Genomic DNA, 144,179 nt, shown 5'->3' with positions numbered 1-144,179 from the left:
CCACGAGTAGGTTTAGGCACCTGCAACTTCAGCTGGTTTCACACACCAAGGGGTGGGTTAATCCACTTAATGCTCTCCTGTCTGGCTTCTGAGAGTATTTATCCTCCTGGTTTATAAACCACACAATCACAGTGGGCAATAAGGAAATCTTTATGAATTACATAGAAGAGAATTAGTTTTGGTGACAAGTCAAATGAGCATACTTCAAACGGTGGAATTATACCAAATTTCCATGTCCTCTGTTTCTATATTAATAAACAGCCAGAAACACTAATGTAATCTCTGGTATTGCTTGACCCAAGCCAGCAAGTGTTTTCTCAAGCTCTTCTTGGGTGCAGCCTAGGAGTTCACATGGGCAAGAGATCATTCCTAACAGATAGTCAGGATGTGGCTACTGTGGTTTGGAAGCTATGAGAAACTAGCATGTGAGGTGGTGGTAGGGCCATACCAGCCAGCTCGCATGATAGAAGCCAGCCCTTGGCCTATTTAGGTTTTTTGAGTAGATTTGAGTAGATTAAGCTTGGGAGCTCCAGCCTTGTTTGGCACTAAAGCCAATTCATTGTGCATCATTTCTCTTCTGCTGGCCATCCATCAAACAAGTGCCAGCAGTGTCAGTCATGCCTGCTGAGATGTGTTTGCTTATTGCTGTGCTGTACCAACCAATTTGTGTCATGGAAATCCTTGACCTTCCTTATTTAGCTTCTCTAAGTGCTTCATTTACACTGGTGTGCACTGTTTTTTCCTGCTTGACACTAAGGTTCCTTGTTTCCACTTTGAGCTTCTTTGTGCAAAGATTTCCTGCCTTTTTGCTGAGTAGCTTTGACCTTCATTCAATAAATCAATAATCTTCCCAGAATTTAATAATGACAGCCCCTCTTGCTGCCTCTGCCTTTTGTTCCAGCTCTCACTTTTGGCAATAACTTGCTTGGAATGTTGATGGGATATGTAGTGACTGCATTGCTCTTGGACACAGATTAAATGATTCCTAAACCAGCATTTGACACAGCAGAGCTCGCTTGCATTACAGTCAGCTTGTCTCTTCCCCCAGGCAGGTTTGTGAGGCCAGGGCTGGGACAAGGTAGTCGGTGTACTCCAGTATCCAGCTCCAAGAGTGAAATGGCACTTTGGTGGAGGTTCTTTCCAGTGATAGACACCAGCTCCTTCAGTCTTTCCTAGTCTCCTTCAAAATCTGGACAAAGTACACAGATTTTGAAGCATGTCCAAGAGAATCACAGTTGGCCCTCTCAGATCAGCCTTCTGCTTTCCCAGTTTTCCCCCATTTTATTGGGAATCTGTTGACAGCTGCATCCTGCAGCTCTTTTGTAAGGCTGTCCACTCTCACTGGGCGCATGGTTTCCCCGAGCAGCCATATTTAGCAGCAGCTCTTCTCAACCCAATAACCTGAAAGCTGTGGTGACACATTCACTGATAAATCCGTAGGGAAAGGCTGATTTCATTGCAGGGATATCCTGAGAGAGAGAGGCTCCCAGAGACAAAGTTTTGGAGCTGATTAAAGTAGAAGCCCTGTGCTGGCTCTGCAGAAAAAAGCCTGGTGATGGCTAGTCACCTTGGCTGGTTAACACTGAAGGGCCATATGCTGAGCTCCTGAACAGCCCACAAAGTGAGCAGCAAAAAAAGCTTGGCCAAGTTCCTGGGCTGAAGTCTGTTTCATTAGTTCCTCGCTGAAACCAACACATTTCCACAGGTCTGTATTTTCTGACTGGCCAGTCAACACCAAGAAGAAAATTCTTAACTGAAAAGAAAAACGTAAAATTCTGAACATTTCTCAGGCTGTTCCTCTTCCTCCAGAAGAACAGATCTTTTCACCTCATACCAAGTTCAGAAGGATGTGTTTTGTTTTTTTTTCAGAGCTTATGCATGGTATTCAAGTAGCAAATTCTCTTCTTTTAGTAGACTGCTTTCCACTTTGACTTAAAAGGGGAAATAGGCCCTCAGCCAAAGGTTAGATCTAAATTCAGATCAACAGAGTGGTGCTGTTTCCATCTTTGTTTGTATTTGGTCCTGTCTGGCTTCCTAGGGTGAAACTCCTCTTCCAGCTCCGCACAGCAAATACCAGCTTTGCTCCTGGGTTCTCTGCTCTCCCTTTGGCATACAGCTTGCTGGAAATAAGCACATCTAGAGAGATCGGTCCAAACTGCCAAGAGAAACTGGCTATTTTTCTGAAATTCATGATACGGATCAACCACAGGTTGCTGCCTAGATTACTAGTTTGTGGTACTCATGAAATTAGACTAGGTGATCATAAAGGTGCCTCCTGGCTTTCAAATGTATCAGCCTAAATAATGCATTAATGAAGTAACATGGAACGAAGCCACATTTGTTCATGTGTAAGGCATGTTAATGATGTTCCTTTCAAAGATGAGTAGATGGAGCAGTGGATTGATGCACTGAATTTCACCTCTAGGGACTCTGACTTTGGTTACGAGACAAATGAGTTTGATAGCATCAAGTAAATATTCAATAGATATTCGCCTGCATCCCCAAAACCATCATGCAATTTGGCAGGAGCAGCAGTCTGGGCTCACGAGACGTCTAGAGGTGCTCAGGGCATTGGCAGTCCTTTGGGAGGAAGCATCTGACTGCACTGTGCTGGCTTTAGCCAGCACTCTCACCCTCTCACTTCCCAGTGTGCTGGCAACACACTTCTCCCCAGAACCACTGGAAAGAAAGCATGAAATTAAAGCTGAATGATGTAGGGAAAGATACTTATTTGGGTTCACAAAGTGAGCTAATGCTGGAGACTGGCTGGACTAGACGCTGTATCGACTTTGATGCATTATGAGAATTGTGAAAACTTTCAGTGTTTCAAGGAAAAGATTTTTTCCAGGCACAAGATCAAAGTGAAATCTAAATAATATTGGTCTACAGAAGAGGGAACTTTCAAATGGCTGATCTTGACTGTTTATGTATCCAGAAATGTTGTGATAGGAACAGCCCTTTTTTATAAGGCCCAGTAACAACAGCCTAAACCAAGCATTAACCAGAAGTAGACAGCAAACTGACTATTTTTTTTTTAAAAAGCCTTCTACTGGGGCTGCTTTTTAGGGAAGAAAAAAAAGAGTTCTGTTTTTAATAGCAGAAGAATAGTCATCCAGGAGGCGCCACTGTATCTTTGTCCCAAAGCATAACAATGTCAGATATAAAACAACAGCTCTGACACAGCTGATAAAACCGCATACGGCCATGTTCCGACACTGAGGCGCTAGGACACAGCTCAGTGTGAACCCTCTCCCTTGTGAGACAGTTCTTCGCCTCCTTGCAGAAAGAAATATTTGTGCTAACAAAAGAGAGAGATGCACATACATGTGCACAAGGGGCAAGGAAGTTTTGTCTGCAAAGCGTGTCCCTATTAGAAGGGACATTTTATTTTAGTGGTCTCTTGGAAACAGAACTGATGACCACAGGAGCCTGAATTTGCTCGTGAAACAGCAGCGTTCACAGCCACAGGACAACGGGGCACACCGTGTTTGGAAAGGCATGACAGCAGAAGTCTGGGCTCTCACTGGCTGACTGTGAGAATAAAGAGAGGAAAGGCATAAGGGTAAACACGTGAGGCCACGACGAGGAACACAGGGATGGCTAACTTCACCCTTCTAAAGCCAAATATGCAATCTGTTCTAATTGCGTATGCTCCCTCTATTAGATGTGGCAGAGACAGACACACTGAGAGCAAGCCATCCTGTCCTAAGACAGGTGCTTAAGGCAGGGACTGAGCTGCCCCAGAAAGGTGCCTCTTTTCCCTCCACAGCTCCTGGAGCCAAGGTGTCTCATGGAGCCAAGCCGCCTAATTACCGAGTGGCTAAGACAAAGTGAGATGCATCACCCCCACAGCTAACTTACCTAATCATCATGACTCTTGTTACGTTTCCAGACGGAAAGAACAGCCAAATACTTTCAGTCTTGGATATGTTTATATGAAGGAACACAACAAGAAAGAACAAAAGTAAGGTCTCCCTCCAGGACACGGCTACAGTTTGTCTTTCTTTTGAACAGCTTTTGGTGGAAAGAGTAAAATGGCTGCTTCCCCAGATGGTGAGAACTTGGTTTTCAAGATGAAGCTAAAAGCCAGCCTTTTGTCTAGAGTCAACCTTGCCTGGGTGGCATTGCTATCTGAATGGCACTTTTCAGGCCCATTTATGAAGCCAAGAAAAAGAAACCTGAAGATCTGCTTCCTCCATTAATTGCAGACTACCATAGCTTCAGGCCAAATTCAATTGTTGCTGCAAAGAAGGGTATCCAAAAGTAGCACAGACTTTCTTCTTAGCCCATTAAGGAAGCACAGACTGTTCTGAGGGTGACTTTTTCAGCAACAAGGATCAAATCCACGGGAATGAGGAATATATACGTAAAAATATCTCCCAAATTCAAATGTATCCATAAAAATATGGTGCTTCTCTACTTACAGCCAAACCTGCAGGTTTTGAGTAGCAAGCATACCAGGCTTGGTCATCCATCAGCCTATTATTTTTAACTATGGTGCAAGTGATAACCAACCATCATAACTCAATAAACCCACTTGGTAGCTGTGGCCATTATGGCTCAATGACTCTGTCTGGCTGTTTTACTCACAGACATTTACACCTCCAAATTGTTTAATGCTGAAAGTCTCAGACCTACTACAGAGAGCCGTTCTGCCTCAGGATGGAAGAGTTGAATTGAACCCCTCTGAACGGGGCACTGGACTTCACCAAACAGAAGGTCTCCAGCAGAGATGTGCCTAGGGATGAACACCCCTTTAGTGTGGGTACAGGTATTTCCTCATGGGCTCATTTATAAGAATAAAAGTCTGCATGCAAGCTATTCACAATGAGTGAATGTTTCCCGATGGAAGTCTTGGAATGCAAGTCAAGCAATGCCAGAATATTTCAAAAATTCTGTTTCCATGGCAAGAATGGTGTTGTAAAAATATTTGTGGATATATTTATATGAATATACATACAAATACATGCATGCATATTTGGCTAAAATAAGATTCATTCATAAGTCATGAGAGGCTGGAAAGAGTGTACCTCCATCTGCACACATACATGGGTATGTACAATTATGATTATCTGTATAAACAAAATAAAATTGTACCTGTGGCATAGATAAAATCTATGCGATGGATTAGGATTTATGTAATCTAATAAAAGGATTTGTCAAAGGAAGTAAAGCAGAAAGACTGCTTCACAGTCTTTGAAGTGCTCTTTCACAAGGGAGTAACCTAAGTCACATTTATTACAGTGTTTTTCTTCCACTAATTACTCCAGAGATTTTCTTTTAACAATAAATAGGAAACACTCTCACATACATCTGTGCAGGATATCTAGTTTACAAGCCTTTTTTCCAAGGTGGGAGCTTGTTCATTAGGCATCACGTTAATGGAAAACAAATACTGAACGTGCTGCGGGAAGCAGCATTGCTGGCTTTCTAATTTAGCATCCATTCCATACTGAAGTTCACCGGAGCAAATATCCCCAGGTGACTATCTGCATGAACCATGGAAGAATTCTAGCTACAACCATCCAGTAAAACTGCTATCAACCTCCCTGAAGTTACCCTGCTAGTTTTCATAAGCAGCTAATCAGGGTAAAATGCTAACCTCCTGAAGCCACTTGGCAGCAGGACTCAGTCTTGCAAGCCATCCATTAGAAATACACATGATAGTTTGTAAGGTCCTAAGATGATGCTCAGAACATTCTGATCTGGACAGAGATACGGAAAAGGTTGGATAGGATTTAGGCACTAGAAGCCACTGAAACTCTCCATGGGTCTGATATCACAGAAACATGGTGGGATGACTCACATAACTGAAATACCATGATCGATGGCTATGAGCTTTTTAGAAGGAATAGGTGAGACTATAGAGGTGGGGGAGGTGCCCTCTACATTAAGGAATTGATACACTGTGAAGAGTCATGGACAGGTTGAGAGCTTACGGGTTGAAATTAGGGACAGGACCAGCAAAGGGCATTTGGTGCTCAGTGTCTACAGGCCACCTGGTTAAGGAAAATCTCATGACAAGGCCTTCTTGCTTCAGCTACAAGAAGCATCATGCTTGCAGGCTCTCATCCTGATGGCAGGTTTCAATCACCTAGATATCTGCTGGGAAAACAACATGATATCCTGTAAGCAGTCCAGGAGACCGCTGGATTCCTTTGACAACATTGTGGTTCAGCTTTTGGGCAGATCCACCAGAAGTGGTGGACCTGGTGAACACCAGTGAGGAAGAGATCATAAAAGAGGTTAAGATCAGAGGCAGCCTGGGCTGCAACAGCCACATCCTGGTTGAGTTCATGATCTTGAAGTAAGCAAACCTGGCGAAGAGTGGAGTCAGGACCTTGAAACTCAGAAGAGCAAACTTCAGGTTTCTGGAGGGATTGTTGGATGAGGTGGATCCAATTAAAGGATGCTTTTCTGTGAGTGTGAGAGTTCTCCATGCTCTCCATCCAGAATAAGAAATCAGGCAGGCAAGGCAGGAAGGTCTGCCTCCTATGTGGAGGTCAGCACAGCTTCACCAAAGGCCATGCTTGACCTATCTGGTGGCCTTTTATGAAGGAATGACAGCCACAATGGACAAAGGAAGAGCAACTGTTGTCATCTACCTGGACTTGTGCAAGGCCTTTAACATGGTCCTGCACCGCATTCTTATCCCTAAATGGAGAGATATGGATTTGAAGGCTGGACTGTTACATGGATAAATAATTGGCTGGATGATTGTAGCTAGAAGGTTGCTATTGATGGCTCTCTGTTGAGGTGGAGGCTGATCACAAGTGGTGCCCTGCCACCACTTGGGGCTGGTGCTCTTCAATATATCAATGATATAGACAATGAGATCAAGGGTACCCTCAGAAAGTTTGCTGATGACACCAAGCTGAGTGGTGCAGGTGACAAAATAGAAGGTTGGGGTGCCATCCAGAGGGACCTGGACATGCTCAAAAAGTAGGCACATAAGGATTTAATGTGGTTCAACAAAGCTAAGTGCAAGGCTTTGCACTGGGGTCAAGGGAATCCCAAAAATGAATATGGACTGGGAGAACACTGAAAACAGGCCAGTGCAGAAGGACCTGGGAGTCTTGATGGATGAAGAGCTGGTGCTTTTGCATCCCAGAAGGCCAACAGTGTCCCGCATCAAAAGAGAGGTGGCCAGCATAGAGAGGGATGTTATTGTCCCTCTCTACTCTGCCCTTGTAAGTTACCATCTGGAGTACTGTGTCCAGGTCTGGAGCCCCCAGTACAGGAAGGATTTGCAGTTGTTGGTGCAGGTGTAGAGAAGGGCCATGAAGATGATCAAAGGGCTGGAGAACCTCTCCTATAAAGAAAGGCTGGGGGACCTGGGCTTGTTTAGTTTGGAGAAGAGAAAGCTTCAAGGAGACCTCATTGTGACATTTCAGTACTTAAAGGGAGCTTACAAGAAGGATGGGAACCCACTTTTTATGTGGTCTGATAGTGATGAGGCAAGGGGGAACAACTTCAAACTAAAAGAGGAGAGATTTATACTAGGTGTTATGAATAAATCTTTGACTCAGAGGGTGGTGACACACTGGAACATGTTGCCCAGAGGAGATATGGATGCCCCATCTCTGGAGGTACTCAAGGCCAGGTTGGATGGGATCCTAGACAGCCTGATCTAGTAGCTGGTGACCCTGCCCATGGCAGGAGGTTGGAACTAGATGAACTTTAAGGTCCCCTTAACTAACCTAAACTGTTCTATGGTTCTATGATATCATAGAACACACAGAACACTCATGGACAAGTGCACTTAAGCAAAGCCTACCCATAGCAAAAGCATTAAGGTCAGTCCAGAGCATATCTTCACCTGCTTTTCCCACTGCTAGATAACATCACAGGGGCTAGAGCAGATTCCTAGTGACTGTGAGACCTGGCTTCCAACATCACCAGCCTCAATGTGTGTAATCAATCTTCCTGCACATGGAGGAGACTGTCCTGGTCACCAGGCTATAACATGAACCTAGCATTCAGAGAAGAGGAAAGAGATAAAAAATTACATTTTTTATTCATATATATTAAAGATGGGCTATGTGCACCCTGGACTTCAAGATTCATAAGGTCAGAAGGTAACAAAGACAAAGAAGCTTTGCCATCAGAGGGCCGAGATAGACCAGGCTACACCTGAGATTGATCACTGAAATGGAAATACATTTGATACAAAGCTGGATGTGTTTCTAGACTGTATTTAGCTGGTCTCCATGCAGGATAATGAGGCAGAGGTGAGCCTTAGCCAGCTGGTACTCTCTGCTGTCTAGAGATAGCGCAGCTTTGCATTTCAGATACCTGGACAGGCCTTATGTTAGGCAGATTTTTAAAGTGAAATGATGATCTGAAAAGCAGGGAGGTTAAAATGGGATGATAGGTCTCTGAGTTGATTTCCTCACTGACTCAGATCAGGTATGCCCTGCTTGCAAAGGAAGATGAGGAATAGGTTCTCCCTCACCTTAATCTGGCAGCCAGGTCGGTTATTTTACACTCCACTCATTAATTCTGCCTGATTCTGCCCTGGGAAAACAGACAGCTATTTATCATATAGTTATGCTGTTGATGCAGTGAAGAGCTAAAATACAGCTTTCTACCTATTAGAAAGGGGCAGTCCTCCATCTTGAACATTAACAAAGACTTAGAAAATGTGTATTTATATACTGTGTATATATCAAGCAGCATTCTCAACTTACAAAGAATTTGATTTTAAGAAATAGTTGTTTTCTTCAGCCACTTTTGCAAGAACACTAGAATTGTGCATTCATTTCAGAAAATCTGCTTCATCTTCAGCTGCGTGTTTTCTTCTCTGCAAAGGCTTTGCTCCCTTGCAGCATTTGGAGCACAGGCACCTATGGCCCAACAGACTGGGTAGAGGAAGGACTGAGACCAGGTTTAAAGTCCTGAGCTTGGAAACTTGGAAAGGAGGCAGAGGAGCTACATTTGAGCTACAACTGTAGCCAGCCACCCTCTTTTTGAAGTGTTCCTGAAACACTCAGGTTAACCTGACTGGCTGTCCTTGCCTGGCTTAAGCTCTTTTGATATATCCCATTAAATTCAGGTGGAATGATGGTGTTAGCTCATTCACTAAACTGCCCCAGGCTTTTGCTTGCAGGAAACAAACCAGGCTGGGCAGCTGGGTCCCACTGCACTGCTGGAGTGGTCCTGCCATGATGGGCCACTGCTGGCTGAGTCTGAGTCTGCTTTCACTCCATGACTACAAAAGGAGAGAAGCTAAACCAGGCAGGAAGAATATTCTGGCATCAGTTCCTGGCAGGCACCAGGGCCTTGTTTATTATTTCATGCACTTTCTTTCTTCTGCTCATACAGTCAGCTCAGATCACATTTTGTCTTCCAGAGATAAATTAGAACCCACAATGGGCTTCAGACCAACCTTGATGGAAGCTGCCTAAACACAGCATGAATTTGCCCCTCTACCTTTGCTCCGACTTAAGGAAACAGGCATGCCCAGATTATTTCACCTGAGGTAGCCAAGCATTAATTAATTACATAAAAGCATTTGTGAACCTGTTAAAACTATCTATTAGATGAGCAGCTCTGCTATCTCTGCCATCACTCTAAACGTTTTAATTAATTTGGGGGAATTTACACATGGATGCTGCCTGCCAAATTCAACAAAACTTGCTTTATAAACTAATAATAGCTTCTGCTTTCACTGTGAAGGAGTTATGCAAGCTCTGTATGTTCATGTAAGTGCAGTGGGTGCCAGATTCTGCACAGAGCCAACTGCTGCTTGGTGATTTACCAACAAACCATCCTTCTCATCAATATTACTGCCACATTAATGTCAGCAGAGGTGCAGACAAATGATGTCTGACAGGATCAAGTCCATCAAAAATAATCTTTTCTTTTCATAGAATCATAGAATTGTTTGAGTTGGAAGGGACCCTTACTACCACCTAAGTCCAACTCCCCGGCAGTGAACAGGGACACCCCACAGCTCCATCAGTGCTCAGAGCCCTGTCCTGTCTGTCCTTGGGTGTCTCCATCAATGGGGCATCCACCACCCCTCTGGGCAGCCTGTGCCAGTGCCTCACCACCCTTACCACAAAGATTTTTTTCCTTATATTCAGTCCAAATCTCCCCTCCTTTAGTCTGAAGCCGTTTCTTCTTGCCCTATCACAACAGACCCCACTGCTAACAAATCTGTCCCCTTCTCATTTATAGCTCCACTTTAGATAGTAGATATTTTAATTTGTTGAAAGAAAAATCGTGATTTGCTCTCGAAGAGCTATTGGCAGGGCTGCACTGGCTGCTGCTACCCCCTTTTTCTGCTGCAGTTTTCACACCACAAATGGATAACACAATTGTAATAGCTGGGAATTAGTGGCCAATGCATAATTTTTAAAAGGAAAAAATGACTGCTTTGCTTGGCAGAAGTTAAGAGGATAACTCATTAGCTGAGTAGCCTGAAAAGCTAAATACAATCCTAATCATCTTTGGTGGATTAGCTCCACAGGTCAAGCAGCAAAGCTTGCACAGATGTGAGGGGGCCTTGCTGAACAGTTCCAGCCAGAAGAACCCATGCCCTCCTGCCCTACTGCCACTTTTCTCCATGGCCACAGGAGGAGCCAGGTGGCACAAGAGCTCTTGCTGTAAATCCCTGCTGCCCACACTGCACACTGGATTGGCCATGCCCTTCCACAGGTCCTACAGTCCTCCTGCCTGGATTTGATGGCCTTGTCCCCGCACGCAGAAGCCCAGTGGCTGCTAGGCCTGCATGTCCTGCAGCCTGTCCTCACCCTACCTTGCCTGATGCCATTCTAGGGAGTACTCAGGCATCAAGATAGGCCTCAAATTTTCCAAGATGTCAGAGCAATGCTGTGCTGCAATCTGGGTTAAACCTGCTGCAGCGGGTGCTGAAGTGCCCCTGCAAATGAGGTTTCTCCCCAGTTTAACTACATCACTCTGAATCCACCGAGATAAACCGATACAACTCTTCTTGTATAGACAAGACTGTAATCTCTCCATTTCATCTCTTCTTGCTATTTTACTCCTGGCCCAGGCCTCCTGGCAGCCCAGAGCACTAATCACAGTCAGCTACAAGGACTCCTGGGGACAAGCAGAGAACTACCCTGCAAATTCATTCCCACTTGCCCCTGGCACAGCACTGGCACTCCAGATCCCTGAAGCAATATCAGTTTAGATGTTTCCAGCCTGCAAGACTCAAATTTAACATGCAAAATGTATCTCCTTAATTTAATCTCCTTCCCTTGATGCTATCTACGCCCTGCTCCTTGGTGATCTTTTTGTCATTATAGCTACAGTGGTTTTGACAAAGATCCCCCTTCTGTGGCATCCTGGAGTTCAGCACACCTCATCATTCTCCTGTGCTGTCAAATTGCACCTCCCATCTTTGACAGGCCCTGCAAGGACAACTGTTAGACAAACCTGGGGATCCCCACTCACCATCAGGCCTCTTACAGTCACCGGCACAGCCTGCTTCTGTGTAAAGGTGGTTCTGTTGTGTTGGGCAGCTCTTTCCTTCTGGAACAACCACTTGTGCACGTCATATTATGCACAACTGAAAAGGCCCCAGCCACACCACACAAGTACTGTGTTAGTTTCCCCTTTTTCCCTTCTCTCTGGCCAGGTCCTCTTTATCCCCTGCACAGTAGGAGCTCCCACTCCAAGCTGCCCTTCCCCTGATGCCTCCCACAGCACTATTCCTGCTCCAAACAAAACATAGAATCATAGAATCATAGAATGGCCTGGGTTGAAAAGGACCACAATGATCATCCAGTTTCAACCCCCTGCTATGTGCAGGGTCGCCAAACACCAGACCAGGCTGCCCAGAGCCACATCCAGCCTGGCCTTGAATGCCTCCAGGGATGGGGCATCCACAACCTCCTTGGGCAACCTGTTCCAGTGCATCACCACCTTCTGAGTGAAAAGCTTCCTCCTAATATCCAGCCTAAACCTCCCCTGTCTCAGTTTAAAACCATTCCCCCTTGTCCAATCACTATCCACCATCATAAACAGCCATTCCCCTTCCTAACAAGGTTTGCAGAAATGAGAAAACAGGAGATGCAGGAGACAGTAGTTTGGAAACTAACAGTTCCAAACAGTTGTTTGGAAGTTCTGATGTGATGTCATCTATTCATCTGGGGATACTGCTCCTTTAGGAGAAGACAGAATTTCTCTCCCCTGGCTCAAGGTTTTGCACTCCCAAGCATGCTAGCGCTGACAGAGCAGGTACAAATTTCTCACTGACCATTTTACTTGAGCAGGTGACCCTGATTGTACCAAAGAGAGGTTAGAGGTCTCACTTGAGGTGATCACAGAGCTATGACCTCCACCGGGGTAAAGCAGAGGAGACAATAAGTGGGAGTCAGCATCTGACTTGCATCAGAGCCTGGCCTGATGGGAGGCAGAAGCTGTGTTTTATAGGGTCTGCTATCGCAGAAGCTTATAACCAAATCTTCTGGACCCAGGTTATTACAAGAAAATAATCAGCATAGCTAGAACCTTAAAACCAGTCTATATTTATGCAACCCCCTTGTTCTCCTAGCTTCGCTTTCCTTGCAGTGATGTTTCACAGCAGTACAGGCAACTCAGTGTGCGGGTGACAACCTTAGAGAGAGAACAACAACAAGAAAAGATGATTTCCACTGGAAGAAAATTTGGAAATCAACTCGGAAATATTCTGTGGGATGGTACCCATATCTCACCGAGCTCAGGCTGAGTATCAGGAAAATGTTCTTTACCAGATGGCGGTGGGCACGGAACAGGCTCCCTGGGCAGTGAGCCCCAAGATGCTGGAGTTCAAGGAGTGTTTGGACACTGCTTTCAGTCCTGTAGTCTGATTTTTGGGTGGTCCCAAGAATTTTTGTGGAACCAAGAGATGAACTTAGACTGAATGATCCGTATGGTCCTCAGGATATTGTACGATTCTATGATTCTATGATTCTAGGCTTTGTTCTAACATCAGGCACAAATGTTCATCTTCAGCTGTGGCTCTTAATAACCCACTGAGACACACATAGCAGCTCTCAGGACTGTGCGTACCGTTTGTCACTTGCAGAACCTCTGGGCTCTCAGCAGGAAAGCTTTCGCAGTTGCTTAAAAGCTTGGAACAATACATGGCATGCGGTCTGCGGGCGCGTGTGTGTGCACGGAGTCACATCCCTTTCCTCACGCTGTTTCACTGCCTGCAGTTATTCCACTTACCATTATGAACTCGCTCTTCATCCAGGTAAATGTGCGCCTGTGCTTGACAAACTGTGTCAGCGGGAAATACCAGAAGGGGAATTTGAGCAGACACATCTGCAGGATGTGCAAATCAGTGCAGAAACGAGGAATTTGGCAGGTCTCTCGGAAATGTTGATAGTGGTGTGGGTTTTTTTGGTTTTTTTTTTTTTTTTTTGTTGTTGTTACATCTCATGTCTTTTACTCATTCAACTGGGACACTATTTCCTATTTCATGACATTTCCACATTGCGTATCTGCTGGGAATGTAAACACATTCCAGGACTCATCTGCAGCTTTTTCGGGAGAGAAGTCACAAACATCTGCTTTCTAGTGTTAAAGCCAGGCAGGCACAGCCTGCGTGGGGAAATGTTCAGTGCAATGACGCAGCTTGGGGCAGCCCCATGCTGGCTGCAGGATGAGCCCCACAGCTGGCTGAGGCTCTACAGGGAGAAGAGCTACTCTGGGTCCAGTGCAAAGCCAGGGCTTGCAAATGGAAAAAAGCGGGGGTGCTTGTTGACAGCACGGAGGGGGAAAAGGAATGTCACAACCTGCTCACCACCCAGGATGCAGGAAAAGGTGATAGTGGCCCCATGGGCCGAGATGCAATGTTTCCTGTAGGAATTAATGTAACTGACTGGGGAATTAATGCATGCAGGAACTTGTAAAATACACATTGTTTAAGTGCACAGAGGTGGTGTCTGCTGTGTGGAGGATGGGGATGTGGGGACAAGAACAGCAGAAGCCATGATAGCCTTTCACCACTGTCTCCTTTTAGAAGAATCATAGAATCATTTGAGTCAGAAGAGACATTTAAGTGTCATCTGGTCCAACACCCTTGCAATGAACAGGGACACCCACAGCTCCACCAGGTGCTCAGAGCCCCAGCCAGCCTCGAGTGTCTCCAGGAACAACTCTCTGGGCTACTTGTGTCAGTACCTCACTGCCCTTATCATAAAAAACTTGTACCGATAGCAGGGATTGCCATGACCCAGGTGCAACACCTTGCACTTGGATTTGTTGAATCTCATAAGGTTCTTCTTCGTGTGAATAGATCTCAGTCAATCTGGTCAAGAGCAAGGAATGAAAAAATGAATCAGTGATGGTGGTTAGCAGAGCAGGGTGTTTGCTGATTGCAGATGAGAATCCAAAACTTCAACAGGGTTTTGCTGTGCTGCCCAGTCTGCCTTCCACTCTGTAATGAGTAAGTTCTCCACACAGAAAATCAGATGTCTCCAGGCCCTCGTGTGGTTTTCCATGGGTCAGGAGAAGCACCAAAGGATCCACCATCCCTCACTGCTGACTCTCTTGAGGATCAGTGAGCCAAGAAGGGAAGGCAAGACAGGCACTCACAGAGAAGTGCAGACATTTCCTTCAAAATGTCCTTCCTACCCAGGACCATAATCCACGCCTGCATGCTGTAGCACACACAGGGCAGTGCACAGCCTGTGTAAGGACTTGTTCTTTCTGCTTTGTTTCAGTTTTCTCCATATATACAATCTCACTTGGACTCTCCTGCACTCACCTCAACTTCATAAGATGCTGTCAAAGCTCTTTGTTGTCCTCTTCATAGTCAGTCTTTACACATACGCTGCCTTCCTTGATACTAAATTTCTGCTGCATTTTCTTCTTTTGCAGAGACATGTTCTTTCCAAGGCACTGCTACGCAGTGACGTGGTAAATTTGACCCTAAAGATACAACCAAAAGGGCCTCTGCATTGGCAAGAGTTCTGAGATTGCTATTCCTTCTGCAGCTCTGTTCCCCCATTCTCCCCATGACCTGGTTTGCCTCATGCTGCGCAGTCTCATGGAGAGTTTAATTCTAGGTAGTAGCAATGCAGTCTTGATGGATGCTGGCACTGAACTGGCTTGAAGAAGGCATGGAAAAAAAGAGTGTAGATACTTTTAAAAATTTGTGAGGAGCCGATAGATGAAATTGCTGCTGTTTGCTGTTCTCTGGAAATCATTACTGCCTCTTGTCACTCTGGGTTAAGTACTTTATCTCTTCAGCCAGTAGAGTTTGCAGGCAAATGCCTTAAATTCAAGCTTCTATCAGTCCCTGCTTCAGAAAAAAAACAGCTGGGGGATGGTGCCCATGGCCAAAGGAGCCTCTCAAAGCACCCCACAAATCACAAATCAGTGTGCCAGCCACCATCCAACAGGGCAGCACTATACCCAAGGGCAATTGGAAAGCTTCAAGGAGCAGACCCTACAGCCTCCTTGAAGAGTTCCATTGCTCCAGCTCTTTCTGACAAGGGAACCTGCTACCTGCCACAAATGGTACATAAGAAGAAGAAGCTGCTCCAATAGTTGCTCTTTTTTAGACAACTTGACCCTACCTCTGTTACAGGTGCATTGTACCATGGATTTATTCCACCTGCTCCTACCCTCTTCCTCTCCGGTTTTTCCCAGCTCCAATTCCGTCTGGCCACAGGTACATTTCTCTGAGAGATACAGCTAGGTTTTTTTATCCAGATATGCTACAGACATCTGAATGGGTTCAAATACCATGCAAGCAAACAAGCAACCACAGTGCACAACTCAGGAAAAATTCGTAAGCAATCTATCATTGAAGGAGATGGACTGTGGCAAAGGATTTTCCAGCTGTGTGCAGTCCACAAAATACCTCAAAGACAAAGCTATTGTCAGTGTGCATTTGCAGCTGTGCACACAAGACCGTGACGAAGGTCTTTTTATTGTGTTTAATCCTAAAGTCACTCCCTGGAGAAGAATTTGGTTTTCCTATCCAAAACATGGTTATTAAACTACCAAGCACTTTATAGTTGGGAAAAGGAGTTCATCAGGAGTGCTCCTTAAAGCTTCTGAAGACCAAGAAAATGCAGAAAATTCTTTCTTCAGTAGCTGTAGGTACTGCTTATAGATTAAACTAGGAATATACACTGCAGAGTCATTTGGGGTTTCTCTTAAATCACTGAAGGCTGCTAAGATGCCAAATGCTTGCTTTGCTCCGGACATACGTTGATAGCCAACTGGCATAACATTAGGATTATGGGATAGAGATCAAGATATATAATCGTTAGCGCCATGTGTCTCCAGCCTGTGATTCTAAAGGTAACATCAGTCCATACTTAATTAAAAAGCGATACGATTTCAAACTTGTAAGCCAGTGTTTTGGGTTGGGTGAGATTGCAGAAAGGGTACTTTCCAACTAAAGATTTCTTCTGCTCAGCAGATTTCTGTCCAGAATATTTTGTCTACTTTGCTATTTTTATGAGAGGCCACTGAACTGAAAATATGCTTTGGACAGAATAGAAGCATTTATATATACAAGAATGGTTAGAAATTGGTAACTTTATAGATTGCGACCTGGTGGATTCCTTGACATTACACAGGGTATCTCTTCATGTACAGCTTATTAACTCAGGTTGATAAAACTGAACTGCAGTAACATGGAGCGCTTCAGCAGCCATGGCACTATCAAGGCTGTGTCACCCACGTCTCCTAGACTGCAGCAAAGCTTTAGAAGTTAAAGCTTCACTTTGAAATAAAACATATCTACATGCTAGATCTTTTTTTCCTGATGTCGCTACAGAAGAATGGGGGTTGTTGACAAATAATCCTAATAAAGAAGAGCAAAGTAATTCTGCTTCTTAAAAACTGCAGTTCTCAAGAGGCAGCAGGAGACCTCAGAAGAAGCTGGAAGTCCCAGCAGGAGAGGGGCTCACTGTCTTAGCAGAGAACTGGCCACATCAAAGCAGTCTGTTGCAGAAGAAAGTTTAGTGAGTCAAGGACATTGCTCTTTACCCAGCGAACTCCTGAGCAGAAAGTGGGTATGGAACCACACATGTACACAGAATCACAGAATCATTAAGGTTGGAAAAGACCTCTAAGATCATGTAGTCCAAACACCCACCTTCTACCTGGAGCTGGGCCCATTTGTAGGTAAACAAGTAGTGGGTAGGAAATGTGGCACTCAGGATTTGCTAAAATGAGTGAAAAAAAAAGATCACATTGAAGCCTTCTCAGCAGAGGGGAAATGGAAGAGAAGTCTCTCACAGTGCATCCAAACGCAAGGGCCTGAGGAGCATCTGCCTATAAGAGCTTTTTTGTAAATCCCAGGAGATGAATGCAGACATTGGGTCAGTGCCTGTTCTCAGAAGAAAGTCACAGATGGCCTTGTGCAGAGGGTATCACTTTTGCTGGCTCTGGAGCCTCCATCTTAGCCTACCACACCTCTACCCAGAGGTACTGGACCTTCACTTTGGGCCGTGCAGGACTCTGGGCCTTTGTACCAGGCTGCCTGGTGGGCTTGAAAGCCTGGGGTTTCTGAAGACAACTGCCTACTTTGCAGTCCTCTTCAACATGGGGAAGCACATGACACTGAGGCAGGTTCATGGCAATAGGAGCAGCCCACACTATGGGCATTGGGATCCACAAAGCAAGTAAGGAAGTGAGCTCTTCTTAACACAGAGCAAAACGAGGTTGTGCCCAGTAGCAGCTCAGTTCTGCAGAACTGGCTATTGGCAAGGTGGTCCTCTAGCATTGTCTTCCTGACATGAAGCTTATCTCACCATTCCTCTTGCTGCTTTGGGTAAAACTGAAGAACAGAAATGAGGCTGCACCTGAAAAGGCCTTTGTCAGAAGTTGCTGCACATTTCTGTCACAAAAACTAAGGCTGCTTTCAAAAAGATGTCTGGTGCTCTTAGTACAACTCTTGCTGCTCCTTGAGTTTGATGTAGGCTACTGGGTTACCATACAAACTGGCATAGAAATGGAAAGCAATAAAAAAGCTTAGCAGTCATATGGCATTAAGCAGTAGAAAGAAAAGTGGCTAATTAGAAGACTTTTTAACCTGTCATGGTTGCTTTATTTGAAACCATTTACTGAAAATGAGCATTTCCTCTCTAATTTGCGCTCCCTCACAGGGGATTATTGCCTCCTTGCCATAGTTTGCACAGCTTACCCGTGTCTGTGTGATGTGGCAGAGCATGTTTTCACGGCTGCAGGATCCATACCAGAGAGGCAATTTGCCAGGCATAGGGAAAGTGGAAGTTCAAACCTGAGCTCCCTGATCAGTCACAAGTTTAGTGCTGCCTGGAGCCACAGCCATCTCGCCTCCCCTCTTCTGGGCCACCCCAGGGGACTCACAGCCATACAGCCCTGTACGGAGGAGTGTAGCCACTGAAAGGTCAAGAAATAACGTGACACGAGGACTAAAAGCTTGCTCTTAGTCGATGACTCAGGACTTGTGGTGGCTTGTTTAATAGCCCCAGAGGGAATGTTCCCACTCTTTAAAGGCTATTTCATCTGCCCTTTGAGGATCGGAATGTGTGCCTGGGCTTCCATCTTATCTGAGCTGCTGACTTGGTTTCACATCAGACAGCTTTCCACACAGCCTTTCGTATCAGGCACAGGAGACTTTTAGCCCTGCTCGGGGTGGATCCAACACAAACCAAGTGCAGCCATCTAGGAGTTGGTTTGGATGGTGGCAGGAGAGCTTCTCCATGCCATGTCAGTCTGCAAAAGACTGACATTTCCTCAGACATAGATCTTCAGAAAAAAAGTCTCCATCCTCAGAGAGCTGCTGTACTCAGTGGAACGTTATCTGGTCTACTGAGCACTTTGGTTTGTGAATGTTTAGAGCTTTGAGAAAAACTAAGTTGCCTCTTTGTGAGTTCCTAGAATTAGAGCCCTCTTTCTAAAACACCTGTGAGGGGATCTTCCTCTGAGTACCCTTCTGGGGCAAGAGGGAAAAACTGTAAATCTAAAAGCCCTGCCCTTACTATTCTTCCATAGTCAGGGGTTGTTCATTCATTGTAACTGTGACAATACAACATACAGAAAGCAAATAATTCTACACACAAGATACATTGTTTTGAGGTCTTAGTCAGCTCTCACCCAGAAGATAACAAACATTATCTGTCTGAATGGCAGCATTACAGAAAGGAAGAATAGTGTACTTCTTTTGAAAAAACTATTTAGCACATTGGTAGCAAAAAGAATCCGCGGTGGAGTGTTGCTCCAGTGTGCCAAGAGCTGTGTTATTAAATGCCATGGAGTGGTTCTGCTCCAAAGGAATCCATGCAAATGGACAAGGAACAAGGAGAGATGCAAAGCAAGACTTGGCCACCTCATGGCCAAGCAGTAGGTGGTTGCAGGACAGAGATTTCCTGGCACCATGCTGCTCTCAAAAGTCCTGGCTTTGTGCACCAGCAACTAACTGGCAGCAGTAAGCCACAGAGCTCTACTTCATATTTGAAATGCAAAAGACCCACACTCCATTACTTTTTTAGAGGAAGTAGTTTTTATTGTTTCTGTGGATTTTTTTTTTTGTCATTGACTTTTCAATTTATCTATTATTTGCTAAGAAGGTTTCCATAGTTGATTTAGAAATGCAAGAATACTGTTATCTAGCTCAGCTTCTTTACATAGCTGGTTGTACATCCACCATGTGGCCAAAATACAGGTGTTCCCAAAAAACAACGTTCGTGTGCCCACTCCCACAAATGGGACCCCAAAACCACCTCTGTTCTGTGTCTCAGTGCACTTTAGGCATGACCAGCTCTGTACCACTCACCAGGCAGAGGCATCTGAGTTTTCTAACTTGCCCGTGTACGCAGTGTGAACACAGGTAGAGCAGGAGGCAGAGTAGGGACCTACTCTGAGAAACACAGCAGTATGGCAGCATCTATGCTGCAGCCATTTCTGCTCAGTTCTTAGGGAGGTCCACTCCTGAAAACATTTTTATGGCCGTTGACCACAGTCCTTAAGTGCTCTTAGTCTACAGATTGCAGGGTCACGAGGTAGCACCTCACATTACACCAGGCTCATTTCCAGGGTGCCAACAGGGAGTGAGTTAAGTATCACTGAAAAGTACTGGCCAACCTGTTTTTAGATGTGTATGCCTTATATCAGGTGTTGAATAGCAGCAGTTGCCTCTCCATGGACAAAATAAAGTAAGCTGTAAGAGTGTGAGGGTATGTTAGGGCATCTGTGCAGCCCAAACATGTGAAAAAGCGATGGGTTTTCTTGTGGACATAAATAGCAAGCCTAATTAATTGTTTCTCTCTCAGTAGGTACTCATGATACAACTTTCTGGCACATCTGGAGTAAAAATGAGCTTATTATTAATTAACTACAATCAACATATTAATTATACTATGTGAGACCTATTCCTTTGCTCCTTTTAAATCAACTACAAAGTGTGACTGTAGTAGAATTTGGCAAACCAAATATATTTCTTAAGTAAGGTAAGATAATTGCTCTCACTGGATTCCTCTCTGCTTACAGAGTGCATATGGAGAGCAAACATGTGGAAGTGCTTACATGAGGATGAGGATGAAAGACAGGTCTTCAGCCCTCCAGCCAACAGCCCTCCACCTTAAATGACCTGTGAGCCTCATTACACCAGGCAGATTTATAGGGGTGAAGATGCCAAAGTAGCTTGTACAATAGCTAGCTAATACCAGTGTGACACTGGAGAGGCACCTCACGTGCTGCCTGTCCCAGCCCACAGCCAGCACAGCCCTGCTCCTCCAGGTTGCAGAATGATGACAACCCAGTAGAGGTGACTTAGGTTACCAGAGGACAAGTCTACAACTGCATGGCCAAGGTATCAGTCCCAAAGGGGACTGATGCAATTAAATTTTCCTCTCATTATCTACATTGCTTTGCACACAGAGTTGCTGAATACAATTGCTACTAGATAAAGAATGACAGTTGTAGTGTGCTGCTCCAAACTCTTTTCTAACACAGAGGCACAGAAAATAGCACCAGTGACAAGGAAGAGCAAAGGGAAAAAAAAAAAACAAAAGAGAAAAAAAAGAAAGAAGAGAAAGAGAGATAAAAGGACTGCTGTATGAATGTAGCCTGAATACCAAAAAAAGGCACCATTCATTCATCATAGACATTTTCCTAGCAGGATACAAATGATGTATAGAAACATAGAATCATAGAACGGCTTGGGTTGTAGGGGACCTTAAAGATCATCCACTTCCAACTCCCTGCTGTGGGCTGGGAGCCATTGGATTAGGCTGCCCAGGGCCTTGAGCACCAAGAATGGGGCACCCACAGCTCCCTGGGCAGATGTGCCAGGGCCTCACTGCCCTCTGAGCAAAGCAGTCCCTTCTAACATCTAGTCTAAATCTCCCCTCTTTGACTTTAAAACCATTCCCCCTTGTCCTATCACTGTCAGACACATAAGAAGCCAGTTTCTCTTTATAAGCTCCCTTTAAGTACTAGAAGGCCACAATGAGGTCTTCCAGAGCCTTCTGTTCTCCAAGCTAAACAAGCATAGCTGCCTCTACCTTTCTTTCTAAGAACCAAAGACAGCACTGAATGCTGGACAGTTGGGTAAAATTCATATTGCCCCCACTCTTGGCAGGAAAAAAAAGACATCCCCAGTTCAAACCCACTCTTTGCCTCATTCAGCACAGGGCTTTCCACTGAGATCTGCCATCTCAAAACAAACTCTGAGGCACTCTGGTGTAGATAACCTGCAGCCTCTGCTACTCCCAGGAGCAGGAATCAGAGCCTAAAATTCCCTATCTCCTCATCATTCAAGGGTTAGCATTGTTGGTTTTCTTTTCCATCTATGGATTAATCATTATTTAAGTTACCTTAGAGAAAGCAGAAGTTCCAACATGAGGGATGAGGGTGCTTGTTGCAGTGTCTTTCTCCAGCTGCCCTGGGAGCACACTAATTCAGACCTGGTGGCTTGTGCAATGTCCTCATGGGTGGGAGGTGCAGTTTCTGACACTCTCGGGCAGAGGGATTAGTCAGCCCCTGGGTCTCCCACATCCCAACCACCCACCTTACCCGTGACAGCAAGTGACCATGTGTTGGCCTGTAATATCTGAGCCTAACCTTGCAAAGATCCTTTAACTCCTCAAACAAAGAACTTCTTTGTGGATGGCTGATCATCTGCTTTTCCCGAAAGGTTAAATAGGGCCTCGACTCCTTCAATTACTTGGCTTAGAGACAATGAGCTTTAGCAGGCTAAGCAAAGCTCTGCATGTGAAAACAACTGAACTGACGTGTATTTAGTGTGTTGCTGGCTTCTCCTCCAGCAGTTTTAATCAATGTTCAGAGAGCATGTAAAATGTGCTCTGCGTGCCCAGAACGAGGATGCCAGTGGCAGTTCCTAAAAGACACCCAGGCATAACTGTTGATAGGACAAAAAGGGAAGCAGATAGGAAATACCACACAAATCCTTCCATCTGCTGATCTCTGCTGATGGCTCTTCGATGATCCTTGTGGCCACATTGGGAGTAAAGCATTTCCTTCGTTTTAAATGCCAAGAGAATGAAGCTGGGAGAAATTTGGTGAAAGCCAAGCAGCAAATCTGCTATGCCAGGAAAAAAATCTCCAAACTTTCACTTCTTATTCAAGTTTCAGCTCCTTTGGTCTTACCTGGTGAAAGCAGGGACTCAGGTGAAGCTACAAGACTGGTGAAGCTAATGGAACTGGGATTGTTCAGTCCGAAGAAGAGGAGGCTCAGGGGAGACCCTGTCTCTACAACTGCCTGAAAGGAGCCTGTGGTGAGGTGGGGGTCAGTCTCTTCTCCTGCATAACTAGTGACAGGACAAGAACTAATGGCCTTAAGTTGTGCCAGGAGAGGTTCAGGTTGGATATAGGAAACATTTATTCTCAGAAAGGGTGGTCGGATTGGCACAGGCTGCCCAGGGAGATATTTAAGGAATGTGGAGATGTGGCACCGAGGGATGTGGTCAGTGGGCATGGTGGGGATGGACTGTGGTTGCACAAGATGATCTTAGTGGTCTTTCTAACCTTAATATTTTTGTAATTCTACGATTCTTTTGTAATTATGATACAGGCCACAGTGTTCCAGCCCTGCTTGTCTAATCCCGCCCATCTCCTTCACCCCCTGAGAGCACCACACAGGGTGAGCTCTGGGGTTCAGAAATCACCCAGTAGATGCCTCCTTGTATAGCCAATGGCAGCCTGATCTCACATCACAGAGCCTTTGTATTAAAAACATGTTCTTAATATTCAGACAAAATGGGGTGAAGACACTGGAAAAGCAGCAAGGCATGCGTGGGACAAAAAATACAAGCAAATAAAAAAACACCCAGACCCATTCTTTCATTCTGAGGTTAGTGGACCGTGTGTGTCCAGCTTAGCTTTCTGGACACAGTGGCCACATCTGAACCTCTTTGTGAGACTGGACCTAAGCTGTTCACAAGGCCTGGATGAGGAGAAAGCCCAGACAGGGCAGACACATCCAGAGGCTCACAGCATCTTAGTGGAGCTGGACTGAGTGCAGGTTAAGTTCATTCGTGGTGGTGATTTATGGCAAATAGGATTTGGATCAGTGTGAACATGAATAAACCATATCAAACAGACCACTAGAAAGCTGCATGATAAAGAGCGGTTTCAGTCATGACCAATTTGATTTCTGGCCAAATCAGAGGGTGAAAGGCTCAATATCCCATTACCATCCACCCCAGAAGCTATCTTTAGACACAGCAGGAGCTCTGTCCTCTCTTCAGACCATCCCAAATCTCTGGGGTAAGGAAAAACAGGAAGGGAAAAATGTACCGTGAAAAAGATAAAGCAAGTTTGGGCTGGTGGCCTGGAAGTAAAAAAGAGGCATTAAATGGTAGCAGCTGAGGAGAACTGACAAAAAAAGAAACATTGAACCTTGAAAAGATAAATAGATTTAATGGCATTTTAATACTCATCAGCTCTTTGTGCTGCTTATAGCTTATGAAGAAGGGTGGATTTTTTTTGGTTATACTTTCTTCTTTTTTAAAACTTATCTTCTTCAGATGTTTTCAGCACGTCCTTAAATAAAACCAAGATCTGAGACTTTACCAAATTAATTTGTATCATATCAAAGATGCATTTTATTTTCTGAATTGGTCTAAGCGAGAAGAAACAAGAGAAAGTGTATGTACTGATTTCTGCACCAATGTAATGACATGCTTCAAAGCATGATTTAGAAAATCACTTGAGCACAACCATGTTCAAATTGACCAATCCGAACTGGACAGTATTAGATAGTGACATTTGTTTAAATAAACAAAGAGAGAGAATTTAGATGGTTTCAGTTCCTAACATGATCTAGAAGAAAATCAGTTTCCAAGAATGATTCCCTCTCCTTGAAGAGACACAGTCTGCAGGGCAGCTTGTTTGCAAAGAGTGTGGCTTCATCACAGTCCTCTGCTGCTCCCTAAGGGATTGCCACCCCTGAAGTCATGGATGTGCCTTCCCTTCTGGATGCTTCTTCTGGGCTCTGCAGCAAAGTCATTAGCCTCTCTGATCCAGTCATCACTGATTTATTGAATGGGACAAAAAAAAAAAAAAAAGGGAAAAATTAAATTAAAGCCATTAATCATTGTGTCTTCATTGCACTGTCCAAGGCTGCCAGGCAGTCCTCCGTGGTGCCATCACAGCACCCTCACTGTGGAGCTGAGGGCAATGGAGGAGGGCATCCACTAGTCAGTCTCCATGCTGACTATGCCTGTTCTGGAGGCCTGCTTCTCCGAGTGATTTCATCTGAAACAGAGGTTTTTAAAGAGACTAACAAACTCCTGATCTACCTGTCAGAGATGGCAACCTTGTGGGAGCGCACTGTCACGGCAGCTTTGCGCTTACTTCAAGGAAGGACTTTCCTGCCTACATGTAGTTACTTGAAAGTTACACACAACAGGGTAATAATGTCTCTCCTTGGTTTGAGGCTGCAGTACCTACAAAAAGATGAATGTCACGTGTCTATGGGAGACATCTGAGGACAAAGGAACCTCGACAAACTCCAGGCCTTTCAGAGTCCAAGAAGTTTTTGAACAATGCTCTCAGAAATATGGTCTGAATTTTGGGTGATCCTGTGTGAAGCCAGGAGCTGGCCTCAGAGATCCTGATGGGTCTCTTCCAACTGGGGATATCCTGTAGTTCTGTAATTCTGTAATTCCTGACACCATGATATCTTCACCGCTAGCAAACAGGATGCCTGAGTGCCCCACATACCAGCTGTGCCTCTCTCACACTTGTTAATTACTCTCATGAGTATGTTTCACAAACTTGCAAAGCTATTTCTCCTCTGAGACAGAGAATCACTCCTGTTCCAAACACGCAGCAGAACTAGACAGTTTCAGCGACTTTCTCAAAACCTCATGGGAAAAAGCAGGTAGGAATGAGATCTGAAGTTCAGCCCCCCAGCCCAGCGCCCTAACTGTAAGCCCATCCTTCCTTCCACACACTCAGATCTAACAGGAAGCGGAGATAAAAAGGAGGCTACCAGCATGGCCCCGCACCGCCTGCCCGCGGTGCCGCAGGAAGCACCATTGTTATTTCGAGCCAGGCGATCCGCATACATCAATCTCTGCTCTGAAAACACAGCCGCTGGCAGGAGCCTCAGCCAAGGACACTGCTGATGGAGATGCCACGTCGAAACGGATGTCCAGGATGTTTGTGATCATCGGGGCTGGGGGCTGGGTGGTCTCTACATCTGCAGCTGGACCTGTTCCAACACAGAGCTGCTTGTAGCGGAGCATGCCCCATTTCCTTGTCCCTGGCTGCTCCACAGTTTTGGGTGACTTGTGCTCGTGCAGGGAAATAAGGGCACGCAGAATAACGTCCTTCGCAATGCATCGCATAAATAGAAACACTCTGCTTCTACTCCCACCTTCCCAGAAGACTCAACACAAATCCTACAGCAAAGAAGACAGAGTCCTGCAGCCTTCGGCGCGTCTGAGTTCGCATTGGTAAAATTCCTGCTGCCTTTAGGAACGGCGGTGTTGTCACTGTGTGCAGGACAAGCAGATCCCCTTTGCAGCAAGCAGGCCTTCCTGCTGAAGGCTGGAACGCACAGCAGGCTGCCGACCTTGCGGGGGCTGACATGATGAGTAAGGACAAGTCTCATGAGTAAGACCCACAGGACTGGACGCAGCTTGTCGTTCCTTCAAGTGCGTGCAGGCCTGCTGAAGCTGACCTGTAAATTAGTCAAGAAAATGAAAGCTAAATGTTACTCTGTCCTCCTATTGAGACAAATCACAATTCTTTCCAACAGTACTTCCTGGGTCTCACTGGTTAGGAGCATATCTGTAACTGCAGTGGTGCCAGCAGTACCATTAACACTGAGGGCACAAAATGTGAACTAAAGCACATTGTAAGCTCTGGCTTGGGAGGGAATGCCATGAAATGGGAGTCACTGCAACTTGCCTTGTGCTAAATCTCAAGGAAATCGTGTTTGTTCTTCTTACTCATCTTTGCACACTGTTCATTTGTCATCATCAAACGGCACAAGCATGCAAGATATATACTATCATCAGCTCTTGTAGGCACCCACGAGTATTTCCTTCTGTTTGCTTTAAAACACTTCCTGCTCCAAGGCTGACACGGGGCAAAAGAGGGACAGCATCAGTGGTGATGCTGATGTAGACAAAGGTTTGCTGCAGCCTGCCTGCTTGCGGGGGCTTACCTCAGTGTGCTGATTAAAGAGATTGCAGTGATCTCTTTAGAAGAGATTTATGCGCTGTGACTGTGTGCATGCAAATCCCTTGCTGTAAGTAGCTGGAGGAGAAGCTGTAGTCAGATCATGCCAGATCCAAGAGCAAAGTATTTGGGATGAGAAATTACAAACCCCTTAAAAAGCAAAAAACTTCTCATCAGATGCCACTAAGACACAGGTGTCCAACCTTTTGGCTTGCCTGGGCCATACTGAGTGAAGAGGAATTGTCTTGGGTCACACAGACACAGTGGCCTCTGAAATAATGCCTCCTATTTATTTCCTTGGAAACTTGAGGCTATATTTGGAGTACTGTGTTCAGGCCTGGGGCCTCCAGTACAAGAAAGACACAGAGCTCTTTGGAGCGGGTCCAGAGGAGGGCCACTAAGATGATCAGAGGGCTGGAGCACCTCTCCTATGGGGAAAGGTTGAGGGAACTGGGGCTTGTTTAGCTTGGAGAAGAGAAGGCTCCAGGGAGACCTCATTGTGGCCTTCCAGTACTTGAAGGGAGTGTATAAAAAGGAGGGGGAATGGCTGTTTATGAGGGTGGATAGTGATAGAACAAGGGGGAATGGTTTTAAACTGAGACGGAGGAGGTTCAGGTTAGATATTAGGAGGAAGTTTTTCACATAGAGGGCGGTGATGCACTGGAACAGGTTGCCCAAGGAGGCTGTGGATGCCCCATCCCTGGAGGCATTCAAGGCCAGGCTGGATGTGGCTCTGGGCAGCCTGGTCTGCTGGTTGGTGACAGATGGCAGGGAGGTTGAAACTAAATGATTGTTGTTGTCCTTTTCAACCCAGTCCATTCTATGATCCTATGATTCTATAACTATAGAAAGAGCACAGCAGCACTATTTGATAGAACAAAATCTCAGCTACAAAACAGTCTCCACTACTAACTCTGCATTTTCATCAGCAATGAACAAAAGACTGTGTGCCATGCTTGTAACAATCTGCAAAGGTGACCCACTGTTGCTGTCACCACTGCTGGAACGCATCACCCACCACCTCACTGTGCTCATATGCCCTGTTCAGTCTCTACAAACATTCAGTTAGTGTTGGTCAGTGTCAATGGGTGCCATTGTTTCCGCATGGAGGAATTCACTGACACATCTTTGCTTCATACACACTTCCATGTCAGATGCCATTGTATCAGACTGCCCTTCTGCTGCCATCTGTCACACAGCAGCAACATGTGATGGGATACTGGTGAGAAGGTTCACTGTCGACTGCCATCCTACCAACATCCACCTCTGATACTGTAAGCCAATATAATAAAATAGCAGGCCTTACTTTTGGAGCAGCCTTCATAAAATATATGCTACAGTTCACATCTATAAGTACCAAAACTTATTTCAGTATTTAATATTTTTTATTAAAGCAAAAAGAGAGCAACAAAAACACAGAACTGGTGGGATATGTGACCCTGTTCTTGTGAAACCAACACATCAGAGCAGGTTTGATGGCAGAGGCTGCAATTCTCAGAGAGCTCTCAGGGCGTTCAGTAGAGATTTTTGTTAAGGTTTTCCTTCTCCTGTAATTCATCCTTGAAAACAGTTGTTCACAAATGCATGTACTGCCAAAAATCCATGACATGAATAAGGTGTTACTGTGAATGAGGGATACGTCTCTCTGCTAAGATAGGGCTTATAAAAGTAAAGAGACATGGTCAGACTCTTGATTTGAAAGTCTGATTGCAACTCCATACGCTCCATTTGAAAATTCCCGTAATATATATGTATACATATGGGAATTTTTGTATTCCCATAATCTATAAGATAATGTACTTATGTTGACTGTACATGGAATCACAAACATACAAAAAAACCAAACCAAAACAAAAAAAAAAAAAAGAAAGATGACTGTGCTCCCCGTGCCCCTGCCCCAGGTGAGCTCTTAGTTTGTGCTGTAGCAGGGCTGGGCTGGCAAGCTCTGCTTCAGACCTTCCTCATCATCATCAGAGCTTACAAGCCAGCCAGCAGTAGTATTTTGGCTTGTAGAGAGTTGCTCAACTCAGATCTGAAGGCCATTGAGTTTTTTTACCAGAGCTAAATCTGAAACGATAAATGTTCGCTCTAGGAAGCAGAGCCTAAACAGAAATACTTCAAAAGAGAGTAGCTTTTTCTTATCTTCTAGTTCAGTGAGGGCAAATTTACGACTTACGACTGCCTGTCTCTTCTATTAACGATGCTCCTTACTCCCTAGCCTTATTCCTTCCCACTTTCTGTGCTCACCATCCTTAATTCTGAAACCCCTTGTTACCACACTTGGCAGTTCTCCCCTGTACTTATCCAAACCCTCTCTTCAGAAGAAGCATGGCACTTTTTTCTTGCCTGTGCTGATATGATACAAACTGACATCTGCTACAAAGCCATGTGATGAAAGGAAGCCCTTGCAAAAATCTTTAACACTGAATACAGAATTCTATTAGAATAAGAAAAAAACAAATTAACACTATTCTGTCTCTCTCCATGCTCCTGCCAGAGATGCTCTGAAATCATCCTCATCTGCCACTCCACTGCAGATTTATAAGTGGCAATACTCCATAGATCCTTGCAGCTATGATTAATTCTATCTGGGAAGAAAGAAAGCCCCAGAATTCAATGAAGAAGTTACCACATACAAAAGAGATGTTGCTCAATAGTGGCTCGCTTTCATTTTATTAGGACTATAATGCTGAAATTAGTTGTTAGTGTTTTGAGGTTTGCCTTTGATCTTAATAATATATGTGGTGAGAACTGGACAAATCAGTAATTGGATCCAGCTGGAGACAAAGCAGTTGGAAAAAAAGCCATTTCAGGATCCTCTGTAGTTGCTTAAGTAAACCCTAGGATTAAGGACATGCAAATTTTACTGGGGAGAGGGCAGAGGAGATGGGCTTGCAGTGCTGAACAGAAAAACAAATGCAAATGATTTTAGGTGAGCCAACTGAAAATGCTTCATTTGAATTAACTTCAAGAAAATGGAAACCAGTTTTGGCCAGGTTTATCTGCAGTGAAGACTGTCGATTGCAGCCAGTGTTGGGGACACCTATCCAGAAGGTTTGTCAGAGCTGGTGAAGGAGGTTGATGGAAGCTGGCTGTGGAACTATGTCAGAGCAAACTTGAGAACTGAGACCTTCTCCTGAGCCCTGTCTGCTGATGACCTCCATATGCCGCCCGGAGTGGAGTCATCCCAACATCACCTGATGCAAGATCTGTGCTAAGATCTACAAAATATTTCAGTATTTGAACACAAGCAGCACCTCCCAGAGGAATGCTTTAACCAGCAGGCTATACAGTACTCAAGGCTGGATGTGGCTCTGGACAGCCTGGCCCAGTGGTTGGCAACTCTGCCCACAGGAGGGGAGTTGAAACTAAATGATTTTAAGGTCCTTTTCAACCCAGGCCATTCTATGATTCTATACTTGATCGTCAGAGGTGAACAGAAAGTACCTGGTCCAGCCACCTGTGTCAGAGACCCAGCCTTCTTGCCACTTGTGAGTGATGCCCTCAGTCCTTCAAGAGTCCAGCCTAAAAAATACTGGGAATCCAAATCAGAGTTTAGATAGGCCAAGATTACACTTCTTAACAAACAATTTGCTCCCTTTAAACACTCATTACAATCTCTGTTAGATGTTGCAACATAATCTTTGATTTCCCTATTGCTGGTAGCTAACAAGGACATGCAAACAATAATGGGCTACCACCACATCAACCCTCACCTTCACCTATTGTGCCATGGCTCCAGGAAGCAGCTAGCTAAACCAGACACGATTCCATTTGTCTATTTGTGCTAAATGCAGATATACCTTCAGAACAGCAGAGGTGTGTTATGCTCTGCTATGCCCTGTTTTCCAGCAGGATTACAGAAACACCACCGTCAAGACTACAAGCAGGCAGAGTGGCAGTCTGCCAAACAGGTTTTATTCCACAAACACATCCTCTAAGCTTCAGCGCTGTGTGCTGTGCCCGGATTTCATGAATGCAATAACAACAAAACAAACAAACAAACAAACAAAACTGTTCTCTTGTCATCTCAGAGGTTGTCAGCAACAGTTAAAAATAAGATGGAAATATTTTCATTTCGTTGCTCTGGTTTCAAGGGAAAGATCTTGCCCCATAGAACAAGAAAAGAGACTGGGGAACTGGAACGTATTTACAGACTGCAGGGAGCTGTTTGCAATTATCATTCGTAGAACATACCTTAATGGAACCATACTGAAGTGATTTGTTTGTGGTTCAAGGGCTGAACGTTACTCATACTTTACATACAGCAGACACTGTGAGGTTAACTTGGGCAGGAGCCAACAAGCGCTTTTGCTGAGCCTCATGACGTGCATGACACAGCCACAGGGACATCTCCAGGTCTCTGCACAACAGCCACCCAGGGCTGGTAGTCTGGTTTGCCTCTGAGAAGGGATTTCCAGGCTCTGGCATTTGTGGTTAGATTTATACAGGAGATGGAGGAATATGCAGCAATTCACTATTTGCTTGTACCTCTTCTTGCAGGGAGTGATTTTCAAATCACAGAATCACAGAATGGTCAGGGTTGGATGGGACCTCAAGGATCATGAATCTCCAACCCCCCTGCCACATGCAGGGCCACCAACCTCCACATTTAATACCAGACCAGGCTGCCCAGGGCCCCATCCAATCTGGCCTTGAACACCTCCAGGGATGGGGCATCCACAACCTCTCTGGGCAGCCTGTTCCAGCACCTCACCACTCTCTCTGTAAAGAATTTCCTCTGACATTCAACCTAAATATTCCCTCCATCAACTTCAAACCATTTCCCCTTGTCCTGTTGCTAACTACCCTTTCAAAGAGTTGATTCCCCTCCTGTTTGTAGGCTCCCTTCAGGTACTGGAAGCCTGAAATGAGGTCACAATGCAGCCTTCTTTTCTCCAGGCTGAACAAGCCCAGTTCCCTCAGCCTGTCCTCAGAGGGGAGGTGCTCCAGCCCCCTGATCATCTTTATGGCTCTTCTCTGGACCCTCTCCAACAGCTCCCTGTCTTTTTTGTACTGGGGGCTTTAGGCCTGGATGCAGTACTCCAGACTCCAGGGCCTCAGAGGAGCAGAGTAGAGGGGGACAATCACCTCCCTGTCCCTGCTGGCCACCCCTCTTCTGATGGAGCCCAGGATCCCATTTGCCTTACGAGCCGCAAGAGCACACTGCTGGCTCATGTTAAGCTTTTCATGCATCAGGACCCCCAGGTCCTTTTCTGCAGGGCTGCTCTCAAGGACCGCTCCTTCCAGTCTGTATGGATGCCTAGGATTCCTCCTGCCCAAGTGCAAAACTGTACTTCGCTGTGTTGAACCTGATTAGGTTCACCCGGGCCCACCTTTTAAGCCTGTTGAAGTCTCTCTGAATGGGATCCCTTCCTTCCACCACCAAATGCCAGTTTTCTCCATGCTGTTTGAGTAAATTGGGAGCTTAGTTTGCAGTGTAACTGCAAATACTTAACTCCAGGTGTAATGTTTTTTTAATCTTTCTCTCCTAACACAGTCTATTACATATTCTTGTCTACCGCTGTCTATTTTTCGATTGGTTTCTTTGGTAGAGAGGGACACTTGGTCAGCAATAACTTCCCCATGTGAGCTCTGACATGCACGAGCATCTCCCCATGCCCTGCATCTGGCCACAATCCAGAGATGCAACCATACCAAGCAGAGAGACATAAAATCCCAGAGATGACGCTGCCATCTATCTTGTAAGCCCACTCCTGTTCTGCTTTTTCCAGTGGAACAATCAGGGCTCACAAGTTGCAAAATTGGTGCTTCATTTGGGCCATTTGTGCTGTGATCCTGTAGCAACAGCTCACACCACGTGCTCATCAATTGCAGTTCCTGGCTTCCAGGACTTGAAGCAACATGGCTCTGCTGCCTCTACTGTTAGGCAGGCTGCTGGTAACACAGGAGACCAACACAACTGCGGCTCCAACGCCTACGGCCCAGCTTATGGCTTCGCCTGGCTTTTGAGTCACATCTCGGCATGTCTGCTCTGGTGTACGTCAAATGTGTAACGCACCCTCAGCCCCCACAGTGATGGTAGCAGTGGGAAGATTGCACAAAGTTTCATAGCCTTCCCTGGCACTCCTGCAGTGCTTCGGCGTTCTCCCAGCAACATACAAATACCCACAGCCCACTTACCTGCCCTGCAGCGGGTAACGTACAGAAGCATATAAAAAACAGAGTGATCTTTTTTCTCAGTACATGCTCCCAGCTTCAGGCAATCACCAATTTCTTGAGCTGGATATGGCATTCTCATGTACAGAAAGTCTCAAAGGACTTTGTGCTGGAGAGCATGTCTCAGCCTTTCCAGGACTGGTAAATAATGCCTGGCCTTCATAATAGCCTAAGATAACCAACTCCACAGTGTGCCTTTACATCGGACACATCAAGAGAAGTTGCGGAAGAAGAAGTTGTGTTTCCCAAGAGAAGCTGTGGGTGCCCCATCCTTGGAGGTGCTGAAGGCTGGGCCGGCTGGGCCCTGGGCAGCCTGAGCTGGTAGGGGCAGCCAGCCCATGGGAGAGGTTGGCTGGGTGTGCTGTGAGGTCTTTTCCAGCCCAACCATCCTGCAATTCTATGATACAAATGCTCCAGGTGCTTTCTTGAACCTGCTACCTGGTAATTTCATTTAGTGGCACCTTCATTTTACCTTATGAAAAATTTCTCGTAATAATTTTTTCATCTTCTACACACCCCTCCATGTGCTTTATGGACTTCCATTGTACGCCTGCTCAGCAGTCTTCATTTCCAGGCTGCTGAGTGCCACTTATGTCATCTTTACTTGCAAGGAGGCTCTTAATGTCTCTTACAAAATCACTGTTCTTCTTCAGTCATACCACACCTTTTCTTAAAGTCAGGCAATCAGAACTGAACTTAACTCACAAGGTACAGGAGCACTGGGTGCTTGCATCTGGCACAGATGTTTTTTTCTTTTCCTCTCCTATCATGTCCAATAACATTTGTCTATGGGTGAAATCAGCGATTTCAGAGAACTTTCTCCAAGATTTTAGCTGAATACCAATAACCAGTTCAGAGCTCACTGCTGTATCTCTGCAGCAATGCATTTTCCAGCCTGCCTCTATCACTCTGCATAGCTGATATGCCACAGTGATAGCTGTCACTTCATTTCGTATATGTTTACTGAATTTTCTTGCAGCTCTTTGCAGCCTTCTTCACTTACGAGTTTCCCGAGTGGTTAGATACCTTTGAAAATCATTTATAACTTATATAATTTATATATGGGAGGGCACAGATCCCATGGAAACCCCTCTTTCTGTCAGGGGATTTGCCTATTATTGTCTCCTTTTCTTTCCTATCTATAACAACTCCCAGGAGGATCTTTCCTTCGACTCCTATAACAATTGGCAGAAACCAAACCTACTTTCTAAGCAAAGGGAGAATGCATTATTAAGAACTTTTCAGAAAATCAGTTGTGAGGAATTATCTGCACACTTACAGAAATCTCAAATATGGGGCAGCTTCTGTACCACGATTGACTGAATAGTTTAGGATCTCAGCCTGGAAAAGAGATGACTTGAAGACTTATGAAAGAAATCCAAAGACCAAGAGTGTTGTCAGAGAGGACTACAGTGAAACAGGTGCCTCAGTTTCCATCAGCTCAGGGCATGGAGCGAAGCTGAATCAAAGGCAGCAGAGAGCAGGTTCAGCACATGAGGAAGGGGCTCACCATGCAGTGGTCACAGATGTGGATGCTGAAGGTCTGCAGGCTTCAAGGGGAAGCTGGACAAGCATACAGAAGCTAAGGCATCAAGGACACAGCCTCTATACCCAGTGGAATTTGTCCCCAGGAAAAACACTACTGATAATGGTGTGCCTGTTAGGTGGGAACCACTGTCATATCCTTAAGCAAACACGAACTGCACCATAACTGTATCCCACTCAAATAAAGGTTTTGCAATTGCTCTTTAGAAGATCACTTTAAGCCTGAAATACCAATACCTGGATCTGCAAATGTTTGTAGGATTTTCATCTCTCCCCAGGCACTCTGGCAGTTTGCAATCCTACTGCCCTTGCCTAATCCTACAACAACATAAGAAACCTATGCAATCACCTCCAGTTGCTGAACCGATTCTCCAGCATAAAATTCAAAGCCTTCTACTTACAAAACCTAACCAGTAATGGCATTTCATACCTAAGCTGTTACTGAATGTGGCAGGAGATACCTTTGTAAGTCAAAACCATAAGAGTTTCAAGGGCACAAAGTATAAAAAGTTGACTTTGCTGATTTCCTTTTAGGAAATAGAAACAGATGAAAAAAGAATCAGTGAACTGCTTTATTTGTTTATAAATATTTAAAGATTCTTTCTCCCTTTCTTTTTTTTCATCCTTGATTGTATCTTCTCAGAGAAAAGGGTGTCTCTGGTTTAAGTCCTTAGTAACAGAAACCAGGACACAGAGATGTTTTGACAAGTACTGTCTCTAATTAGATCACAAATTTCAGAGAGCAGGGAATGTACCTTTTTCTGCCTTCCGCGTTAAGGCAGAACCCATTTGCATTTAACTGCTAATAAATAACTCAAGAAATTTTCAGTTGAATAGTATGAGTAACAACTCAGGGCCAAAATATGCCTTTGCTGCATTAGCAATAATCCCTGCAGCATGTTGAGAAGGTTTCGCTGGTCATGAAGGAAGCAATTACCTTATGCATAGCTTGATTAAGGCTGGATGCAACTACAGTATGGACTGCACCCTCTACATACAGTCCAGCATCATTAGGGGACAGGGCAGTGGCCATTAAGGCTCTCCACACCAATGGAGCCATTTTCCCTTATCTTGTTGCAGTACACTCCTTGCCCCCAGTGCTATCTACCATAACCATCCAGACTTACTGGCAATCTAAGCAGCCTTGCAGCTCTCACAGACAACATGCAGCCAACACCATTCCACCACTGGCAGAACTCCTCCAGAGTCAGTGACAATACAGCTTGTGTCAAAGCAGCAGGGCTGATCCTGTGGACTGGGGCTGTGGAGGTGGAAAAGACAAGACCTGCAGCTGGAGTCAAAGCCTGAAGAGAATCAATTGAGAAATTATGCAGGAACAGTTCAAGGCGCTGCATGTGGGATGAAAGCCGGCTTATGTTTAATGAATCTAAGAAATTATTCAGTAATAGTTCATCCCCTGCCACGGGATCCCTATAATTAATGTAAGTAGCATCCATTAGAGCCAATACAAATTAGGTACTGGTCGTTCAAATTAATTCTTTGCCTTTGGGCACCTTTAGTTACACAACCAAGTAAAAACTTAACAGAGAGAAGAGAAAGTCCATCTTTCTCAACAGCCACAAGCTAGTCAGCCCAAGTTACAGACCTGTAGTTCAGTACGGTACAGATATGGAGCACAGTCACTGTAGCAGGCTCTCATGGTATCATGCTTCTCTTCTTCCCTGAAACCCGTGATCAGCTTTTCCTTACACTCAGAAACCCTCAATACTTATGTGAGGACAATAAAATCTACTACAGACAGATGTGATTTAATGCTGTTCAGTGCAGTGTAGAGAATACTGCTTCAGGAAGCATGAGGTACATGTCTGAAGCACTGATGATACGTCTGGACAGACTGGTCTCACAGATGTATTGAAGACTTTCAAGAAAGAGTAGGATAACTGCTCAGAGAACTGCTGCAGAGGGAAGGCCAAAAGTACCGGTGTTGTCAGGCTCTTCAGACAGCCTTCACCTAGGACTTCAGAGCTGTGGTCAAAGCAGGGGTATGCCTGCACTTTTAGATTCAAACACCTTTGAACTCTGAGCAAGTTTGGAGGACAAAGTTCTGGGAAGATGCCTTAGCCAGGAGACAAGTTTTGGCCTATGGGAATTACTGTCTAACAAAAGAAGTTTGTTGGCCAGATGAGTACCTTACATAATGACAGATTCTTAAGCCCATCTGTTTCTTTAGCCTGGTTTATTCATCTGGATGTCCTGAAATGTATTAGTCAGTGTAGACATGAAGTAACACATGGAACGCCAGAAGTAGGGTTGTCTCAAAGTCCAAAGCTCCAAAACATGCTGAGATCAAGACATTATTTCCACTTAGCTCCTACCAACTGTCACCAAAGCCTACCTACACTAGAATGAAACATCAGCAATGATCATTTTCCTTCTTAGTATTTCTATTTAGTGCAGAAACTGGTTTGCTGTTAGGACTTCATAACTAACAGCACCTTGAAGAAACAAAGAGGTTGTCTATCAAACTTCCTGCAATGATTCTGCCCTCTGAACAGTACTCACTGGAACCATTTTCGGTCAGCTGAAAAGAGGGTAGGGAACCTGCTGCTGGTCACTTTCTTGATGCTGTCATAAGTATGCTTAACCAGAAAAAAAGATAGAAAGATAGAAAGGGTTCAGACAGCTCAGCACTTCAGCAGTCACACTGCAGGCACTTCAGACTGCTGCTCCACACAGGCATCCACTGACTCAGACCCTGTGATTAGACACTGCTTAGCTATCCCATCCCGGTAACTCCACAAGTCGAGGTGGGAAAACAAAACAATATAAAAATTAGTGGAAATTGGGAAAAAATTAGTGGAAAAGTTTGAAAGAGGTCACTTGATTCTTTCTGTCTGATCAGCTTTAACAGCATTGTCACGTTGGCTGGAGGAATCCAGTGGGACTTTGTTGTTGTTTTTGTACTTTAAAAGAAATTGAAATGCAAAAAACAACCCCCCAAAACAAAGCAGGTCAGGACAGGATTCCATCCTCTAGGAGAAAAGGATGGTAAAATTAAAAGCTAGAAAGTTTTCAGTGAAAACCCCAAACCAGAACAGATTAATTCCAGCTTTTGGAACTTAGACAGTTGCATTGATAAGCTCTTCTCCGTTGGAAAGCGTTTCAAGAAAAAACATCTGGCCAGATCCCAAAGGATTTTCCAGCTCTCCTCTTTCTCTTCATTCCCAGCTGTTGTACTGGCTGTTTTACTTATGCTACTCTTTTTCCATATTATCTATTTCTAATTCCTCTAATTTCATGGGGAGTGGTGGCTTCTTTGTTCTACTTCCCAGGATCTTCAGAGGCAAGTGGAAATTCAATTTCTTAACTGACACGGTATGTCTATTGCCTCTCCATGATTAAGAGGAAACATAAGTATCATCAGAGACCCAGACATCAGCCCATTTGTAGGCATTACTCTCCAGAAATCACTTCAGTAGTCACCACATGCACTCTCAGAATGAGGACCCGAAAAGCTCCTCTGTAAAACCACTGGAGCCAACAAGCTGCCTGCCTGGCCCATTGGTTATTTCACCCTCGGTTACACTGAGGTGTGACTCTTTGAACGCAAAACTGCCCTTGTTTGGTTCAATACTGGCAGTCCCAAATGTTGCCACTGAAATCCACTTTCCTTCCCACCACCCCAGGGAGATCAAGTGCTTCCTGAAGAACCAAAACAGCCATGCGCCTCATCTCTGCTCCAGAAAGTTTCCAAGCTTGTTTAGCTTTTACAGAAGCCTCTCATGGGTTTGAGAGATTGCCCAAGGAACTATAGAGCTCTCTTCTTTCGGCCCTCTTGAAATACTCTCCTCTAAGCCAATCAGCACTTCTGATTTCATCTCTAACTGGCTAAACTCAGTTTAGTGATACTGGTGCTCAGCTACACGCACGTTGGGATGTCAGACACGGTGTTCTCTGCCCACACCTATGCTTGTAAACAACAGTGCCAGGCCCAGGACGAAGCACAGCCCAGACTCTGCTTCTATTAATTTTTTAATTGCTGTCATGTAGTTACCATGGCATCGTGCAAAAGAGATGAGTTGTAACTTGTCTAAAATACCTCAGATAGAGGATATTTATTTGCTGTGGAGATCTGTTTAAAAATATCACCTCTTATTTTCAGTACAACAGTCCTGTACGGAAACCCCATATCTGCACGGGAAAGGAGGAAAACTGAGTAGCTACGACAGGAACGTCACAGCCTTCACTCTTGATTCCATGTAAAAGAATATCTGTGGAACCCCAACAGACAAGATAATTACTTTTCACTACATTGTCGTTTGCATAAGAAGATAAAATCCTTACAGGGAAGCAGGCAGTCCATTACGGCCCCTACAGTATACACTTCCCTGGAGATACACAATTGCAGCGCTTCAAAGGTTACAACATGTAAGAAAATACATTTATAGGAGAAACAGGGAAATGGTATGGACATAATATCCATTACTGAAATATGAATTCTAATTCTTCTGAATGTTGAACTTCATCTATAATTGCACACAATGCTTCAAGAGCTGGGATCATTTCTAGTAATGTAATAATGAAACTACTGAAAAATTGTAACAAAAACCTGACTCCACCCTAAGCAACCAGATCCTTCCTAAAGTAAGGCTGCAATAGTGGTACAGGAACACACTGAGCACACTGGGAAGAAACGGGATTTCTTTTGTTAAAAAAGTTTGCACAAAGCATGTGCCAGCTCTGAGCCCCCACCATGCACTCGGATGGCCCAGAACTCTGCATCTGAGATTGTCCAAATCCGTCCTGTTCAACACTAGCCTACATGCATCTACAGACATCCATCTACTATTGCCATGCTAGTGGTCATTCTCAACACTGTACACATTTTTACTATGGATTCTGATATCAAAAGAAAATCTGCAATGTAGATACAGGCACCTCACAAGAAATAGCCAGATGTTAAAACAGGAGATAATAAGCAGGAGAGACAGAATGGCTTTGGCAGAAACTGCTGTAGGGAAGGGAAGGGTGGTTCCAGGAACTGTGAGTATAAATTTTGATTAGGGCTGGGCTGGTATTTCCCACTTCAACTGCCTCCCTTTCTCCTTAATGAGGAAATAGGATTTTCACTTTTGCCCCACTCAATGAGTGATTAAATGGAAACAAGGACTTGCTTTCACAGGTAAGCCAATCCAAATGTCACTTACGTATGCCAACACCATGAACAGTGACATTTTATAGAAATACATGAACTCGCTGCAAAGCAATTATATTTAAACTGTAATTGAATGTAACAGTCAATGAAAACACAGCACTTATTTCTGCAAATGTTTCTTTCCAATAGTGAAAAAGAAATTATTCTTTTCTGAGCAGCAACAGTGTTCAGGGTCAATTTTCACTCCTTGAAAATGCACTGCAGTCTGAAAACACAAAGTAAGCAAAGAACAGAAGAGGAGGACCTGAAAAACCAAGGTCAGCAACAGACAGATAAGGCTTTGAATTTACACTAAGGGTTGCACAGACGATTCACAGCCACTGCAATTTTCCTTCACTTATATTGAAGGAAATTTGCTTACTTTACCTCTGCTTATGCAGGGTGCAAACTCATCTGTACCACGGGTTGCTTGCAAGTCTTTCATATGGAAATGCCACTTACAGTGCAAACAGGACAACGTGCGCTGCTTTATCTGTAAAAATTTGCACTAGGCTCCATATAGATCTCTGAACGAAGAGGAAGGAACCTACAGTAGAACACAGCTAACGTGAGCGCAGTCACCAAAGAGAGGAAGGGGGAAAAGGGAGAAAGCCAAGATTATACTGGGGAATGGGTATGGGAATTAGGAATAGCCAGTTTTAGACAGAATGACTTAAGAACAGCATCACAAAGTTCACCTTTATCCATCTGCAAAGTCTTGAAAGTATGAGGATTCTTTTTGTTCCAGTTGTGTAAACTACAAGCTTGGCTGAATCTGATTATTGTCTGCAGGCTGCACTACAATTGTTCATTTTGGTGATACAATTGGACTGCTTCTTCAAGATAGCAAAGAGACAGTTATTGAGCAAAATGGGCTTTGAAACATGGAGATAATGATCAAGAGCTGAAGTTTATTAATAGATTTATGCACTTTCATTCATCTTATAAAACCCATGCTTCCCAAGATCAGACAAAATATATTAGCTAGGGATGCACACCAAAAAAGTACTTAATCTTCATGAAAGAGATACAAAGATAAAACTAGTGAGCAATTCAGCTGAAGGATGGGGCAAAAGGGAAAAATGACTCCAGTCATTACTGCCGCATGCCTGTTCCCTGCTACAACCAACTCTACAATCACCACGCTTGAGGGGTCCTCCCAGGTTTACATATCCATTCCCCCTCCTCAGACACGCTCATCTGTACCTCTGGTGTTCCTGCAGATGTTTCATCTGACATTGCAAGTCTTCCAGTGGGCACCACACAGACTCCCCAGGCAAGCTGTTCTGCTACTTGCAGACAAAATTGGAAGTTTGCCCTTTGAGTCTCTCTTCCTTGAACTCAGGTCTATTACTCATTTTCCCACCTAACGCAAACACACGCACACAGAAAAGGTTGACGCAAAGGAAGATGGAATAGTTTGAAAATTCTTACTCCCTCAGAACTGGGTCTGGTTGGCTTGGAGTTAACGTTCCCCACGAGTGCTCTGAGCTGTAGCAGAACAGTGTTGATATCACACCAATGGTTTGGCTGCTGCTGCACAGCACCGGCCCATTATTAAGACTCTCTCCAGTACCCCAAAAGCCAGCAGGTGGCGGGTGGTCAAGAGGTGAGGAGAAGACATTGCCAGAGCAGCTGGCCTAAACCAACCAAAGACACATTCCATACCACGGCTCAGCACTGGAAGTGGGAAAGGGGAAGGAGGAGAGCTCTTGTTATGAAAATGTCTGTGCTCCCAAATAACTGCTACATGCAATGAAGTCCTGTGTTACAAGATTTTTCCAAACATCTTTTGGTGACAGGTCATAGAGAATAACTATTTTCCCTCTCTTTTCTTCCACATGGCTTTTCCTTTTTTTTTTTTTTTAATTATTATTGTATTTCTCTTTCTTTCCCCCTTACTTACATTATCCTTATCTCAACCTACAAGCCTTTTGTATTTCATCATATTTTCTCCCCTTCCCTTTTCCTTTGAGGAGCTGGAATGAGAGAGGCTGCCCATCAGTATGAAACCACCTCAGTTGTTTGTGGCATCCCCTTTGGGCTCAAGGAATTAAACTTAAGAATGATAACGCAGAGAAGTAATGGGCAAAACACAGACTGGACATTGACTAAGAATGTAACAGAAGAATTTATGACGTAACAGCTGTGAAGAATATGCGAGGTAGTAATGTGGTAATAGGATGAGGGGTGGAGAATGTGTAAATTGTCCACATTGACAGGTTGATTTTGGTGTAGAGAGTTCTTTTTGCTGATGAAACCAACACACTCTTATTACTAAGCCTCCATGTGCTTCTGTTTCTTCCTAGGATTAAACAGTTAAGAATATCACCAGGTATCTGCCCCAAGGCAATGTGGTGATGGGTGGCAAGGTATGTGGGAGAACGTGGACAAGTACCTGTCATGGTTGTGATGGTTTTGAATTTCATCTCTGAAGTGCAGAATCGTAAAAAAAACCCAATGGAATACTTGAATGAAAATACACCCTGAGCTCTAGAGCACTACAAGAACAGAAGAGACAGAAATTGCATGTTTCAGTCTCTGCTGGATCCTGTCCATGTTGCAGGAACCCATCAGAAGTAGAAAGCTGCTGTATAGAGTCCAACGTGATGAGATGAGGAAGGTACTGAAGGAGAAGGCAAGTTTAACCTATTTGCAGAGGTAAGACATCCAACTGGCCCTAAAAATTGCCAAAAGAAGAAAGCAGACAGTAATCTACAATGGGTCATGGATTGTGCCAAATACCCTGTGGGAGTGGCTACAGCAATGGAAGCAGAACAGTAGTGTTGCAGAGATGAACTCATCTGGGCTGTTGCACTGTGACAAGACATACAAGGCATTGCTGTCCAAGCAGAAAACATTGTTGTAGAAGTACAGCACACAGATGCTCACATACTCAAGAAACAAACCTCTGAAGAATACCAGAAAAATAAGCAAGTAGACTGGGTTTCAAAAACTGAAGTGGCCCTCCTTCGACTAGGAGCTGTCTGTGGCTTCGTGAATCCATGAAATATCAGGGTGTCTGTGGAGAGATGCCACACACAGATGGGCTCTTGACTGAGGGATGGACCTGTCCATCGAGGCTACCACACAGCTCACCCAGCGGTGTGGAACGTGCTGCAATCAAGCTAGCTGTGTGATTGAAGTCCCTCCAGAACAGTAACCTCTGGAAAGGATTCCAATAAGGTGAGGCCTAGTGAAATGACCATGCACTACATACTCACAACGGTAGAAGGTTTCTAACCAGGTGGCCAGAAACATACCTGGTAAATCATGCCACTGCCCAACGCACCATCTTGGGCCTGGGAAGGCAAGTTCTGTGATGTCATGGCATCCCTGAGAGAATCGAATCACTTCTGAAATATCCTCATAACCTCCTGGGCCAAGAGACAAAATAGAGACTGAGTGCTTCACATCACCCATCATCTGCTAAGTGAGGAGATGGTTAGAGAGTGAAGCATGGAGTTTTGCTGGCCAGCAGAACCTCTTTGCCACAGTTAAGGAGCATAGCACTCCTGTTGTGTGTAAACTGGAGAATGCCCTCCATTTCAAACAATTATGCAGCCACAGGAACTGCTTCTTGGTCTGTTAACAGCATTTTTAAAAGAAAGTTACACAAGAAATTCTGGTTCATTGTTAGCTGAATGACTGAAGGCCTGATGTAAACAACAGTGCTTGTGGAATAAAGAAGTACTCAAGTATAAGCTCAAGTACTCAAGTACATCAGATTCTGTCTCTCGCTAGTATTCCACAATTCCACTCACATTTAACCTCTAAAAGGGAAGTTACTCACAGTGAGCTTTTTCTTTTTTCTTTTTTTTTTCTAACTGATTATCACCACTAAATTTCATACATACAAAAAGTCAGGGTTTCCAGAAGGCTACAGCATACAGTCACTTACCTCAGAGCAGGAATCCTAAATACAAAAAAATACCTCAGCAGCTGCTGAGCTTCTAGGAATGGCCATACTGAATCAACAATGATTCCTGTAGTATGGAAAGTGGTGTGGTTAGCTAAATAAAAGTTGATGTAACAAAAATGATACCCTAATAAATGCCTTTTTTGGCTGCATTATGAAGTTAATTAGTTGCAATGATGCTGCATTAATATGTCAGCTTCTCTTGAAGCTCTCAAATCTTTCCCTCCTAGTCTTTTATCAATGCTTTTTATCAATCCCAAGAATCTGAACATGCTTCTTGCCAAATCTCTAAGTACACTAACAGGCTCTGCTACCTCTTCCTTTGCCAAGGGTTTCATTGCCTGTACTTAAAGCCAGCTCTAGTAGAGTACAGCCAAGTAATTGGGTACCGGACTGCTACGAGAAGAGTTGTGTGAAAAAGCTCTGGAAAGCTCTGCCAAAGGCTTTGACTGGGAACTGCATCACCCTTGATCCTCCTCTAAGCTATGCTGCAAGTATGCCCAGGCCCACCCAAGTACCTCCCTCCAAGCTAGCAGGTAGATCCTTACCTGCTAGCTTGCCCTTGGATTTGCCTCTTCATTACAGACTTGTCAATTTGGTCTGCTGGTGGAACTTCATTACCATGAGCTCATGAACCTTGCTCCTGATTATTGCAGGACTGCACCTCCTTTAGAACTATAGACCTGCTTCTGATAATTCTCACTGGTCTTTCAAAATCTGCATCAACCGTTGGTGAGTATGAATTGTAGCTAAGATGAAGACTGCACAGAGCTTTGCATCTTCTGCATATTACATGAATGCCTGTTCCATTATGATCTCATGTAAGTCCTGAGCAATCAAGTGCACAACAAAGAAATTAATGAACAAAGAACCATCAACAAGGCAGGTGCTCCTGGGCAAAAACAAGCCGAAGAATCTACAATGCAGTAGTCTCCCTTCTGAAGAGGCACATCACAACTGATGAAGCTACATAGGCCACTCATGAACATTCAGACTCTTGAGTCAACTCTAAGATTCTCATTTACAAATGCTATCTGAGGCCACCAATTTTCTAGGATTACTTTCCAGAATGGCTGGCATCCATTACTCATACTCCTATCTCTAGTTTGCCTCACCGTACTGCGCAAATCACATTTTTAAATGAAAGGAAACAACATAATTAAAACCAGAAGCAAGAAATGAAAGCAGGTACAATTTAAACAGAGAGAAAAAAAAAAACAAATGTGTGATCAATTACCCTACATCTAAAAGACAATCAATCTTGAGTTAGAAAAGCATCAGGCTTTAAGAAAGCAAGATTTCCCCATAACTTTTTGGTTCAATAGTACGATAAATACTGTCCAGAAGATCTGAATGGATTAATAATCTTTCTGGTTTATAAAGCAAAACTCTTAACGACTTCCAAGTCTCAAAGTGATTTATAGTCATGGGTAGATTCATTGATTTTTGATTTAGATTCATTGATCCAAAGTTCTTGGATACAGTGAAAAGACAATTTAAAAAATCATTTAAAAAGCAATAACAAAGCTCCCCTAAGATCAAAGGTAAAAAAAAATTATTCACTGAACTAGTGAATTACACTAGTTTGCTCAGGGACACGATTTAGTGGACGGCTGTTAGGGTAGCATAGTTTGGTCGTGGTTGAACTCGATGATCTTTAACGTCTTTTCCAACCAGTGCAATTCTATGATTCTATGACATATATGAATTAAGGGTTTTTTAGATTAAAAAAAAATTAAAAATGTATCAAGAAGAAATGCTCTACCCCGCTTAGCAACAAGCATTCTGTTGGTAATCAAAAATAAGACACACAAAATAAATATATTCTTAATATATGTCCTAGTTTCTTAACTTAGTTACCTAAACTAACTTTGGAGGAATGGAGGTTACTTGTGCGGCCTTAATATGCCTTGTATGCAAATACACACTATTTGACCTACTTTGAATAATGGCTTGCTTACCAAAACATATCAAACCATTTCTGATTAAATGCAATGCTCACAAAATTTAACTTGACTATTCTTCTCCAATTCTCTTTTGTACATGAGTGTGGAAAGAGAATCCTGCTTATAGAATGACTCAATGAAATCTCAATTTGCCATTCTCAGTTGCTCTCACAGCAATCATTTTTACCTCCTCTTGGACACACAGGCAACCCAGAACATAAGAGACAAAGCCAATTTCTGAAAAACATAGTTGTTACGTCATACAAGAAGAAGCATAAAAGAAAAAAAAATTGTTGTGCTCTTATAGAGCAAAGTTTTTAGACAAAATAATTTTCTCCCGATTGTGTATCTAAAAAGTCATAAAGAAAGACTTCAGAAAGCAAAACCAGTTTTCTTAAATTAAAGACAGTCAGCCTCATTGTATACATAAACTCTTATACAGAAAACATACAGGGTTACACAATAACCGCTTGCTGGTGATTTCTGCACAAATACAGTTTGCTCTGGAGTTCATAACATACCATATGCACCACGTCCCTTGGACAATACTTACACTTTCATTAACTTTTCAATAACTAAGACAGAGTTTACAAGTTCTGGTTTCTGCTCATCAATAAAACAAAATACAAATGCACTGGTACTGCAAAGCCCCTCTTTCAAATTAAAAATAAAAAGTTTCTTAAAAAGATAACATAAATCAATGAAGCCGTTGTCCCCTTCCATGTTTGCTCTTGAGATGACTAGCAGAGCGCCTGAGAGCTTTCCTCTCTTGACGATGTTGCTTCTCAGCCTCCTGCTGTTTCTTCTGGTGCTCGGTCTAGAATGTTAAAAGGTAAAAAAAAAAATAATAAACAAACAACAAACCCTCAAGTTCTTGTAAAATTATGAACCACATCATTGTTCAAATACTTACATATCAAGTCAGAAATCCCCTAGGGAAATCTGGAAACGTTCCCAGAAATGGTCCCATATTATCTTATCCTAATTTACTTAATTTTACTGAAACAAAGAGGTTTTATAAAATGTGGTCTTAGAATTTCATGAAAGTGTTTGCTACATTGTAGACAATTCTAGAATCATTTTAAACATGACAATAAACAAAAATCTCTGCACCTGTGAATGTTTTTCCTCTTCATCAAAATTGTACCAAAAGGAGTTAACTTGCATAATATACAGAGGGAAATGCTGTTACGGCCATAAATGTCTATTTTATTGGGAAGCCTGAGTGCTTGTCTTGAAAATAAGCATGAACTGGAACTAGCAGACTTGAACTACCCATGCTCAGGCAAGTGTCCATGTTATAAAATTCTTCAGCAATTAGAGTGATTTCAACAGCAGCACAGGTTAGCTGCATTAACACTGCTAGAGTTACGGTAACTCAAACAGCTGCATCCCCACGGCATCAATAATTCTGTAATTAACAACACTTCTGTAATTCTGTAATTAACAACACATCAGCCCATTTTTCCCTGAACCCCCCATTAAAAAAAAGAAAAAAAAAAAAGTATGTCCAATACTACTGTAAATACTTGAGCAATTTAGAATGTGTTTTTAATATTAATTTGCAGTGATATAGCACACTGAAATTGAAAAAACAAAACAGAACAGAACTTCACAATGTAGGAACCAATTAAAATCCCCTGAAAACTAAACTGCAAAATATCAATGGCAAAATTTCATTGCTGAATCTGCCAGGGGCAGCTGAACATCTGCAGGCTTGACTACAGCACAACAGCCCCAATCCCACTGACTTACAAGGTCAAATGATATCAGTCTCATGGAAGCACAACTCTTTCCTGCTAAACCTTTCTACTTACTCCTATATACTCCTGCAAGTTAAGGTCGGGGCATCACAAACAAGAAGCTGCTGATCAGAGTAATACAGAATTCTCTTTTGGCTTCTCTTTATCACAGAATCATAGAATTGCTCAGGCCTAAAAAGGAGCATCAAAACAAAGCACACTGCAAGGACTTCTTCCTAGCTCTCCCTATTTCCCAACACTTGATGTAGACAATTTTTTTCTTTTAATTAGACTTTTAAAATCTTTTAAATACAAACAAGCACAACTTCTGTATTTCACTAAAGCCACATCAGTTAACAGTTGATGTACATGATCAGCAATGAATTAAAAAACTCAAAGCTATTGCATATCTGATCGAATCCAAATCTTCACAAAGTTTATTGTTTACCAACAATTGCAAGAAACGATGTGACTCAGCCTTTTCTAATTTAAAGTGGCTATGAAAAAAACTGTGCTTTAGAAGCCCCAGAAAGGCTTTTTACACAGCTGCAAGACACTGACGTATCAGTTACAGCAGTTGGTAAAATGGTTATTCTGCAGAGGAATCTGTGGCCGATTTAGACATCAACAGACTTTAAATTCCAGAAATACAAGAATTGAAAGCAGATGAAGCAGTAAATGAACAAGTAAAGGAAGTAATGTAGAAATACCTCCATAAATTTGGCTTTTTAAAAATTTATTCAGGCATAGACAAAGTGATCAGTTTGATCTTTTTTTTTTTTTTTTTGTAATGGTAGTTTTACTGATGAGAAGAATATTTGACAGCTGCTAAGAAATATATTTGGAAAGAAAAAAACCTTACTTGAAGAAATTTTTTTTTTCATTTTTAACTGAAGTACATTTTATCAGCTGGAAAATTATCAATTAATATGGAATGCCAATCTTCAGCTTTCTGAATGTGTCTTTGGTTCTAGCAAAAAAGACCCCCAAACCTAAGCAGCAGGAGTAGCAGACGCACACACGTTCCATTATAACTGCACTATTTAATAATCAGCTGTCTGTGACCTACAAAATTCCTCAAGATAGGAAAGAAAAACCCTTTAGGAAAGGCAGATGGGCAGCAGTCAACCACACACTTCAAATGGAATTTGGCAAACACAAGATCAGAGCTCATTCTCATGATCTGCGTCACACAAGTTCAATGATAAAAGTGGACGGGAGCCCTGTTTTAATCATGCTGAGACCCAGCAGCATTATCAGTCAGGAGAAAGCCCGTCACCAGCATCCCAACTGTGCCAGGACCTGCAAACCAAAATCTGATTAGTCCTGGCTCTGATGTCAGCTAAGGTCACAAGCTTTTGATGACATATCTCTGCAAATAAACTACTAAAATATGGAAGCCAGTATTTTCCACTGGAACGTAAGATTTTACGAGTGCTTCCTGGCATATAAGGGTATAAACACACAGAGCACTACCGGAGGCTTTCATTCTCTTGGTGAGAAGCAGAAGCACTGGCAGCACATGAAGGGATGAAGAGGGACATGTGTTTGACCGATTTAAAGCTCCTGTTCCTTCATGCTAAACCTAGAGATACCTTCTGCATCTCTTAAATGTAATCATACGTATCTATGTATATCTCACCTTCTTTAATTTGAACGTAGCCTGTTTGCTGCCCACTGTCGTATCAGATACGTTGAGTGTGCCAAGTTTTTCTTCAAGCTTTAAACGATCTCCGAGAGTTTTCCTGCAGAGAACAATTAACATTAGTCTCTTGCCATCTTCTTACCATGAGAACTTCCAGTAACGCAGTCAAAATGAATCTTAGTCTCCCTGAAGCCCTTCAACCCTTCAATGCCATATGTCTAAAAATTAAATCACCAATGAACAGAGAAGAAATACAAGTTCCAATTACTCCCTCCAGATACTGCTTACATAAATTTAAACAATGTTTCTACTGAAAAGCTCATTGTCTTTTCTTCTAAAAAAAGCATCAGGCCTCCAGCTGAGAAGGAGACCACACCCCACTATTGCTATACTCTTCCAAGACATTTTAGAAGAAGTCAGGTATATTCAGCTGCAGTAACAGAGCACGCACACAAAAATACTTAAGGAAAGATTGATCCAGTTTAGCTGGTATCTTAGAATTCCTAGCTTAAGAAACACTTCTGAAGGAATTAATCTTGACTATATGTTAGAATTAATCAGAGAAAGAATCATCACTTCACCATCAACAGCTAAATAATCCAATTAGAAATGATTATTCAGACACTGTGTCCCACAACAGTATAACTGAAGTTTTGCAAGTAGAAGACACACAGACAAGTGGGTCTGAGAACTGAAGAGAGAACCTGACCCCACAGCAGTGCCACACACTTCCCTGAAGTAGAAGGTGGAAAATAAATCATCATAAAAATACACACGAGTAGCAGCCACCAAAGTCAATGGATTTTCTATGGATGAAAGACTCACACAGTGTGCTCTACACACAGAGCCTCTGAAGTCTGCAGAATTTTGGTTAATAAGCCATTTATGCAACAGTCTCTTCAGATTAACAGTGAAAAATTACTGTCGAGAATTACTTTATTTCTCATGACTAGGTACTTTGATTGTATGTCTTTTTCTGTAGTATATTTTTCATTGCCTACATGTAAAAACTTGTTCCATCTGGGCAAATCAGGAAGACAAGCTAAGCCTTAGAGCTAACTATGGCAGAAGATCAGTCACTGACATTGTGGTGGGATTTCTACATCCAAGCGAAGTTCCACTTTTCTCCCCTTTGAAAACGAGTTGGAGAAATATGGCTTCTACCCAGCAATTATTTGGCATGACTGCCCAGACACTGCTTCAGTCAGGAGAAAAACTGAAAGGAGGAAAGGCTTTAAGTTTGGGATTTTACTGAGTAAGCACAGATATGGCCGTATTTATCTGAAAATGCATGGATCCCAAGTGACAGTGAATCACACACACCGATACACGCAAGCTTAGCACTGCTAGGAGCTCTTTAAAATCATTCTCAACAAATAGATTCCATTGATACATTAAGAATGTTATCAAAAGCAATCTCTCCTGCCTTGTGGTTAAATTAAAACTGACCAGGTGCTTCTTTTCCTCTTTACAAAACAACGGAGAAGAGTCTCTCACGACTTTTCCTGCTATTGCACTTAAGCAATGCTTAGGAAAGCCAGCTATATTTGTTGGCTTTTGTTGACTTTCCTGCACTGATCTATACTTGACTGAATAGGATTACTTCAGTTTGTCATTTTTGTGGGCTACAACTTCAATGACAACCATTCTGAAGGGATATCAAGAAAATCAAAAAAGCTTTGCAGACCCTGATTAAAAACAACCCTCTCTCCTTTTATGTATTCCTTTCAAGTTGCTGTGCAAGGAAATTATATGTTAAGTAAACAAAGAAAAATTCTGCATCTTTACTAATATGTTCAGCAGGTTTTCGTATGTAAGCACAAGAACACAAAAGGGGGAAGAGAAATGTAGACAGATTTGAGACAAGGTATTTGTTATGATCGCAAATAAGTTTGGCAGCTTTCCTGCACAGAGCGCTGCATGGACTGCTGGTCTGCTAAGAAATTTATAGTATGCACCACCACTTCAGAAGTTGGGCTTGGAGCCCTGCTGAGTCAGGAGCATGTCAAAAGAAACACCCAGTTTTATGTAAGCCATAAACTGTTTCCTCAGGTAGAACATTATATGATTAGAGAAAAAAGAACACCTAGCCATTAAGTGCGTAGCGAAGGTATTAAGGCGCTTAATTATATTGGTCACAGACCATCATTCCATAGCTTGAATAAATCAAATCAAAGACAAACATGCCAGCCCCACCAGACTGTACATGCCACTACAGTCCTTCCAATTTTCAGCACACTAGCTGAATTAATTATTTTTATGCTGACTATTATCACTGAGGAAGGCCAGCAGAAAACACATTTAAGTATTTTTCATAAAATTCAGCTGTGTAAAAATGCTTACCAAACAAGTTAGGTCACAACACAGACTAAATCATTAGGATTCTGTAATCATATCAGTATAACCGGCTGTAATTTTAAAGTTTGCTCCCTGAATTTGAGGAACACTGAGCTCACACTGTCAGAACAATGCCTAGATGAACACAAATGGGATCACTTCTTGCTTAGGCAGAAAAACCCCAAAAAAGTCAAGTCTCATCTGTGAATCTAGTGCAGAGAGTGCATGTAACCCGAGCAACCCTAATGACACGTCACCCCTCAAAAAATATTCTGCATGGAACTAACAGCGAGACTTAAGGCAGATTCTCTCATCCCTCAAGCAGTCTTTCATAAATCTTTCCATGGTTTATGACATCACTGATATTCCTCCATCTCCTGGACAGGACTCTGGTATTTGATTTCATTTTTTCCTAGCTGAAGCAAGAATTTTTCTTCCCCTAAACTACAGATTAAAGATTTCACCTCATTCTGTGTCACACTCTTTAAAAACACTTTTTTCTAAACGTTTCTCTTCTCTAAAGCTGTCTTGGCTTACTTGCCTAAATTGCAGTATGCTTTTTCACGTTCAAGTGTCCCATATTTTGAGCAAAACGAACTCTTAATATTTCAATTTGAGAGTCCTTGGAAATTTCACTTAGAGGTCATAACTAAATTTGTGTGAAACAACAGCAGGCAAGCAGGCTGCAGCCATCCTGCCTTAAAAAGGAACTATTTCAGTGACAAAGAGAACACAAGGCCACTTGACCACTTCGACCATTTGTTTCGGGCTCCTTTCACGTCACACTTTTTATAAGACAATTCCAGTTAAAAATTTGTTTGGTTAAGGGAAAGGCTGTATTTTTATCACGTGTTTCTTTACATATCTCCAGAAGATGGCTATCATGACGCATCTAAGCTGCATTGGCAGTTATTCATGACATAAAAAAAACATCCCTATATTATTCTTTCTTTTTTTCTTTGAATGTATTATTCCATTCGAAGTAAAAAAAAAGTAATGGCAATTACAAGATCCATCTACACCAACAGCATGTTTCCAACACTACTTAAAATTCTGCCCTGCATCCAATGCACTGCGAGAACTTTGAAACTATTGTCCCTCAGTGTTTTAATATTAGAGTCTGCTCTTCAAATAATAAAAGGCTACTAAACCTCATCTTCCAAAGGCCTAAACTCACTTCTGAGAAAAAATATCAGTGAGATTTACAGGCATCATTAAGCACCTCCAAGCCAAGTCTTCGTGAATCTAAAAGATAAGTGCGCCCTTTACACAGCACAATTTTTTCTTTTACAATCTGGAACCTACTTCAGATAGGGACTAATCGTGCAGCATTCCCAAGCCTTTCAGAGCATTCTATAGGCAGTATTTTACATTCAGACTGTCAATCTCATACTGACACCAGTGGAGAAATATAACCAGTCTCAGAGACATAACTGCTATTATTTGTGTGAGCAGCACTTTGCCAACAATGAGTAATGGATCCTCAAATCTGGCTGAGAATATTAACCTCTTACTCATCTCATTCACATTGTCTCTCTGGCATACTTGAAATGTTGTATTTGTTTAAGAACAAAACAGAGCTTTCAACGACTGTGCCCCCCTAAGTCATATCCCTGAATCACCAGATGTGGCTTTATTAGTGCTTCCAAGGCTATCATGCTAACTAATGAAAATGCCACTGGCTTGTGTCATAGAGAAATATTTGAGAATCTTTCACCCTCCGCTGTTAAAGTAGGAACATTTGTCTTACTTCATTAACTTCTGTTTTTTGGCAGAGTCTTTGAAGCTTCTGAATTCCTCTCCTTCTTTAATCTCAAAAAACTGAGGTTTTAGTAATGTTTGCTGATCCTCCTTGAGCCTTTCCTGCCGCTTTACTTTTTCCTCTTGGCGCAGAAGCTTGCGCTGTTTCCTGACCTCTTCAACCCAACCTTTTTCATCATCTGAACTCTCAGAACTTTCTGCATCACTTGGTTTTCCTTCTGGTTCTTCCTCCTCTTCCTGCAGACAAAAATAGTATAAAATAAGTAATCATCAACTAATTTTCTTTTCGAACCATTCCTGCAATTAGACTGACAGATTTTACACAGATATAGTTGAAGAGAGACACAATTTGAATGAAAGCACTATCAGCTAATGCAGCACTGAAAAATAATAAAATTATCTCTGCCTACACATCGTATGTCCTTCAAACCTACATTGATGTAGGCATACATCTGAAAATTAGGATAATATTATCAATCACATCTACGTAGTGCAGCTGATAAGAGAGACTTGCATTGCTTCCTTCTTTCAGGATGAAAAATCTGAAAATCTGAAACAAAGAAAAATACTGCTTTTTCCCAGTCCAAAAAGAGAATATTTTACCTGTTCTCTTGCTTCCTGCTCCTGTAAGAGCTTAAGTTTCTTCTTTCTTTTCTCACTTATCTTAGAAACAAGTGGGTTAAGTAGCCTAAATTCTTCACTCTGCTCATCTACCTGGAAATCAGGATTCTCAAACATGACCTTAAAACGATCATCTTTGAGAAGGCTAGGCAGATTCTGGAAAAGAAACGAAGCATCAGTTAGTTATAAAATTCCAAAACGGACATTGGTAAAAATATGTCACACCTTTTCAATTAAGCAAAGTTCAAAAGCAGTATGTGTCAGTTATTTTGTCCTTCCAGGTCATATAAATTGAAATTTTTCGTTATATCGTTATGTATTCTATTACTTTCACAAACATCAAATAAATATCATTCTAAGCTTCCTGTAGGCAGGACAGGCTTTTATGCACACTACAGACACCTTGAATACACAATTACTGGTATTTCTGAATCAATGTTTCTCATACATTCAGCCAGATAGTGTGGAGACATGCTGGTATCTATTGACTAATCAGCAGTACCGCTGAGTACAAATATTCTGCCTGGATGAGAATGACTTTACAACACAAAAAAAAAATCATCAGGGTAAACACTTCTTTATGCAATGCTACTGCTGTTTTACTGTAAATACATAAAAGTATTTCTATACATCTTATGACAATTTCTTCACTGTCCTCACATATGGAAAGAAAAAAGCAGTTTCATTCATGCTGAAGAAAAAAAAAAATATGAACCCAGTGTAAATGAGGTGAATTAAGAACAGATCAAATTACAACTTCAGCTCATACAAATACTGGCTGTCATTGTTTCAAATCAATAAATACACACATTTTACAATAAAAGCTTATCTTTTAATATCACCAAACTTATTTCCCATTCAACCCACACTAGCACTAGATTTTCATTTTTATCTATCAAGTGGGGAAAAAGGATAGAGAAAACAAGTGTAAATTTCAAATGTGGAAGTTGTTGCAAAAGTATGACCTGCAGTTTAATTTGGAAGCTGAAAATTCAATCAGTCCCACAGTCACAAATAATCAGAACATGCATCTTTATGTACTCTTTTTAATCTATGTAAAGATGCAATGTGTTCCTGGGCAAATCACCCCCCACATAAGGTACTCATTTCAACACAGGCTTAGAAAGCTGAAATTTAAGGTTTTAATACCACCCACTTTTTCAGCAGTTCATACTTCCCACTATATCAACTGGTTTCATTACATGCCACACAAAGCTAATACCTGCCTGCTGTGAATGCAGCACACCTGTGAGAATGAGCACCTATAAAATGCTACCTATATAAAGAACCTGAACTCTGCTAATATAAAGAGGCTGATAAGACAAACTTCTGCTGTGCCATCTGCTCCCATTAGAAACTAAACATTAATGACTTTTTTCCTTTATGCTGATTCCAGGATAAAAATGGATTACTTCAACATCAGTAAAATTTTCTGTTGCATAAGAATGAGCTATTTTAGCTACTTTATATACAGTTGACTACATTTTATAAAGAAAGAAAGGCAATTATATTGAAATACAACTTCAGGCAGCCTCCTGCTCCTCGTTTATACCCATTACATCTATCTTGTCACGGTTACCACCAAAATACTAACAAATGAAAAAAAATGCTTTTTTTTTTTTCTTTTTAATTGAGTAACTGTGGTATTGATTTTGTATTCAACTAGCCTCTGGACCCCTACAAAGCTTATTATCATCTTCAACGGCAGGTATTTCAAAATTTGCAATATAGATGACAATGTTACTGAAGGGCCTTTCTAGCTCTTTAGTTATAGAAGTCAATCTTACAGTCACCCAGTAGAGTAAGTTATTTATGAGACAAGAAAGAATGGATTTTTGAATCTTTTGGGCAGAAAACAGCAAGTCAGTAACTGTAAGCATTACCATTTCTGCATTCCAGATTAGAGAAGCACCTAAAACAGACGCTCACCTTTTGTTTCCTTTTTCTAGTAGCCTGTTGTTCCTCTCCTTCTTCTTCAATCAGTTTGAGGGCAAGCTCTTTATTGACCTTGGGAAGTTTCTAAAGAATATACATGGAATGCTGGTATAAATAGAATACTGATATAGAAAACAGTATTGTGTTTATATATCTCCTTTCAGAGTACACATTTTAATGAAATAAGGCGTTTAGGGTAAAGACAAGCAGAAACAACAAGTTTTATCACCAGGTTATCTGCTCAAGCAGCAGAGTCACTCATCTGTGGGATTGATATGCATAAGAATTTTATGGCTCCAATCAAAAGTTTGATAAATTAAAGCTAAGTTTACTTTTTGTTTCTGATGATAAACAAAATCAAGTCCTAAGTAATTACACCTCTAAGATACACTTAGGAATACATCACTCTATGAATATGTTTTCAGAAGCATATTCATTTACCTTCAGCTGAACTCTCTGTGCACGTGTTTCTTCTATTTTCTGTCTTATTTTCTCTCTTCTGTATTCTTCATAAGCAAAAGGGTTGGCCATCATTTTTGCCTTTGATTAAGCAGAAGAAAGTAAAAAGAACATCATTAATACAGGATGCAGTCCTGTTTGTGGGGAGAAACATATTTTATTGTTAATAGTGAAAGTTTACAAGCATCATCCTCTTTTACCTTATGGTAAAGCCTTATGTCCATGAAAAAACCATGCATATATGCTCTGAGCAATGATGATCCAATGAGATGAGCAAGGCCTGGGAAAAAATTGCAGAGGATTTCAAAGAGCTTTCATGGATAAAGAACTATTCTGAGCTAGCCACTTCACTTACTCAGTTCAAGACAAACAAGAACTGCTGACGCGATGCATCAATCTCTAACAGTCACACCCAGTACATCAAGACTAAGTTAAACAACAACAAAAAAAACCAGACAGCAAGAAATCTAAGCTACTTCAGAGCATCAGAATCAGTATTTCTTACATGTTATGCTTTTTAAAGATGCCTACAAGCACTGCAAACCATAGCCACTTTATAAAGAAAAACTAAGAGATTTTTTAACAGAAAGTCTATACATGTTTGACAATCACTTTTTTTACTGTGGCATAGAGACGTTTTGATTCAGAGAATTTTGCCTTAGGTCACTATCTTTGAAGAATCAACATGGTGAAAGAAATACAGTACCATAACAGATCATAAAACTATCACCCCAGGCCTTAACCTGAGAGTAAGAACCAAAATACTTCAAGAGTTTTCAAATTTTCCTTCCACGTATCTTCTTAGAAATTCAAAACCGAGAAAAAAGAAATCTTTTATAACAAACCAAAGAACAAAAGGTCATCAGTCTGCTAAATTAATAACCAAGATGACTGGAAGAAACTACTGCCAATGAATTTTGAATGGTTCCCCAACATTTCTCACTGATAGGTCACATACGAACTACAAAACTTATAAATGTGTAAATGGTAAACAAACAAACAAACAAGGCGAACAAAAAAACCTGAGCAAAGATATCAACTAACAAGGAGATTCAAATGTTTTACCTAAATTTTCAAGGTCTTTTCTGGTTACAAATTTGTAGTCATCATAAACTGTGCTCTCTGGGTTCTCTTCCAGCTCTTCAGTCAAGTTGTCCAAGAAAGAACACCATTTAGGGGCAGGTCCCAAAACCTGTGGATATTATAGTTATAAAACTGCATATTTTTACACGCACACACACACACACACACACACACACAAAAGCCTACAGTTACATTCTCAGCTACTTTGCTGTAATAAATGAATCCCTCTGAAGTCAAATAAACCTTAAGAACAACAGCAGGTAAACCTACTGCATGCATTCTCAATAAGGAGTACAACTGATTATGTGTTAATTTAACAGAGGTCATTTATTTGAGATCAACAATATAGAGACCTAAAGTGTTCCACGTGATCCTAGTCTGACCAAGTAATTTATTAAAAGCTCAGAGCTCAACGTTACAAATACAATTGAGAAGGTAACTAAGGGCAGTAGGTATCAGCTAATCTGTAAAGCACAGCTGGATCGTAAACTCATTACTTCACTACATAATCATGTCAAATCCTATTCTGCCCTATTTACTTCAATTAAAACAGAACACCACAGGTATATTTAATGCACTTTTATTCAAGGAAAATTCAGACTGTGTGAAAAATAATGGGGAATACTGAAAAACAAAACTTGCATATTTCCGCCATGAGGCAAAGGAATTATTTGAACAATATTATGTGGCACCATCAACTTACTTTTCCATATATGCTTCCCCAACTTCCCAAGTTAATCATTATCTCCCTTCACTTTTCCCTCCTGCTGTTCTGATTGAAATTCCACTCTATCTTGATACACACAGGCATATTCAGCTGTTCCAATATTGTTATTTTAGTAGCTAAGCTAGCTGAATGGAAAAATCCAACACTACATTTTTTTCTCTAGAGCAAATCAGATGGTATTTTAGAACATAAAGAAATCAGTTATCTCCTAGAGAAGGACTCTGAATGAGACTTCCATTTTGTTTACTAAAAATTCACATGAAAAACTCCACACACACACTCACACACGTATATACAACATGGTTTCCCTAACAAGAGAAGGCAATCAGTAGGCATGTACTACATGTACTGTAGTAGTCTTCTACTAGAAATAGACTAGTACAAGTCTATACAGATCTTTGAAGACAACTATAGACAAAAATTGTAAGCTTGTATTCTAGACCATAACAATCTACTGATATTCTAGACTAAAGCTCTGGACAATAATACTCTGCAATACCACTGCCTTTTATCTCGCATGATTTGTCTTTAGATGAGAACTGTAACACCCAATTTTATTCATTCATTCATTCGTTTATTTATTGGCTGTATATTTTAGTCCAATTAGAAAGAGCTTACAGGGAAAGCCCTGAGATGTCACTGACAAGAAAGTTTCCACTCGTTAAAGTATTAGCCAAACTCCCACTTTTGATCTTGTAACAGCTTAAACATCATACAATTTTCAGATCAGTTTTGTGTCAACACTGCAGATTTTCCATGTAGGTTTCTGTTATTTCCTCTCAAATTCACTTCTAAATATAAATGCCAATTTTTTATATCAATTAGAAGTCTAGAAATATAAAATGTCCCACTATTTTTCATGCCACTGAATAAATCAGTAGTCATTTCTTCATTACCATATCAACAAAACATGACTAGAATAGGGAAATCTCCTTTAAACTATACTAACTAAACATAACTTCTGTAATCAAATCTAAGTTTCTGTGCTCATGATTTTTAGCAGTGAGAGTTGAGACTCCTCGACTCTCCAGTTAAATAAAGAGTTTCCCTTCATTCCATCTTGCTGACACACTATGTAAAGATCACTATCACTTCAGTAAACTTTTTTCATCACTGCCATTTGCATGGCACTTATCTGTTCAAGCATTACACACCACATATTACTCATTAGAATTTAGACAACTGTAACCAATTAGGGTAATCCCCACATGTGATCTTGACTGGTGTAAATCTTTAAAAGAAAAACTAACGCACAAGCTTCAGAAATCACGGAAAAAAGTTTATCTGCTCTTCAGCTATAGATCCACTCCGTATTGGAACAGCAGCAGTCAAAGCTGGAACTTAAAAGCCTGCAGTATAGTATTTTGCAGGAGTGTAAGTTTTAGGGGAAAACAGTAAATAAATAAAATAAAACCACAGCAGTATAACTGTGCACATTATGGAAACCAGGTTACGTTAAGACAAGATTCAGGAATGCAACTTTTCCCCTGTACCAGGTCACTGGTTTCTGTCTGTGCAGCAGCACACGTGGAAAAGCTGGGCTCCACAGCCTCAACTTCACAGTTTTATGAACTATCAGATAGGTTTCTCTGTGAGTATCAGAAAAGTATACAGCTAATGGGAAAATCCTTATTAAACGAGTGCACGTCTAAACCTGGCTTTTGCTCAAATATTTCTTAGGCTAGGAAAACCAGACATCATCACCAATGATGTGAGCAAAACAGTATTTTTAATATGTTCATTATTACTCCATTTTCAGCAGAATTACCACTTCTTGAAACAATCTCCACTGATTTCCAGTGAAAGTGAAAAAGACCATCTTTGAAACTATTTTTGCCTATTAACACAGCAGCCCAGGCTGTAGGCTGAGCCAGCTGGCAGCGACACAGGCAGACTGCTTCCTGCTTTCCCTCCTTCCTCCTGAAAGGATTCCAAACAAGATGTGATCAAGGCCTGGGAATCCTCTGTTGCTGGGCAAGGCCACAAGGCACCCCTTCTCCTGAGCAGGAGACACAGAGCAGGGCACACTGACCACAGAGATTTCTCGCTGCAGCCCTCATTCAACATGGATGCTACAGGTGACTTGCCTTTGATGTGCTGTACAAAACCACATGAAGCAAAGATACAAGCTTTTAACTAATATTATTAGCACCAGACCATCTAATGCCAAATTTTTATTAGTATACATTAGAATGTCTTTTTTTTTTCCCTGTGTAAACACGGAAAACAAAATATGACAAATAACATAGCATTCAACTCATCTGAGTTTACAAGCTGTTCCCAGGGCAAGGCCAAACTGCCAAGAACAGGAAGATAAAAACAAGTTGACAAACATTTTGAAAATACTATAAAATAGCTTCAGAGAACACAGTTCTATTTTACAAGACAATTCAACCATCCTGTACCACCATGTGCCTTGCATGGTGCAGCTCTGCATAGCGCTGTACTGTACTCAGGGCCATGCCTATTCCTTGAGCACCATTCTGTATCTTCCCTGCAATTAATGAACATGAGGATACACTAGGTGCTACTCTTAGCCCACAACAGATGCTCCTTATCTTCAGTTTGGAGCACCAGACAGCACTTGCACACTTTTAAATGCCACGTGACAACATGACACCAAAAGAACAGGTCTAATCCTAACAATTTTAAATGTGCAATTCACTCAACCTATAAGCAGCCCAAGATGCTCAGCAGCTTCTACAGTCAGATGTCATGAGATTTATATTAATCAACTTCAAATGCACAAACCAACATACGTGCACACAAGAATCTGCTTGAAGACCCACCAACAGATTGAGGGAGGTGATCCTGCCCCTCTGCTCTGCGCTGGTGAGGCCTCACCTGGAGTACTACATCCAGATGTGGAATACAGGAGAGATGTAGACCTGCTGAAGTGCATCCAGAGGAGAGCCACAAAAATGATTCAAGGGATGGAACACCTCTCCTTCAAAGACAGGCTGAGAGAGGTGGGGCTGTTCAGCCTGGAGAAGAGAAGGGTCCAGGGACACCTGAGAGTGGCCTTTCAGTTTCTACAGAAAAGCTGTGAGAAGGGGACAGATTCTTTATAAGGATCTGTTGTGATAGGAGAAGGGGAAATGGTTTCAAACTAAAGCAGGGGAGATTTACACTGGATATAAGAAATAAGTTTTTTACAATAAGGGTGGTGAGGCACTGGCACAGGCTGCCCAGAGAGGTGGTGGATGCCCCATTGATGGAGACACCCAAGCTCGGGGCTCCGAGCAGCTGATGGAGCTGTGGGTGTCCCTGTTCATTGCAGGGGAGTTGGACCAGATGGCCTTTCAGGGTCCCATCCAACTCAAACAATGCTATGATTTAAGGTACCAAATCCACAGAAGAGAACTCAGCAGTTGGACTTTCCTCAGATGGTCAGAACAGGTTCCAAAATCTACTTTTTAAGACATTAAACAGTGAATTCCAGGAATAATACATACAAGACAGCTATCTCTTCAGCTATCAGACATGAGATATCAGAAATGCGTTGAGTCAAATATCAGAGAGTCCTCCCAAATTTTATTTATGTATTTTAACAATTAAAAACATGCAAAGGTGTTTATAAGAAGCAGAGATCAGATTTTAAATAATTAAATTGAATTTGTCAAGTCTAAACTGCCTAAATTCCCTCTGGAAAACTAACAGTGTGCATGTGGACATCGTTCAACAAAACGCTTAAGTGCTTCCAGAGTCTCCGCCTTAGCTCTACAGGACAGCACCTTACAGCTTCACAGATACTAGCACTGTGATGCTGCACCATGCCATACCCACAGGAACACATAAAATTACAAAGTTACAAGTAAGTATGAAAATAAATCACTATTTTTCATGACATACTGCAGAAGTAAAACCTCCTTTCAAAAATCTTCAAATTGTTCATCCATCCTTTATGGATGTTGAAGTTCAGACTGTACGACCTTTATGAGGCAGCAAAAATATTCCCCTGTAGTGACAGCATTCATTGCCATTCTATTTGAATAATGTCAATTACAACAGAAATAGCAGATCTGTAACCGGGCACAGTGTATTGTGCAGGATTACCAGTTAGATGATAATTTTAATAGCTATAAGGCAGGATACGGACTGGCTAATGAGAAACAGTTTATGCTAATTACTGCACAGAAAGGAGGTTACAAGTGAAGCTATTGAATATTTTCACCAGTGACTGCCACATGGAGTGGGAAAATGCCTGAGAAATGTACGAATGACAAACTCCCCGAAAACTACAAAGCTGCAAATTGAATGACATTTACAGCCAATCACTACCAGATGCAAAGAACAGAATAGGCAAAAATGATACTATCTGACCACAAATCAATAGCACAATCATAAAGCCACTGTATTAGGATAGGACAGGGATACTAATACAGCAGAGACATCTTGTAAAGCTTCAGGTAATCATGCTCAGCACACACGAATGCAAAGCGTAACACAGACAGTGAAAAGCCACCAGGATGAGTTGTGAAGCACTAAGAACAAATACATGCAAAGCTATCACAGTAACACTGCCAACTTAGCTAAACATCAGAAAATGCGTGGAGATAATAGGAAGAATCACAACTGATCTTAAGATGAAATGTGACATATTTATGGACAAGATGATACAATCTGACCGCCTGTGATAAAACAGCCTGGGACACCGTGACCCAAGGAAGACCTCCAACTGCACTGTTCTCATTAAAATAAAAAAATGCCTTCAAGCAGTTAAACACAGAAAATTCTTTTCTAAATTAAATATACTTTATACACATGACTCAATGCTTTCACACGCATATCTTACCTGTCGGACACATACATACATTTTTGATCTACATACACACGTATGCACACACACACATTTCATAAAGCACCATAATCATTTTAAATTTGTAACTATTTGCTGGAGAAAGCAAATGCACATCTACGTGTGCACACATTGCTCCAATTATGCTAGTCAACAGGAGAGGGAGATTAGAGAAGGTCTCATGAGGGAGGAGAAAAACTGGGCGATCTCCAGGGTGTGGGCAGTGATTGAAATGTGCAATTGTGTTTTCAACGTAATTAGCTCCCTAATTGCATAGCCAGGTTTAATTAATGCAATTACATGAGTAATTAATTACTATTCATTTTAAGAGTACTTTTTTTAATGTTTTGTTCTCTAATTTTAAGTATTAGACAGATCTCAATATGTAATAATTTTGAAAAGTTTCCATCATAGGCATCGAAAAGGGAAGAGGAAAAACAATACCTTGCTGTACCCTGTTACCCCTCATGGTTACATCAACCACACCGGTAACTCCCAAAACCCAGCTGCACTATTTCTGGCTTGTACACGCGATAGCCTCCATCTCTCCATTCTTATTTCTCACTTAGGGTTTCGGTGTGCAGAGGCCACATACTTTGGGGAAGCCATGAGATGGGCCTTTGTTAGAGAAGAGCCCTGGGGTGACGTTACCTTGTTATGTTTCTGTCTACATTTCCATATACAGTACCTGTCCCACAGACACCAATGTCCTCCAAACAATTCACAATTTTCAATATCATCCTGCCATTCCTTTCTATTCTGCTTTTCCCCTATAAACGCTCCACAACCAGCTCCAGTTGTGCCCTTTCAATCTCTGAAGTAATCCCATTTAATTTATGAGTAAAATTCTTTAATTCTCTAAATTAAATGGATTTTGACAATAGATTCCAAATGAATTATCTTTCATTTACCTGCTTTCATTTTTCATTTCATGTCTTCTTTCACTTTACATTATCATATGGATTTGATTCTTTTACAACAACTAACTTCCAGGGCCAACAAGTAGCTCACTGGAGCACAGCTATGACTAAGAAATTGAAAAGCTCTTTTCTTTTTCCTCTTTGCTCCTGACAACAGCATTGCATTTGGTTTTAAGCCCATACACTCATAAATGTCAATGAACTATACAATGAATTGGCTTTTTCTCTCACTATAACTCCAGCACATCCAGACATTTTTGGCAGATTCATAAATCTGAGGGAGGTTGCTTTTTCTACCTTTCACTATGCTATGGGAGCTGCCAAATGAGCACTTGGAGGTTTTGCTCCTTAGCAGAGCACGTTAAAGAAAATGTTGCTCTTTTAAGATCTTTCTAGAGTTAAGCAAGAACTGCTACAGGAACTTGCACACCTCTTCTAATAGATAGCAACGACTTCTTTTTCTAATCCTACATAGTTTGGCTTTGTAGATGGTGTATTTGTTTTTATTAATCTCAGATCCTCCCAGCTGGCAGATATCAGTTGCTTACCAGTCACAGGCCTGCTCTCATTAAACTGTCTTCTCACAGAAGCTACCACATTCTGAAGAAGGCAATGGTCCTGTTCCTTGTAATGTTGAGAACAAAGTGCCAAAATAGGGATAGCAAATAATTTTTCAGCAAAGACAGAACATTACTGTCACAACTAAAGAAAATCAGTAGATTAATTCCCTTTCTCACAAGACAGGAAGAAAAAGGGATACTTCTTAAATCAATCACCACCAGTGGCATTAAGAATTAAAGAGTCTAATGCTTTCATCAGTATCCCTATCATGTTCTGACATGCTGACATACAGAAAAGATAAATCCTAGACAGTATTGCTATGGTCTTTTCTATTTTCCAAATTCCTTATTCATTTTTTCAGCTCTCTAGACATACAGAGCTGCGAAGATTAGATGACAGAAAATAAGGAAAAACTTGAAGCACAAGAACCCACTACTTTCATTTTAAGTCAACTAATCAAACAAAGCTCAAGGTAAGAGAATGGCTTCCCTAAGTCATTAGAAAACATGACTTTCTTTAAGCACTTTCCCACCACAGAAAACAAATTAACACTTCTCCAAACTTTCCAAGAGCACCACCACTCTCACCCTTTATTTTCAGGTGTGATGGTAGGGAAACAGATAAGGAAGGTGAGAGAATTCTTAATTGCCCTGGATATGTCAGCTATATCAGGAAAGAACTTCCACACAAGTTCTGCTTGTTTCGACATTATCAAAAATGTGCATCACAAAATGTAACAGCATCAGTCACTAGTACTAAGGCCATGGGCCAACAATGGATAAAGCTTGAAAACTATCACTTTGATTTTATGCTGCTGACTGCAACCTACATTACAACCAAGCAGGAACTAAGAATAAGCTAGAAATGCAAGATCTCTGATGGAACGGGAAGCTTTCCAACTGTCACCCTGCATGGTGACTTGCCTCTCTTCTGTGACTGGAAAACTGGAGTCATGCAATACAAGCCAGATAGCAAGTAATTTTACAACATAATTATCTTTAAGCTCACGAAAACCAAACTGACTATTGCATTTCAGAGCACGACCTGCATTTTACAGACATTCAAGGAAAGCTACAGGTAAAGAACTAGTAGCAAGTGCAGCTGTACTACTTTATGTAACAGACAAGCCACTGGAAATCCAGGAGCATGTGAGTTTCTGATAATTCCCTATCATGGCAGTTTAATGGCTCTTTGCAAATCTGGCAGCAAACTGGTCTGGGTGTTTATACCGCGTCTGCCAGACAATATACAGGAAAGGAAAAGCAGCTACCTGTTAGGAATGTGCAGCTCCTCCAGACAGATGAGGATACCTTCACACAAACCAACCTACTCTTTCCAGAGAACAATTTCAGTAATAAGTTTTATGGAACTTTGGAAATGATTTTCTCTGAGTAGGAAATATCTTTCAAAACGTTTCTGAATGCTAGCTTCCATACATTTGATTAGTTCTATTCATCTATCAGGTTTGCATGATAGAAATCTTAAATCCTTACAACTTTGAAACTATTTCTGTAAATAAGTCATAACTCAGCACATCTGATTCACTGGTAATGCAGCCAGACGACAATACAGACAAGGTACGAGATCCTCCACTTTCAAAAATACAGTGTAATCTTCAGTTGAAGTTACACAGAGAATTATCATATCCTTTGTCTTTTCTGATAAAAAAAGCTTAAAAACCCACATGTTGACAGAACATAGTACAGCATAAAACTTCCTTCTCAGTGATTACACCTTTTAATTACTTGTGATGGTGCTGTTCATTAAAGAAAAAGGAGGACAAATGTCTATCATACTGTTACTCATAGCAGCAGTAAGCAGGACTCATGCTTCATAATCCATTCATGATGTTAAACTACTACATCAGTAGCACCATCACCATCTACAACAAATTTTAAAGGAAGATCAGAAATTGCTTCCCACTTATCACAGATCAGTGCTTTTCTTCTGTGTATGTGTGAAAAGCAGTTACTTTCTTTCACTCAGTGCATGGGAAAGAGAGGATATCCTTTGTTGGGAATAAGCCTAGCGTGTTATTTTTCAGTTTGATAGTGTTTAGGTTAAAAAGAGGAAGTTCACATTTCTGTTTATCAAGATAAACAATTTTTTTCCTAAGCTTGTTAATAGTGTGAGATGGGTAATATATCATTCAGCAAGCGTTCTTATATTGTTTGCACAATTTTATGTATAAAGGATTAGAATGTTCTGAATGGAAAATTGTTCTAGAATGATACACAAAAACTCAGTTAGCTTAAAGGCCAAAGATGCACTTAACTGTCTCTTTATTAATGGAAAGTTTCTTTCTTTCAACACCATCCCAAAGCATGATTGTAATATGCTACTCCATAACATCCCTGCTTTATAGTTATTTCAGATTCTGAAATAAGCTGAACTACAGTTGAGACCAATATTTCCCATTCTATGTCATAACTACTGCATTTTTGTTTTACAATGTTTTATTCCCAGGGAATGAAATGTTTTCTGGACAGTGACAAAAAAAAATCTCTTGGCTCAATTCAGTTCCATAGTTGCTTTCCACCTTACCAAAAAGGTCTTCAGGTAATAGCTGCATTGACGTAGATGAACAACTGTCTTCTTGGAAACAATTCAGACTCAACATACCATTTTCAAGAAGACAGTTTAAGCATTTCAGGATGACCTAATAATACCAGTCAGAAGACATGAAGACATCCTAAAAGAAATCATAATCTTACAGGCTACTCCTAATCTTTTCTACTACTATCAAAGTGCCAGTCACTACAACTACATGAAAGGAGGTTGTAGCATGGTAGGAGTTGGCCTTTTTTTCGTGTGTAACTAGTGAAGGAACAAGAGCTAATGGCTTCAAGCTCGCCAGGGGAAGTCCAGGTTGAATATCAGGAAAAAGTTCTTCTCAGAAAGAGTGGTAAGGCATTGAAACAGTCTGCCAAGGGAAGTGATGAAGTCACCATCCCCGGAGGTGTTCAAGAAAAGGGCAGATGCCAAACTGAGTGACATGGTTTAGCAGTATGGTGGTGATGGGTTGATGACTGGACTAAGATGATCTTAGCAGTCTTTCCAACCTTAATGATTCTATGATTCTGTGAAATATGAAGAGTTGTACTATTTAATTTATAGCTTTTGCCATGCAGAAGCCAAACATCAGATTAGAAGATGAGACTCATAACACCAAATGGCACCCACAACCACTTGAATGCTGGCTGATGATACACAACACTGGTCTTAGCACAACCGGTGGAGAGGTGTTACCCTCTAACCATATTCCACTATATGAAGATCCAAGAGAGAAAGGATAACAGTTAGTAGACCTTAAAAAAAAACAACAAAAAAAAAAACAAGGAAGAATGAGAAAGAAAACGTTAGACTGATAAAAATTGATGGGATGGTTTGAAAGGCTGTAACACAGTTATGTGTGGAGCATGCCATACACAAAGAATCTCTGACGTCTTTAAGTGAGAAACAACAAAACTTTAGAATAAATCTCTGATTATTATAACCCTTGTATAGAGCTAGTCAATGGCCCTGTCACCAAACAAAGAAACAAAATTATTTAAAATAACACGTATGAAAGGAAAGAAGCACCAAGAGTATCTAGTTTGAAAAGTTTGAAAAGCCACTTCATTTGATGAGGACAAAGTCAATAAATATTTCTAGCAATAACAAGACACGTACATCCAAAGAGGGTATTGTATTAGACCCAAAATGAAGATATTCTTGGAGAAACTGAATCACTGAATAGGCAAGAAATAGCTGCCCTTGAAACACTTCCACTTTATAACTCCAACAGCCCTGAACTAGGAGAGCAACGGGATATCAAATGATTCTCCAAAACCACCTGAAGAAAAGCCAGAGATGCTCCAGGATTTATTTCTTCTTAAAGAGCTTAATATCTTCCCTACACCAAAAGTACATTGCTTCTAGCCTCAACAGGGAGTTTTCTGCCAAGACTGCAGGCAAGTAAAACAAAAACAAAACAAAAGAAAAAAATATATATCCAGAACATAGAATATTACACTCAATTAATTAAACTCTTAATTGCTCTCTTCTTTTAGCAGCCTAATGAATACAGCAAGTTTAGTTTCAGTATGCATATGTAACCCAAATTTTCAAGTCCAGCGAAGGAAACAAGACTGGTTTGAAATATCTGCACTAAGATGAGATGTGTTCATGTAAGCAGTAATAATCATTCAGAATGAATAACATATGTGCTCCTTTCTTTCCAACCAAAGCATCCAGAAGCTAATATGTAGGCTCTGAAAAGAGAACTTTACTTGTTATGGAAGCTGACAGCTTAGCTTAAATTTAAGAGAATACAGCTCATTTTAGATCTCAGTCCAGTGGACCAACAGATGCCAGATGAGCTTTTTCCTCCCTTCACTTCTTTGGACAGAACCAGGTTGCACTATTGACTCAACTTACGTTTCTGAGTCAGTAGTCTGAAAAGTATCCCAAGGCGCACACAGCTCTCATTTCAGTCTTCCCGAGGCACACATCAAAGCGAGGTACCAGGAAGCCAGCTGGCAAGAAGCAGGTTCCAAGTGTTTGCATAAACTGCAAGTTAACTATTAAACTGTTGGCAAACAGCCCGATTCCAGTCAGAGGCACTTGCCTTCATTAAAGCCCAACAAAATAAAACAAAAACAAAGTCTCTAAGCAAAGGCGCTCAAGATGTTACCTATATAAAACAAACGTTTCATTTTAACGGTCAGATTCAGCTGGGATTTAACTCACTTCCTGCACCACGTACCTGCACAGGGCATCTTCCCTCCATTTAAAACCAAATCTGTCCTTTCTAGTAAACCCAAATCGCTCCCTGCCTTTACTAACAGTTTGCAGACAAAAGAAACAATTACTCTGATTTTTTTTTTCTTAAGGAAAATATAGTTCTCTCAGACATTCCAAGTCTCAAATATCATACCTATCATGCTGAAAATCCTGCAGTAAAAGCTGAAGCATGTCATTTCACTTACAGACAATATTATGATAGCTGTTGTCAACTCCTTCATAACCCTGAAGTTCAAGAGACAAGTCATTTTTTGCAGTGGAAATTGAGCTTTGGCATTAACAATGGAGAGAACGGGCATATGTAGACAGATAATTCATTCAGACATGAGCTCAGTCAGACCGTATTCCAGGCTAGCCAGACACACAAACCAGCTCCAGTTCAGAAGTCATACAGCTATGTTCACATAGCACTGTGCCCACACCAATAAAACCTGCTGAGAGGCTGGGTATATTAGGCTGGGCACAGTCGTATGCTGTCTGGCCAGCTCCAATCAAGGACAGAGGATTCTGGGCCTTTCTGCATTCATCCATGGAGATATGCCCCTGTGCTGCAAGACCTCTGCACAACTCTTCTGAAATGATTGGTGGGAATGATGGGTGCTCAGAGAGCTGGCGGGGGTGACTGATGAGCCACTCTCGGCCATCTACCAGCATTCCTGGTTATCTGGAGAGGTCCCAGAGGATTGGAGGCTTGCTGATGTGACTCCCAGCTACAAGAAGGGCCGTAAGGAGGATCCGGGGAACAACAGGCCTGTCAGCCTGACCTCGGTACCAGGGAAGGTTATGGAGCAAATCATCTTGGGTGAGATCACACGGTGTGTGGGGGGAGATTAGGCCCAGCCAGCACAGGTTGATGAAAGGCAGGTCATGCTTGACCAACCTCATCTCCTTCTGTGACTGGGTGACCAGACTGGTAGATGAGGGAAAGGCTGCTGATGTAGCATACCTAGACTTCAGCAAAGCCTCTGACATGATCTCTCACAGTATTCTTCTAGGGAAACTGGCTGCCTGTGTCCTGGACAGGTATACTCTTCTCTCAGTAAAGAACTGGCCACAGGGCCGTGCCCAGCAGGTAGTGGTGAATGGAGTCCAGCTGGCAACCCATTGCAAGTGCTGTCCCCCAGGGCTCGGTACTGGGGCCCATCCTGTTTAATATCGTTATTGATGACCTAGATGAGGGGATTAAGTGCACACTCAATAAGTTTGCAGATGACACCAAGCTGGGAGGTGGTGTTGATCTGCCTGAGGGCAGGGAGGCCCTTCAGAGGGATCCAGATAAGCTGGATCACTGGGTTGAGGTGAATGCAATGAGGTTCAACAAGGTCAAGTGTCGGGTCATGCATTTTGGCCACAACAACCCCATGCAGCGTTACAGGCTTGGGGATGAGTGGCTGGATGAGTGTGGAGAAGAGAAGGACCTGGGGGTGTTGGTTGATGCTCAGCTGCACATGAGCTGACAGTGTGCCCAGGTGGCCAAGAGGGCCAACGGCATCCTGGCCTGCATTAGAAATAGTGTGGCCAGCAGCATCATCCCCTGTACTCAGCACTGGTGAGGCCGCACCTCGAGTGCTGTGTTCAGTTTTGGGCCCCTCACTGCAAGAAAGACATTGAGGCCCTGGAACGTGTGCAGAGAAGGGCAACGAAACTGGTGAGGGGTCTGGAGCACAGGGCTTATGAGGAGCGGCTGAGGGAGCTGGGATTGTTCAGTCTGGAGGAGAGGAGGCTCAGGGGAGACCGCATTGCACTGTACAACTTCCTGAAGGGAGGCTGTGGTGAGGAGGGGTTTGGCCTCTTCTCCCAGGCAACGAACAGAACCCAGGGAAATGGCTGCAAGCTGTACCAGAGGAGGTTTAGGTTGGACATGAGGAAGAACTTTTTCTCTCAGAGAGTGGTCAGGACTGGAATGGCTGCCCAGGGAGGTGGTGGAGTCGCCGTCCCTGGCAGTGTTCAAGAGGCGTCTGGATGAGGAGCTGCAAGATATGGTTTAGTGCTTGTGGTAGCAATGGTAGTGGGAGGACGGTTGGACTGGATGATCTTGTAGGTCCTTTCCAACCTTGTCATTCTATGATTCTATGATTTTTTCATATTTTGTAAACTAGAGCCCAGCACCATAAAATTCAAGATTTTAAATATCTACAGTACTCCCTTGTAGTTACTCCAATAAAGACTAAAAAAAAATCCAACCCTCAAAAAGGAGTAATAATTACTAGCACTACAGGGCAATGAGGGCTGGGGCAAACAAAGAAGAAGTACTTCCAAGAGCTCTGAAACACAACTGTCCTCCATAGCAGTAGTTTCTCCCTCAGGCGTTTATTCTGTTGTGACACTGAAGAATTAAAATTTTGTTCTTGTCATCATCTCAAAAAAGAGAGGATGCATCTTAAATTCTATTCATGACTATCTCAAAGCAAACAGAAAATTAAGCTATTCTATGAAAACAAATAAACAAAAAACCAAAATATTGAATCTTAGTTGTTATGAAAAGCCAGAAAATTTTCCTATGAAAGATCAGGTAAAACAGAAAATCACTTGGTCTCTCAAGCTTTGCTCCAAAGATGCACACAGACAAACTCATCTTTGTCTGTACAAAGGAGATTACTCAGTATTCCAAGCACAGGTAGAAGACATGCCTTAATAACCTACTGACATACAAACCAAAGGACAGGTGTGCATTGCTGAGCTCAAATAACGAGCCCCAAAGATCAAGGAATAAAAGCAGAACATGAACACATTACTAACACTGAGTTTTTCTTAATAACAAATGGCCTGCAGCCCTAAGGCTGACATGACTTCTCCGTTTTATATTTTCTTCATTTTCTTCATTTAAAAAGATTAAACAAATAATAACAAAAACGGCCAACAAAAGCAGCTTTTGTGAGCTACCCACTCGATTTTTAGGAAATATGGCAAGTAACCCTTCAATTACAGCATGCTATTTGTGATTTGTGCCAGTCCTTTCATCCTTTCATTCCTGCCAGTGAAAAAGCAGACAGTAAGTTAGCAGAATGTGAAACTTGTGCCTTTATATCGAAGTGATTTCTTCTACCTTTAACTCTTCTGTTCTCTAAAATGAATATTACATGCTTTATGCTATCTGAAAATATTCACTTGTAGTGAACTAGAGACTGCTGAATAAAGCAACCATGCCAACACTTAAGGCATCTTCATCAGCCTTCAGATGTGAACACACGAACTGGACAAGTTTACCCTATTCAAAAAGCAAATATAGCCTGGGTGGTAGCCTTCAAAATGAGTTTTAAGTGTTCTCATGCACATACAAAAACAAAACAAAAAAAAAAAAAAAACCCACAAAAAAAAACCAAAAGAACACACAAAACCCCTCTTATTTGTATTTATGGTTTAGATTCATCATTTGGGAACAAATCTTGGATCCCTTTGTATGCTCACGTATCGCTGTGAACCTAAAACCTGTAAAAAGTTATGATTTATGATTCAAACAAATTCAGGTGGACTTAATCAGGGAATGCTGAAAAAGGAATATGGTTTAATGCTGATTTTCATTGGAACAGCCTGTATCTTGAAAAAGTACTAGACAGTATTAGGCAGTATTTATGTTTGCAGTTAATGTCTGCTGGGTATAATCTTAGATCTAATACAGAGTGTTTATACTTCTTAGCTAAAAACTCCATATTCAGTTTTAGAAACATAAATACAACATTCAGAGTGGATTCAATGAAAGTGGAATCTTTTGAAAACAGGTTTTGCTTTTTTTTTTTTTTTTACAGACTGTGCAAAGAATCAAAATAATGCTAACTAGAACAAATTCTAACAACATTCACTGCTAGTGACAAATCAAGGAAATGAAACTTTTTCTTTGCTCAGTAGCAAGATTGAATATGAACCACTAACATGCTATAGTGGTAGTGTTTAATCATGCACACCTGAGGACAAAACAAAAATCTCAATGAACAATTTTCAGTGAGAAGCTGACCCCTAGCCTTAGCAACAGAAAGAATGTGCTTTTTTTGTTTTCCATTCGAATTATTTAGATGCAGCAACCAGTCAATTTAAGTTTTAAAAACTGAAGAGACTCTGAAAATGTGAGAGTTTGCCTTCTCCAACCCACTAATTAAAAAGCAGATAGGTAAAAAAGGCTTGGACACCTACTCCTGAAACCTCTACCTACTGATAATATGTGGTCTAAAACAGAAAATACCTCTTGTCCCTCTGCCCCTTGTTACCTAAAGCATGGAACAGCTCCAGAAAGTGGTTAGAATTCAACAAATAAGACAATTAAGTGATTAGAATTCAAGAAATAGACAATTTACCACCTCTGAAACAATCTCACACAAACAACACACAGAAACCTTATGTATAAAATTCTACATTTCTTCAGATGCAAAAATCTGGCAACATAGCTCGGTACAAGCAGTGTACAGAATAATTCAGGGGAGTTACTACTGGAGTTACACATGTTTACGTAACATGTATACAGTGTATGTTCCACAATGGAAAAAGCAACCTAATGAATCCATGAATCTGCTCTAAAGGGCAGAAAAATAAAAGAAAATTAAAATTCATCTCTAAAGATCAATAGTTTGTCCAAAATGTGAAGAAAGTGATTTAGGGGGAGGCGTATGTAATTTTTAAGCTCAGTATGCCCTTCTGCCTGGAACATCCATACATACACCCCAGTATTCAACTCCTACCAGGCCAAGAACACCTAGTGACAGTACTGTAGAATCAACAGTAAAACTAGAGAGAAATGTGGTGCAGTTCGCAGACACCCAAAGAGCTGCTGTTGAGTCTCCCTGAAACCTGCAGGAAAATGCCCAGTTATCAGGTGAGCCTTTTGAGAGAAGAGCTCCACACTGGGCACTGAACAGAAGCTACTGCTAACAACCATACACAAAACCATGCAATAACACATCCTTGTCAGAAGAGAGAATAATATTTACTGCCATGACTACGTCACTATGTACTACAAACTGAAGACACTTATGAAATATTTCCCAACAGAGCAAAACCATCACCTCAAAAGTAAGCTATACAATCCCTACTTAGGAATTCTCTTCTGACCGGCTATCAAAAACATTTGGCTTCTTTTTTCCACATCAAAGCTCTTCCTGCATTTACTACCACCACTTGCCAGTTTTGGAATCAGTAGGAAAAGACAAATTACAAGCTGTTTTGTTTGCTTGTTTGTTTGTTTGTTGTGGGTTTTAATTAATTCAACATAGTACATGAATAGATTAGGGTTAGATTAAATGCACTTTATCATGAGAAATCAGGGAATGTAGACATGAATTTGCAGAAATCATTTTCTGACATGACAACATGAATGGCACCAAACTACTGACAGATTTACAGGAGTAGTATCAGTAACAACTTGTATTACTTACTGGCATATAATAGATATTCATTCTAGGGGCTTCATTGGCAGTCATTAGCATTCCTAAAAAGAGATTTCCACAATAAAAAATATCAGTCACGAGAGGACAGCTCTTACTTTTAAATACACACACACATATACTTGAAGTATTTAATTCACAAGAAGTGGATTGTACACAGGACTAAGGAAAGAAAAGCCTAATAGCAGTGCAATTAATCAAGTGTAATTTCCTATATATTCACTCCTTTTGTCCTCTATCTTAGCTTGGCATCACTAAGCAACACTAAGCTCTAACAGCTATCAGACTATCAGTTTTCTTAACAAATTGAAACAGTTCATCTCGTGACACCATCCAGAACAAATTCGGTTTGCCTTACATTTAAAATCTACTTTGGGCACAAACTAACACAAGCGAGGGGCTGGGTTTTGTTTTACTATTTTCAAACACGTATTTATAGTCTAGTCATAAATCATAATAAGGTCTGCTGCTTTACTCATATTTCATCTTAGGAAATCAACGGGAGATTGTCAGCAGGAGAGACAGGATACTGTGGTTTCAAATCAAAGTGGTATTAGTCTGGTGGGGAGAGCAAAATCTGAAATCTCAATGAATTTTCCTAAGGAATGCTGCAAATAAGGGTTGCAAATACTTTGAATAGAAAAAAAAACTACTGTAAAATCCACGAAAAATTTGCAACTGTCACAGGAATATGGATACATTCAAAATGAGAAATACCCCCAAGTTTGCTCTAAATAGGAGTTAGTAAGGACATCTGGCGTATACTTGTTTGTTTGTTTCAGTTCTGACTTTCCAACGTAGCTGATCACTATGTAATACATGAAGACAGAGCATGAAGAACAAAAGAGCAATCAAGTTAGATAACATTCTGATCTTGAAGTAACACATGCCACTGAGACTATGAATAAATGGGGCAGTTACCACACACCTGGAGGGCAGAAATATAATTTACACCCAACTACAGGAACACAATTAACATGGGTGGAGTAATCCTTCCTACCTAATCCTTTTATTAAAAACACACAATGCAGCTGGACTCTTAATATCAGAAAAAAAGGGGGCTTGCTTTCCTGGCAGAGGAAGACATTTGTGAAAGCTCAGTCAGCAAACTGAGGCTTAACACCAAATCTGGAAAGAGTTGCAGGCAACTGAAGGAAAAAGCAAGAATTCCCGGTGTATTTTTCACAGATGATGTGCTCCCTTGGTATATCAGCATGCTTGCTGCTACTACAGGAGGCAAAGCATTTCTCCACTGACTGAGTATGAATCACTACAGATAAAACGACAGAAATTAATTCTGCAGGTGCTTCAAAGATGACAGCAAAGGGAAAGACTCCTCTTTGAGAGTCTTCCACTAATAATTAAAGGCGGGAAACTGTCTTCAGAAGAGTACAAGGGCGTGTACTAAGGGGGAAATACAGAAATAAAATTAAAAAAAAAAGGGAACAACTCCATGAAAGATGTCTGTGTGCACTTTCATCATTTCAGCCTGTTAGTTCTAAACAGTTTTTACAAGAAGGGCCACACCCAATCAAGCTACACAGCAGTCTGCTTTGATCACTTTGAAAGGGAAGTAAATGAGAATTGCTCTTTCACGGAAGTAGTTTTTTAAGACTGTCCTTAGAAAGGACACTGACTGTCCTTAGTGATCAACTATATGGTATCACTGATTTAAAGGAATGAAAATGTGAATATGAAGCAGTCGTAAATGGGAGAAGCAGTTTTAGAAAAACTAAAGTTCCTACAGTTTCTACTTGTGAGGAAAAAATTAATAATTTGGAATGACTGAAATTGTTGCTAGTCTAAAACACAGCTTGAATACTGCCAGTAGTACAGTAAGATTACAAACAGAAAAGGTAGAAGTAAAACTTCTAGAAATACGAGGCATCAATTTTCTCGAAAGAAGAGCCTTCTGAAAGTAGGTTCAATAATTTCTCATTCTTGACATTTCTGATACTATTCTCTTCCAGTTTGAAAAAAAACCTGCGAGTTTCTCATGAGAGAAATTCTGAGTTTTGGCCCATGTGAGTGAGACAGAATAAGGAAAAAGTGTTTTGTTTCACATGACAGCAAACAGTAAAGCTTTTTTAAGTGAATAAGAGAGGATAAGAGTTAGATTACAGTATGGATTTTCTCAGCATTCACTTCAAATTAAGTACAAGAGCACAGATTGGGCAAAGGTTGTGTGATTTCCTGTGCCTTGCCAACTCCTAAATGTCCAGGTGTGCCCTGGGAGTGCTGGGACCCCATGACAACACCGAGCTACCTGTCTTTCCACAACTGCAGCACTGGTATGACTGGAAGTACTTCCTTCAAACGTTCATACTTTAAACTCTATCAGTGAATTAGTGTCAGGCATCTTAAATTTTGCTATCCTCTTCAGCGCTCAGGAAAACCCAGCCCAATTGCTTGTACTGGAAGACCACTCGGTTTCAGAGGGGCAGAATCCTGTGTGTTAAGACAGTGAGCTGACATTTGCATTAGCAGGATCCTGCAGACCTTATAATGTTGTTGCTACATACAGTCAAAAATGCCTGCTGTCTCAGCAGAGCTCAATATGCAAGTGTTCATCTTTAAAAAAAAAAAAAAGAGATTCTTAACTGAAGTTGGCAGAAAAGACAAGATAAGTTTTAACTCGTTAGAAATCTCAAACTCCCTTATCTACAATCTTGAGTCGAGCTGTTAGTATGATTCAAAATCCAAGCTGCTCTGTGTTCACTGCTACCTCTCTAAAATTAAGATAATAGCACAGTTTGCAACACAGGCATTTTCCGATCAAGAACTTTGTCCTCTGCCATCCTACAGGCCATGATGTTTCTTTCACCTTTTCCAGTGCTGCTTTCTGAAGAGAAAGCGTTTATCATGCACTAGTTAAGAACTAAGCAACTACGGGAAAAACTAAGGTCAGCTGCAGTCTGTCTAAAGCACACATGCACATTCAACCACCATTCTGTAAAATATTTTTTCTCCCATGAATTAGGATCTGGAAACAGGTTAAAAGTGGTCCTTTTTTGACCTTGAAACACAATGTTATGAGACGCACCAAATCTGAGAAGTCACAAAAAGCATGCAAACCTGTGGACTCCCCTGTCCTTAAAAACAAAAGTGTTCTTTCTTAAGGACACAGCGAGTGCCATACTTAAAAACAGGAAAGATCAAATGGTCGTAAACATTTGTAAAAATTTGTAAATTTGTTGAAAGAGGTTTTTTTTTTCCCAGCTCTAGAAAGTACGCTCATCTTACACAAAAGGACAAAGTTCTTTTTCTTATGAGATATTTAAGATACTTGAAAAGGCAAAAGTCAGTCACTCAGTTGAAAGCACAGCAGATTCTAACTGCTGAGAGTCTTAATTTGATTTAATGCAGATGCAGAGCAAACAATGACATTAACTAGCAAGTAACTATTTTTCCTAGCTGCATAATAAGAAGTAAAGTAGACCTAATTTGTATCACTTAAATTAAAGAAAGGCAACGTTATGGACTAACACACTTTCCTTTTTGAATTACATAAGACATAACATACCAGAATTTGGATAAAGACAGACATCATTGATATCATATTCTGGCTCCATTGAAGTAAATATCTTCCCCTGTAATTGAAGGAAGATAATGCATTATAAAGAATTCCAAACAGCACAGTTAAATATAGTAAATCTAAAGATCATTACTAGCTATTATAGAAGCTAAGGATGATGGAGTAAAGATAGCACAGAGTTTGCAGAACAATATAATGTTAGAAAAGTATCTGAACATAACATAGAAACTCAGTATTGCATTCTGTCTCTGATCAGGTCTTTTAAGCGTAGCCCACAGGTTACTGAGGACACTGCAATGTACAGTGGCACTTCTTATTTCTTAGTTCATAATTCTGTGCTGAAAAGATACATTAGTTTCACTTCATTTTACTTAATGCGAAAAGAGGATGAAGGCCACAAGTTCCTGGCACATTGCCTCATTTCGTTCAAGTCTGAACGTGGTAATCTTAAACCTTCTCATTTTGCTAAGTGTATTATCCGAAATGATGGATTGGGTGGAATTTGATTGTGCAGTTTGGTACCTCCAGCCTGCCCACGTCTACTTAGAATGAAATATGGCTTGCCACTTTATTTGTAACTTACAAACTCAGTATTAAAGAGGTCTAAGCACAAGATAAAAATAATAAAAGCATCCACCGATATGCAGTTCAGCACAGTAATGAAGTTATTTAAGAAAACGGTAAAAGCAGGAAACAAGATTTTCAAAAATTCAAAAAGAATTGGAACAGAGTCTGAAAAATCCAGACAAAATACAGGTGCTCTGGTAAGCCAAGACACAAGACAGCCAGTTGAAGAAGTGTGTCTAAGAACTGGGCCACAGAATACGAAGCATGAGAGTACATGCCTACACGGTTCTAAATGAGCGACAGGAACAGAGCAAATTTTCATCCTATTCCTCTTTTCTCTTTCCCTGCAGCAATCCCACCTACCTTTCTGGGCCCTTCCTTTCCCACCCAGTTATATGCTGGTACCCCACCCATCCCTGGTCTCTCCCCGATGATTAATAAGAGTCCTCCCCCACCCCAGTCTTAGCAGACAAAAGCCTCACGCTCCCCACCCCAAGGCACGTCTCAGCATGGGGCTATTCTGGTATCAAAGCCATATGCTCTCCACCCCGCAGTCTGCCTCTGCAGTTGGTTCCCAGCCAGAGATAGTCAGGAACCAACATCTGGGAGAGGTGGAGCCAGCTGGAACACACTCTAGGAAAGAGTCCAAAGCTATCTTTGCCTTCCAGCGCTAAGAAACCCTCCCTTTTCCCACTGCAGAGGCCACCTGACAAACCTTGCACTGTTAAATTCTCAGTGAGGAAAATCTCTATACCTAGGAAAAATGGAGAAGGGCCATTGCAGATGTTTTAAATAATAGACAATAAATTATTTGCCTTTTTAAACAATAAAAACTAACTGAAGAGCTTAAAAAAATTGCTTGCAATCACAGAAAAAAAAAAAAAAGGGCTGTTGAAAGTTCATGAAGAAATACAATAGAAAAATGGCTGCCTGAAATAGTTAGAAAATAAGTGCCTCTAAACTACTTTAACTGCTCTTGATATATTTCATTACGAAGCCAAAAAAATCATAGATACAGAACGGAGCAAGTTTTTTAGAAGGAATACAATGAGAAAAGATAGCCTCTTTGACCAAATCAAGTTACAGTACAACTGGAGCCAATCTACAGGATAATGTATTTTGTACAAGCTGCGTCGACAGAAAGACAAGAAAAAAAATTGCATAATGTAAGAAAAGAAAGTCTTACAGTAATTAGATTGCAACTTTGCCTATAGGTGCAAAAGACAGGGATAAAGCTGTTGTCTCTTACGACATAATCCATTAATACACCATAATGCACACTGTTACTTGGATCTTGGCATAATATCTGCCTCAAAATCCCTGCAAGTTCCTGTAAAAGTAAGAAGCACTTGATTTTAATACTTCATAAACTAACTGATCTACATTTGAAGCTAGCTCTCCTTTGAGCAGAGAACTGGAACGACTAATTTTTCTCTGTAGTGGATGTTCACGGTCCACTTAGAGAAATACACACACCAAGGCAATGGCTGAGACTCCACTTTTTGTGTTCAAATCCTTCTACTGAAAAAAGCAGACATACACAAACAGATTAAACAAACAAACAAACAAAAAACCATCAAGACTGTACTTTTATACCTGACAGGCTATTGAATGAATACCTTCCCAGATGCAGGGTTGCTTAGCCACACAAGGAAAAATGTTATGTAAATTACGACACATTAGAAACCCAACTTCCTACTTCAGATTTCAACTTTATTACTCAAATTGCACAATAGATAAAAAGAAAAAAGAAAAAAAAAGAGAATGATACAAATACAGCAACAGAAAAACACTTACGGTATCTTTGTTCCACATCTTTATGATTCTAGAATCTGCAGAGATTATTAAATCCAACTGATGCTGAAACTGAATTGACTTTATAGGCAGGCCATACTGGTGATCTTTGACTATCAGTGGGTTACTAGACCGAAGGTCATACAATAAAACCTTGAGGAATAAAAGACAGATCAATTTTTCAATATGTTAAGGTTACGAGGTAGTCAAACTAGGTCTTCATTAATTATTTAACTCAACTTGAGACTTTTTTGTTTGTTTTCCATAAATAAATCCTCTCAAGTTCCGAAAATGATTAAGTAAGCCCATTTTACTCTGACAATGTATTTTAACCACAAAATCTTTTAGTTTAATTGGAAAAATTAAATTTGCATTCAAGAGTTTACTATCTTTCTAAAGTCTTTTTTCATTTCTATTGAAATTAAAATTGAAAAAAATGAAATGTTTTCAAGGCACTCTCAGTAGTTTTAAATCATTAATACTGCACTTCCACATTCTTGTACTATTCATAGAATCAAAGAATCACCAAGGTTGGAAAAGACCCACAGGATCACCCCGTCCAACCATCCACCAATCACCAGCAGTTCTCAATTCTTACTCAGAAGGTTTAAATCTTCAGATTCCTTCCCAAAAACCTTCAGATTCAGTATCCCTTTCACTCAGAAAAACAACAGGGAGTGCAATTATTTTTTTAGAGAAGTGGTGAGCACAGGCTGTCTTCCAGAAATATGCATTTTTTTATCTAAAAAACCTCCAATGGAATCTCTGAAAAAACCTTAAATTTCTCACATGTATGAATACTAATAATTTGAGGGAAAAACATTACCGATTTGTTTAGCTCAGATTATAAATATATCTCCAGTAAAGCTTGTATGTCACATATAATAGCATTATTACAAGCACAATTCTTACATGTATGACTGTCTCCAAAAAGTAGTTTTCTTAACCCATTAAAGGATCACTAAAGGCAGACCAAAATTTCCTCACACTCTACTTGACGACTAGCATGGAAACAACGAATAAATGAATCAAAGTGATGCTTCATAGGATAGGACAAAAAAATTCCAACACATTAGTTGAAAGGCAATCATTCTGCTTGTTTAGCTGCAATCAAAATAAGGTAGAGCATATGTATTGCACTGAGACAGTACTGAGAGTCTCAAAAAGAGGTAACTTCCTCACAAAACTGATTCTTAAGTTTTAAGAAAACCACAAAGATTTAAATTTTATAGTATGCAGATCGGAAGTTGCGATGATATTAAGTCAATCCTTCAGTACTCTGAAGAACAGGATCGTTTAACAAATCAGTTTGCAGCTTAAGAATGACTGTTACTGCTCCATACACGTCATTTACAGTCTTAGAAATACTTGTACTACTGTGTATTGCATTAAGTGCACTCAGTGTACAATAGACCTGGACTGACAACTGCAAGAGAATCTTCTAAGAAGTGTTGTAGGAGTTAAGACTACCTGCCCAGTAGATGTTCCAACAGCCATATTCAGAGCTCCATCAAATTTCAGCGCTGAAATAGATGGCAGACAATCCACCCTGCAAAGCACAATTCTTAAAGTTAGATGTTCTCTCTCTAAACAATGCAAAAAATGATGTTAAAAATAGCTAGAATAATAGTGTAAATTATTCAGACATACCACACATAAAGAGTTACTTGATAACTAAGAAAACCTTACACTAGAAATGAGATGGCAGTGGGCACTGTAAGGCCAAGTGGGAACTGTTTTTAGAAAAACTTCTCAAGACAAACAAACAAAAACCACCAGAAGAATGGCCTTTGCAAAGGTAGCCTTTACTCACTCTGTATCTGCTGTCACACTGCTTAAAGCACAATCCAACAGCCCAACTCGATTTCGACTTCTAGGATCCCAGCATTCCACTTTACCCTAAAGAGTTTAGAAAATATATTTTAAGTTTATGCAACAAATATAAGATACACTGAAAGTCTTTAAATAAAATTATGAATTCTTTTTATCTGTGAGTAATAAATCATATTTCCTACAACAAGAGTTGTACTAGTAAAGGCATACAAGCTCCACACATTTCTTGTGTATTTAAAACAATTGTTCTCTGAATCAAAATGGTTAACACTAGATTTCCCAAGTGGGCACACAGGCCTGCTAATTTCAACTGATAGTTACATTCTCAAGCAAGATAACACTGTTTTCTCTCATCTGCAAAATCTCACATATCTCAGCAAGCAAGATATTTCAGAAATTATACCTGCACACCACTCTAAGTCTTCCTGTTTAACAGATCTATACTTAATACAGCAAACAAGATCAAATTAATTACTTAAGTTCCTGTCATGATTCCTTCTTATCCTCACGCAAACTAATACAAAAGAGATACAAACACTGCTGCCCTTTTCATAGAAGGAATGCAAACATTTACCTCAGCTGTCCCTGCAGCAAATAAGTAGTGTACAGGATTGATGTCACAAACATTATTCTCTCTAAAACAGAAAAAAGAACAAGTTTAAAAACTTCAGAATAATGTAACTAAAAAGGTTTCTGTAATCACATATACTGCGGTTCAGTCTGGAAAAGCAAAAGTGGTGAGTGGGGGGAGGGTGTATAAGTGGATGGCAAACTAATAGCAGCTTCCCATACTTAAGGGGAGCTTACCAAGAATTTGGAGCTATCAGAGAAAATCAGAGACAGTGCCGATATCTTGAGATGGGTGAGGTTCCAACTGGATGTAAGGATATTTTTATGTCTTGAGGGCACCTCATCTTTGGAACCGGTTGCCAAAAGAAGCTTTGGAATTTCTATCCTGTCTACAAAAACCCCTGGGAAAACTCATCTGAATTCGGGACTGGCCAAGCTTTGAGCATCAGACTGGGCTGAGGGTCTCTCCAACCTCAGTGATCCTACAGTCTTCTTCCCAAGCCCACCACTTACCACCAAGTCTTGCCATATTGTTCTGCTCCTCTGTATTCTTAACTCAGTTACATCAAAAGGTAATCCTGATTACACCTTTGGAAGCTTACATCTCCCACATATTCTGATGAACAGCCTGTCTACTCTTTCCTGTTCCAAGTACCCTAATTCTCAACTGCTCAAGCCAGAGCCCTGCACTTCTCTAACAACTCTTCCAAAATAGAAATATTTCTCCTTAGACCCCTTATCTCGACTTCTTCTATTCTAAGAATGCTACCTATAATTCTATAATTCATCCAATTCCCCTGCCTTACAGGCTTTCCAAATCTTCAATTCTCATTTCCCTGATTCAGATTTTCACTCATGACTCAGCTCTGCTGCTCCAGGATTTTCCTTCCCTTCCTTCCCCAATGCTACTAGGTGTCTATAGTTGTGCCCACCCAAATACTGCTATGCTCCTTAAGCTATCCGACCCACTGAGCCCCACCTGTGGCGCACCAACCAGTGACTTTGATGAGAAGAAGCTTGTTCTTTTCATCTGCCTCTCCCCACACAAAAGAAGCCCAGCTCCTGCTACTGCTATGGTTTTCAAAAGAATCAAACACATGCTGCTGATATTTAAAAAAAAATCAATCAATCAAACAAACAAAAAAAAACAGCACTCCTTGGGCTACTCCAAGAGTAGAAGGACAAAGACATGTCAGGGAAAGTACATACCCCGTGGGCAGGTTTCTATGTGATGGCTAAATTGAGTTGCAATGGCAAAGTTTGTATTTATTATATATATAAAATAAGTCTATATTAAGCAGTTGTAATTGAGTTCTCTTTGTGGATATTTTAAAGCATAAAAATTGTCACAAAGAATGACAGGACATAAAATTAAATAAAATGAGGTTCAAACTAGGCATACGTTGCTTTTCAATTCTACTTTACTGTGTATTTGGGCAGTATTCAGATACAGTACTGATGGTGAGCATATTAGTAGTTTGGTTCCACCTGGTGGATGGAAGACAGACATCATACATTACAGTTACTTACGAAGCATCAGTTGGCAGGGAGTTCAGAAACCTTCCTTGTTCCAGATTTAGCCTGTATACTTCAGAACTACAAAGAAAAAACCACAATTACTTCTTTCCTATATACTGGAGAAAAGATAATTCTTTGAAAGGGTAGATAGCAGCAGGACAAGGGGAAATGGTTTGAAGTTGAGGGAGGGAAGATTCAGGTTGGATGTCAGGGGGAAATTCTTTACAGAGAGTGGTGAGGTGCTGGAACAGGCTGCCCAGAGAGGCTGTGGATGCCCCGTCCCTGGAGCTGTTCAAGGCCAGGTTGGATGGGGCCCTGGGCAGCCTGGTCTGGTATTAAATGGGAAGGCTGGTGGCCCTGCATGTGGTAGGGGAGTTAGAGCTTCATGATCCTTGAGGTCCCATCCAACCGTGGCCATTCTGTGATTCTGTGATAATGTGTATGTTCATCAAACATCACAGAATAGCTTCATAGAATCCTTAGTGTTCAAAGGGACCACCCAAGGCCATCTAGTCCTACTCCCTTGCAATGAATAGGGACACCACAGCTAGCTCAGGCTGTCGAGGGAGGGCCTTCTCCAGCTTCACCCTGAAAGCCTCCACAAAAACCTATTTTATTTTCCTTGCTATTCATCACTTTTAAAACACAGTACACTGAATTGCACTGCTGACAACAAATTTACAAGTGCCTCAATCAAAAAATAAAAGTCTTAATGCAGGAAACTGAATTAATTTTGGACTTTAGTTCTTGGAAAAAATTCCTGACAGAAGTAAAACAAAATAATCCATTCAAACACTACCTTGATCCAACAAAATACAGGTCACATGATGGGTAGTGATAAGAGAAGTCTCTACCAAATTTTGGTATTCTTGTCCTGTAGTAATGTCCGTGTTGTGAATGAAACTCCACATATCTGTCACACTGCAAGAAGACAATCTGAAAATAAAATAGATAGAACTGAAATACAGAAGATAGAACTTGCCTCAGAAAACAAGCAGTGATTTTTCCAGGCTCGCATCAGTCTATCACAATCCACTTAAATACTTCCTACTAAAATGACAGAATTCATTCTTTATTCTCATTAGCCACAGCAATCTCTTTATTAAAGATAAAATGAAGGCACTAGAAAGCTAGATCGACATAGTAAATAACATAGCAAAACTCATATACATATAAATGAATTCCCATCACATTCATGCAGTACCTTAAGCCTTGCCCAGATACTACGGGATGCATTAAGCATCACTCTGGCCCAAAATCACTCTATGATGAAGGTAAACAATGACATGGATAATTACAGGTCAATAACTCACTCTAACGCTCAACTCTCTTTAGATTAGACTAGAGAGATGCCAGTTTAGAATGTGTGTAGCTGTATATCTTCACACAATAGTAAATCACTGAGATTCTAAATCTCCCCCTGTTGCACTATGCTGCTATCTACATGAACAGTGAGCAGCTCAGGAAAGACAAAGTACAGTGGTTGTTTTGAAGTCATGTTTATTTACACTTTCTCCCTTTCCATGAGGTACATACAAAGCACTGACCTGGGTGACTACTTTATGCCTATTCAAGTCCTCTCTGTACTTCCCATTTTTCTAATTTCAGAAACTCTAGTGTTTCAACTTTTATTCAAGGGCTCACTCTCTTGAGATCCAGGATGAAAGTCAGGCATCACTTTTCACAAGTAATAATCACTATTTCATACAAGATCACAGATGCAGCTGCACAGCTGATGTTATACAATGATGTTTTTCATACACAGCCTAATCTGCCCTTTGTGTGCTTAACTTCTTTATGTTTTTAACAGGTTTACAACAAGCAAAGCTTTTTACTTCATTGTTTCAAACAATAACAACATCAAGTATTTTGTGATTTTGCAGTGACAATATTGAAATTTCTGCGTCTTCATGTAGTTTAGAAGAAATCATGAGAACACAAAATTAAACCACATTTAACTGAAATTATCAGTATCACCTTGCTAGTTCACTATCAGTAAGCTATCAAGAAACTTTCTACCAGGAATAAGGAAGATACAGTTTGCTGAGTTCTCTTTTACTACCTCCAAAAAGACTTTATTTTCTAGTAGTTGACAAAAACAACTAAAGACAAACAAAAGCAGATATTCTGCTAACAACTATGTTACCTCTAGTAATTTTATGTCTTAAGCTACTTGAAGACAATTATGTTCTCTTTTATTAGAAAAGGATACAACTCAACTAGAAATCATGCTTGTTTTTCCTTCGTAATAATTAACTCTGAAAACCACAAGGTTGGGGTAGCAAAAGCATAGCCACTGGTGTGTGGTAAAAAAAAGACAGAGGAAACACTTGCCATTTTGGAAAAGGCTACAGTAGAAGACACACCACTCTCCCCTAAATCTAAAACTTAGTCCACGTCTAAATCTTGAGAGAGTGCAGAAACATAACTGACTTTACAGCTACAGACATGAGCAAAAGTGAACAGCATGTTCTGTGGAAACACAAATGAGCCTCAAAATGATACCTGACAAGGTTAGTGGGAGCAGACCGGGGAGGATATATTTTCATTTTTCTGCACAGTGCCCATGAAGCACTGTATCTAGAGCAGGGGCTCTCAATTCACGAGGAATGCTGAGAACATCAACAAAGCCAAGCCAGATAACGGATGAATCCGAGTTTGTTAGTGAGGCAAAGAGGACACTATGCAACAATCTAGAGGCAGCCTACAACTGAAATGCAGTTACAAAAATGACAGTCAAACTCACTGCAGTAGCAAAAATTTCAGGTTTGGGCAGGCTGGACAAGAAGGAAGAATTCTTTAGGAGGTGATCACAGAGCACTGGTCTTATATCGTGCAGGAAATGAACCCTCGATGTCTCCTTGTAAGGAATATTTTTACGATTCTAATCATTTCAAGTGCAGTTTCTCAAATATTGTTCCCTCTGTGTCAGATTTAAAATATTATAACTTTCTGAAATCAGTTTTCTTTCTAACAATTTAGGATGTTTTTGGAAAATACAATTGAAGATAACGTTGTCAAGGTTCAGTTTGAAATGCAGTACCAATTCAAGTTCAAAACACACTTAAGCCTTATTGTTTGCTTGACCAGTCAGAGATGGGTGAACAATGAGAATACACTCCTCAGCCTTGCAAATAATTGCTTGGTCTTTACAACCAGAAGCAGGAGGCTACCCTACTATATCAGTCACTTCCTTCTTCCATTGAGTTCCACATTCCTGGAAAACTTGTAAGGGAAAACTTTGAAAAGCCTAGAGCCAGAAGGTGAGATAATGTGTGTGAAAGTATAAGACAAACCTGTATCAGTAATGCTAAAGTCTCTGAGGAAAAAAAAATACAATAAAAATTCAACTATTAACATGCTGTGTTCTAATGAAACCAGCAAAATTATGTGCTTAGACTTCCATATTTCATTTTAGACTGAATACTCTGATGAATCAGCAAAGTTTATAGGAACAGGTAACATCTTTTATCACACCAGGTGCTGCAGCACAAGATTTTGAGCCTGTTTCTGAGGGCCCTCAACAGAATTAGGAGTAATAATTGTACTGAGCCTGAAAAAGGCTCACAGTTGTAATAACTCAACTGTTTCCTCCAGATACAGCAACTCATAAACAAAACATGTTCCTTCTCTCCACAATTTCTGCCTCATTTATACACTTAGTTATCACTGCTGCAGCAAATCAGCCTAACTCAGCTGTAGGTACCCCATTTCTCAAAAAAGGTGCATGTTGGCTACTGTCAGCAATTATAACCAAATGTTACACTAGCAAGAACAACTAATTATGTTTTTCACATTAGTTTGATCACAGGATAGCTGACTATTTGGAGCTTTTCTCTACTGCAGACAAAAGACTTTACAAGTGGTAAGGCAAATTACAGTACAAAGAGGCAAAGAAAACAATGCTTTAAAGGTACAAAAAAATATTTATCCTGTTTGTTTTTAAATAAAAAACTTTACTATATATGAAAATGTATTTTAATATAGATATTACACAATTTTCTCATTTATACATTGAAAACATTAAACATACCTTTGAGTAATCATCTGATAAAATCTCAAATGTAACCACTAGAGGAGAGAACAAGAGAAGTTTAAGTTAACTAAGTAAGCAAATTTATTTGCAAACACTGGCACAAACCCTGAAAATAATATTTACTCTGATGCTAACCTTTAGCCATATAAGTATTCCCCACAGGTGTCAATGCATAACGCAGACATCGTGATAAAATCTTTAATTAGACAACATTATTTGCAAAATAATAAGTCACTTAAGAAAACCTTAGAAATTTATGAAGCAACTTATAATCTTTTTATCATTCTTCTATACTTGACATGCTCCTCAATGCAGTGCTCAAACGTGTATTTAGGAAGGTCTGATCAAATGCTTCTCAGTGAGTGGGTGGTCCACAGTGAACCATCAAAGATGATAAGAATACCAGGGGATCTAATGTACTACACACACATCACAGAATCACAGAATCACAGAATTGTAGGGGTTGGAAGGGACCTCCAGAGATCATCGAGTCCAACCCCCCTGCCAAAGCAGGTTCCCTACAGCAGGTCGCACAGGTCGGCATCCAGGCAGGTCTTGAACATCTCCAGAGAAGGAGACTCCACCACCTCCCTGGGCAGCCTGTTCCAGTGCTCCGTCACCTCACTGTAAAGAAGTTCTTGCGCACATTTGTGCAGAACTTCTTCAGACACAGCCTTTCTAACTTTCAGCTTCCAGAGATTGAGCTTTGAGGGGCCCATAATCACAAACACAGAGGCTACTGATCAGTATGCTGAGGTGTTCAACAGAGACTCCAATTAGCTTTAAATAAGGCGAGTCCGGAACATTAGGGAGAAGCTGCTTCGCCTGAACTGTTTCCAATTAAATAAGGTAGGTTATTTAAGGTGACTCTGTGATACAGTGCAAGTTAAACACATTTAAAAACCTTGCAACAAGAAGCCAGTCCAAAAAAAATTAACTTTGAGCTCTAATTAACAGCAAGCATTTACTATTACAATGACTCATATTCTGTTTCAAAGTGGGTCTCTCATGCCACGCCTTTCTTTCCCCAGCCTTCCTGCCTCTCCCTCCTCATACTACTTGGTAGCACTGTCTCTACACCATACAAGATTCCTTGCAGTACTAAGGAATCAAATAACAAAACACCACTAAGCTCTATTTCTCTTTTCCTGACCTAATTCAATAGCTTCATTCTTTTTTGCTTTTTTTTTTACATAGCATATCAAAAATAGACCAGTTCCATTTCTCACTAATGATTCAATCTTGCACTATTCTGTGCTTTCTGTGCTCAGCCCCTCAGTTTCATTCACCTGTCTTCTGCCATTAGTCTCCAAAGAACAAAACCAAAATAAACCCCCAACTCTATAGATCCCAAAACCTCCTCCCTCAGTCTAATTTCCAACACATTCTCTCTTTCTCAGAGCCTGGATGGCTCCTTGCTCTCATCACTACAAAAGTTCTCCCTCCAAAATACTAGCAAACAATGTGAAATTGGGGCCTTTCCTATGTCTAATAATAATAATAACAATAATAAAGAAATATACAAAACAAATCAAGGAGTTCTCTTTAACTGACTGGGCTGCAGTGAGAAAACAAAAGAACTCATTTCAGTAAGAACGGAGCAACCCCAGAGCATCTTCTACCTTACTGCTTCAGAGTGGGAAGACAACAGAAGGGAGAATTGCCTGCTGTAGCTCTCTCTCTTTCTCTCTCTTTTTCTCTCTCTCTCCCCCTCGCTCTCTCCCTCTGACACACACAGCACTCTTCCTGTGAGAGCAGCAGCCTTCAGCCATGTCTCTCTCTGAGCTCCACACTTAATGGCTCAGAGCAGATCTTACTGTCTTCATACAGCTCCAAGAGAGGAAAGAACTTTACAGAAAAAAGAAGGAAAAATACAGAGGTGAAGACTGGTGAATTTTATTCTAGATTCCTCTGTTCCCCCAACATATAATCTGTCCCCTTAGAACAGGGAAATAAATTTCTGTTTGAGTCCAACCTGAACTGTAGACAAAAGATTTCTCCTACTAACAGCCACAGCTTATACTAACCTTCAGAATCTAAGCACCTTTCAAACTTCTGGGATAACTGGTAAGTATCGTAACAGCGGATCCTCGGTTTGTAAGTTCCTGAAAGAAGAATTTGATTTTTAACAAAACAATTGAACAAAAAGATAACACTAACACGTTTTTTTAAAAATAGAATGTTTTATGTATACATTCTTTACTACTACTATGTTTCTGTGAATGGAGAAAGAGGCTTCTTAGTAAAAGAACTTAACAACACCTTCCAGCGAGTGTGAAAGACCAAGCCCAAATTAAATGCTTCTCAACTTAAGTTCCAAGACAATCATTGCATCGCATCTTAAAACTAGGCTTCCACGATAATGTTCAATGCTGCATTAAAGAAATAAAACAAAAACACCCTCCATCTTCTACCTGTCATATTCTGTGATAAAACATTACTGGTACTTTTGGCCTCTGCTACCAAGGGATCCTTAGTTAACTCACCAACTGCCATAATATACTGTCCATCTCTTGATACCTTAATCTTGGTGCTAACTGTGGGCATTTCAAAGTCTTGAATAAGTTCAATTCTTCTACGGATATCTACAAAGAAAAAAGAAATACTCATAAAGAAAAGTTATTTGTAAAGCTAGTACTATTATTATCAGTCCAATACTGTAATGATTTCTTATGAAAGTATGTAAAGTTCACTGAATAAAACTGAATATTTTTAAAGGTATATCTTTGTCTTTAACACAGGCCAGGAGAGCAATGCAGTACTCTAACGCTGAGAAGCCAGCTATCATCACCACACCAAACAGATCTCTCACGAGGCGCTAACCATGTGACAAATTATAACAGGCATTCATAAAAGGTGACATATTCTACACAGCAAAGATGCATAACACATTCCATCAGACTGTTACCTCCATGCATATTTTTTAGTTGGCTGCTTTACACAATGCTCATGATGGTATGTAAATATTTCCTCTGATATTACAAATTTAGAGTAAAATTGAAAGGTTGAGGGAACTGGGCTTGCTTAGGGTGGAGAAGAGAAGGCTCCAGGGGAAACCTCATCATGGCCTTCCTGTACTTGAAGTAGACATATAAACAGGAGGGGGAACAACTGTTTACATGGGTTGACACTGATAGGACAAGGGGGAATGGTTTTAAACTGAGATAGAGGAGATTTAGATTAGATATTAGGAGGAAGTTTTTCACACAGAGGGTGGTGATGCACTGGAACAGGTTGCCCAAGGAGGTTGTGGATGCCCCATTCCTGGAGGCATTCAAGGCCAGGCTGGATGTGGCTCTGGGCAGCCTGGTCTTATGGCTGGTGACCTGTCCACAGCAGAGGGGTTGAAACTAGATGATCATTGTGGTCCTTTTCAACCCAGGCCATTCTATGATAATGATATGATAAATCACAAAGCTGGACTCTAAGCTGAGCTTAATAAATATACAGGGGTCTATAGCTAGATTTGATCATAAATATATGATGGATGCATCCACCACACTTGTGTACAATCTACCATCTCCCAGTATTTAATGCCTAAAAATTATGCTGGCAATGTTCTATCCACACAGCACTACACAGGAAACTAAAGTATGGCCTTCTAGCATTACGTATAGCTTTAAATTTGCATTTATGAAAACAAGTTGTGCACAATTTCCTTGTGTTAGCAAACTGCCTACTTCTGGAGTGGCAGATCAGATGTGTACAGCCTCATTCTGCTGAGGGCTGCGATGGGAAAACTCACCCACATCTTTCTTCTGTAATGCTCTTTTCTTCCTGTCTGAGAGCCACTGTAAGGAAACATATCAGTATTCACATTACAGCACATCTGCAAAATCACAGAACTGTTACAATCTAACAAATCTGAAAAAAAAAGGTGTTTTTTTTTTTTTTTTTTCTGCCTGAAACATCACTTCTTTCTCCTTTATTGCATTCAAAATTCCAGTAGTACGCTCTGAGGTCCCTTCCAACCCAACCACCCTGTGACCCTACGAAAAAGAAGTCCGCAGAGCAGCTCGGCTCAAACGCCCGCCAGCTGAGGAGGCGCCCACGCGTCCTGCCCGCCCCCTCACGGCTCCGTCCCACCCGAGCTGCCCCTCACCTCCGGGAGGCTCCTGCCGGCGCTCAGGCTGTAAATCTTCACCTCGTTCAGGCTGGAGACTTGCATGGCGAGCCCACACACCTCTTCCGGGCCGCAGGGGAAGCGGAAGGCAGGCTCGGCTCCGACCCGGCAGCAGTGTGCGGTGTACGGGCGGGGCTCCGGCTCCGGCAGTTTCCCGTTCCTGGACGGCGCCGAGCGTCGGCGGGCAGCGGGCCGGGGGTTGGGAGGGAGCTGTTAGGTAAAATCGCGTTCTGCAATGTTAAGGCTTAAAGGCCGCTGCATGATGCTATTTCAGGCGGGGTTCGGGCTGAAATCACAGAGTAGGAAGGAGCTGCTTGGGCAGACGTGGCTGAGGGGGTTCGTTTTGTTGCCTCACACAAATCCTGGGAATCACTGCAGAATCGGGTTGGGCGGCATCCTTTGCAAACATAAAAAGTGGGACGCCGTTTAAATTCTATGTAGAATCTCTTTAAACATGGATCACAGAATTATAGGGGTTGGAGGGGACCTCTGGCGATCACCCAGCCCAGCCCTGCTGAGCAGGTTCCCCACCACAGGCTGCGACAGGGACACCTGGGGTTAGAAGAGCATCAGGCCATGCCTATTCTGACTTAAAAGAGCAGCAACAAATAAAATACGATATTTTTCCACTCTGTGAATGTTTTTGCATACTACTAAATGTCACAGCTTTTCCCCCATGATAGTACACAGCTGGTGTAAGAGCTAACCAAAACCGTATCAAGTCTTAATACAGAATTCCTTGCATTGAATCATTTAATCATTAAGGTTGGAAAAGATCGCTAAGATTGTCTGGTGCAGTCGTCAGCCCAGGCCCACCATGCCCACTGACCACATCCCTCTGTGCCATGTCCACCATTCTGAGCACCTCCAGGGTTGGTGACTCCACCACCTCCCTGGGCAGCCTGTGCCAGTGCCTCACCACTCTTTCTGAGCTGTTTCCTAATATCCAACCCTGAACCTCCCCTGGTACAACTTTAGACCATTGCCTCTCATCCTATTTCTGTTACTTGATAGAAAAGGCCAACCCCACCTCACAACAACCTCCTTTCAGTTGACTGTAGAGAGCAATAATGTTTCCTGAGCCTCCTCTTGTGCAGACTGAACAATCCCAGTTCCCTCATCCGTTCCCCATAAGACTTGTGCTCCAGACTCTTTACAGCTTTGCTGCCCTTCTCTGAACACGCTCCAGGGCCTTCATGTCTTTCTTGATGTTTTTTATTATGTATTTCATCAATGATAATACCAATATCGCCACTTTGTGCTTTGCATTAAAGGGTGCCATAGCTGAGACTCAGACACCTAATGTATGTGTCTACGTGGGTACTAGATGTCAAAGCTCCCATTTCAGGGAGCTAAGGCTTCACTCACCTAAATGTAGATTGTCTGGTGGCATTTGAGCTGCCATGGTATCCAGGACACCTAGATGAGGTGACACAAGACCTGTGGAAAACCCATGTGCTATGCGGCGTGAGCTGGAGGACATCTCAAATGGCACTAGAAGCTGAGGCAGCTGAATTGCATACCTAGTTAATGCCAGTAATGAAGCCTGAGGAGCAGTGTGGCACAGTAGCCACCTAGCGTCTTCTTCGGGGTGAATTCAATCTGTTTCTAAGTTCTACCATCTCATTCCTTAGACTGTCACTAACTGTTAACAGACATTTAAAGCTGAATCCATTTACTCACATATAGATGCCCCTTTCAGTTCAGGACACCTCAAGGAATCCCAGACATCCTCCCCAAGTTGTTTGGTATGACACAAGGATGCCTCAGAAAATGTAAGACAAGATCAGGAGGACTGAAACGATGAAAAATTCCCAGAGGTTTAAAACCCATGAGGTTCTGACATGCTAAGGAGATACGTGACTATAGGTGAGAACGCCCAAAGATTCTGATCCCTTCTTCAGTACTCTAGGTGTATTTCAATGACCACAGAACAGAAAAAGAGGAATAAAATACCTCTGCACTGCAGAAAATAAAATTGTATTTCAAGATTCTTTATATTTATTTATTTATTTATTTAGACATATTTAGCTCTTGGGCAAAGTGGATAAATCCAAGCCTGGCACAGCATACATTTAAAACTTTTTGTTTTTTAAAGAAAATTTATAGGGAAAATATCAGCTAGGACCTGGACTATTGAAGTTCTAGTGCAGATAACTTTAGAGCAGCCAGATTTCCTTGTTACACTCACACAGGTAAGTTACAAAAAAATCTGGATTGGAATGATGCAATTGAAGCTTTGATGAAGCTTTTTGCTTCAAACATGCCCCAAATATCTGTTGCATGCAAAAATAACACTTTTAGATTTCCAATTCAAGTAAATAGAGTTGAGCAGCTAGGTGTATGGACTTCAAATAAGTGTGATACAGAACATGGTTTTGCCTGCTTTTCCTCTTTTTATAGTATGAGGATTTGCTATGCATGTTCCCTTGCGACATGCATGATACAGTGTTTTGAAACAACATTATGGTAAGCAAAGTGGAAGAAATCTTTACTGGCTTTAATGGTAACTAGACAACATTCATTCATGTACACACATGCATGCAGCTAAGGAATTCTAACAGAGAAATAATTTGCATGCTAAACTTACATGCTTAAAAGTACACCAAAACTGTTTTCAATTAAATAACAATATTTTATAGAACCACAGAGTGGACAGATTGGAAGGGACCATAAAGATCATCATTATTAGCCATGATCAAGTCATGTTAGGAGTTCCTTCACTGAGCTGTTTTAGACTTCTGCATATGTTACTGCAGTAATACACTTGCATGAATAGGAAATGGGATTTTTAAAGATTCTTCTGAAGCACAGCGGAAAAAATAGGCATTAATGGATAATGCTTGTAACATAGTAGTTGTACAAATCGTTTTATTGAGAACTGCAGCTCTGAGGTTGCTGTTTTGTAAGCTAACATATGCTTTCCCATTAATGTCAATGTCATAATTGTATGGGTAATTAAGTCTGATTATTTGTTAGAGAAATTTGCCTCCAGAGATACTTCAGATAGGGTATTAATGCTTTTAATGGCTGCTTGGAGGCTGTGCTTTGCACATTACTGTGACAGAGGAAGGAGTACTCATAAACACAGAGAAAGGCAAAGCCACAGAAAGCTTCCTTGCGGTGACACATCAAAGGGAGCAGGGAGGCACGTGGTGATCACAAGGGAATTAAGCAGCTTGGTGATCACACGGTACAGCACTCAGTGCAGCTGAGGAAGTAGCAGGGGCACAGGAGCTGCCACAGCTCAATTACCACCAGTGAGCAGCACACAGACATATCCCATCAAAGGGGCTCAATGATCCTGCCAACCTCTCTTCATCCAGGCCTCCTCCAACCTCTCTTCATCCAGGCCTAAAAATGTGTAATGGGGAAAAAGGATTAAAAAGTCAGAATAAAACCAGAAAACTTGATAATAGAAAATGATAGGACTTTATTTACACATTAATATCATGCTTCCTCGATAATTTTCAATTAAAATAACAAATTAAGTAGTATAATAGTTGTCACTATAATAAAAGTAAACATGGCAAATTACTCCTATTGAAAAAATGAGAATCAAAAGTGACGTTGGTACAATAAAAATGTTTAGAAAGAAAATGGCGTATATTGCAGAATCCAGCAATCTGACAACCCTTCAGCTTGGATTTTACATTCTTCACTACAAGTGCTATCAGATGGCACAATTCTAAATTTAAGAAGCTTCTGGGAACATAATTTTTGTGGAAATAATCACGTGAAGCATTTCCACATCTTTAGACTGCAGCAAGGATTCACGGCAGCTCTGTATGTGATCTGAGATGGGCAAGCTCTGCTTTACCTTGCTGATGAGGCTATGAGGCTTACTGCACCTTTCAGATCACAAGGCTGTAAATTTGAATTACGTCATGTACATAAACTAACTTTTATTTTCATTATTAAAATGTAGCCTTATAAAAAAAAAAAAAAGTGGGGTGGGGGGGAAGAGGGAAAGAAGATTAAACAGTGATCCCCATTACTATGAATGTCTCCAGACACCTGGGTAGTTCTTTTGTATAGCTTCACTAAAGTCCTTCTGCTGTGCCCATGGGAACACCGTGGCTGAAAACAAACAAACAAACAAAAAAAAACAACCAACAGAATAGAATCATAGGATTAAGGTTGGAAAGATCCACTAGAAACATCTAGTCCAACCATTAACCCTGCTCACTGACCACATCCCTCAGTGCCACATCTCCATGGTTCTTGAACACCTCCATGGACAGTGATGCCACCACCTCCCTGGGCAGCCTGTGCCAGTGCCTCACCACTCTTTCTGGCAATAAATATTTCCTAAACCCAACCCAAACCTCCCCTGATACAACTTAAGACCATTACCTCTCATTCTATAGCTGTTACCTGGGAGAAGAGGTTGACACCCACCTCAGTAATCATAGAATCATAGAATCACAGAATCATAGAATCATAGAATGACAAGGTTGGAAAGGACCTACAAGATCATCCAGTCCAACCGTCCTCCCACTACCATTGCTACCATAAGCACTAAACCATATCTTGCAGCTCCTCATCCAGACGCCTCTTGAACACTGCCAGGGACGGCGACTCCACCACCTCCCTGGGCAGCCATTCCAGTCCTGACCACTCTCTGAGAGGAAAAGTTCTTCCTCATGTCCAACCTAAACTTCCTGTGGCACAACTTGCGGCCATTTCCTCGGGTCCTGTTTGCTGCCTGGGAGAAGAGGCCAAACCCCTCCTCACCACAGCCTCCCTTCAGGAAGTTGTACAGTGCAATGCGGTCTCCCCTGAGCCTCCTCTTCTCCAGACTGAACAATCCCAGCTCCCTCAGCCGCTCCTCACAAGCCCTGTGCTCCAGACCCCTCACCAGTTTCGTTGCCTTTCTCTGGACACGTTCCAGGGCCTCAATGTCTTTCTTGCAGTGAGGGGCCCAAAACTGAACACAGCACTCGAGGTGCGGCCTCACCAGTGCTGAGTACAGGGGATGATCACCTCCCTGCTCCTGCTGGCCACACTATTTCTAATGCAGGCCAGGATGCTGTTGGCCTCCTTGGCCACCTGGGCACACTGTCAGCTCATGTTCAGCCGAGCATCAACCAACACCCCCAGGTCCCTTTCCTCTTCACAGTCATAATAAACCAAAATAAGCAAGCGGATAAATTGAAACAGTGATTATTTCAACCAGAAGTCTTCTTTGTGTCTCTTCATGGGGAGCTTTGAGTAGAGACTTTCCTCATCTATATAACTATTTTAAGTCTCAGTAAAAATGTTAAAGAGAAGCAAAGGAAGATAGATGTACAGTGTATCTTGCCTGAACTTAGAGTCCAAGAATTAACCTTTCCATTAGCAATGTGATGCAGGAACAGGTCTATCCAAGTCCAAGGCTGTGAATGAGGACATCTTCCATCAGCTGCTTCAGCCTTATGCTGGAGTCACTCTAGCATTACTCCTTTGGGGTCTTATGACATGCATCCCAGGATCCTGAAGGAGCTGGCTGATGTGGTTGCCAGCATGGCTTCACATGTTAAGGGACAGGAGGGATGAGCAAGAGCCTTGAGACAGCCAGCATGGCTTCACTGAAGGCAGACCATGCCTGACCAATCTGGTGGCCTTCTAAAACGGGGTGATGGCATTGATGGACAAAGGAAGGGCAACTGATACCACCTGCCCAGACTTGTGCAAGGCTTTTGATGTGGTCCCGCACCACGTCCTTGTCTCTAAGTTGAAGCGATATGGATTTGAAGGCTGGATCATTAAGTGAATAAAGAATTGGTTGGAGGGTCATAGCCAAAGGGTTGCTGTCAACGGCTCTAAGTCCAGCTGGAGGCCGGTCATAAGCAGTGTCACTCAGGGATCTGTCTTGGGACCGGCATTCTTCAATATCTGTCATATTGCGTAGATAGGATCGAGTGCACCCTCAGCCAGTTTGCAGACAACACCAAGCTGAGTGGTGCAGTTGAGAATACAGAAGGGAAAGACACCAACCATCCTCTCAGTTTAGGACACCTGTGTGTGTGTGGGGGGGGTGATTGGAGCATTGCCCACCAGGTAGCATAGCAAGCAGCTGCACGAGCCGAACCAGCTTGAGCGCGATACCCCCGCCGCCCCGGGCCGCACTCCACACCCCGCTGCTCCGCGGCCGCCCCGCCCCGAGCGCCGCCCCGCCCCGAGCGCCTCCCCGAGCCCGGCCGTCCCCGCCCCGCCGCAGGGAGCCACCGCTGTGCGGGGCAGCGGCCGCTGCGGGGCGAGCGCTCGCTCTCCGAGTTTCCCGTTCCGTGCGGCGGGGAGTAAGGCGTGCGAGGCGGGACGGGACGGGTCCGGGAGAGCCTTTGGGTGGAAGAGCTGGAGCGTGGTTCCGCTGCTTGCTGTCCTGCCCTCATCTGTTTGCTTAGCACCAGCGCAGCTGTCACGCGTGGATTTGCGCCATCGTTTGCTTTGTGTATATTGTCCTGCTGAGAGCATCTCTCCTCCGGTCCTTGCTACCCAACCTGGAAATTAAAACACAGGGAAAGTGATATTCCGTCAGGCATCTCCTGCAGCCTGTAAGTTCAGAAGACCTACGTCTTGCTTGCACTTTTGCCCAAATATTTGAGTGTTGATATTGGTCAAACAGAAGTCCTTAATTACATCCTTGTGACTGGAGTCTGCCTGGCAATGGGGATCACGATGGAGCCTGGTGATGGGGACTGAACTGGGTGCTAAAGGATGGGGAAGGGAGGGGGGAGAGGGAAGGGGGAGGAGAGAACTTTGGTTCTTCATTCGGAAACTGGATGGAACAACCCTGAGAAAGGAGGAACTGCTGCGCTGTGTGTGTGACATTGTGGAGAAGGTCATGTTCCATTTCAGGCTGAGACAGGAGTGACTCACTGTAATTATGCCACCAAAAGATCAGTAATCCACTCCAACTTTTTTGGTTCTTAGGGAAGAACACATTCTACACAGTACTTTTTTTAGCCTCTTACCTGCTCTGTGTTTCTACAGTGATCAGGAGTGAAGGGAAAGTACTGGATCATGTCGGAGTTCTGGCTGATTTCTGCCCCAGGAGATAAAACAAACCTGCAGGCATGGGAGAGAATGAATACGGTGACATCCAAATCCAACCTGTCCAGCAACAGCAAATTCCATATTCCAGACTTAAAGGTAAGTGAGGAGAGGGTTTGGGTATGGGTGACAAAACATCCCCAGCCAGGACTAAGGATTACTGGGATAAACATGAGATTTGTCATTTCAGAGAGCTGAAAAAGATTGCGATGGGGGGTGAGCTGTGTTCAGTCTACTGAAAACCGATTGAGGAGAGACAAGAGTCATTTTGCTTGAAGATGACTTTCATGTGGGAAGGATACATGTGTAAGGAGTGAAGGTGACCGGTTAAATACAATGTATTGCATCTGCTGTACAGTTTGCTTCCAGTCATAAAAGTCACACGGCATTGTACATCTCAAATTGCTAATGCATGGGGAGCAGCTCAGTATCTAGAAGTATTCCAGTGAGACCACTGACAGAGCAGACAGTTCTATATAATGCACATTACTCTGTAGGAAATGGATGTGCATATATTCAGCTGTATTACTGGCTGTATAGCCTCATATCAGTAAGAACATTTATTCGTGACTTTTTTTTTTAAATATATCTTTGCCTTCTTCAATCCTTTCATAAGATCTGCACTTAATTTTTATTTCATTTGCATCTGTCAGAAGTCTAAATATGCTTCACTGAAGTCAGTGGAGCTGCAACAGATGCAGTACTTGGTTCCTTGGGGAGCTGCCATCACCCATCTCAAAGCTACACATGGTGCAGCCAGGGTCTGGCTTCAGTCCACAAAGTTTCTTAAGTTATGGCTTGAGCTGTTCCAGTTACTTAAGGATGCAAGTGAAAGGGGAGCATTGCCTTTTCTGAAGTGATAACATGCTGAAGTAGCACAAGATGCTGCAGACTGCACATGCTGCTTTTTACACATGCACCTGAGATTGCTGTGATTTTAGCATCTGAGTGCCACCAGCACTGGTGTGAGTCCATTAATGCTGGGGGAAACAAAGTATTGACATCATCTGACCATACAGCAGTTCTCTGCGTTCTGCTAATTGTTCTGTGCAAGACTTGTTTCTTCTCCGGTACTCCTTCAGCCTGACCCTTTGTAATGTTGAGCTGGCAACGTCACAAGAAGAGGTTTGGCAATGTATTGCAATACCATAAACATAGAACTATGACTGTGACAGAGTCATGCAAAAAGCAGATGTTGGTCTTGGGAAAATGGTGTCCTTGAGAGGCTTAGTCCTTGGCAATAGGAAAGAATGCAGAGACCCTCTTTTGAGTACACTCTGCTTCCCTTGGTTCTCTTAGTACATTAGATTTGTTTTGTATGCATGCTGCATGCATTTCTACTCATTATTTTGTTAGGTAAAAGTCTGTGCTACTCAATGATTCAGGAATGAAAACGGGAAGGAAGACATTGATGCTTGATCTTGAGACATCATATACACTTTTTCCCTTATTGGAAAAGGCTTTTTGTGCCTGGGTCTTGAGAAAAGGAGTTGCTTTATTATCCACTGGCTGAATAATGTTCTGCAGAACTGTTGAATTAGCAAATCAAAGTCCCTAAGACTGCTGACAGAAGCCTTGGACATGTGCATCTCTCACCTGCTTCTCATCTTTTGTACAGGTGGGGACACTGGATGCTCTTGTTGGTCTGTCAGATGAGTTGGGAAAACTTGATACCTGTGCTGAAAGGTAAAATAGGTCTTATTTACTACCTACAAATGAGGAATAGACATTGTTTTTATGGGATGGTGTGTCCTTGTATTCACCTCAGAGTTGGTTTAACCAAGGCTACAACTGGACTGAAGTGGGTGGGTTTGTGTTGTGGTTTAATCCTTGTGTCAGTTGCCACAGAATCATCACAAGGAAGAGGCCATTCCTTAAAACCTGGCTGAATGGAGACAGTGTCAGTTCTGTCTGAACAGTGATGCCTGAGTGGCTGTTTTCAAGGAGAGCTGTTCTCAAAGGGGATGTGATTTTTTTTTGTATTTTTGAAGAGCAGCCTTCCCCTCCATCCAGAAACTCAAATTAATGAAGCAGTATTTAGAGAATATGAAGCCCTCTCCGCTTTTCTTTTTCCCAGAATATTTTTCTTGATATTTTTTAACCAGATATAGGAGTTGTAAGGAGATACAAGGAATAAATTTTTCTGAATGAAATCAGGTACTCTTCCTCTGTCCAACTCCTGGAAAGCCACAATATTGACTGGCCATTATGTCAAACCCATTTATGCAGGGAGACTCACATGATCTCCTTGCTGATCTCTGCCAAGTTTGCCTTTTAGGCCAAGATGACCTGGGTGGACAAAGAGTAATAGAGTACAGGATGCTAAGGAAATGCCAGGTTTTAGGATACTTTATGGCACAAAGTGGTCTGTATTGATGAAACTTTTTTTTTTTGCTTTGGAGGCAAACCTCACATACAGCTGTGGCCACGTCAGCTCTGGGGCTTTTTGCCTTTTTTCCCCTAGCCAGGCCTAGTGAGAAGCTGCCTGTCTGAACATGCTTTGTGCTTTCATAGATTGTTTGGTGGGTGCAAACGCATACGGAGATCCTGATATAAGCTCTTCAAACCTGTGTTAGGCAGTTTGCATAAAAGTAGGTCTGCCAGAATACGTTTCTCCCTAGCATAGTTTTCTGACTTTACTGGTACCACAGTGGGGCTGAAATAGGATGATAACATTTGATCACTGGGTTGAACACAATGTTGATCTTTTCAGAATTGGTTTTTCAGAATATTTAGCAGCACAGAGCAGCTTAATACTTAATCAGTAAGATTGTCTCTATCGTGACTCTGCCCATCTGGTAGGGAAACCTGCCCCACAGTCTTTGTAAATGTGTTCATACAGCAGATTGTTCCTGCTGGAGTGAAAAGGAAATTGGAGTCAGTCTGGGATGAGATAGTGCCAATGCCATCTATCTATTCCAGTGCAGAGTCAGAAAGCTGCTTAGGGCAGCAGCTGGCCAAGCAACTGAGAGATCTGAGTTTGAAGGATACGGGAATCATGCAGAGTGATTTTTGGGAGGGCTTGGCTAATTCCCACTTCTGCAAAACCTGCTGTGGCGTCCGTGTAAGATCACTGAGGGGAGTTTTAGGTGACGTGTTCCCACTGTTACCTTTGTCTTAACTCGCCAAGGTGGTACACAGTTCCTTGTTCAAGCTGAATGCCACTTCACTCGTTAATTGTCCTGTCAGTGACAGCAGTGGCGCTTACCATGTGACATGATGTATGCACTGAGCAAAAGAGTCAGTGAGGCTTTTACACAGTGAGCTGTTGGGTATGGACTCCTCCTATTTGTCCTCTTTGTTTGTAAAACTAACTGATCAAAAAGGATCAATGAGATTTAAAACTAAGGAAAATCTGCTTAAAAATAAGAAAAATAGACGAGAGGAGAGTAATAGCAAAGAATTATCAGGATAAATGGATTGGAATTACAATATCATTTTGTGTTAAATAAATGCCCAAGATTTGAGTATGTAATTGAGATTCAAGGGTTAAAATACCAAGCACTTGTACTTAGCCAAAGAAAACAGCATCTGGAGAGTTCAAGCCTGTTCAAATGACCTGAACATTTACATTCCTGCTCCTCTGCAACCTGTTGCTAAATAAGGACAGGACTGCCAATAAAGGCAGCGCAAACCTGTCAGCGCTGCCTCCTGCCAGGACAGCAGAGAAGGGGCAGGAGTTTGCAGGATCTATTGTTTCCATGTACTTTTATTATTTATTTACACAGGGAGGTGGAGTGTTTTTCCATGTCACTGTAGGGTAATGTGGTGCTCTCTAAAGCTGACGTTCCCATCCGTCACTCCTACTTGAGCATTCTCTGGATCCCATGTCTGCAGGGCGTTGTGCAGAGGCTGGAGATTGCAGGGCTCTGCTGCCTGCAGCTTTCTGTGCACTCAGTGGGAGTGATGGTTAATATACAGTATGACCTAAAGAGTGTTTGACTTTTATTTTATTTTATTTTATTTTATTAAATTTTTAATAGAGTAATGGCGTTGTAACACTTTCACAAGCAAAATCTGAAAGAGCACAAGAGTACATCCTGGTTATACCTGCACTCTCTCCTCAGCCTGAGTGTGGGCAAAATGTGGAAAGACTCTTCAGTAAGGTTTGTCGTGGCAGGAAAAGGGGAAATGGTTTCAAACTAAAACAGGGGATTTAGACTGGATATATGGAGAAAGCTGTTCACAACAAGGGTAGTGAGGCACTGGCACACATTGCCCAGAGTGGTGATGGATACCCCATCACCCATCCCTGGAGGCACCCAAGGGCAGGCTGGATGGGGCTTTGAGAACCTGATGGAGCTGTAGGTGTCCCTATTCATTGTAGGGGAGTTTGACCAGCTGGCCTTTAAGGGAGCTTTCCAACTCAGTATTAGTTTATGAAAATGCAGTTCTCCACCAGGACTCAGCTGGCCTGAGGTCCTTAAGCATCTGCAGCCTGACAATGAAAACAAGAACAGCCCTTAGAGGGCTGTGAATTGGGGTGAAATGGTGTAGATTCCTCCCAGGGTATGGTACAGCTGTATTTTGTGCATCAAGCCTAGACTCTGAACTGTTCCTGTCTGGTGTCATAAAGAACAACTGCGAAAGTTTATTTAGCATCCCATGGAGCAAATCTTCAACCATGGTGAAACTGGACTGTTCTGTGTGTAGCCTTGTGTCCCTCCTTCAGAACGTGCACACAAGTTTCTTGTTTTCTAGTTTTTGCAATGAGAGCCATGAAATACAGCGTGCAGAAAATGGAATCTGTATCTTTTGGGAGTCTTGAGCACTGGGAGATGGTATTACCTATGTGTTTGCAGAAATCAGTGTATTTTAGTTCTGCTGTATGCCATAGGTTGTTTATTGGCATTTTAGTTTACGTGCCTTACTTCAAAAGTGTTTTGTGTGGGTATCAATACTATCATTGTAGTATCTGTTTTATATTTCTGTTGTTTCTTTACTAATGAAGCTTCTCTTGTTAATTACACCCAAGTGTAATTAAGAAAATAGTCCAGTATATAGGAGAAGTTATGGAGGACTCCAAAGATAAAGTCCAGGAAAATCTTCTGGCCAATGGAGGTAGGTGCCGTGAACGTGGGTATGTTAATGTACTGATGCTGCCTGTGTTTGCTTCAGAATATGAGCATTCAGAATTGAAACACTCACCCATTAGACAAGACAACCCTCAGGAGTATTTTCTAAGAGCACATCTAGCCACGTTACATTTTTTTCCAGAGTTAATGGAAACTCTATACAGTTCCAGTTTTGCTTCCAGGACAACATTCAGTGTCTGGCACTGTTTTCTGGAGGAGCACTTGCTGCAGAGCCTGTGCTCTGTCAGCTGTGGATTTCTAACATCACAGGTGGATGCTGGGGGCAACAATTCAACTACTAGGGAGTTATGAGTTGGTTGGGAGCAGCAAGACCAGAAATACTGTTATAAACAGTATTGCAGTAACAGTGAAAGCCTGAGGAGTTTCCTGCTCTGCTAGCTTGGCTTATGTATGTACTTTGTTAGTGGAGCTGTGGTGCTGTTCTACAGCAGATAGGTGGTGAGGTCTTGCAGGCCTGCGCAGTGGCTGATGTGAGATCTCCATTGCCAGAGGAGGGCCTTGTCACTGCCCTGCCCCTATGCTGCTTCCTTAGAGGAGCCAGGCTGCACTCACAGGGTGATGCCACAGCTGCTGGGACATGAACTGTTGTTTCCATTACAAATACCTTCTCTTTGGTTTCCCTTGTGAGGCCCTGCTCTGCTCTCCGATTTGGGAGAGACTCACAAAAGTCATGAAGTCCAAATCCTGGCTTCACACATGACCACCCAAAATCAACCCCTGTATCTGAGGGTCCAAATGCTCTTTGAACTCTGGCACTCAGGGCCGTGCCCACAGCCCTGGGCAGCCTGTTCCACGCCCACCGCCCTCAGGTGCAGACCCTGTCCCTAACCCCCCTCATCCCCCGCTTAACACAGCTCCATGACTGAGAGCAGAGCTCAGCACTGCCCTCCACTCCCTGTGGGAGCTTCAGCCACCCTGAGGCCTCCCCTCAGCTCCTCTGCTCTGGGCTGAGCGCACTGAGGGACCTCAGCCACTCCTTGTGCACCTCAACCTCCAGACTTTTCCCCATCTTCATAGGTTGGGGAGAAAGTCCTTTTAGAAATGTCCTTTGTGCATGAAATAAGACTGGCTTTTTATGTGCGCAACTACTGGCCAAGTACAATAATCCCACTTATTTATGTTACAGGGCAAAAGGATAAAATGAAATGTCTGAAAAGTATGTTGAGGATTGCTGATTGCAGTGTTGCTACAAGCATGCATTTGGGTGTAGTAGTGCTAGAAACAAGTCTTGGTCTGGTTGTAGAGATACAGTGATCACGTTACGATGGATTTCTCAAGTAACGACCTCGTAGCTTGATCACGATATCCCTATGACTTGAGAAACAACAGGTTGAACTTATTTCTTGTGTTTCCTCTTTTTACACTCTTTTCCCTTCCTGTCAGCTCTGCATGTCTTGTAATAGAAGGATGTGGAAGTTTCTTGTATATGCTACTAATTTCAGTCCTTTGTCATCCAAAGGAGCCATATGTAACTAAGACTTTTTTAAGATTATTGATGCCGTCTTTAAAAAAAATTAATTGATTTTAATATATAGATACATATATTTAGGATTCCCCTGTTACAATCTAGTATCATTCCTCACAAGCAGCAGCAACACTGAATTCTTCCTCTGTCCCTTTTTGGATGGAAAAAAGGCCCTAAAACTGAAGGTCATGAAATCAGAATCAAAATTGTAAGATATGGCTTCTTGCTGCAGAGTCCAATTTCAGGCTATTGGACCGTGCACACTCAGCTTTTTGATTACAAATGTTCTGGTTTTAGCTCAGCTGTAGGAATTCCTGACAGCAGTTTGGTCTACCAGCCAACTCAATTGTTGGCTGTGTCTAGCAATTGTCTGATTAGAATTGAAGGGGAACTGCAAGCATCAGCAAAGAAGAATTAAGTATTTTGTAGGGAAGGTAGTTTATATTGCTGCTTAGAGCTGGCTGAGTACAGCAGAGCTAGGAAGTATTCAGCCTGTGGGATTCCTGGGCTGCTGAGGAGGAGGCATCTCTCTTGGGCAACAGTAAGGAGAAGCAGTGTAGAAGGGAAGGGAATTGGGAGCGTGGCCAAGGAGTACACCTGTGGAATGGGCTGAAGGCTCACCCTGTGCTTAACTGCTGAACAGATGAGTTCTGCTGAGACTGGGGAATATGAGAATAAAAGGGGCACAGGGAACTTCTGTATCTCTGCTTTGCCCCCTTTCCACATGCTTCCTGTGCTTCCTGGTAATGCATTGGCAGGAAGGGCTGAATCTGTGTATTGAAAGAGAGGGAGAACATGGTCATGCCAGTGTTTTCTGCCTTCTGTTCAATATATCCTTAGATAAGAAGTTGTCTTCGTCCTTTCATAAAACTTTCCGTGCTTCGGAAATCTAATAGGGTAAACTGACTCTGATGTGGGGTGAGAGAAGCCCACGGAAAGGATAGTGCTCCCCTGGCAGGGTGTTTGATGTCACACGAGGCGGGGTGGTACCTTAGCTTGGTGCTGTAGCAACTAAACAACTTTTCACATTCCTTCTCATGCATCTCTGTTCATACAGTGCTCCTCACACTGTGTGCAACCCACGAGGAGCTGCGTTCAGCCCTTGCCTTGGGAATGGTTAACTCTGCACCAGGCAGTGAGGAGCACTGAGCAGCCCCACTCGTCCCTCCTTTCCTTAGCTTCCTGAGCTTGTTCTGCCCCATTTCCCCATGGCAACTTCCCAAATGTTCTCCATCCTACCTGTCTGGGAAGAAGCTCAGTGCAGCAAACACTAGTGTCTCTGTTTCAACTATTTTTTACTTTGGGGATGATTAGATTGAGCATTTGATTTGTGCAGATATGATCTAGATCAAATTTCTATGAGAATTCAGAGGTTGGGCCAACCAAAGCTCTACACAGGATACAGCTGGGGGCTGCCACCCCAGCCTTGAGTTTCCATCATGTCAGCTGTCTGCTTTAATGCATTTCTTTGTATTTCCAGTTGACCTGATTAGCTACTTGACCCGGTTTGAGTGGGACATGGCCAAATATCCCATAAAGCAGCCACTGAAGAATATATCAGAAGCATTAGCAAAGGTAAACTGTGCTCCAGGTTGTCAGAAGATCTCAGAATGGTGAATCATGTCTTTTGGCAGGTTTTGGTCTCTTTTGTCACAGCAGTCAATGAGAGTTCTGCCTGTGGTTTGGGCAGCAGCACGTTCAGAATCTTGCTGTACTGCAGCAGTTGATTTATTTTAATTTCTACCGTAATAACACCAATAAATATCTATATGTCTGTATCTATACAGAGATATACAAACCTATTCATTCCATAAATATATGGACTTTTAGCAGATTTATTGGACTACTCTGATACGTTCTACATTTTAGTTCCCTTCACTGTAATATTTTATTGTTTTTACTTACTGTATAATCATTCTCCTTGTTGGGGTTTTCTTGTGAAATCATTGGCCTACATTAAATCCAACACATTGCAGTTTGGATGAATTATTTACACTGGCAGCCTGTTCAGAAAGGAATGAACCGTTGTTCAGTGTAGATAGCAAATGAAATACACAGTAACAGCTAACCAAGTCCTTCTTGCTGCAGAGACCATCACCCATGACTGAGCAGTTCAGTGGAACCCAGAACTGAAGTGGGCTCCCTCCTGGCTCTGTTCAGATGGTTTTAGGAGGGGCTGGCAGCTGTGTTATCTCTCTGCAGTGCAGAGGTAGGAGGAGGAAGGTGAGGATGACGCCTCAAGCAATTTCTCACTTCACTTTTTTTGTTTTGTTTTAGCAAGTCACTCAGATAGAAGCAGATCTAAAGACCCGATCAGCTGCATACAACAATATTAAAGGAAATTTGCAAAGCCTGGAGAAAAAAACTGTGTAAGTACAGCATGTTCCTGTTGAGCTCTGGAATGCTGCATGGATGACGTGAGAGCAGTGTGTGCCATATCTACTGCTGTGCAGTGAACTGTGTGTGCTGTGATGGGTGCAAACGTAGTGCCTGACTTTGGGGCACACTGAACATCCAGAGATGAAGGGGAAGCCAAGGTGGAAACTGGTGTGAGCAGCATGTCTTAAAATCAGCTCAGGGGAGACTGCAGTTCCTTATATGACTCCATTAGCAGTGGGAGGACAAAGCAGTGGTAAAGAGTCAAAACCAAATGCCAATATATTGCTCTGATGGGATTTTAGGGAGTAAAAAATTAGATCAGCTGCGTCAGCCAGTAGATTCCTTTGCAACACAGTGCTGTCTCCTTTGGAAGCAGTGCAAATGCTTTTTCAGAAAGCCAGTTTTACAATATTCCAGGCAAAAGCGTTTATTTTCCTTCTCTGCTGAGCCTATCTCACCAGCATCCCACTTTCATTTCACTTTTGTTCTGTTCTGCTGGTCAGGGCAATGCTTTCTCAGAGTTTCCAAAATATTTTCTCTACCATCTTCAATTGCTTATGATCTTTACCTATGTGCTGCTACCTGGAGTTGCAATAAAAATAAATGGCCTTCCTAGAAGCGTAGCCATGTCCTTTAGCCACCTCATTCTCTAGTGCTTTTCAACTCTAGGGTGCACTACTGTCAACCATATCTACAGCACGGTGTGCTGCTGCTGGGTTCCTGCTAATGTCATTTTTTCTTTGTCTCGTTTTCTTTAGGGGAAACTTGCTGACTCGGACCCTCGCAGACATCGTGCATAAGGAAGACTTTGTTCTGAATTCTGAGTACCTTATCACACTGCTGGTCGTGGTGCCAAAGTAAGGCGATGGTGTGCGCACGCTCAGATGTGATGTTGAGTTTCAGACCTAAGTGTTGGATGCAGGCACTGCAGTTGGGCAGCTGATCTGTGCTGTGTCTGGGGAGCAGGTGGAACCATTAGCAAAAGGAACAGACTGCTCCCAGCTCAGAGCAGCACAGAAGTGGGATGTAGGTGTGTAAATGTTACAGAATGGGTTCTCAAACAGCTTCCTGGTAGGAGTTAAGAAAAACCAACGCGGCAGAACATATTTGTAATGGAGCTGATACAGTTTATAAAAAGAATCAGACCTGTCAAACTCACAAGGGCTCTGCTGGTCATGTATTTGTAAGTGCCTGCACATAGGATAATTGCTATCGCCATCAGTTGTGAAGGTACAAGGTACCCTTCCTTCTGAAAGCCTACACAAAACTTGTCCTCTTAGTACAACACTATTCCAACCTGCACACACAGTACCATCACTTTTCTGTCTGACAAACACATTTCAAAAAGCTATTTGAGGTAAGTTTACTGAATTTATTACCAGCATCTTCTTTGGGTTCCTGCTATAAACACGACTCACTTTGCAAACTTTCCCTTCCCTTGGCCCCATTCTCCCAGTGCTGCTACTTGCCAGTGTTGCACCACGTCAGCACTGGACCATGAGACAGTTATGTGGGGCTCCTGGAATGCAGGACACAGGGCAGCCTATACATGGAAACCTCAATTTTTCAACCCCCACCTTCCTGCTTCCTCATCCCAAGACCCAGAGTGAGGGAGGACTGAGGATGATATAATGGGAAAGCTCCCTGTAGCTAGTGACTTAGGACAGGAAAGGAAAGAAGCAGCTTTGCTGTCACAAAACACAGCACAAACAGCTCCTATTCTAAGCAATTAGCTTCATTATTTTTATCAACACATTCTCTTTTTGGTATATTGCATTTATTTACTCTGTTTTCCTTTGTGTTGCTCAAAGATCAAGCTACGTACAGTGGCAGAAGACCTATGAATCCCTGTCTGATATGGTAGTGCCTCGCTCCACCAAGTAAGTGACATCCCAAGTTCATGACCCTGCTGGCTGCAGATACCTCTGCCATATCTGTCACTCAAGTTGCTCAAGAATCAGTTGACTAACACATAGGCTCTGTATGTTAACATATGGATTTGCCTAGTATCATTCTCACTTGAAACTGGAAATTATTCTGTTGAAGGAAAGTACAGATGAAAGCTTCAGTCTCTGCTTTTTTTTTTTTCCTACAATTAGCTTCTTGTTGCTCCCTTTTCCAGTAAGCTAGTTCTTTCCCCTTGCTGTGATCATATGAACAACAAAACAGGGCTTTTGCTTGTTTTAGAAAGATAAAAGCTTGTTACAGTAATCCAGGCCTAATTCAGACATATAACCATGTGCAACTTTATGAAAGCTCCTTTTAAAAAATCACTACTTCTGCATCTTTGTTTTCTGCAGAAAAATAGAATTATCTGATAATTCTAATAATCTAATAATTAATCTAATAATAATCACTGAATTATCCTGCCATTTGCATTAGCATATTCCATATTAACACCTAGAATGAAAAAAATTCCTTACTAGGAATTAAATATTCCTCTGCTCAGCTCAAGGCAGATAAATTGTCCAACCCAGGGTGTGAGAGGTGACTGAGCCTGACTGTCACATTATCTGAAATGGAGGAAGCAGAAAGCACAGGGAGAGGAAAGCTTTGTGCAACTGCCTGTCTTAAAAACACATGCATGGAACAAGCAGAGGAACATATTAGGAAACAGAAAAAAAAGTGTGTGTGTAAGCAAGTTGTCTGCATCAGAGATACTGTGGTTGGTGCTATTAAAGCCTTTGTTCCCTGTTTCAATCACATCTGTCTTGAGAAGTGAGGTACTGTTCATGAGGTACTGTTCATGAGTGAGCTCATAAACGAAAGAAAGAACTGCAAAAGGGAAAGGTGAAGCCAGTGTGAGATCGGCCGTGCCGAATCACAGCAGGGATTTTTCCCTCTCACAGAATGATCGCTGAGGATGCCGAGGGAGGACTCTTTACAGTCACCCTATTTAGAAAAGTGATGGATGACTTCAAGGCTAAAGCTAGAGAGAACAGGTAAGCAGTCATGCTTTGCAAGGAATCCAGCAACTGTTCTTCCTGCTCTCATGCGATAGACAACAGGATGTTTGCTTTCTGGAGGTGACTTCAACTCCCACCCTGCAAATCCTTTAAAGGACCAGCAGCTTCAAAACATTCCCATCTTGCTTCATCAGAAGCAAAAGAAACGATTGTACATACTGCTTGGATTATGGCTTGTGAGAGCAAATGTCATTCAATTGTAGGTTCATGGTTCGAGAGTTTTATTTTGATGAGAAGGAACTGAAATGTGAAAAGGAAGAGCTGATGAAGCTAGCTTCTGATAAGAAACAGCAGTATGTAAGTAGTACAGCAAGTTGCTGGCCTCTATATTGACAGCCTTTGGTACCTGTGTGTAAGGATCTCACTTAGAAGAGGCTTTCTGATCCCAATAGATGCCTGTGAGCTCCAACGAGCACTAAAAACCAAGGCGTGGGATAGATAACACCATTTGCCCAAGGTCACACAAGTTTCTGATCTACTAGGGGACAATAATGGCCTGCCCGAGAATTAACTCAGCAGCCCTTGATGCCTCCCATGGCATTAGCAATGGAGCCGTGTCATGCAGTAAAGGAGGAATCACAGCACTGCTATTTCTGTTCTCATAGGGCCCGTTACTGCGCTGGCTGAAAGTGAACTTCAGTGAAGTGTTTGTGGCTTGGATTCACGTGAAAGCCTTGAGGGTTTTTGTTGAATCAGTCCTGAGGTAGGTGGGTACACGTGCGGTGCTGGCAGATTCCTATCAAAGATAAAAAGTACCAGCTCACTTTCTTCATGGGGGGGAACATCCCTTACAGAGAGCTCACAGGAGATGGTACAGATGACTACAGAACAAGTGACACATAAAGCTGATGAGATGCTTCTTTGGGGTCACTTACCGGAAAAAGAACGGTGCTTAGTTCCCCTATGGCTTCAAAATAGAAGTGCTTTCAGAGAAGGAAGCAGCACAGCACAACCGGGACCTTGCAATATATAAATAGGAAATGCACCAGGAGGTTGAGGAGGGAAAAGAGCAGGAATGGAATGGGGTGACCTGTGGAAAACAGTGGGGTATTTTGCTGTGTTCGCAGGTACGGCCTGCCAGTGAACTTCCAAGCGATGTTGCTGCAACCAAATAGGAAGTCGGTAAAACGCTTGAGAGATGTCCTAAATGTGGCCTTCAAACATCTAGATGAAGTTGCAGCAGCAAGTATAATGGATGTATGTATTTGGACTACAACTGCACGAACTGGAGCTTGTCCCAGTTTAGTCCAGGGGTTGGAGCAAATGCCTCATCGCACCTCACAGCGCGAGGATCCCTGGAAGCAGCTCTAATCCCTGGTGCTTATGGAAAGGATTAGTGGCAGGTAGGGTCAGGTCATCATGGAGAGCTGCAGAGTGCAATTACAGTTTCAGTAAGCATCTGCTGCTTACAGTTGCTGGCCTGAAATAGGCCTGCTCACTTATATCAGTTCCTCCAGGTAAGCTTCAAGCATTCAGCTCAGTGCCAGCAACAGAACTGATGTAAAACAAATGCTAGGACTCTGAGATCTCCTTGCTCTGTAGAAGGCCGTCACTCACTAAACATCTCAGCCTAGGACTGCACCAGGCAGCAATACTTGTTTCCCCAGACCCCGAGTGCACATTTGAAGATAAACCGAAAGGAGTTTACAATTGCCTGAAATCAGGCAAGCAGTAAGTTCCCAGTGCACAAGCCAAGGAGAAAAAAAAGGAAATATCAATACTGTGTCAGGCAGCCTACTAAAACCACCGAGCAAATACCAGATTCTCTGACAATTCTTTGTTAAGCATAGCAAGTACAAGACTCTACTCCACCTAAGTGAAGCAAGCAATTTGCTTTAGCTTGGAACAGCACAACGCTTTTATTGATACTGAAGTGATGTTGTTTCCTTTTGCAGCCTGGCATGGACATCCCTGGTTTACAACTGAGTAATCAAGAATACTATCCTTACGTCTATTTCAAGATTGACCTCAGTCTTCTTGATGGCAGTTAAGAAGAACAAACCAACTATTTCATCTATTAATTTTCAAGATCCAAATATTATACTATAAGAATCCTCAGCTGTTGAAATTCAAATTGAAATGCTGATGAATAAGATTTTCCTAACACTGTCAGTAATTTTTTATGTGACTTCAAACATCTTCAGTTCATAGCATTATAAAAAACGTATTTCCGAGGCAGGTGGTACTATGGTAGTATTTATTACTTTTTGGTAAGTTACAAAGATGGAATCTCAATTGGATTTAAAATTAAACAATTTTGTGGCTGATTTTTGGTGTGGTGGCTAATGTTCCTACTAATTGTACAGTACTGGTTTTGGAACAAAGTGAACTTCAACCAGGGAAAAAAAAAAAAAAAAGGACAGAGCATCAGAGCAAAGCCCCAAGGCTTTGGTTTAAGAAGAAAGAGTTTCAAAGCTTGACTGGAGAATGACTTGTGGTTCCACGTGCTCACAAGTTCAGTTTTTGCCAAGACACATCCATTAGAACACGTTTATTAGAAGAGCTGGGACAACACAGAATTGAAGTAGGTTTCCCGCCCCACATCAGTGGTCAGACTGCCAACAGTTATCATACTGCTCCTAGCTCATCCCTATGCAAGGCAAGCTCTTACACACAGTGCCAGATGATGCATTTCCATTTTAATGTTATCTCCTTGAAAAGATGGGAACTTCCAGTTCCTTCATCCCTTACTTAGAATCAAACTGATCCCATCAGGGTCAGTCCGCTAGACACTGATAGACAAGACATGGAGAGCAACAAAAGGCTGTGGTGTTTTCTTATGAACAACAACAAAAAAAAGGAGTGCCGTCTTCACTCCCAACTCTGCTTCCTCTTCAAAGGAAACTGCAATTTCATATCAAAACAATGTCAGACAGGAAGAGAAATACCAGACCCAATCTGCCAGAGACAGCACTTTGGCTTTTTACTATTAGCACCTAGAAATACTCGTGCCCTAAAAATGGGGATTAGTTTCACTGCCACTCCTGGGGAAAAAACCAGCAGCTCCCAGCTCAGCAGTGTCTCCTACTGGATGGCATCTCCCATTGCAGCAGCAACCCAACTCCCATTGTTTTAATGATCATATCAAGGCTGGCACAAAGAAAGAGAAAACCCCTGAGAAAGAAGAGGAAAGGGAAGCCTGAAGAACATTTAAGCTAAGATTGCCTCTCTAACCAAGCTTTAGCACAAACCATCAATACCTTTCACAGTTAAAGCATTCAGGATAGCTCTCATCACCAGCCTCTCTCTTCTGCCATTTGCTTCTGAAAAGTCATCCAAACCAGGATAACTTTTAGCACGTGCACTTCCATTTCTCTGTACAAGACTAACACTGTGTCAAAAATATTCTGTTTTATTTAATCGAAACAGAAGCTGACCAGGTTCCACCTCCACAGAAAAGAAAAAAAAACACATTTAAAATTGGTTACACTAACAGCCTTCTGTAACACTCAAACAGCACACTGTCAACAGAATAAAACCCAAGATGTTTCAAAGAAAAAAAAAAACCAAAATCAATGTTGTCCTCAAAATACTTGTTACACAGAATACAATCAAGTTCACTGGTTATGACAATTCATAGAATTTCTGCAATGTTTTCTTGAGTTGCGTACAGTTCACTGCTGCAGTGCATCAAACAGCACAGCTGTCTCGTGCTATTTCTCCATAAAAAGGCCACTGGAAAATCCATCTGAACATGAACCAGGTTGCAAACTGCTGCGCAAACTCTCCCAAGAAAAGAAGATTCCTGAAGATCTCACAGCTCATCTTTATCCCAGATATCATCCAGATCCACATCGCTGAGATCAATATCATCTTCAACTGGAAGCTGTGAGAAAGCAAGTTTTGAGCAAATGCTTGTCAGCAAGCAGCACTGGAGCATCACTGAGTTGGATCCTTCATAGAAAAAGCAAAGTTCCCCCCTATCATTTCTGGCTCATAAGAACTGACAGCACTTGGAGCATGGGACAACTGATCAGAGTTTAGACTGGACAAAGAATGTTTGCTACTTATTCATTAAATATACCCCATATAGAGTTAATTGCAATCAGACAAGGTAACAGAACTAGTACCATATTCACAGAATTATAGAATCATAGAATGGCCTGAGTTGAAAAGGACCACAGTGATCAGCTAGTCTCAACCCCCCTGCTATGTGCAGGGTCGCTGTATTTTCATTCCATCTGAAGTAGACCAAAGATTGTGATAACTGCCTTTTACAGCAGTGTTGAACTTTAAGCAAGAACATACTGAGATCACTCTGTGGGCTTTAACTTTGAACTCAGTAAAATCAGTACATCAAGAAATTTCCACAACTTTTGGGCCTTAGGTGCACGCGCTACAATCTTCCTTACTCAGCATTGGTTAATAAAGCATTATTTCAGCCTCAAGGAGCTGAACTTTCCTATGACATTCTGACAGGCAGGAGTGCCTGTCCATAACGGGAGACAGTGAACCTGGTGCCTACCTTGCTGTTAACTAATTCCTGCCACTGGACCACCAGGATGACTTGCTGCAGTTTCCCCCACTAGCCACACTGCCAGTTCTTAGTTGCTGTCCCTTTGCTTCTGAACTGTGCAGAACAGCAGCATGCGTAGACAAAGAGCACTTCTTACCTCACCATCTTTGCCATCCCAAGGTTCAACTGCATGAATTTTAGGGAAAGCTCCACCTCCTACTGGTGCTGTAGAACCTCGACCAACAGACAGTTCCCTGAGAGGAAAGGAATTAAACAATTTTCTTCAGTTTCCATCCACCTGGAACAGGGCTTGCCTCAGATAAAAGGAAGATGCCTGACTACCTTTCTTCAGAGATGAGATCTCAGATCTAAATTATCTTGAAGTAGCTTTTCAATTTGCAAAGCAGAAAGTGATAAACAGGCTTTAAAGCAGCACTGACAATTCACAATTAAGATTCCAAAGATGGAGAAGACAAACACTTTAAGTTACACTGTTTCATATTTCAGCAGTGCCCTCTGTAATACTCATGGACAAATGCGGGACCTTAAAGAGATGCACAATATACTGTTAATACAACTCCAAGAAGAGTCTCTAATTCTAATTCTGGGAGTGACCTATTTTATGCAAGTCTGACTTTGAAAAGCTGGAAACGTTTCTTTTAAGCAGACCCTAAGGCCCTGCTGTCTCCAAGGGGTCCAGGATAACCAGCTCCTGCTTGGAGGCATCCCATCCTGTACCTGCTGCTTATGCTGGCTGAAGAAAGCTAACACTACAAGCTGAAGTGCTAATCCTTTTAAATACTTTCAGGGGCAAATAAGACACAGAACATGACCAGAAAGGTGACTTGTAGTAGAACAGCACTGATTTCCAAATTCTAAGAACTCCTCTGGTTACAGCAGAAACAGAAGTTTTTTCAAGATCAAAATTTACTTCTTGGTTTTCTAACTGTTTTCAAGTCTTAGCAACACCACAATCAAATTCTAAATGGCTGACTTCCTGACTGTATCTGTTCACTACAAAAAGGTACTGCTTAACCATCGCAGTTCTATTGAAACTATTCCCTTTCTCCATCTTTATTTTGAGCTACAGCTTGTTTCAAGGATTCCTTACCTTAGAAACTCATTGATCCCTTGCTCACTGAAGGATCCTTTCAGGAGGGCAAATTTCATCTTCCGGGCATTAACAGCTGCCATTGCTGGATACCCAAAGCCTCCTATTCCCAAAGAGCTCTCAAGATCTGACTGAGCACCAGCTTCAGTCCACAGCCACCTTAGGGTAAGAAAAAAAATAGGAAATGGAAATCAGGAAAGGCGCTACAGTCATTTCAGTCACACACATCTTGCAGCCCCGTAGTCAGCACCGCACTCTGAGCTGCCCTCAACAGAGCCAGCTATTCACATCAGCAGGGAACAGCAAGGTCTTCTACCAAGTAGAAGAAGAAAGTCGCTCCTGAGCAACACTTCAGGCCATCCCCACTGCCACAGCTGTTTTTCAGCTGAATCACAACCATGCAAGGTATTCTAAGGAAAGAGCTATGCTACCTACCTGAACAAATTTTTTCTGCACCTCTAGCCTACATTCAGCAAGGTTTATGACCAAGTACTGACCATATCCCACTGTAGAGGATTTTCTGGACAAACACTAGAAGGCCAACATTTCACCCAGTACTGTTTTCTCACTGGTCAGGTCTCAGTTTCTCTAATACTTAGCAAGTCCACAAGGATCCTTTAGAAGCAGCCAACTTCCACATTTCTTCCTCACACTTTTATGCTGGTCTGCTCTTTCTCAGCAGTCAGCATCTGAACAAATCTCACTTTCCAGAGAGACCAACATGCATTCTAGAGGAAGAGAGGAAACCTGCTGGTTTGCTCCTTTAGAAGCATGAGATTTGTTAATAAGCTGCTTTTTTTTGGGGGGGGGGGGGGGAATGCAACAGTCACACTGGCAGCATTACTCACCAGTAAAAGACTCAGTCTAAAATATCACCCTAAAATACTGTAGCATTCATTACAAGAGTACTTGATCACATTAATGCCTTGACAGCTTGCACAGGCAGGATTTGAGGAAAAAAAAAAAAAAAAACCCAACAGTTTATTCTACAGCTGCAAGCACCTCTCAGCCCAGACAGTGAACAACCAAGATAGAGAATCCAGAACAAGGAACAACTCTGTCTACAGGTACATCACTGTCATACAAGATTCCTTCCCATCACCTCTAAAGATGTGCACATCTTATCCAAGAATACCAGGCCACTGTGCTACTTACCCCCACATTTTCTTTTTGTATTTCTCAGCCATTTTTAACATGACATCCAGGTAAGAATTCCTCCCCGAGGCTCCTGTTTGTCAGACAATTAAACAAGTTAAACACAACCACAGGCTTAAAGGGACAAATTCCCAGAGGAAACTGCTTGCTTGTATGCCTACCTGTGTCAAGAATATGAGGCAGGACAGAAATGATGCAGAGCTGATGAGCATCACAGGTGGTCTTCAGAACATCTTCACTAATAATCTAAAAGAAAGACAAAGAAAAATCAGTCAAAAATAAGACTTCTGTTATCCTGCTGTGACTGCACTTCCCTCCAACAGCTCATCAGCTCCATCTGACAAGGTAATACGCATCTGAAGCAATACAAACCTTAAAGGCACTGCCTGCTTCATGCATCCCTAACTACAAGAAATTCATAAAACCTTCTGTTAAGAGCTGCAACAACAGGAAAACAAGCAGTACCACCCAAGGCTTACAGGGAACACAGCAAGCTGTTGCTCCTGCTCAAGGTAACTGTCCTTGGACCAGGGCTGGTGCAAAACAAACCACTGGTCTAATTACTGATCACTGCAAACAGCACACCCAGACCTACACATGTGCCTGTAGTTCTGTTGCTAGCATAAGGGGAGCCAGCAGGGTGCAGCATTTGCTGAAGACAAGGAAATGTAATTGCTATTTGATGAAGCAACCCCAATTACATCCCATCCTCAAAAAGGGAATCAATCCATTTACTCAGACCAGTGATCAACAAACTGTGCACCACACAGTTTGCAGCCTCAAATATATTTAAACAAATTGTGTCCATCTGCTGTTAGTATTTTATAAAGCACATACAAAGACATTAAAAACATCAGGTGAAGATAGTCATCTCATTAAATGATCATTTTATTAACAGTAAAGATGTTTTTTCTTCCTACAGCTCAGTTGTAGAGTTGTCTTGTGCTCTGAGGGTGCACATACCCCACTTTGTAGACAACCGATTCAGACTCCAATCCTACTTTCATCAAGCCAGAACTAGAAGTCACCATACTGAAGGCAAAAATTTTTTGACAACAGGCTGTGTCAGCCTTCATACAACTCCTACTGGACAGCACAGATAAAGTCCCACTGTCTTGTTCTTCACTCAACTTTTCACTCATTTCTCTCTCAGAGAATTCAGATGTACTGATACCAGTGCTGTTGGTGCCTTCACTGCACCGATTCTCAGCCCTACAATGAACAGGACACTCACAGTAAGAATAACAGAAAACTACTTGCTATTCTTGCCTATTTCTGCCACAAGCAGCACAACTTGGCCATTTCATTTACAATCAATACAGTCCTGTAAAAACTACAAAGGATATAATGGAAAAGAAATTTGGAAAATAATAAATGAAGTAGAGAGACCTCCAGGAGCTCAGGCGGTGGTGCGTTATCAGAAAACAGATCCAGAGCACGAGCAACAATGTCAGACCTGGTTCTTCCTCCATCATAATCAACAGGGTCTTCTCCTTTCTGGAATATTTTAATTGTGGGAAAACCACGAATCTGCAAGACAAGTTAAAATAACCAGCTAAATAAAGCTGAACGTTTATGGTGGATGGCATCCACTACTCTGCTGTACCCTACATTAAGGGGAAGAGATTTAACATCTAGGTGAATCTTAAAACACACAGCAGCAGCAATGACATCGTTCCCTTGTAACAATTCAAAACAGCACTAACACACTGAAACAATGTGTCAAGTTTTAGGACAGACAAGCAGCAAAGGCTTCAGCCTCAGTTCACAGTGACTGAGCGTTGTGCACTTTCCACTTCCTAGGCACTGGTTTCCCAATTTGTCTCAGGAGAGAGACTGCAATGCCCACAGGGCAACAGATGTGCCACAGGCTTCCTTTGCTACACTTCAAATGCAACACGCTTAGTGCTCCTGATTGCCAGCTACCTGCGCTCACAGGGAAAACAAGCAGCACAGCGTAAACCCTACCATATACTTAAAAAAGGCAGTTTGCTTTGAGCACACAGCATAGCTGCTCAAGGCAGTTAATGCTGGCACAGCAACTCCTGACACACAGCTCAGAGCTGCGTATGTTCTCCAAGCATTCTCCAACATACACATCTGAAGGATGATCTCTCACTTCAGTTGACAGAGCCATTCAAGACGTTACAACGATAAACTGCTCTACTCATCAGCAACATTCAAATTTACCCCTTTCCTCTAACTCCTTTCATGTTGCTACCGACATTCAAGAATTAACTGCATACAAATTGTATGTGCCACTTAACACAAGTAGTGCCAGGTTAAGATCAGTAAGATTGAAGGAAAATCTGGCTTACCAGGGACAGAAAAGAAAATGCCATCACTGCAAAGCACACTCACCCCATATCGGCTTGCCAGCATCTGATTGACTGTTGCATCTACTGCAGCAAGCTTGACTTTTCCCTTGGTTTGTTCCTTCACCTCAGTGGCAGCAGCTGCCCATTCTGGCTCCAGACTGAAAAACAAGATGATTGGTGTTCTGAGCTCCCCCAGATCTATAGCAGAAGCATACCACATTCCAACACTACACAGCACATTCCACTCAGGGGGAAAAGAAAAAGAATCTGCAGAATATAACAGCTAGCTGGATTATTCCAATGACATACTGGATCTAAAGGGGTGAGAAAGTTAATCCACCTCTGAATCTTATTTCTACTGATAATCAGCAATTTTACTGCCGGGGAGGAGTGCAGCCAAAGCAAAAACAAGGTACTCTAAAAGCACTTTACATTAAAAAACCAACCAACCAACGAACAACTTCTGATATAACCAAAGCCCCTTTCGGGGGATGAAGGGTACTGCACACAAACAACAACAAAGCAACAAAAACAAAGGAACTCACTTTTTGCAGTGCCCACACCATGGAGCATAGAACTCCACCATCCACACATCGTCACTGTTTATGACATTCTTATCGAAGCTGTCATCAGTCAGTTCAACCACGTCCTTCTTATCTCCACCTCCGCTCTCTCGGCTCTGTAAGAAACAAACAGACCCTCACGTGTCAGGCAACCAAAATGGGTTTCCCACACGAGGTATTCAGTGTTGTGTTGCACCAAATGGTCTTTATTTGAATATACAAAACAGGGAGAGTTAGGTCATACAGCTTTCCCATTTTAGAACTGACAACAAATGTACGCAGCCTATTCCCACAGCACTTTCAAAAAACAGCAAGTGAACCTTTTCTCATAAACAGCATTCAGGTCAAACTAACTACCAGGAGGATGCAGGAACACTTCCCCAGTTCTTCATGCTCAGATCAGCCTGAGAACGAAGTCCTTCTACTTCCCATCACTCCCATCTCTGTGCCCTGCTTCTGATACAAAACATGCCAGTGGGATATAAACCACATGGCACAGTATAACAAGGGCTTCTATTCTTACCAACCTGAGAACGTGGATGCATGAAAAATGATTTTGAAATGGTAGTATGAGTCAGAAGCTTTTCCATTTATCTTCAGGGAGAAATGCAGCAAACCAACTAGAGCAAATACTACCAAATTTAAAGAAAACCTAAGAAACTCATCCCAATGCCAAGCAGACTTCAAGACCCTTAATCTCTGGAAAGGTCACAGAGCAAATCCTTCCAGAAGGCATTTCCAACCAAATGAAGGACACAAAGGTCATTCGGAGTAGTCAGCAAAGATTTACTGAGGAGAAAACATGCTGACCTGATAGCTCTCTGTGATGGATAACCAGCTTGGTGGGTAAGGAGACAGCAGTGGATGTTACCTATCCTGACTTCATGATATTTGTGACACTGTTTTCCCTAAAATCCTCATTCAGGAACTGATAAAAGCATAGGTTAGATAAGCAGGGAGTTGGACTGCAGTACTGCTGTGTTCAAAGGATTGCAATCTTCAGTGCTAAGTACCACTAAGTCACTGCTGGTATTTGCCAAGGGCCAACACCAGCACAACACTGCTTCTACATCTTCCCCACCTTGACAGTGGGACCGAGTGCACACCCTCAGCAAACTTCTCTCAGTAAATGTCTGAAGCACCAGATGGACGTGCTGCCATCCAGAGCTACCTCAGTTAGATGGAGAAGCAGACTACCTCCAAGTTCAATACAGTGAGAGGTAAAGCAGTGCACCTGGAGATGAATAACTCCATGCACATGGTCCTGGTAGAGAACAGGTTGCACTTGATCTACTAAGGCACTCCTGTGGCGAAGAAGCCAGCAACCTCCTGCGTAGCATTAGGCAGGAGCTACCAGAAGGTTGAGGTAGGTAATCTTTTTTTCTGCTCAGCACTGGTGACAAACATATGCAGTGCTGGGTCCAGTTCTGGGCTCCCCAGTGTAACAGAGGCATACACACTCTGGAGTAAGTCTAGCCAGGGGGCAAAGCTAATTAAGGGCTTTGTGCATCTGACATAGTAGGAGAGGTTGAGAGAGCTGAGATCGCTAAGTCTGCAAGAAAGAAGGCCCAGTGAGAATCCTTTTTATGTATATAAATTCCTGGGTATAAGGGAATAAAGAAAAGCCAGATTCCTCACTAATGTCCAGGGACCGAGCAAAAAAATAAGGGTCCAAGTTGAAGCACAAGAATTCAATTTAAGCATCTAAGAAAATGTTCCTCCTGTAAGGGTGATCATACACCAGTAAAGGCTGCCCAGAGACTTCAGTCCCTGTAGCCCCTATGTCCCTGACGTAGCCCAAAGCAAGTGCTCTAACTGACACTCTGCTGAGCAGGAGACTGGACTAGATAAAATTAGGAAGCCTCTTCCAACTTAGAGAATAGGGAGCACAAGCCTGTCTCCTTCTGCACAGGCCACCCTCCAGCTAAAACAAACCACCACCACATTTCCTCCAATACCTGTCTCCCAGAACTGTATCCTCCACTTCTGCCACTGAGACGGTCTTTCACCAGGGACCGAAGAGCACTTAGTGCAGCATCAACAATGGCTTCACTTGTCCTGCCACCTGCAAAGCAACAAAAACGAATCACTAAAGCACCAAATTGCTTCTCAGACAGGCCACTGAGTTAATTACAAGAGTAAGGAACAAATTTTCTCCCTTGGGATCCTTCAGGAAAAGCAGGGCTGGGCTGAGAGCGATACAGCAGTGGGATGCTGACTTAAAATAAAAGCAACAAGATTTGCTTTCTGCTTTTCATATATGCACTTTATCTGATGGGGAGATGACTGTGGCAAGCTCCCAGTAAACAGCAGGAAATGAGTATTCTTCAGGAACTGCTTACCAACCTCCATCAAATAAAAACTGCTGACAGGACACGCACAGCTGGTCAAACAAATCTCACCCACCTGTCTCTCTCCATTACCATACCACCACACATGGAAGAAATGCCACACGAGCCAGCACTAACAGCTAGTATCATTACTATATTCAGGAATGCTAATAGGCATGCAGCACATGAAAGAGTATCACACTTACCCTGATAATCTTCTGCTTTGTTTTTGTTGGCTCCAAATATCTTGATAGTTGGAAAACCTCTGACTCCATACTGTCCACCCAAGGACTGATGCTTATCCGCATCTACTGCACCTACTTTCACTACACCCTGTGGAAATAAGAACTAAAGCTCAGACAAACCTTCTACAGTGATGTAACACAGACTGTGCATGGTGGGAAGTAATTAGTAAGGTAAGAAAACAGCCACCAAATGAAAGGTGCAGCTCCTCAAAAAGCACTGAACTAGGGAACGCTTCATATGCTCATTTCTTTCTTCAATCTGAAAGCTTTACATAGTTTTGCCCCCAAAAAAGGAATATATATTTTACATTCTCCTTTTTTGGGAAAGAGCTCAGCAGATCACTGCATAATCAAGTTTTCTACAATAAAAGCAGCACTCATCACCAACAGCTTACAAAGCTGTGCTCAAATACTCAGTTCATGCTGTTCCTGTACTTCAAAAGGAGGGGAGAAGAGGGTGAGAAGAAGAAAAGAGAAACATGCTATTTTGGGGATAGCTGGATTCTACAGTCTTGTGGTCCTGTTAAAAGCAGTCTTGGAAAACAGCAATGGAAACTTACTGGGACAACACTGACTTGCTTCTTTTACTTTTTTTATTATTATTTAACATTTTTAAATGGTCTTTTAACCACCTGGGACAGGCTGCTTCTGCAGCGGGAAAAGTACAATTAAACTGGTACAATTTGGGGGATTTCCATTCTGCTTTCATGTTTCTAAGCCAAATGACAGCTAGGCTTTACTCCACTGCCACAAAAGCACACTTGTGAGAAGTCAAACTTACTTTTAATGCTGTTGCAGCTTTCTTCCACTCAGGGGTTAGCCTTTGACAATGACCACACCTTTTGAATGAAAAAAAGAAACAGCAAAAAGTAACAGTAACATCCATTCCAACCTGCATCAGCAGCTCATGAAGTACAGGGCCTGGTGGGGTTTGAAATTACAGAACACCTGCACACTGCAAACCACAGGAGTCCTACCCACTAAGAGGGGAAGAGCCTATGCTACCTCATATCATCCCTCAGCCAACCGAAGAGAAATGCCCCTGTGTTTTATATAGATACATATACATGCACACCTCCCTCAAGCCTTCCTAACACGTAGGTAAAAGTGAGCATCAAAATCCAGATTTGTACACAGTCCCTTCTGTTTCTAAAATGCTGAAAGATAAAATGGCTCTGTGATGAGGACTGGAAAGTTGATTCTAGAGGTAACTCCTTAATTAGCAGGAGTTTTTGGCACACCAGCTCCCACAGACATCTCCAGAAGACCTACAACTAACTGGCAACCAGCATACAATCATGGCACAATAAGTCTGAAGGGAAAGAGAAGCTGGCCATTTACTGAAACTACACTTGATTCCCACTGTTTAGCCAGGAAGGCTGCAACAGCACTAGAAGAGACAGTAGGTCAAGTCTTCTCCTAAACCACCCAGTTCAAACACCTTCAGCCTGTTGCAGTGAAGGGCCCTTCATTAGGATGTGGAAGCTGTGGGCAGAGGATTTGTGCAAAGATGGAATACGCATGATCAGACTTTACAGGCAGGATGAAGAGACTCTGCTCTGAATACAAGCTGCATGGGAGAAAAGGGCAGCAAATTAAGATCCACAAAGCCAGTATTTATAAATGGTAAGTGTCCATTCAGATCTGTGCTTCACATCTGACTGAAGACAGAGCTGAAGAGCCTTCCAACTTATCTACTGCACTTGATAACTCATTTTCAATTTTCATTTCAGTTAAAACACTGCAGCAGTAAAATAGCATATAAGGCTTCGTTGTTACAGCATTTGCCCATTTTTTCCTTTTCTCTCTGATGAAGATACTTGAGAAAGAAATCTCAACTACAACTATTTTCTGTTTATGACACCACCAAGCTGACACATGTACCATCAGTGAACTCTGGACTTATCAGCAACAGATTCCTATGTTTGCTCTTGCAGAAGCATCAAGTACACAGTTGTAATGCTCACCATGGGGCGTAGAACTCCACGAGCCACAGGCTCTCACTCTGAATGACCTCCTTGTTGAAGTTGGTTGGTGTCAGCTCTATCACATCATCACTGGCTGAATATAAACCGTTCACTGCCAGGAATAACGTGCAGCTCACTGTGCCTAGAAGGAAAGAATCAAAACAATCAGCATTCCCAGAAACCATTTTCAGCTCTCCTGCTCATGTGATTGTCTCCCCTCCTCTAGCAAGTCTTCACATCAGCAGAAAGAAAAAAAGGAAAAGGATTCCAGCTGGTAAAACAGAAGACAACATGTATGCTACTCACTCACCACTTACTCCATGATCCCACTGGATCATATACTACATTCCCTGTGCCTACAGCTAGCTGAACCTCTGCTAAGCTGAGGATCTCCAAAGAACATTTTGTCAAAGCTACAACTCTAACTACAGCTGGCACCACACAGTCTTCCATGTGGATCCCCAAGATCAGCTACACTTTTTCTTCTTCAGTTCACTTTCATGGAACCTCCAAAACCATCCAACCATCTCTCCAGCACATCATATTCTCAGTTGACTGCACTTAGCACACACACCTTTCATAGCATCACATAATGCAGAACTGTCCCAAGCAGTGTTAGCACAGCTATACTAATTTTAGGACCAGCATCTGATGCATTAGTAGCTTAACTACCTTCATTCTTTCTGAGGATGCTAATCCAGCATTGATTTGTCCATCTACCAACAGACTGGAGAGCAGCTACTAAATCTCTAGTTAGCAACTCGAGCACCCTTAGAGCTGTAACAACAGAACTCCCCATTGAAATGACAGAAAGATGCAGCAAGTCGTTCAAATGCATTTCATGTTTCTGGTCACTTCTATATCTTATTACTGTTTGAGACTTTCCATGTACAATCTCACAGCCCTTTCCTCTATCTTGTCAGAATTAAGAGATGATACGATGATAACAACGAGTATCTTTGTAATGCAATTCATGCAATGGAAGACTTTTTTTTTTTTTTTTAATCACTAAAGACTCAGGGAAGTAAAAGCTCAGACACTGAAGTCAGAACTAGGCAAAAATAGTTGGCTCTTCTGCAAGTGGCTACAATTTGCATAGCAAACTGCATATTTACTTCCTTCAAGATCAAATATGAGAGAAAGATACAGCTCAGAGATGCAAAAATTCTACAGCACCTATGTGGTACAGACTGTGCAGCATAACCTATGCATTAGCAGCCCTGCTCAGCAAGTCCAGTTACATTATACATATTCTGCAGGTGAAGGAAACAAAAAGTAACATGTTTTGGATGCTCAGAGGTCAGGGCTGAACTGCCACTGCAAACCAGTACCTCATCCACTGCGTAACACCCTTACCAGCACCTCCCAGTCCCTTCTCTCAGGGTGATCCTCACTGGTTTCCACCACCAGACTTCCATGTTAGGTTGAGCCTGTCCCTTCATCATCGCCTCAGTGCAGACCAGTACACTTTCCGGGCTCAATCTCAACTGAGAACTCTTCCCAAAATGGAATGAGATGACTGAATTGAAACCAGCATGTTTTATTATCATTCAAGAGATCTGTGGCAAACACATTCAGCAACTGAACAGAGCTCACTCAACTACTTCAGTCACTTCAAATAGAAAAGCTCAAGGTTATGAAGAAGATCTGCCAAAGAGAACCCAAAGAAAGCATACAGTGCAGTTTACCAAGGTCAGCACCGCCGTGCTTTGGGTTTTATTCTAACTCTCACACACGAAACACGCAAGACTTAATCCATCCACAGCAAATAACAAGATCGCTTTTCTACGGGCCAGGAGAACGCACATCTGCAACTGCTTGAAATCCACAGCGGGCGGAACCAGTCAGATCAGCGGCCATCCGAAGCAGATTCCTCACGTAAGCAAAGCATGCAGCCAGCAGTGCCACCAGCCGGGCCTCCGAAGAGCCACGTTACGCCCGAAGGGCCGGCAAGGAAAGCTGCCGCCGTGGGACGTCACTTCGTGCCCCTCCGTATCGGAGCAGCGCCGCTCCCAGCCCTTTGTCTGCCGTTAATTCACCCCTCCTCCTCCTGCTGCTGCTCCCCGCCGGGCCCTTCGCGCTTCCTCCGCCAGCACAGCGGCCACGGCTCATCTGTAGGCGCGGCCTGCCGCCTCCTCATACTCTGAGACCCCGCGGAAGCCCTCCCTTCCTGACTACCGCACCGCAGCTCGCTCCCCGGCCCCACCGCCAAGCCCTCAGGAGCCCCCAGCGCCGCCCTTACCCCACCACACGCCACCAGCTCCGCGCAGGCCCATGCCTACAGCCGCCCGCCGCCACCGCCGCTCCTCACTGCCCACCGGGCCCCGCCCCGCCCCCACGTTCCCCGCCGTGTCCGTCGCCCATTGGTGGATGAAGCGCAGGCGCATTGGAATGGACCAATGGGAAGCGGCCGCGTGAGGGTCGCTAGGCGGAGGGGAGAGGCGCTGTGGGGCGGCGGGCGGGAGGAGGTGGGGAGGGGGTTTGTTCTGCTCTGTCTGTTGCGTTCCACCAGTGCGGTTTGGAAAAGTAGGTATAAAATCGTGGAGTCACAGAATTGCGAATGTTGAAAAAAGCCACCAAGGTCATCTAGCCCAGCCCTCAACCCATCACTACCACACCCGCTTATCTTGTCCCTATGTATGACATCGGGACCCTGTTGAGCAGTGAGGCAAAATCCTCACAGCAAAAAATTATTCAGTGACAGGCTTTACAGCACGTAATTATTGCTAGAGAAAATTACTGACTCGTTTTGATCTGGCAGAAGGAAAGGAACTGCATAGAGATATGCTTTATTTTCCATCTGTGTTTTGCAGCAGTAATTTGAATGGCAGTGCTTGGTGTTTCAGCAGTCAGCTGAATGACAAACATTTTCACAGCATTAAGGGGAAAATCTTGAGCTACTCAAGATACTCAAAATAAGAAACTTGTAACACGTTTACGTATTTGGTTAATTCCTGGTGAGTTTCTACGGGAAACATTTCTACACCCAGCGATTAAGTGTTTTTATCTGGAATTGCACATAAGATAGCACTGAAAGGGCCTACACTAACACGAATATTAGTAGAGCGATAAATCACAGAGTCACAGAATGGCCTGGGTTGAAAAGGTCCTCAAAGATCATCTCGTTTCAACCCCCCTATTGTGGGCAGGGTTGCCAACCACTAGAATAATAAAATGTTCTAGTTTTGTAGGTAACAGTGAAAACACTACAAGGATGCAGGCTATTTGGTGAATGAGCTGCATGCAAACGCAATGCTTTAAGGATTTTGGTGGGTTTGCATGAGGATTTCATGAGGATGGGATGTTCAAGAACACTCTCCAGCCCCTGAAAGAAGTTTCTGAAATAAATTTTGGAACTGTCTCCTCTCTACTGCAGCATGACCATCTGCTGTGATACCACTGGAAAGGATGCTCATGTGATTGGTGGGTGCATGAAAAGGGGAATAATGGAAAGGTACTTTGTATGCAGAAGTTCATGAGACAAGCTATGGGGCCTGTATTTAAAAACAGATGAAGGTCAAGGGAGGTTATCCTCCTCCTTTCCTCTGCACTGATGAGGCCACATCTGGAATACTGAGTCCCGTTCTGGGCAGACAGGGAACTGCTGGAGTGAGCCGGGCAGAGGGACAAAAAATGATGAGAGCTTGCAGCGTCTCCTGGATGAGGAAAAGCTGACAGACCTGGGGATGTTTAGCCTGGGGATGACTCAGAGGGGATCTTATCAGTGTTTACAAATATCTGAAGGGTGGGAATCAGTGGATGAGGTCAGGCTCTTTCCAGCAGTGTGCAGCAAGAGAACAATGTGCAATGGAACACAGGAATTTCCACACAAACATGAGGAAGAATTTCATTGGGGGCAGGCTGCCCGGAGAAGTGGTGGAGTTGCTGCAGTACCTGAGGCATGGACTCAGATGAGAACGATCCAAATCATTTTACAGGTTCTAACATCCCATATGTACATTCACAAGTTTTCTCTTAACTTTCCCACCTGCCTTTACGTGTCAACAAAACATTCCACAAACACTCCTTAACTGTGCACGCAGGTGCTTATTCAGAATCATGAGTCGTTCCTACCCATCCACTCTTCCTCCAGTTAGGGTCACCATCAACACAGCCATCATGCAACTTACTTGACTTTGTTTTTCTCTTTTGGAGTTGTTCTTGGTTCTCAGCCTTGCATTCTCATTCTGTTTATCTTGCTTCACAGCAAGAATAGTCCACAGCTCCACAGCTCTGAATAGTCTTTCTTGTATTCCCACAAGTTGCCTTCTCTGGGGATGTTCAAGATTCACCTGTTCATTTTCCTACGAAGCCTGCTTTAGCAGGGTTTTGGACTCAATTTCCAGAGGTCTCTTCCAGTCTCTGTGATTCTAAAATGATTTCTGTCTCTCCCAGGTATTAGTATGCTAGAAGAGGGATGAAACTAAAAGCCCTTTGATTTTGAGCTGTGAATAACTTTTATAGCTCTGTGTGTAAAACCATGACATATTATTGTGCTGCAATCTGACCACTCTTGATTATAGGAGAGAACCTGAACGATGCTGAGAACCTGAACCTGCCACAGAAAGGCAGGTTTTATTAGCAGTTCTACCTTTCTATCTTGCTTTGACTTATGCACAATTCTATCTAGAGATCATTGGAGCAAGAGCCTGCATCATACAAGCCTGGCTGCTATGCATCCCTGCATTCCATTAACTTGTCATTTCCCTGTTTTGCTTAGCCCTGTTGTAGCCAAGCCAGTACTACAGAGATTGTGTAGTGTAGATCCTTTCCGCAGAACTTTACAAGCTATGCCATAGTTACATGAGTGGGTATTTTGTTTCTCCTCCTTGAAGTGTCCCCATAACACTTGTACGGACAGATAGCAAGAGGAATATGATAAGAATATGAGCAGTATTCTTGTATTTCATGAATCTTGCCAGGTTTCTACACTGACAAATACACAAGAGGAGCATAGTGTACAGGGGACTGCCTCCTAACCTCAAACCTAAGAACTTCTAATCTGAAGGAAACTTTAAAGACAGAAAAGAGAGAGTAAAAGGAAAAGGGTAAGGATTGCTCCCTGGAACAACTGGCTTTGCTTGCAGCAGAGGTGGGACAGATGCCATTTGGCCTCCGCAGGAACAGCGGATAGAGATTGAGACAAGCTGCTGTCTACTTACTGAGGTTTGTTTCCTGTTTAGGATGAATCTGAGATGAAGGCTTGTAGGCTTAAAGCCTTTTGCTGTCTAATTTGATATACGTGACCAGGACTAACCATACTTACAGGAAAGGAAAACGTGTAGGAAGGAAACATGCTGAGAGGCCTTCACTAACTGGCGAGTGTAGCCCTACAGGTCTTGCAGGCTTAAGTGCCTGCTGTTCAGGGGTGCCATAGGGCAAAAATGGCACATTCAATAACTTTTACTAACAGTTATTACTGTCAGCTAACATAATTAACATCTAAGAATATGTTTCTCTACTCACTGAAACTCCACTATCATGTTATGAAAGATACTACATAGGAGATTCATCCCCAGTCTTCTTTTCTCAGTTCCAGGGATTAGATCTTTAGGACACTCAGCTCACTCTGCAAAGCTGGCCCAATGCAGGCCTGTTCTCCTCACCAGGAGCAAGATGAAGCCAGCATGACTGCTGGACTCCTGTCCTCTTTCCAATTTTGGAACAAGCTCCAAACCCTGCACGTGTGGTAATAAAAGCCTAACATGAACATCCTGCTGCTCCCAGCTCCCCCACCTGCCCAGGCTTTTGACCTGAGATCCCTGAAGGAGGCAGTGACCCCACACAACCCACTCTGAGGCCTCACTCCTAGCTCAAACGCTGGCTAGTTTCACTGAGTTCACATCAATAACAGTGCTGTGAGCTGTATGGGTTGGGCCAGCATGTCACAGGTACTTTCCTGAGTTTAGTTACCAGGCTTCAACATTATCCCAAAATAAATATTATTTTAGCCATATTCCCCAAACAGGACCCATCACTCCCCTTCTCTATATTGTAACATATTTGGGATTAGCCTGGTACACAGCCATTTTATAACCACTTCTGGACTCTGAAAATGACATTGTAAAACCTAATAGTTTTAATGCACCTGGCCTGACCTGCTTGTGCTAGCTTCCTGTCCCCATCTCACATGGTACACAAACATGAGGCTTACTCCTTATGTGTAACAGCAGAAGGGATCATCTTTTTCAGCATCAGGTGTTTAATTTCTTACCAGTGCTGCTAGAAGCAGAGTTACTTGTCTGGTCCTGCTTCCTTCTGTTTCCTCTGGAAGCAGTGCCAGCAGCACGTGGAGACACCCAGCTGAAAGGTAGAGACTTTGTTTCTGGCAGTGTTCATTTTCATTGATCTTAGATCCCTGGGTCAGTGTGCAAGGGAATGTGCAAGCTCAGAGGCAGAGTCTGCCAAGGCCCCAATTATCCTGGGTTCTACTGACTTAAACTGCCGTAGAATGAGCCTTCAGGTTTCAGAAGCAAAAGGAAAAATAAAATGGTAATAATGGTTCAGATCCTCAACAATGCCTCTGTGCTCACTGGAAGTTTGATGAAGCAAGGAAGCAGATAATGCAGAAGACCTCTCAGACCAGTGGATGTAGAAGATGAGCATCCAATTTGGATTAGAAACATGAAAGCTTTTCAAATCCAGTTAGCTAATACATAAGAGACTTTCCAAAATTTATCCAGAAATCTTCACAGAAACAAAGCTTATAAAGTCTCAAGCTTTCTAGCTTGAAGCTAGAAGTGGCACTTTCAGCAACCATGGGAAGATACTTAGTATCCTCCTGGTGTATATACCAGAAAATTAAGGATCAACAAAAGGAAAAGTCAGAGGGAAACAATTCAAGTAGATCAATACACTTTTCAGAAAGTACCATGCTGAGGAGAGGACCATGTCCCAGGCCATCGGATTCTTTAGGAGTACTTCCAGGTTATTGGCATTGCTGCAGGTGATCCTCGTTGTAGTTCCAAGCAGGCAGTTTTAATCTCTTCATGAAGCTCAGAGCTGCCTAAAACATACACAGTTGTGTTGGAGCTGGGACTGGGTGGCTTTGTAAGCCACTTTGGGATTGTCAAGAAACACAAGTGTAATAGGGATGTAATGTTCTGAAAGCTCAGTAGGTTTCTTGTCATTTTCAGTACAATGGCTGGGTTTTGTCTGACCATTATGGCATGGAAAAAGATCTGTTTTAAAGATCTAAACATCTTTAGTTATTATTTAGTCAGTGATGAAAATTTTAGTGAGGTTTAGTGCACTGTTACCTTCCTGTGACACAAAATAATATTCCTTCTGTTTCAGGAGACACCAAAAAGTGGATCTTTTCACCCCTCAGAAGGGGCCAGGGTCCCTCCAGTCCTTACTTGTACAGACAAGGACAGCAGCAGGATACTCCAAAAAGACCACAACACTTCAGTTGCTTTTTCTGAATGACATCCTCCTCTCAGGTTGGCATTATATGGTCACTATAAGGCTGGCTTGGTTTGTACTTCTCCTGCCAGTGTCAGTTTGCAATAGTTATTGCAAGTCAGGCTTGCTCTTTGCTCAGTATTCAGCTGCTCTGAAAAACAATCCAGCAGCAGTAATATATATGCACTGACAGTGACAGGCTGCTTGGGCCCTTACTAAGCAGGAGGCTTTTAAAAGCAAGTTGCATTTAGCTTCCATTGCATTGGATGGCTGCATGCTATCAAACATCTTTTCAGTATCTCACCAGCAGCCAGTCTGCATATGGAACAGATTCAGAAATCTGTCCAAGAATCAGGCAATAAATAACTATGCTGATCAGCGTGTAGCAATGGCAATTTCCTTGTGCCTCAAAATAGATAAAGCAATAGCATTTCAAGCACAGGGACTCTATTTTCCTTAATGAAAAGCTCACATTCTGCAATCTGTCTTTATTACACCAGTCATGACAATAAAAGGAAACATAAATGCAGATCCTTGATAAGGTGAACGTAGTAGTACAAAGAATCAGTGCAATATGGTGCAAAACCGCCGTGTGTTTTACACTGCAGCAAAGACAAGGCATACAGATACAGAATTTGCAGGAAAGATGCTGAAATGAAAAGGCAACCAGTTTCACTTGAATGCCTACAGTACAAAAAGAGCCATGCGAGGGCTGACTGAGGAGGAGCAAAGAATGCAGAGCCCTCCTGAATGCAGCAGTTCCTTTGGCCTTGCAGCTGGCCAGGCTGTGGGTCTGATGAGCCAGCAGCTAACCATCCCTAATGTCTGTAGGCATCTTTCGCTACTGTTTTATTCCATATTCATGAACACATCTTATATGATAGGAGCCCTAGGGTCCTCGCTCCTCTGCCTCTATCTGCTGGTTCAACAGGTGGGCATCCATGCTTTCAATGGAGCGATGCCCTTTATTTTTTCAGCTATTTATTCAGTTGTGTTTTAGATTCGGCAGTTTCTCATTTGAGTGACAAACAAATGACGTGTAAGAAATCAAAAAGCCTTATCTCCCAACACCAGCTGCTGTTCTGTCTGGACTTAACTGATGGCACTAAGGGTATGGAGAAGTATGTGAAATCTATATTAAGCATCTTTATAAGGAATGTGTTTTCTTTGTGTTGCAGTTTTGGTCCTGCTGGAGTCTGGCATTTGTTTTCTGTACCTGTTTTTCTTTACCTGAGTGGCTTGTCCAGCCACTGTCACTTATTAAAGCATGTCATCCATGAGAAATCTAATAATCCTGACTGTCCAGGGGAGCAGGCTGATGGAAGGGTATTGCTAGCAGATCACAGCTATAGTATGTGTATGTTCTTTGGCAGAGGTCTGGAGGGCTGTCCCTTTTTCTCCTTTAGAAACAAAACCCCAGAGTCCAGAGGAATCCTGGGTTGTTCTCCTAACCAACCTGCTTGTGTACTATGAGAAGATACTGGTGCATAGCAGAACATGAATTGTCTATGAATGCCTGAGGTTAAGTGGGGGCTGAGTTTTTTACCAGAAATCTGGCTTGGATCTGTGAAAACTTCCCCAGAAGTCTTTACATTAAACTAGCATATGATTTAGGATGCTTTTTTATTGCAACAAATGAAAACAATCTGAAAAATATACTGTAGTTTGGTGCATCTCATCCAAAACTTCCTGATTGCTTTGAATCACAAAATAATTCAGTGATAGAGAAGGAGAAGCAGGTGTATTTAGTACAGGCATTGTAGGAAAGTGAGGAGTGCTGGGGGGAATGACCATTTCTCACCCACTGCTGCCGCAGGATCGCAGCTCCTTGCAGTGCCGCAGAGCAGCATGAGGTGGTGCTGGCTGCCTTTGCAATGGTGCTGTCTGCCTTTGCAGTGCAGCACATCTTGTCATGGGACAGCGGGATCTGCAAAGCAGGGCTTGTTTGTTCGTGCAGGGGAGGTAATGCTAGGGAATGGTATGGGAAAAGATAGAAAGGAATGAGCCTCACAGTCCTTAACATCTTGATTACAGAAAACAAAAGCAAGAATAGTTGAACTTCTGTGCTAATGTGACAAGTTACGGTGTTTGCTAGTGTTAAACTGGGAAGACGTATTATGCAAGATTAAGCCCTGTAAGCTCTGTTTTCACTGAGTAGTCATAAGTAGATGTAGATACCAACTTTAGGGCAAGAAGGGTTCATTCTGTTGGTCCAGATTGACTTAGGTTAAAACCAAGGAATTCTAATTAGTTCAATTCAGAACTAGCCTGTATCTGCTAGACCAGCTGACAAACACCATTTAAAAATGAATAAAGGCCAAATATTAGAACAGTTTTAATTTATCATATCTGAGTAAGTGCCACCTTATGTTTTGTGTGCTGAATTTTGCATTGCTCTGGTAGAACAAAAAGATCACACTTTCTTATACTACGTTACATAGGAAACAATCCTGCAGCACTGTAGAAACACTACAGTAAAGCTCAAGGTCAGATGCTATATGGATTTATTTACAAAATGAACCAATGTTTCCCATCATGAGCCAGCAGTGTGCGCTGGCAGCCCAGAAGGCCAACTGTGTTTTGGATTGCATTAAAAAAGGGGTGGCCAGCAGGGAGAGGGAGGTGATTGTCCCCCTCTACTTGGCTCTTGTGAGGCCCCATCTGCAGCACTGCATCCAGGCCTGGGGCCCCAAGTACAGGAAGGACGTGGAGCTGTTGGAGTGGGTCCAGAGGAGGGCCACTAAGATGATCAGAGGGCTGGAGCACCTCTCCTATGGGGAAAGGTTGAGGGAACTGGGCTTGTTTGGCTTGGAGAAGAGAAGGCTCTGGGGAGACCTCATTGTGGCCTTCCAGTACTTGAAGGGAGTGTATAAAAAGGAGGGGGAATAGCTGTTTATGAGGGTGGATAGTGATAGAACAAGGGGGAATGGTTTTAAACTGAGATGGAGGAGGTTCAGGTTAGATATTAGGAGGAAGTTTTTCACATAGAGGGTGGTGACGCACTGGAACAGGTTGCCCAAGGAGGCTGTGGATGCCCCATCCCTGGAGGCATTCAAGGCCAGGCTGGATGTGGCTCTGGGCAGCCTGGTTTGGTGGCTGGTGACCCTGCACATAGCAGGGGGATTGAAACTGGATGATCATTGTGGTCCTTTTCAACCCAGGCCATTCTATGATTCTATGATCATCACACCTGTGTGATCTGAAGTATCAGGACACAGGTGTTCAAGCAACCTGTCCAGCATTTATGCATCTGGAAGGACATCTCATGCATCAGGTGGACAAGATTCCTTGTTGTGAAAAATGTAGGCTGATAATTAGGCTGATAAGCATTTGATGACTTTGGATAAGCTTTTCTGCACACAAAGGATCTGACAATGATTTTGATTTTTGCCACACATCTGTGCTGCATTTCAGTGATTAGAATTTAGTTACAATCCCTTGTCTTCCTGTGGGGGGCTGTTAAGGATCCAGCCCCATTAAAATTGCAGCATGCTTGGGGTTAAAAGGGGAGTCAGTCCAGTTCCTTACCCCTGCCCAAAGCAGAGTTAATCAAAACGTATTGCTTGAAACCTTATCTAGTTGGGTTTTGAGTGGAGACTCCATAACCACTGTGTTTGACCAATGTTTCAGTGAAAAACTTTTTTCTTATGTGTAAATGAAATTTCCCATTCCTCAGCTTCTCACTATTGTCTTTTAATGGCTCAAGTCCTTGTTTTAGTTCTTGAAGTAGGCTGCAATTTGTTTTAGAATCTCCTTTTTCTCTTCCTCGGACTATCTGTGAAGTATGTGGAAGATGTCTGTTGGTAGACATGCTATGACTGTGATGATGTTCTAATTGAGATGACATCAACACATGCCATCCCACTTCTTCCATGTGTTCTAGTGCACCTGTATCCAGACACTTCCTTTTTTTTTTTTGTCCCCTGGGACCCATCCTAACATTTCTGTTTTAAGTCTTAATGTCGTCAGTGTCACACACAGTCAGCAGTACACAGAGACTCTTGACTAACAGGCGAATGTTAGCGTTGTATCACCAGGGAAATGGAGGTAGCAGAGTAAGAGTGAATGCTGACACATTCCTTTTTACCTAACTTAGAGAATTAACTTAATTGCAGAGTTAAGGGTAATATTTCGTTTAAAGCCACAAGTTCTCTAAGCTCAATCTTAGGAAAAAGAAGTAAAATCTTGAGTGTTAATTTAAGAGGTTGACAATCTGATGATGAAAATGAATGTTAGAACATGTCCTTGCAACACTGCTGAAACTGGTAACAAGTGGTTTCTTGAATATGGAAGAACATTTGTTTTATGAGCAGGGCCCAGTATAGATGCTGAGAGATTTGGAAAGAAGGCTCATGAAATCGGGTGTAATTGTGAGCTGCTGCGTCAGAACACCTCTGCATTATTCAGAGGAAATACTACCCATGTAGCAAGGTCCATGGACACGTAATTACTAGAACTGATATGTATTCCTATTGTGAAATGTGAAGTTTTTTGGAACACAGCATTCTTCATTGTGTATGTGAGCTTCTTGAGTGAGATATAGAGAGAATATTTGTGTGATTCCTGATACTGATGGGAGCACAACCTTGAAAGAAACTTACAGGACGTCTCACTGCTTGGGACCTGAGTGCCACAGCTGATAAAAATAAATTATTTTGTGTTTATTGGCCTGTGTTTGCTTTTGAGTTGGCAGAGCTTCACAGCTAGTTCTTAGGTCGGCAGCCACCAATACATTGCCTTTCAAGAGAGCAGAGAAGAAAACCTGACTAATTACAGCTCAGCAGCCCCTTGGTTTAAAGAGCCTTGTGAACTCACTATCAGTGAGACTGATAAAAGGTCTACATACCAGTATTCATGATTAGGAGGCAATGTATAACTTGTACAAGTATCACTGTTGCTAAAACTCATACATGAACCCTTGATTCTGGGCAGCTCTAGGGATACCACCTGGCTCTGCTCTCTCAGTAAACTAACTGAGGTACTACTGTTAAATCTCTCAGAAAGAAATCAGGTTGTTTTCCTTACAGTGCTGCATGTGAAAATTAGATTTCACAAGGCAGAAAAGGAAGGGAATAATTTACAGTCAATTTCATATTATATTTTTATTCTTAAACATATAAGGCAATGCTTCCTCGTTTCACCACCAAACTGACTGAGTTCAATGTAACTATGGCAGAACTGCCGAGGGAAGAATAAAATTCTTGGCACTGGGCTGCTGGTGTGCTGCTGTTACACTTCTGTTGATTGAGCGGAATCTGGATCTACTTTTGGCCTTCAGGCCAGTTGGCCTGTTCTGGCCATTACCACACTATAGAGCCCTTTAGATTCTGAAAAATGTTGTTTGCATGTGGATTGAAGCCTGGCCCGCATTTACTCCAAAAGCATACCCAGGGATTGTTTAGGAAACTACTACTTGACCTGAGAGAAAATTGTATCGTGGATTCTTCTAATAAAGTAGAAAATCAGTTCCACTAGCCTAACTTGTTAAACATAGTCTTACAGCATAACACAGCTTGTGTTCTCTCTGTAGGTACAGTTCTTGCATGACTTTGAGAGCCAGAAGATGAGATGCAAAGCCAGATTTTCATGTTACACTCTCTTCCACAAAACCCTGTAACTTTATTTACTAGAAGCCATCCAAATCCAGTTTTTTGTTTTGTTTTGTTTGTTTTCTAAGCCATTTATTTGTGTTTCATTCTGATTAGAAAAAATCATGGAACAAATGCAGAAAAATAAACATTTGGTATGGAAGTCATATGCCTGACTTCCACAACCAAGTTACGTACGTAATGCAGGCTGCCTTTTCAGCTAAGCTTTGGTTGCAGGAACTGGAACAACCTCAGGGCTCATCACAGGAGCTGGAGTAACTACAGGACTGTCACAGGAGTTGGAGAAGCTACAGGGCTGATTGCAGGAGCTGGAGCAATTACAGGTACCTCTGGATACCTGCCCTGAGAGGAATATTTTTCTTCTTGTTGCAATACTTGGAGGAGCCACAGGACCCGTGGCAGGGATTGGAGCAACTGCAGCACTTGTTGCAGAAATTGGAATACCAGATCTTCCTTGGAGGGATATCTCTTCCTTACAGCTGACAAAAGTCGCTGCCATAGGGTGAAAGGCTGTGTCCCTTTTCTAATTGCTTTGTCAATGCCATTCTCCCTAGAAAGAGAACCCAGCTGCTTGGCTTCACTGACTGTTAAGTCCAGACTGCTGGTCACAGTAAGACACTAAGAAAGGCAGAAAATGGCTGCTTTCATGTCAAAACAGTATCCGGATAGGTCAGATGAGGTACATATTTCTGTCATTGACCACACCAAAACCTGGATGAGTGCAATATCTAGCCTTTCTATAGATGAAGCTGGAGCAAGTGGGTTCCTGTTGATGGAAACATCTCCCTCTTCTTCCCCAGAGGTGTCACAGGCACCAGAGCTGTGGGACTGCTACTTTCCTCTTTGGTTTACTTAACCCTGCAAAGAGAGACTTTAAACTTGCTTTAATCATCAGTGATTCATCTTCCATGGTTGTGTCAAATAATTAACTTTTCTTTACTTTGCATATCTTGTTAATGCATACTCTAAATATGAGAAAATAAAGAGCCATCCCTCATTCCCACTTTATCCTGTTCATGCTGTGAGAAGATGGGAAGAGCTATGCAGGGGGACAAATAAGCCTGGGAGCAGCACCATGGCTGCAGCCATTGCCTCCATCCCCCTGCCTCTGCCCTATTTTCCTTTCCTTACTCATGCCTGCTAAATGCAAGTGTTGGGCTGCACCAGCAGTAACCCACAGAACTGGGCAAATGAGTTGTATTTAGTGAGGCAGGGGATGAATCCCATCTATCCCCTCTTTACATCCCTGATGCCAGACAGGAGGCAGCACAGGAGAACTTACTGCAAAAGGAGATGTTTCAAAGAGAGGTTTTGAACCTGCTGCTCTGCTCCGACAGATTCCCAGATCTGAACTTTTCCCATTGGAGATAAAACTGTTTAGGATTTACATCAGGTTAATATAAGGAAGCCCCACTTCCATGTGTGAGTTTTAAGCTAATCTCATTTTGAGGAAGTGGCCTAAGGACACATGAGGCTGGTCTGCAAGTGATTAGATGGAAGTCTTATAGCTGGGACTAAAATCCAGGCTGGAGAAATTAATTGTTCCCTAGCAATAAGTGAGGGAATATTTTTCTAAAAATACGATACAGACAATTTAATAGTCCCCTGAAGAGTTACTGACAGAGATATGGAGAGAAAATGTAATCTTAGAAGTGTGAACTGAAGGGATTTTAATTGTGCTCCAAGTACGAATTTCAATGAAGCATCTTTTATGACACTGCTACCAGCTCCTTTGTCCTTGGCCATTACACTGTTTGTCCATCCAGGGATGAAGGACACCTATGAATTAGGAAAGGCCTTCACATGATTTGAAGGTGTCTATTTCTATTTCCTAGAAGAGATGGCTTTGATATTTCACATTAGCATCAATTAATAACAAATAACACAAGACATAACTATCTGTTGCTTCTGTCCCAAGAGGAACTCACCTTTCTGTGAGCAATGTGCTCTGCTAGGACCAGATGGGACCAGAACTGAGGCTCCCTGAACAAGACATGGTGTGATAACACAGTCAGCAGTGTGAAGTTGCCAGAAGTTATGGATTGCACTGTGAGGAGAGCTGGATTTCACAGGTGGTTGGGCGAGAAATAGCCCAACATCACAGATGGTTGGATGGATGTATTGGGGAATACTGGGGACCCTGTGGAGAACAAATTGGCAGTATCAAGGGAAGCACATCAGTAGTGCTATGGAAGTCCGAAGTGACCTAGATAATGGCATCAAAATATCAAATTTAGGGACAGTGAGAAAAAAAAAACAATTAGGGATGGGTTTATTGGGAGAAAATTGAGGTAGAGAGAGTGAGGTACAAGGATGGTGGAAAGGTGTGCTAACATACAGGAAAAGGAATGACAAGGTACACAGATCTTGTGAGCGAAGTTGTCTGGTGGTGCTTTTTGGGTAGCCCAGTACTTGATCACTGACTGCTTCAGGTGCAGGATCATACACCATTTTCTGGCCGTGTTCCACATCTGTGAGGGTGACTGAGGTGGGAGATGGGAGGGATGCTCTCCTGGCCAGTGATCAGATGTGTGGATGGATGGACTGAGCATCCTGCTATCAGTGTCAGTGCCTGTTGCAGGGCTGATGGCTTTGACATTTGCTATTTTGAAGCCACAGTTTCATAACACTCTATTTACTTTATCTGCAAGATGGAGCAGCTGTGATACGGCCCAACTGTACCAGAACAAAAGCTGAGTAACTCAGCTCTTTAACAAAAGTAGAATTTACCCACTCCAGATAGGAAATAAATGTCTTTTAAAATATTTAATCAAGTTCTTCATTTGCAGACAAAGAAAGACAGTAAAGCCAAACAGAAGTATAGCTTCTTCCAGCCCTACTTCACATCCTGACCGTTCTGCAGGGTGAGCCTTTTGGGTCAATTGGTTCTGCTCTTAAACTCAGAGCAAAGCTGTAAAAACTGTGTGCAAAGATAGCAATGGATTGGATGCAAAGTCCTGTCCCTGGCTTCATTCCCACATTTCACTGCATGGTCAGAGCATCCCTATTAAGATAAGAGTACAGCTGGCTTCCTGTCAAAAGAACCTATTTTTTTTTTTTTTTTAAAGCATGAGAGATAGCTCTTAGTTTTTTCAACTGCAGCACCAGTTATACATGGTTACATCATTGGTTGTAGGGAATGTTTTGGTTGCATCAGTGTCACTCTGGAGCACGTGTGTAAGAGTGAATTTTCCTGGTGATAGAGAAGTTCAGTGATTGCCTATCTCTGAGCTCAGCACTTGCCATCATGTGAGGGGACAGTCAGTTTGCACATGGCACACATATAAGACAGGTAGAATTTTTTTTGTTAAAATGCAGCCTTTTTGTCTAACCAATAAGCATGTAGCATGCTACTTGCAGTTACTAACAATCAAAGTAAAAGTCACACATTAAAAAAAATATCACATCCAGCATATCCAGCAGGCTGTCTTGTTTTCCCATTCCTTCCTTGTGCTTCCGGAAACTGCTTCAGTTTCCTTCAAAAAATTAAGTGAAAAGTGTTCAGTTCACAGCTACATCAAACTTTCTATAGTGGGCAAATGACTCAGACCCTTCTGTATGAAAACAGTGGATCAGAATCAACGACCTAAATCCTTTAAACTCTGATGCAGTTGCTACCAGAGATGCTGGTGCTTGAGTTCCACATGTAGCTCAGCTGTCTAAGTGATGCAACTAACTGCCTGGAGTCCTCCTCCTTCTGTGCCCTACGGAATAACCTTGATTTTAAGGAGCAGTGCAGTGTTCATCTCATACTCATGGCCTGTCAAGATCCAGTAGTTCAGCAGATTTAATAGATGCCCTACAGAGTTCACTCCAGCCAGCAGGGTAGGTCACAAGCTGCAACAAAATAGGAAACAGGAAATTTATTTATACTGTTGTCTCAGATATAAAGAAAAAATTTTTTTACCATAAGGGCAGTGAAGCACTGGCACAGGTTGCCCAGCAGGATGGTGGATGTCCAATTCCTGGAGATACTTAAGGTCAGGCTGGACAGGGCTCTAAGCATCTGATGGAGCTGTGGGTGTCCCTGTTCATTGCAGGGGAGTTGGACCAGATGGTCTGTAAGGGTTCCTTCCAGCACAAATGATTCTATGCATCTATGATTCTGTGATTTGCTTTGCCTGAGGAACTTCAAACCGACATCTCCTGTAAGTAAAGTGCACCCATCATGCATATCCCTAACAGGATTTTGGTCACATCCAGCTAGCAATCCCTGAAACCACTCATCCCAAGCTGGGGGCTTTTTTCTCTAAGCAGTTTGCATATCACCAGCTCTTCCTGGAGGCTATGAGAGCATTTATTTAGTCCACTCCTGCCAGTCAGCTGCAGACTCCATGAAGGGGCCCTGCTGCTTCTTATGTCATTAGTGTAGATGTTACTTTACAAGGCATTCATTTGGCCAAGTGTAGATGCCTACAATATACATTTAAATCATTGCCTCTCTCATCTCTGTGGTGAGAAACAGACGGTTTGAAAATGTGACTCAGCCATGTCAGATGGAGACAGCATGCAGCAAAGAGATCAACTGTGAGTGCTTGACAGGGGGACACAGAGGGTTACCTTTACAGAAGGGCTCTTGTAGGTGCTGGGTGCTGTGTTGGGCTGTTTGAAACATGCTCCAAGAAACTGGAGTTTGTCCATACCCTTCGAGATTTATCAGAATCGTGTTTATTTGTGTTCTAGAATTGATTTTTCCTTTTTATTGAAACAGACCAGAAGGCCTTTCATATTCCTAACTACTTACAGCAGAAATATCTTAATTTGGGAATTCAACAGCCACAATTAATCTTTCTGTAACAGGTAATTGAAGAAAAATCCATTCATTGTAAGTCCTTTAGCTGAATGATACTTTCCTGACAAGGTGAATACCTTTTGGGTAGCTTTGTACTAAGTTGTTATGGCAATTAGACAGTCAAAAATCTAATACAAATTACGGTGATGCACTAATAACAAATCTTTGAAGTTCCTCAATAATAAAGGAGAAGGGCAGTAATAAGGGAAAATGCTGACAACTCCTGGAAACTTTTAGGATTCTCCTTGCAGCCAGGTCTAGGAGGAGGATAGGGGGCTGAAAGACTTTGATCTGGAGGTCAAGGGAAGATGAAGGTTTAGCTGAAGGCGCAGACCTAATTGTCAGGTTAATAAATGTGTAATTATTGTAAAGAGCAGTGCAGTTTCAAACCAGTATAGTATAGAAAAAGTGAAGATTAATTAACATTCTACTTAGAAAAAAAAACCAACTATTTTAGCCTTTTTTTTTTTTTTTTTTTTTTTTTTTTTAAATCTGTCTTAAAACCTCTGGAGCAAAGAAAAAGGATAACCTCTAATTAATTTCAGGAAATGTTGGGCTGTAACATGCTCAGAACTGCAAAATAAAGCAGTGCATGATAGGTTTTGTGGTTTGTTGGTTTTTTTTTTTCTTTTCTCTTCTTTTAGAACACTTTGTTAAAATCCTATAATATTGTGAAACCCAGATTCCAGTGCTGCTACACCCCTCTGGTACTGCAGTACAATGTACAATTGAGTGAAGCCCATTCCTGTAGAATGCTGAGATCCTGATCAGAGAGAGCCTGGAAAATAATCCTGCAGACTTGAAACCCAGACCCGTGATTTCTTATGTCCTGTAGATTATATAAATAGCTGAGAATTTCTTTCTGCCATGAATCATAGAAGCAGGTCAGCATTAATCTTTGCTTACTTACCTGTCTGAAAGATGGCTACCCAAGTGAAAACTAATTAACTGGTACCCTGTTTACAGCCAGTGGACACAAACAGGCTCTTCTAGAAAACAAGTTATTTCAGTGAAAGGTATCTGCATATATGAGTCCCATGAATTGCTCTCTGCAATTGCCTCTCACTGTGATGTGAGTGTGGATGAGCAGTTCATGCACAGGCACCTTTCGCTCAAACACCTACAGGTATATCTTACAATTTTCCTTTTGCATGCTTTGTTGCACTGGGACTCTCTGTATTTCATTTTCAAAATGGTTGTGG

The 144,179-nt window shown here is 42.2% G+C and overlaps 3 protein-coding genes across 7 annotated transcripts; 1 reads left to right on the top strand and 2 right to left on the bottom strand.

Moving 5' to 3' along the window:
* Nucleotides 1-45,782: 45,782 nt before the first annotated feature.
* NOL10 (nucleolar protein 10) lies at nt 45,783-92,157 on the bottom strand. Its single transcript, XM_042815286.1, has 21 exons — nt 92,066-92,157; nt 91,709-91,754; nt 90,450-90,548; nt 89,991-90,068; nt 87,961-87,998; nt 84,727-84,863; nt 83,940-84,005; nt 82,414-82,474; nt 81,820-81,905; nt 81,477-81,555; nt 80,010-80,159; nt 77,634-77,700; nt 74,102-74,154; nt 56,930-57,056; nt 56,065-56,144; nt 55,847-55,945; nt 55,400-55,489; nt 53,453-53,626; nt 52,839-53,086; nt 48,749-48,851; nt 45,783-46,181 (listed from the first exon to the last, which is right to left on the bottom strand). The coding sequence occupies exons 1-21, from the start codon at nt 92,129-92,131 to the stop codon at nt 46,062-46,064; spliced, it is 2,067 nt and encodes a 688-aa protein (XP_042671220.1). The 5' UTR covers nt 92,132-92,157; the 3' UTR covers nt 45,783-46,061.
* A 6,193-nt stretch (nt 92,158-98,350) lies between these two features.
* ATP6V1C2 (ATPase H+ transporting V1 subunit C2) lies at nt 98,351-113,294 on the top strand. 5 transcript variants are annotated; one of them, XM_042811692.1, is made up of 13 exons: nt 98,351-98,622; nt 99,062-99,220; nt 100,740-100,807; nt 104,097-104,182; nt 107,163-107,257; nt 107,960-108,051; nt 108,820-108,918; nt 109,873-109,941; nt 110,911-111,003; nt 111,231-111,324; nt 111,633-111,730; nt 112,095-112,224; nt 112,923-113,294. In XM_042811692.1, the coding sequence occupies exons 2-13, from the start codon at nt 99,092-99,094 to the stop codon at nt 113,016-113,018; spliced, it is 1,149 nt and encodes a 382-aa protein (XP_042667626.1). In that variant the 5' UTR covers nt 98,351-98,622; nt 99,062-99,091; the 3' UTR covers nt 113,019-113,294. The 5 variants fall into 5 exon arrangements, with proteins under 5 accessions (XP_042667626.1, XP_042667663.1, XP_042667643.1 ...); XM_042811709.1 differs by lacking the exon at nt 98,351-98,622 and adding an exon at nt 98,879-98,948; XM_042811719.1 differs by lacking the exon at nt 98,351-98,622 and adding an exon at nt 98,953-98,971.
* Nucleotides 113,295-114,363: 1,069 nt separating this feature from the next.
* On the bottom strand, nt 114,364-127,490 carry PDIA6 (protein disulfide isomerase family A member 6). The gene is made up of 13 exons (XM_042811678.1): nt 127,415-127,490; nt 125,173-125,314; nt 123,987-124,044; nt 123,167-123,293; nt 122,589-122,695; nt 120,613-120,746; nt 120,111-120,225; nt 119,139-119,279; nt 117,911-117,995; nt 117,750-117,822; nt 116,595-116,753; nt 115,641-115,737; nt 114,364-114,853 (listed from the first exon to the last, which is right to left on the bottom strand). Exons 1-13 carry the CDS (start codon nt 127,446-127,448, stop codon nt 114,782-114,784), a joined length of 1,344 nt encoding a protein of 447 aa, XP_042667612.1. The 5' UTR covers nt 127,449-127,490; the 3' UTR covers nt 114,364-114,781.
* Between the last annotated feature and the right edge of the window lie 16,689 nt (nt 127,491-144,179).

Source organism: Centrocercus urophasianus, unplaced genomic scaffold (genome assembly GCF_019232065.1).
Source record: "Centrocercus urophasianus isolate 14NV4802_14NV808 unplaced genomic scaffold, USGS_Curo_1.0 seq_10, whole genome shotgun sequence".
In the NCBI taxonomy this organism is placed as follows: domain Eukaryota; kingdom Metazoa; phylum Chordata; class Aves; order Galliformes; family Phasianidae; genus Centrocercus; species Centrocercus urophasianus.
This window is presented reverse-complemented; position numbering and strand designations above follow the sequence as displayed.

What these genes read in the sequence shown, in the direction of transcription:
- NOL10 (XM_042815286.1), bottom strand. Translation starts at nt 92,131, where the DNA reads ATGCAAGTCTCCAGCCTGAACGAGGTGAAGATTTACAGCCTGAGCGCC. An exon ending in CTGTCTTTATCCAAATTCTG is followed by an intron (nt 74,155 to 77,633) that starts GTATGTTATGTC and finishes ATCTCTTTTTAG; the next exon opens with GAATGCTAATGACTGCCAAT. An exon ending in CACAGAGAGTTCAGCTGAAG is followed by an intron (nt 55,490 to 55,846) that starts GTAAATGAATAT and finishes TATATTCTTTAG; the next exon opens with AAACTTCCCAAGGTCAATAA.
- ATP6V1C2 (XM_042811692.1), top strand. Translation starts at nt 99,092, where the DNA reads ATGTCGGAGTTCTGGCTGATTTCTGCCCCAGGAGATAAAACAAACCTG. An exon ending in TATCAGAAGCATTAGCAAAG is followed by an intron (nt 107,258 to 107,959) that starts GTAAACTGTGCT and finishes GTTTTGTTTTAG; the next exon opens with CAAGTCACTCAGATAGAAGC. An exon ending in GCTAAAGCTAGAGAGAACAG is followed by an intron (nt 111,004 to 111,230) that starts GTAAGCAGTCAT and finishes ATTCAATTGTAG; the next exon opens with GTTCATGGTTCGAGAGTTTT.
- PDIA6 (XM_042811678.1), bottom strand. Translation starts at nt 127,448, where the DNA reads ATGGGCCTGCGCGGAGCTGGTGGCGTGTGGTGGG. An exon ending in TGGTGTGGGCACTGCAAAAA is followed by an intron (nt 120,226 to 120,612) that starts GTGAGTTCCTTT and finishes CTTGTTTTTCAG; the next exon opens with TCTGGAGCCAGAATGGGCAG. An exon ending in TGCTGGCAAGCCGATATGGG is followed by an intron (nt 119,280 to 120,110) that starts GTGAGTGTGCTT and finishes CTTGTCTTGCAG; the next exon opens with ATTCGTGGTTTTCCCACAAT.